At 42.0% G+C, this 144,179-nt stretch overlaps 4 protein-coding genes and 1 long non-coding RNA gene across 6 annotated transcripts; 1 reads left to right on the top strand and 4 right to left on the bottom strand.

Annotated features, from left to right (window-relative positions):
- Positions 1-14,802: 14,802 nt before the first annotated feature.
- On the bottom strand, positions 14,803-25,096 carry LOC149457761 (uncharacterized). Its single transcript, XM_089683096.1, has 4 exons — positions 24,914-25,096; positions 19,987-20,181; positions 17,333-17,442; positions 14,803-14,886 (listed from the first exon to the last, which is right to left on the bottom strand). Exons 1-4 carry the CDS (start codon positions 24,999-25,001, stop codon positions 14,869-14,871), a joined length of 411 nt encoding a protein of 136 aa, XP_089539222.1. The 5' UTR covers positions 25,002-25,096; the 3' UTR covers positions 14,803-14,868.
- Positions 25,097-41,834: 16,738 nt separating this feature from the next.
- LOC149457760 (uncharacterized) lies at positions 41,835-47,642 on the bottom strand. The gene is made up of 3 exons (XM_089683216.1): positions 47,485-47,642; positions 44,059-44,244; positions 41,835-43,309 (listed from the first exon to the last, which is right to left on the bottom strand). The coding sequence occupies exons 1-3, from the start codon at positions 47,546-47,548 to the stop codon at positions 42,456-42,458; spliced, it is 1,104 nt and encodes a 367-aa protein (XP_089539342.1). The 5' UTR covers positions 47,549-47,642; the 3' UTR covers positions 41,835-42,455.
- A 26,064-nt stretch (positions 47,643-73,706) lies between these two features.
- Positions 73,707-86,264, bottom strand: LOC149457759 (uncharacterized). The gene is made up of 2 exons (XR_016313575.1): positions 86,129-86,264; positions 73,707-74,045 (listed from the first exon to the last, which is right to left on the bottom strand). It is a non-coding gene; the product is annotated as an uncharacterized LOC149457759 (long non-coding RNA).
- On the top strand, positions 81,799-96,135 carry LOC149457758 (uncharacterized). Its single transcript, XM_089683215.1, has 5 exons — positions 81,799-81,926; positions 83,902-84,114; positions 89,039-89,110; positions 91,729-92,016; positions 95,419-96,135. Exons 1-5 carry the CDS (start codon positions 81,866-81,868, stop codon positions 96,033-96,035), a joined length of 1,251 nt encoding a protein of 416 aa, XP_089539341.1. The 5' UTR covers positions 81,799-81,865; the 3' UTR covers positions 96,036-96,135.
- Positions 96,136-107,948: 11,813 nt separating this feature from the next.
- On the bottom strand, positions 107,949-127,242 carry LOC149457757 (C-type lectin domain family 2 member B-like). 2 transcript variants are annotated; one of them, XM_089683094.1, is made up of 6 exons: positions 127,162-127,221; positions 116,664-116,753; positions 114,581-114,718; positions 111,633-111,784; positions 109,462-109,571; positions 107,949-108,203 (listed from the first exon to the last, which is right to left on the bottom strand). In XM_089683094.1, exons 1-6 carry the CDS (start codon positions 127,184-127,186, stop codon positions 108,086-108,088), a joined length of 633 nt encoding a protein of 210 aa, XP_089539220.1. In that variant the 5' UTR covers positions 127,187-127,221; the 3' UTR covers positions 107,949-108,085. The 2 variants fall into 2 exon arrangements, with proteins under 2 accessions (XP_089539220.1, XP_089539221.1); XM_089683095.1 differs by lacking the exon at positions 116,664-116,753 and having other exon boundaries at positions 127,162-127,242.
- Between the last annotated feature and the right edge of the window lie 16,937 nt (positions 127,243-144,179).

The raw sequence follows: 144,179 nt of genomic DNA, 5'->3' as shown, positions 1-144,179 counted from the left end.
ATCACGGCTTGAACTATCTTGCTTTGCATGTAATGAGTCTCTCTCATATATTAGTTTCACCTTTTAAGTTGCATTACTGAAATAAATGAACTTTTGCACAATATTCTAATTTTTCGAGTTTCACCTGTATATTTGACATCTTATATAAGGAAGGTTGGTGGTCTAAATGGCAAGTCAATAATTAAATAAAACTAGAAGATGTATGTCAGTTAAACTTAGTCATGTCAATGAAACATGTCAAACGTTTCTGTGGCATATTTGCCCAGTTTCACAAAGAATTTCACATTTGCTCTTTGTTCTAACTTGCTGCCCATGATAAAATAGCAGACATGGTAACTCACGTGGTCATAATAGCACCAGTTGCACAGCTCCTGATGTACACAGAACAATGTCTTTTGGCACACTGACTTATAAAAGTCAATGATCCCTGTGACTGTGCATGCAGCCTTGTGCTGCCATCTGTTGGCATGTTACAAAACTGTTTTTGTTCTTGAAACTTTTTGATACCACCTCGTATTTACCAGCCTGGCAAACCCCTGGGACAACCCACATGCTGTTCCTAGAGTAACTACCCCAGGGCTAATTTAAATAATGTCATAGCTGGACCCTGGGGAGATGGGGCAGCTGAGGACCCAAATCCCAGAAAGAGTGGACACAGGTAACATAAAAGTCATATTTTGCTGTTGTGCAAAAAAGGAAACTCACAGGCTACCCTAAAACACCCATTTAAGGAATGGCAACATTAGCTTTATCGCATCCAGCTGGGCAAAATGACCATGACATAACAAAAAAAAGGGAAAAATAATAATTTAGAAATAGATTATAAAGGGGGCAATGACTAAAATTACAGCTAGTAAGGCCATCAATCCTGCTCTCAAGAATGTTCATCCTTATATTGACACAAAAATGGAATGAATAAGTATTCAAAAAAGTGTATTTTCTGACAGGGAATACCTAGTTACAATTTACATAATATTGATTAACCTTGCACCTCCCCGGAGGCATTTCACATATTATTCCTGGAGTAACTTCCCAGGATTTAGTGCAAACATTGCCTTAATCAAGAATGGGTACAGGTGAGGTGATACAGCCTAGAATCTAAGGCCCAGCGGGGGAAGAGACAGAAAGATTAGAGGTCATTCTTTACAACAAGACAACCAAGATAACTCACCAGTTTTCCTGAGGCCCCTGCACTAAAAAATTGCAAAGAAGGCTGTGTTCTATCCAGCTGGGAAAATACACTGAAAACAACATTAAGACATTCCATTTAAGTTTGGGGCATTTAGGATGAAATTCGATTAAACATTTTATGCAACGCAAAATCTCTAATATTACCAATGCTTTAGTGTAATAGCATCGTGTGAGGAAGCTCTATCTTCTATAGGAGGATCCAGCCAATTAGGAATTGGGATAGGATCTTATCCCAAATAAGAAAAATCAGCAGGAAGTTGGGCGAGAGAGGATAATTCAACTTGCTCAGCCCCCTTCCTGATCTGGATACTGAAGGGGTGAACCCAATGATACGAAGCTCCAGCTTTACGAATAATATCAAGTAAGGGTCACACTACCCTATGTGAGGGTGATGTGAGATACAGTATATCAAGGAACAACTGCACAGGTACCCCCTCAAACTCTACAGAACCTGACCTTTGGGCTCTTTGCAAAAGCTCCACTTTGAGAGCAATATAATATATCCTGCATAGCACGTCGTGGGGATAACCTACAAAATCTCTCTGAGGGCCAGACACCAGATGTACACAATCTATTTCAATATCCACTGTAAGATCCCTTCCAAGAACCATACTGAGTATCACAAGGACTGTTGCTCTAAGGTCCCATCCTAACATTACCTCAGGTATCCCCCTGAAGCAGATGAGATTACGCCTATTGCAGTTCTTGCTATACTCCACTCTTAAATGTAGATGTTGCATACGGACTAAGTGACTAGCACTGGATTGTTCAAGGGCCAATATACATGTTTCCTGTAAAGAGGAAGAGCTGGGCAAGGTGATGGTAAGCATGGTTTCAGACTGTGTGGCTCTTTGTCTTAATTTGTTCCCTTGTCCCCACAAAACCCCTACCGGCCAAGCAGTCCAAGTGTCAAAGCTTTCTCTAAAGTTTGTCAGTAAATCATGGATGCTTGCTCCACTCACCCCAGAGAAGTCACCTGACTTATGAGTTGGAGCAGAAATAAAAAATGTGAGGGGGGGGGGTCACATCTGATAATAGAACTGGTTGATCCAATGTCAACAGGGAAGTGGAGGTAGAAGAATCCTTCTTCTTCGGCAGCTGAGAAGAGACGGAGGTAGCTGTCTGTCTGCAGGAAGCGTTTGAAACACTTTGAATGCTGTGCTGTCCAGTAAGTGTTACCTATACCTGTCTCCCTTTAGTGGAAATCTTTAAGGCACCATTATTGGATAAAGCACACACTCAGTGCTGTGTTATAAAGAATCCTGTTCTCTTTGTATTGCTTCCTTTGTGTTCAGTACCTGGAGCTCCTGACAGTTCACCTTCTCTTATATTTCAAACTGACCGCCTTTAGCATGGAAACACATTCATCTTAGCGTGGTCAATTTTTTGGCTGTGCTGGGAGATCACCTACCTGTCGTCCAATGGTCAGACCTGTGCTGATATGCCTCTTGCACAGCTATTCACTGGGAAGAAGTGTACTGCTATTTCTTTACCCCCACTTCTCGAAGTAGTTATGCAGCTGAGAGCAAAGATTATGTTATCACTTATAAAAGGGAAATAAAGTGTTTTGAATATTTTTTACATATATGAAGAAACATTTTGCCTTTCATTTCTATTTTAAACTGAATGCGTTATTTTACAGGGTAAGGGTTCACATACACTATGGGGTAGATTTATTAAAACTGGTGCACTCCTGCATGGTAGCCAATCAGCTTCTAACTTGTAGCTTGTTCAATTAAGCTTTGGCAATAAAACCTGGAAGCTGATTGGTTTCTATGCAGAGCTGCACCACATTTTGCATTATCCAGTTTTAGTAAATAACCCCCTAAAAGTCTCCTTTTTATTTGCCAGCCTTATTTTCACCTTTCTGCAGAAAAAAAAACACTTTAACTACATTATAAACAATTTTCCACTGTTCTATTTTTAATACAAATCATGAAGAGGTTTTGCAATATTAAATATGTATACCCTCCCCGGCTACTTTATTAAGTACACCTTGCTAGTACCGGATTGGACCCTCTTTTGCCTTCAGAACTACTTTAATTCTTCGTGCCATAGATTCAACAAGGTGTTGGAAACATTTCTCAGAGATTTTGGTCCATATTGACATAATAGCATCACACAGTTTCTGCAGATTTATCAGCTGCACATCCATGATGTGAATCTCCCCTTCCACCACATCCCAAAGGTGCTCTTTTTGATTGAGATCTGGTGCCTGTGGAGCTCATTGGAATACAGTGAACTCATTGTCATGTTCAAGAAACCAATTTGAAATGATTTGAGCTTCGTGATATGTGATATGGTGCATTATCTTGCTGGAAGTAGCCATCGGAAGATGGGTACACTGAAGTCATAAACGGATGGACATGGTCAGCAACAATACTCAGGTAGGCTGCAGCATTTAAATGATGCTCAATTGGTACTAAGGGGCCCAAAGTGTGCCAAGAAAATATCCCTCACACCATTATACCACCACCACCACCAGCCTGAACCGTTGCTTTAATGCAGGATGGATCCATGCTTTCATATTGCTTATGGCAAATTTTGACTGTACCATCTGAATGTCGCAGCTGAAATTGAGACCCATCAGACCAGGTAACATTTTTTCAGTCCTCTATTGTCCAATTTTGGTGATCCTGTACAAATTGTAGCCTCCATTTCCTTTTCTTAGCTGACAGGAGTGGCACCTGTTGTGGTGTTTTGCTGCTGTAGCCTGTCTGCTTCAAGGTTCAACTTGTTGTGAGTTCACAGATGGTATTCTGTATACCTTGGTTGTAATGAGTGGCTATTTGAGCTACTGTTGCCTTTCTATCATCTTGAAGCAGTCTGCCCATTCTCCTCTAAACTCTGACATTAATAAGACATTTTCTCTCTTTTGCAACATACTCTACACCCTAGAGATGGTGGTGTGTGAAAATCCCAGTAGATCAGCAGTTTTTTAAATACTCAGACCAGCCCAGGGGCAGACTGACCATTTGGAAACTCGGTCAGTAGGGGGCCCCATGAGATGCCCCTGGTACCTTTTTCATAGGCTTTTTTGAGTTTGGGCAAGGACACAGGGGCCCCATGATCCCCTATTGCCCCATGAGTTGTCAGTCCGCCCCTGGACCAGCCCATCTGGCACCAAGAACCATGTCACGTTCAAAGTCACTTAAATCCCCTTTCTTCCCCATTCTGATGCTCGGATTGAACTTCAGCAAGTTGTCTTCATGTCTAGATGTCTAAAAGTTGCTGCCATGTGATTGGCTGATTAGCAATTTGTGTTACCAAGCAATTGAACAGGTGTACCTAATAAAAAGTCTGGTAAGTGTGTGTGTGTATATAAACTATATTGCCAAAAGCATTGGGACACCCCTCCAAATCATTGGATTCAGGTGTTTCAATCACCTCCATGGCCAATGGCTCCACGGTCAATATTCCACGGTATTGTAAAAAAGTGGAAGTAACTGGAAATAACAGCAACTCAGCTACACAGTGGTAGGCCATGTAAAATGACAGAGCAGGGTCAGCGCATGCTGAAGCGCACAGTGCACAGAAGTCACTAACTATCTGCAGAGTCAATAGCTAAAGACCTCCAAACTTCATGCGGCCTTCAGATTAGCACAACAACAGTGGGTAGAGAGCTTCATGAAATGGGTTTCCATGGCCAAGCAGCTGCATCCAAGCCTTACATCACCAAGTGCAATGCAAAGCGGTAGATGCAACGGTGTAAAGCACATCGCCACTGGACTCCAGAGTAGTGGAGATGTGTTCTCTGGAGTGATGAATCACGCTTCTCTGTCTGGCAATCCAGGGTTTGAACATGACTGCACACCAGTGCACAAAGCAAAGTCCATAAAGACATGGATGAGGGAGTTTGGGGTGGAGGAACTTGACTGGCCTGAACAGAATCCTGACCTCAAGTCAATAGAACACCTTTGGGATGAATTAGAGTGGAGACTGTGAGCCAGGCCTTCTCGTCTAACATCAGTGCCTGACCTCACAAATGAGCTTCTAGAAGAATGGTCAAATATTCCCATAGACAGATTCCTAAACCTAGTGAACAGCCTTCCTAGAAAAGTTGAAGCTGTTATAACTGCAAATGGTGGGCCAACTCAATATTAAATCCTACGGACTAAGATTGGGATGCCATTAAAGTTCATGTGCGTGTAAAGGCAGGTGTCCCAATACTGTCCCAATACTTTTATATATAGTATATCTCAAAAAACACAATTAAAGGGATTTTGAAACTGCATCATCCAACTTCTCTTTCACACACATAGAAGTACAAATGAAAGAAACAAGCAATTTGACACCAGTGATATGTAATTCTGTATGTATTTATAAGGATGCTTTCTTGGTGAACAAGTTTTCTGTTTTCCCCTGGGCAGAGTCTGCACTCAGTAGTACTGATTTATTGTCTGAAAAAAAAGGCAAAGATGAAACAAAGGATAAGTGTTGATTTAAAAAAAAAGAGTGTGGGATTTCCTACATCACCCATGACCAACCATATCAAACAACCCAACAATGATCAGTACCAAAAATAAATAGTCTCAATATATTTCCATTGTACTGTTATCAATATCACGTTTTCTGCTTCTAAATATATTGTGTTTTAAAAAACAAATTACTAACAAAATATAGATATTTTAATGGACACTAAGTACTGCACTATAGGACGTTCTTCTGTGTATAGCTTAGCAATAGTATATAAACTGTTGGGATCTCAGTGTAAGTTCCTCTTCCACTGTAGCAGCTGCGACATTGCACTAATATTGAACACTCTTAAGATTTTATTCCACAATGCTGAAGGTTCTCCTTTTCTCTATATTAGTGGTAGGTAACCTTTCAGAGGTCGAGATCTACCTGTACAGCATGAAAGAGATCAACGATCACTGGAGTTTGGTGCCCTTTTTTTAAAGAATTTAACTAGCAAGGCCTAACTGGTAAGGAAACGTGGAGAAATATATTAAAACAAATGTCACTATAAAAATATAAACTTAGCCTATCTTAAAAGTGGACAGTGTCAAGTAAGGCAGAGGTTGGTGTCAGGGAAAACAGAGAATGCCCATCCGCAACTGACCTGCATCATGGTCGTCCAGACTACCCACCTGTCGGCTGACATCGCAGACCTGTCAGGCCCTTGTGCCACTCCTGGCTCTCGTGTCTTCTGTTTACTCTATCAAGGGCACCGAGCAGGAGGTGTAAGAGTATGCCCTCATCTCCATGTCAGGCTCCCCCACCAGGTATGTGACAATACCAGAAGGCCATGTCGGAGCCTGAGAGAAGGGCCTCTCCTCTAGACGAGATCTGCTATCATATTGCGGCATTGACGCAAGCCGTCAATGATTGCAAGAAGGGTATGCCAGACTCGAGAATCGCCTTCAGACCCTACCTGCACCTGAACCCTCAGCCAACGCCATGGCGGCATCTGCTTCAGCTGCTGCTTCAGAAACCATGGTGACTCCTGCTGTCATTATGCTGCCCCCTGAACCAAGAGACCTCACACCTGGGAGATTTTCTGGTGATCGCAGTAAGTTCCGGGAGTTTCGTAATGCATGTGAACTATATTTTGCATTACAACCTTGTACCTTTTCACTGGAGGCAACCAAGGTGGGGTTCGTGATATCTCCACTTCAAGGTGAACCACAGGCATGGGCTCATCATCTGCTGGAGAAAGAAGACACCAAGTTATCCTCCTTAAATCTTTTCTTCGGCTCCACAGCCCAGCTCTAAGATTATGCACAGTGATCTGCATTAGCGGAAGCATCTCTTCATTCTCTTCAGCAAGGTTGCAGGGCAGTGGAGGACTATGTAACTGAGTTTAGGTGCTGGAGCGCCATTACCAATTGGAATGACGCTGTCCTACGTTATCAATTCCTCTTGGGCCTTGCTGAACCACTTAAAGATGAGCTAGCTCATGTAGGGGTACCAAGCACACTGGCAGGGCTCATTAATCTAGCTATTCAGATTGACTGTCTTATTAGGGAGTGAAGAGTAGAAAGGTCTGCTGGTCAAGTCCACCCAATTTGGATGCTACCCAGGGAAAAACAATATGCAAGCATGGCACTAACCAATTCTGCCGCATCCTCAGTCGAAGAACCTGAGCCAATGCAACTGGGATTACTGTAAGCCTCCCTAACACCTGAAGAGCGCCCACATCGCCAACAGAATAACTTGTGCCTCTACTGCGGGGAACCTGGCCACTACATATGGAATTGTCCTGCAAAGCTACGTAGGTTCCTGACCATCTTGCCTGCTAATCTACCATCTGCACCCGTCAACCCTGCTCATGTTGCTATCTCTGTCTTGTTTCAGCTTTCAGGAAGAACCCTTCCAGTGTCCACTGTCATTGACTCCAGTGCCTGCAGTTGCTTTATCGATTCAACTTTTTCCCTTCAACACCAGATACTCCTACAAGCCAAAATGCAGAGACTTTCAGTATACTTGGCTGACCGATCCAGCATCAAACCTGGAGTGGTTACCCAGGAGACTACTCCTCTACCAGTTTTAACATCTCCCTTTGGTCACAAGGAGCTGCTATGTCTGGATGCCATGGCTTCACCTCTATTTCCAGTCATTTTGGGTATCCCCTGGTTACAAGCACACAATCCCAGCTTTGACTGGGTATCTGGTAAAGTGGACTTTCAATTGGCCTACTACCATGAACATTGTCTGCCCCAACTTCCCGTTCCATCTGTGCCCCTACTGTGTATGGACATTGATACTGAGTTACATCAAGTAGTTCCTGTAGTCTATCATAGCTTTCTTGTTGTTTTTAGCAAACTTGGTGCTGACACTCTTCCACCACACAGACCTTATGACTGCCCAATTGAGTTGTTACCCGGGGCCGAAATTCTCTTTGGATTGATCTTCCCACTGTCAGAGCGAGAATTAGAGGCACTGAAGAAATATATTTATGACAGCCTGAACAAGGGGTTCATCCGCCCCTCTACTTCCCTAGCGGGGACAGATATTTTCTTTGAGGAAAAGAAAGATCACTCCCTCTGTCCGTGTGTGGATTACCATGAGCTGAACAGAATTACAGTTAAAAACAGGTATCCCCTGCTGTTAGTTCCAGAACTGTTTCAGAGACTCAGGTCTGCAACTGTATTTACCAAGCTAGACTTGCAAGAGGCATACAACCTTGTATGAATCCGGGAGGGAGATGAGTGGAAGACTGCCTTCTGTACCAGGTTTGGGCACTTCGAGTACTTAGTAATGCCCTTTGGGCTATGCAATGCACCTGCAACCTTCCGGCATTTTATTAATTATATTTTCAAGGACTTCTTGGTCATTTTTGTTATAGTTTATCTCAATGATATTTTGATTTTTTCTGCATCAATTGAACTTCACTGAAAGCATGTTCAGAAGGTCCCCGGTTGCCTTAGATTACATGGACTATATGCAAAATCTGAAAAATGTGAATTTGAACGCCAAAGTATCCAATTCCTGGGATTAGTTATCTCCACTGAAGGCTTTAGGATGAACCCACAGAAGGTCTCTGCCATCCTGCAGTGGCCCACACCATCAGACAGGAAAATAATCCAGTGCTTTGTGGGTTTAGCAAATTTCTACAGGAAATTTATCAAGGGGTTCTTAGCCATTATCGCCCCCACTGTTCACCTCTGCACCCATTTTAAGTCACCCAGATCCAGCACTACCCTTTGTGGTAGAAGTGGATGCCTCGGAAAATGCAGTTGGAGCAGTTCTGTCACAAAGTCAGGGCCTGAAGCTCCTATTACATATTACATCCAGTTGCATTCTTTTCCCATAAATTATCCCCTGTGGACAGGAATTATGATGTAGGGGATCGTGAACTACTTGTTATTAAGTCGGCCTTGGAGGAGTGGAGGTTCCTCTTAGAGGGAGCAGCACACCCCATCTTGATCTACACAGATCACAAGAATCTGGAATACTTATAAACTGCAAAACGTTTGAAATCTCGACAGACCAGTGGGCACTTTTTTTCTCCAGATTTATATCTATATCATCTATATACCAGGCTCTAAGAAAGTTAAACTCGATGCCTTGTCTCGAATGTTCAATGATTCCAAGGATCCTCCCACTCCAGACACTGTGCTTTCAGCAGGAATCTTCTTTTCTCTTACAAACAAACTTACTATTCGAAATTCAGCAAGCATCACTGGGGGTTCTCTCTCCACCAGAAGTGACCCTATCTCCTAGAGATGGCTTACTGTGGTCTTTGTACCAGAAAGTGTTCGATTAGCAGTCTTGGGACTGTGTCATGATCACCCCCTGGCAGGACATTTCGGGGGCCACAAAACTTCAGACCTGGTGCAGCACCTGAATGGGAGACAAATTGCAAGGGATATGTGAATTCTTTCCCTACATGTATATGCAACAAGAGCAATAGAAACAAGACCTGGGGGTTACTTAGGCCCCTGCCATTCCCTGATCGGCCTTGGAAAGATTTCATTGTAGAATTACCACCATCAGAAGGATGTTCGGCCATCTTTTTTGTGGTGGATAGATTTTTCAAGTTGGCCCATTTTATTCCCATGAAGGGGGTACCCTCTGCAATGGAAATGGAGTCTTCATAAAGGAAGTTGTGAGGCTCCATGGTGTTCCTGGGAATATTGTATCCAATCAAGGAGTGCAAGTTGCATCAAAACTCTGGAAGGCACTTTTTGAAACACTAAAAGTAGAACTTTCGTTTTCCTCCGCTTATCATCCCCAGACTATTGGGCAGATGGAGACAACCAATCAGACCTTGGAACAGTATATCCGCTGCTTCACGTCATTATCTCAAGATGACTGGGTGTCACTATTACCTTTGACTGAGTTTGCACACAACAACTCAAAGCACTCGGCCACAAAACAGTCTCCCTTCTTTTCAAATTATCGATTTCATCCTTTGTTTCTATCCAACATGGTGCCTGAATCATTAATCCCAGCTGTGCAAAACACCCTTGAATTCCTTCAGCGGAACAACAAGGTGCTACAAGAGGCATTCTTGAAAGCTCAGTAGGACAACAAGAGGTTCTTTGATAGGAAAAGGAAGGGGGACTTGATACTGGAACCTGGTGAGGAAGTATAGTTGTCCACAACTAATCTAAAATTGACATGTCCTACAAAGAAACTTGGTCCTAAGTACGTGGGACCCTTTCCAGTAAAAAGGAAAATCAATGACGTGTCTTATGAACTTACATTGCCAGATTCGCTAAAGATTCACCCTGTATTTCCAGTCTTCTGTTGTCCAATTTTGGTGATCCTGTATGAATTTTAGCCTCGTTTTCCTGTTCTTAGCTGACAGGAGTGGTACCTGTTGTGGTCTTTTGCTGCTGTAGCCTATCGGTTTCAAGGTTCGACATGTTGTGAGTTCATAGATGGTATTCTGTACACCTTGGTTGTAACGAGTGGCTATTTGAGCTACTGTTGCCTTTCTATCATCTTGAACCAGCCTGCCCATTCTCCTCTGACCTCTGACATCAACAAGGCATTTTCTTCCAAGCAAATGCTGCTCACTGGATATTTTCTGTCTTTCGGACAATACTCTAAACCCTAGAGATGGTGGTATGTGAAAATCCCAGTAGATCAGCAGTTTTTTAAATATTCAGACCAGCCCATCTGGCACCAACAACCATGGATTCAGGTGTTCCAATCACCTCCATGACCAATGGCTCCACAGTCAATATTCCATGGTATTATAACAAAGTGAATGTATCTGGAAACAACAGCAACTGAGCTATGCAGTGGTAGGCCATGTAAAATGACAGAGCAGGGTCAGCGCATGCTGAATCGCACAGTGCACAGAAGTCGCCAACTGTCTGCAGAGTCAATAGCTAAAGACCTCCAAACTTCATGCGGCCTTCAGATTAGCACAACAACAGTGAGTAGAGAGCTTCATGGAATGGGTTTCCATGCACAAGCAGCTGCATCCAAGTCTTATATCACCAAGTGCAATACAAAGCCGTGGATGCAGTGGTGTAAAGCACGCCGTCACTGGACTCTAGAGTAGTGGAGATCTGTTCCCTGGAGTGATGAATCATGCTTCTCTGTCTGTAATCCAATAGACATATTCTGAGTTTGGCAGTTGCCAGGAGAACAGTACTTGCCTTATTGCATTGTGCCAAGTGTAAAGTTTGATGGAGGGGGAATAATGGTGTGGGGTCAATTTTCAGGGGCTGGGCTTGGTCTCTTAGTTCCAATGAAGGGAACTCTTAAGGCATCAGCATACCAAGACATTTTGGACAATTTCATGCTCCCAACTTTGTGGGAACAGTTTGGGGATGGCCCCTTAGGGTTCGAACATGACTGCACACCAGTGCACAAAGCAAAGTCCATAAAGACAAGGATGAGTGAGTTTGGGGTGGAGGAACTTGACTGGCTTGCACAGAGTCCTGACCTCAACCCAACAGAATTGGAGTGGAGATGAATAGGAGTGGAGACTGCGAGCCAGGCCTTCTCATCCGACATCAGTACCTGACCTCACAAATGAGCTTCTAGAAGAATGGTCAAATATTCCCATAGACACATTTCTAAACCTTGTGGACAGCCTTCCCAGAAAAGTTGAAGTTGTTACAGCTACAAATGGTGGGCCAAATCAATATTGAACCCTATGGACCAAGACTGGGGTGCCATTAAAGTTCACGTGTGTGTAAACGCAGGTGTTCCAATACCTTTGGCAAGATAGTGTGTATGTATATATATATATATATATATATATATATATATATATATATATTTATATATAAATATGTATGTCAAGAAACACAATTAAAGGGATTTTAAAAATGCATCATCCAGCTTCTCTTTCACACACATAGAAGTATAAAAGTTAAGAAATCAAGCAATTCGACACCAGTGATATATAATTCTGTATATACAGTCATGGCCGAAATTGTTGGCACCCTTGATATTTTTCCTGAAAATCAAGTATTTCACACAAAAAAGGTATTGCATTAACACATGTTTTGCTATACACATGTTTATTCCCTTTGTATGTATTGGAACAAATATAAAACAGAGGCAGAAAAGCAAATATGACATAATGTCACACAAAACCCCAAAAATGGGCTGGACAAAAGTATTGGCACCCTTAACTTAATATTTGGTTGCACACCCTTTGGAAAACATAACTGAAATCAGTCGCTTCCTATAACCATCAATAAGCTTCTGACACCTCTCACCCGGAATTTTGGACCACTCTTCCTTTGCAAACAGCTCCAGGTCTCTCTTATTGGAAGGACACCTTTTCCCAACAGCAATTTTAAGATCTCTCCACAGGTGTTCAATGGGATTTAGATCTGGGCTCATTGCTGGCCACTTCAGAACTCTCCAGCGCTTCTTTGCCATCCATTTCTGAGTGCTTTTTGACGTATGTTTGGGGTCATTGTCCTGCTGGAAGACCCAGGATCTTGGACGCAAACCCAGCTTTCTGACACTGGGCCCTACAGTGCGACCCAAAATCCTTTGGTAATCCTCAGATTTCATGATGCCTTGCACACAGTCAAGGCACCCAGTGCCAGAGGCAGCAAAACAACCCCAAAACATCATTGAACCTCCACCATATTTTACCGTAGGTACTGTGTTTTGTTCTTTGTAGGCCTCATTCCGTTTTCGGTAAACAGTAGAATGATGTGCTTTACCGAAAAGCTCTATCTTGGTCTCATCTGTCCACAAGACGTTTTCCCAGAAGGCTTTTGGCTTACTCAAGTACATTTTGGCAAACTGTAGTCTTGCTTTTTTATGTCTCTGTGTCAGCAGTGGGGTCCTCCTGGGTCTCCTGCCATAGCGTTTCATTTCATTTAAATGTCGACGGATAGTTCGCGCTGACACTGATGCTCCCTGAGCCTGCAGGACAGCTTGAATGTCTTTGGAACATGTTTGGGGCTGCTTATCCACCATCCGGACTATTCTGCGTTGCAATCTTTCATCAATTTTCCTCATCCGTCCACGACCAGGGAGATTAGCTACAGTGCCATGGGTTGCAAACTTCTTGATAATGTTGCGCACTGTGGACAAAGGCAAATCTAGTTCTCTGGAGATGGACTTGTAACCTTGAGATTGTTGATATTTTGCCACAATTTTGGTTCTCAGGTCCTCAGACAGTTCTCGTCTCCTCTTTCTGTTGTCCATGCTTAGTGTGGCACAGACAGACACACAATGTAAAGGTTAAGTGAACGTCTCTCCTTTTTATCTGCTTTCAGGTGTGATTTCTATATTGCCCACACCTGTTACTTGCCCCAGGTGAGTTTACAGGAGCATCACATGCTTGTAACATTCTTATTTATCCGCAGTTGTGAAAGGGTGCCAATACTTTTGTCCAGCCCATTTTTGGAGGTTTGTGTGACATTATGTCGAATTTGCTTTCTTTCCTCCCTTTTTTTGTTTTGTCCCAATACACACAAAGGGAATAAACATGTGTATAGCAAAACATGTGTTAATGCAATACGTTTCGTGAGAAATACATGATTTCCTGGAGAAATATCAAGGGTGCCAACAATTTCGGCCATGACTGTATTTATATGGATGCTTTCTTGAGCCTATCAGGTGAACAAGTTTTCTGTTTTCCCCTGGGCAGAGTCTGCACTCAGTAGAACTGACTTATTGTCTGCAAAACAAAGGCACAGATGAAACAAAGAAGAAGTGTAGATTGAAAAAAAAAGAGTGTGGGATTTCCTACATCACCCATGACCAACCATATCAAACAGCCCAACAATGATCGGTACCAAAAATAGACAGTCTCAATATATCTCCATTTTGCTGTCATCAATATCACGTTTTTTGCTTCTAAATATATTGTGTTTTAAAAGACAAATTAGTAACAAAATATAGGTATTTTAATGGACACTAAGTACTGCACTATAGGACGTTCTTCTGTGTATAGCTTAGTAATAGTATATAAACTGTTGGGATCTCAGTGTAAGTTGCTCTTCCATTGTAGTAGCTGCGACATTGCACTAATATTGAACACTCTTCAGATTTTATTTAACTACTTTTGGTCTTGCCTAGTAAACTATTGGATCATCACAGCAGTCAACCAGTGCTTTGAACCTGTTTCCAAGTTTGAGAAAAAACATTGTTGAACTCCATGTTCAAAAGGTGGAAATATCTAGTTCTACTATCTTTTCTAGACCACAGGTCCCCTAATAATGTTATTTGCTTTGTACTAAGCTACTGTAGCAGTGGTTATTGCCATTGTACTTTCACAATCTTGGTACTGAGAATACATAATAACGACAGCAAAACCCAAATTGCTTTGGTGCATAGAGAGCCGTCTAATGACCCCACTTCTGGAGATGTTAACAGATACAATATGCATACAGTAAATACAACTGTCACAGGGCTCTTTCTCTCATTAAAATAGCAAACATAACCACAGAACAAGAAATTGGTCACTCTTCTGATTCATTGACTTGATGTGGCAGTTGAAATACAACCACATTTCTATCTGGCTTGAAGGGGCCCTGTTTTGTGCATTGGTCTGAACACCACCCGATTCAGTGCACCCACATAAGAAAAAATAGGTGAATCGTGGGTGACAGTTGTGTGAATCTAGGATAAAAACATTGATACAGTAAATAGAGCCCCTAATGAGCTTTCCTGCTCATTGTAGTCTCAGGATGGTTAGGTTTATGTTAGGATGTAAAATGAATGACAGCAACATGTTTTTGATATGTATTTATTCTACCATCTAATGTTCATCATTTTTGGCAACGAGGACCCAAAGTATCATTGCGTCTTCTTTTGCTAGAAGTAAAAACAGAAAATTATAAAGTTGAAATAGATGATTTCAGTAAAAATTGTGAATACACTGTCTAGCTTTTGCCAGTATTACTGAATTACAAGAAAACTAGTTAACTAGAATAACAATAATTTAAGGAAAATGTAGTTTTTGATTTTTTTATTAGACATGTGCATGGTGGAAAATTTCATTTTCCTTTTGGATGTATTTGTTAGGTAGGAATTTCAATTATTCGTATTCGTTGTGTCAGTCCAGTACATTTTTAGGATTCATTTCATATGTGCGTTAATCCGGGTGGATTTGAAAAGTTTCAATAAGTCTTTATTCTATTTTTAGATGTATCCAGATGCATTGTGAATAATAGCTGGTTGTCAAGGAGAGGGTGGCAGCAGCATCCTTAACAACCATGACTCATCTGCTGTCAGCGGGATTCCCCACTTGTTTTGCTCATATTCTGCTGTCAGCGGATTGACTGTCATGGTTGTTAAGTATGCTGCGGCTGCCTGCTCCCTAACAACCAGCTATTATTCACAATAACTTTGAATATTATCTAACAAATTAAAAAATGTGCCGTCATCTGAATTAAACTAATACATTTGTTTTTTTTAGTTATAAAGTTTTTGAGATTCTTTGCCATTGTCCATTAGGAATTTTGGATATATCTGAATTTCCGAAAATGAATTTTTCATCTGACAAAAGAATCAAAACAAAACGAATTGCACATGTCTATTTTTATATTGATGTTAAATATAAACCTGTCATGATTTAACCACTTGCCAGCCGCACTATAGCCAAATGACGGCTACAGAGCCGTTGTCCAGTTCTGGGAGGGTGTCCCAGTGCCCATCATTGCTTCATATCAGTCCAGCATCATCAGTGCCTCTTCATCAATGCCCACCAGTGCCGCCTCATCAGTGTCACCTCATCAGTGCAGTCAGTGCCCATCAGTGCTGCCTATCCGTGCCACCTCATAAGTGCCCATCAGTGCTGCCTATCAGTGCCCATCAGTGCTGCATATCAGTGCAGTCTCATCAACATACATCAGTGAAGGAGAAAAAATACCTGTTTGCAAAATTTTATAATAGAAACAAAGAAAAACTTTTTTTCACATTTTTTGCTCTTTTTTTGTTTACAGTGTGAAAAATAAAACACCCAGTGGCAATTTAATAACACCAGAAGAAATCTCTATGTGTGTGAAAAAAAATGATTAAAAATTTCATATGGTTACAATGTTGCATGACCACACAATCGTCATTCAAAGTGTGAGAGAGAGCTGAAAGCTGAAAATTGGCCTGGGCATAAAGGGGGTAAAAGTACCTGGTGGGCAAGTGGTTAATAAAGGGTTTTGTCATTGCTGCCTTTTTTTTTTTTTTTGCTAGTTACAGGGTTGTTTTGCCAATCCAACAGCTTTACTGTGTAGAAATTAATTGACCCAAAACAAGTAAGCAGACAGCGAAGTTATAAGTCTTGATCTCTCCAGTTCTCTGTCAGAGATCAACTTAATCACAATTCTTCCAGTTTAACCAGAATAATTAAATTGGCACAGGCAATCGCTTAAACAATAGGTCACAATGGAATAATCATGATCCTGTATTGCTCTCTATGTTCTACTCTGATGTAGGGTAAACATAACAACTGAAACAAGGGACCATTAGGCTTACACAGAAAACAAGTCAGAAGACTTGTCAGTCTTCTAAAAATCCTCCTTCCCCTTACCATCTATCTGCTAATTTCGAGAACCCCCCCCCCCCCCCCCGTTTTTTCCTATATGTAAAACAAAAATACAGAATTGCTTTTGGATTGGTATTGGTATCCTTGTCCCCTATCTATATTTCCAAAAAGCTATTATGTTTTAGTTCAACTTCATTTTTTTAAATTTCAAAACCAGAGCCCACCATAGGCAGTTCAAATCTTGGCTGGTTCAGCAGGGACCATCCGAGATTCGAACCATGTATGAGCAGGCTGATTGATCAACTTGGATACAACCAGCCTGTTGGATTTTACATGTGATTAGTGCCAGCAGCTATTAAATCCAACTTAATGTTTACTATTTGTATACTATTATGTTTTAGAAAAAACTATGAATACATGATGTAGGAAAATCACAGAGCATCAATTATCTAGAGAAATAAAACACAACCTTCTTCCTGTCAGAGGGCTCTTTCTCTCATTAAAATAGCAAACATAACCACAGAAGAAGGGATTGGTCACTCCTTTGATTCATTGACTTGAGTGTGCTTATTCCAGCTTTAGATATTGATTTCTGTAGACAGGCTTTGTTTGCAACAAAGTGGATAAAGAATATATGTGAAAAAGTGCCTACAGCTACAGTTAACTCTTAATGTTCAAACACAATATTTTGTATATTCGTGACTAAAAGAAGTATGAAAAATCACAATATTTATGTAGCTTTACAGGTTTACGTAATCATAATTGTTCATATGGACTTACGTTTTGCATAGGATCCTTGTACTTAGACTGATAGACACAGTCACTGTCACAAACACCTTCACAGCACTTCAGTGACCAAGGACAGTCAAAGTTATCTTGGCATGGATTTCCTTTTGATAAAAACAAATGATAAAAATTTACGTTCCTGTGGTCTCTCGGTGTAATTAGCGAAGATTAGAGTCAATGTATGATTCCATCCTATTTATTTGGTATAATAAGCACATGTATTTCATTTACTGAATCCAAAATGTTATTTTGGACTTTAGATACCAAGGCTTAACAATGGCTGATATTACAGCTGACTATATGCTCTGATAATTTCTCCAGTCTTAGAGTAGTTTTCAAATACAACTACTATACAACTACTGAATTGTAAAATTCAATGTACATTTAGAGGTCTGTTTATAATTTTTTTGACCCAAGATTTACATTTTTTAAATGTTATTCAATTAGAAAAATATGTGAAACCTAGGTGAAAGCTGAGTAAATCATGTGCAAAAAAGAAATAAATAGGCCTCATGAAGTATATCTATATCAAAACCTTTTTATTGTTATGTGGGGAAGGATTAGAATTTCTGTCAGGTTTTTTTGTAGCTGGAGGATCAGTTGGAGAGATTCCTTCACTTCCTGTCTAAGAAAAAGGTTGTCCCCATGACAGAAAGTGAAGGGAAATCTCTGATAGTAATGTAGACAGAAGTAAAAATTATCTTTTTAAGTTAAGTATGGGACACTGGAACCTCTATCTGCTTTTTATTGTTGTCTGTTTCCATGTTGGGCATGTTCCTTCACTTCCTGCCAAAAAAAAGGTTTTCCCCAGAGAAAGTGATGAACTCTTTAATGGAGCTCCAGATATCAGTAAACCTTACAGAGGTTCTTACCTTTCCCCATTCTATACAACAAAAAAAGTTATGGATATTGATATACTGCTGATGTTATTAATGGAATACTGGGACACCACTGCAATCAGCAGCATGTTAAATCAACAGCACTGACTTTCTGGCAGACTTCATTGGCCAACTGACAAGGCCAAAATTCTGAGGCATTGAGGTACTTTTTAAACTTAACATGCTTTTAATATAACAATATTGAAAGAGCCATTTATTGCAGAGACACCAGAAGTCTTAAGCTGCCTAAAGAAATTAGATGAGCAATTAGGCTCAGTGAGGCTCATGTTGTCCCACCAGTGACAGTAATAAATCAGGCAAAAATAAACCTCAATCTGAACCTGAATATATATATATATATATATATATATATATTTTTTTTTTATTATTATTTTTTTTATTCCCTATGCATTATTGGTCACCTCGTCAACGAGTCCATTAACCCCCCTCTTTTTTCCCTCTTTTTCCTGAGCACTCATTTAATATATTTAACCACTTAAGCTCAGGAAGATTTTACCCTCTTCATGACAGGCCGTGTTTTGCTATATGGCACTGCGCTAATTTAACTGATAATTGTGTGGTCATGCAACGCTGTACGCAAATGAAATTTATATAATTATTTTCCCACAAATAGATCTTTCTTTTGGTGGTATTTGATCACCACTGGGTTTTTTTATTTTTTATTACATAAATGATAAATACCGTACATTTTGAAAAAAACAATATTTTTTACTTTCTGCTATAAAACATATTTAATTTAAAAAAATCTAATTTATAAATATCAACTTTATAAATTTAGGCCAAAATGTATTCTGCTACAAATTTTAGGTTAAAAAAATCCCAATAAGTGTGTATTAACTGGTTTGCGCAAAAGTTATAATGTCTAAAAACTATGGGATATATACTAGATATGTTCCCATAGCTGTAGCCACCGCCTGCCGCCCCCCCTCCCTCTGACAGATAGTATGGGATGACGTTTCCCCGTACTATCTGTCAAATTTGAAAGAAGCATGGCCGTGTGGGGTTCCACCCACACGACCACGGCATTTATTCTGTGAACGAATGAACTTCAATTCCCAGTAGCCTTAGCAGCTGTGGGTTTGTAGTTTTCAATCAACATCATGGTGCTGTGGTAGTTCATTAAAGCTTCTTGTCAGAATACCTGCTTGCTCGTACATTCCATACAGCAAGCAGATATTCTGACAGGTCTGCAGAAGATCTGCATGGCATCAGCGATCTACTGATCACTGGTGCAATGCTTTCCAGGCTCCTGTAGACAAAAATAACTTACTTGCAAAAAAATTTGCATTTATTATTTTTGTCTAAAAGGTGAACTTATGCTTTAAATTAGCAAATTTTAATTAACATTTTTATAACGATGCATACCAGGAGCCATATCCATGTCAATTTTATTTTTTGTTCTTATCGGCTCTATTATTTATTAAGTTTTGTCTTTTATTTATTTTTTGTAAATCTTTATGCTGAAAATTTCAATCAAAATATATTGTATAAAAATAAGCACATTCATGGTAAATATAAATTTCAACTTGAGCTATAGAGTTTTGTTAACAGCAGGCTTTTTTAGGACAAAAAAGCAAAGAAAAGCTTCTTTGGCTGGCTTGATATATAGAACAACATAATATTAATATTCAATATTCTGTAACTATGCGATTAAAACGTATAGAAGAAAATCATTACATCTGTGTAATGTGAGTGTGAGAGACAGAAAAAGCTTAATAAATAGTTACAAATCTACACAGATTAACTCACTGAAAATTGGTGGGACACAGGTAGTTCCACAATTTGTTCTACAGCACTTGAAGCTTCCTTCACACTGGGAGTCAGAATCACAAGTGCTCATTGTACAATTGTCCTTATCATCACACATCTCACTGCATTGAGTGTGTTCTTCACCGCTTTCTGAAACGATTGGACAGTCACCTGGTTTTCTTAATCCTCCAGCACCTAAAGACAAACATTATATATTTAGGTTGGTTTAAAGATAACTTTACCTTTCGTAACATGTTACATGTTACACCTATATTCAGGTGTAACATGTAACGTCCAGACTGGCCCCCAATCCCCATTTTGACAGCTAGCGGGGTATCTTCTCCACCCCTAGCTAGCTGTCAATTTTTTGTAAAAAAGTCATGTGAATGAGAGACTACAAGTCCTGGACAGCATTAGCGGCTGTCAGCTTGTAGTCCTCAATGAACTACCATGGCGCTGTGAAGCACTGTGGTTGTGGATTAATTCTTCCGGTCAGAATATCTGCTTGCTCATACATCCCGTACGGCAAGCAGATATTCTGACAGGTCTGCAGGAGACCTGCATGGCATCAGAGATCTACTGATCGCTGGGGCAACGCTTTTCAGGCTCCTGCAGACAAAAATAATAAATGCACATTTTTTTACCTGCAAACTTATCCTTTAAGTATACTAGGAGAATCCAGGATTCAAAATGATTTTCATACGGAGAGAGCCTATACAGAAAAAAATGTCTTACCCTCTTAGTGACTGAGGTTAAAACAAATGTTAATGAACACAATAGTGCAACTTTGACATGTGTTAGTAAAACTGTACATATCATCATTTGTAAAACTGTACATATCATTGCAACTACTTTTGTGTATCCAGGTGGAAACCTTATTTTTCCAGGACAAGTTTGTCTTTCTTTTGGTGGTAAATTGTAAGGGATACCTCCTGATTTTTTATTATCAAAGGAAAACTGGCCCAAATTAGTAAAAACATCTTTTTTTTTTATTTAGTATTTTTTGCTATTACCATAATTTACCACCAAACAACAACCCAAAATATATTCTCTTGCTCCTGTCAATCGCAGTGAAACCACATATGTGTGTTATTTGTTGTTCGTACCCGTACTAGGGCTGAAAAACAATGGTGCACACTTTGCTCTATTTTTTAGCCTACCTGAACCACACTGACACTGATACTAAATCAAAACTTTTTTTTTTTTAAATCCTCCCCAAAATATACCACACCTAACCTTTGACCCCAAACTTTGACTTTAACTTTTGCCCCTAACCTTGACCTTTGGCCATTCTCTTGACTCTCAACACTAACTCTGTCACTGACCTAGATCAAACCTTGATCTAGTTATTTTTTTCTTTCTGTTTTTTTTTTTTACACACTTCTGTTTGTTTACATCTTCCTCTCCTGTAAGGAGAGAAAAATGCAATGTATCTCTTGCTTCGTTCAGGAAGTAAATGGGCGGCCTGCACAGTGACTGATCACTGTGAAAGGCAATCAGAGGATATCAGAGAGATCAGGTGACCTGGACTCGGGACCCCCAGGTCACAAATGTTAATGAGACCCGGGCTCTCGGTGAGTGCACTCCCAGCACAAAGAGAGGTATATATGTGGACCTGTGGATAAAGGCCCACTTCCATGAGGCTGCGTATATGTGTAAGGTCAGCGGGAAGGGTTTAAAGTAATAGAAAAATGTGGCCACCAGAGTAGGCAGGACAGCCTACATAACAACTCTCTGTCTCATCATAAATAAAGATGTGGGCTATAACCAAACATAAGGCAAAACAAAAAACAGCCGTAAGAACAGACTGTGTATTAAATAAACCCAAGCAGAGTAGTAAATACTGTATATAATTTTAAAATAGGTACAAAACTTTATTTTAAACTTTAGTCAGAAAGGGGAAACCTTGCAAGGTGAACAGACATACAAAACACAACAGTCAATAAAATATGCAGTCCGGACTGCAAAGTCCACAGGCAATGAATGGCATTAATTAAAGAAGCTTTGACCAACACAGGTGCTTAAATGAATACCAATAATGAAGGGCATAAGCATAGCTAGAAGGAATATAATGGAAGCAAAAACATGCTGTTGGTATAATGTACGTAAATAGGACAGTAAACTCTCACTACCCTGGGTACTAAATTACAATGTCCTTCTAATAAATGACCACATATATTGGAGTAGATCAAATCAGAGTAAATTGCAGTTGCCCCAAGATGATAGATGAGTAAAAGTGTGGGTAGTTCCGACACTTCCAAAACAATCGGATATAGCTGTAAGATGTATAACATATATGAATGGCAATCCGAGTTCTAGATGCAGTCCGGTAAATCTAGGGGTTAAAGTTAACCTGTGCCCAGAACTTAATCAGAACAAGCAGTAAAAGAGCTTTAAAATACCCCTCTCCTGAGGAAGCATCTCTGTGAAACACGTAGAAATAGAGGTCCCTCAACAGTCTACAATTGCACTTTCTATGCTATGTAACCAAATGGACTGATATGCATATCCAGTGGGCTGTAGCAATATAGCCCCTCCTAGAAACAGTGTATAGTAATTTATTTGATTGCTGTAGATGGGGCTCAACACATAAGGGATTTTGTACAGAGATGTTTGCCAGTGATGTGCATTGTTTCTAAAAACATTTTTTGTGATCTATATGGATCTTTAACTGCTTCCCGCCAAGCCTATAGACAAATGATGGCGGGTCGGGACATTCACCACTCTGAGTGGGTGTCTTATGACCACTGGACACAGCCGATGACCTATCACTGTACTGGGCCACTGCAAGTACCATGTGATCGCTGTGACCAATCATAGCAGATCACATGACAATTGTACACAATGGATGGCTTCCATTCATGCCATTCATTGTGTACTCTTGTGCTACTTGCTGTGATTGGGCACAGTGATCACATGGTACAGATAGGGCCAATCATGGACCATCTGTTCCATGTGATTAGCTATGGTCAATCGCAACTAATCGCAACAACACACATTGATTTAATTGATTCATTCAGTAAAAAATGGTTGTTTATAATAGGGATATTCACTGTTATAAGGGATTATAATGTTTAACGAAAACTCCTGATCACCTCCCCAGAGTAGTACAATGCTGTATCTACCTAATGGCATGTGCTGAAGTAAAACACTTGTGATATATTAATAATGAGTACTAAACTCATGGGTACAGCTTTACAGTTATATGGGAATATATGGTTAAATATGGTGTCTTCATGTTGTTATAAATAGAAAATGTCTTTTGTAATAATAAAAATCTTGTTTTGATTTTTTTTAAAATGTGCGTATTGTCATAGAGTTTGTTCACTGGCACTGAGAAGGCCTTTTTCCTCAAACAATATTTTTCTGCATTACAATTTATGGATTGCTTCACTTTGCACATCAGCATTGCCTTTTAAACTGACTAAGGCTACATAAATGACAAATATTTACATAGGTACCTTTTAAAAGCATTCTAAAATACAAGGAGCCACATACCTACAGTATGTGTCAGTACAAAGATCTGGCCCATGTAGATATCTGCATTTTCATATGTCATACAATTACTATCAGTGACCATGCTTTAGGGTCCTACCATAAGAATTCTTTACTTTAAGGGTGCCTTTTTCACCACCTTTGTGTAAAGGGATCCTGCTGGTGTGTATATGAACCCCTTCTACCCCTGTGTAAGTTGACTCCCTCCCTCTTACTTAGCCTATTGGAGTGGCTTTGTCAGTCCCTAAACGAGTTGACAGCTTTAAGAAGAACTTCAGGACTGAGGCAAAAGCATTAGGTGTTTAGGTCAATGGAATTTTCTGAGGCTGATAATTAACTCTGGTTGGTTACAGGGAGTAAAAGTTTACAGGCAGTAAAAGGAGAGCAGGGAGTGGAAGTGACTCAGCACATCAACCCAAAGTATGAGAATCTCTTTATAATGGCTATCAAAGAACATGTAAAGCACATTGTGAAATGTACTGTTCCCAGAACCAAGGATCTTGCATACCTGCCCCGTTCCTGTTATTCTACTTTCAAAGTTCAGAATGCCCTCAAGCAGGGGCGGACTGACCATTTGGAAACTCGGGCACTGCCCGAGGGCCCGGGGTCAGTAGGGGGCCCCATGAGATGCCCCTGGTACCTTTTTCATAGGCTTTTTTGAGTTTGGGCAAGGACACAGGGGCCCCATGATCCCATATTGCCCGGGGGCCCCATGAGTTGTCAGTCCGCCCCTGCCCTCCAGCATACAGAATTACCACCTGTTCCTCTGCAGTGCATTGCTCAGTGAGCAGGTTGACATTCCTATCTCTTTAGGTTAAAGTACACCACCTATTGCCTAAAATGAGCCACTCAGTGTAATGCACTCAGTAAGTAATTGGTCCCCTCAAGCAGTGTACAGAACACTCACCTTCCTTTCTCAGTGTGCAGGACCTCCTGAGATAAATTTCAGTGAAGGGGATTTATTTGATCTCATTTTAGAAATACCATTCAGAGAGATTCTGGTAAGCCTTCAATAACCTACAGCATCGAAAAATATATTGCACCAAGCCACAGAGAAAGCATAAAAACAATGCCATAGAAATATTTATGCACTCAGGGTTAGTAACAGGTGTACTTTAGATTCTTTGTCCCATAACATATAAAGTATTTATCTACTAATATGATAGATAAGAAAACATCATCTTAGTTCACTAGAGTACACTCCAAACCTATTCTATTTTCAGTGAAGGTCATTCCGTGGGGTACTTCCCAATTGTATCCTAAATGATATTACGTCCTCTGTATCTCAGCACTAAAAATGTTCTTTTTTCAGACAATGGTATTTCTGTAATTTTACTAATATTTTCTTTACTGCTGTTTGTATCCTGTTAGTGCTCCAGTTTTAGATACTGGGTGAGTGATCTCATGAATGTAAAGCAATAAATTGACCTACCTATTTGTGAACCATCCGGATCTTGTGGAAGAGCCACAGCAAAAGCTCCCCACATCACCAGCAAAAGTACTTTCAGGAATCGACCCATTTCAGAAATGCGTTTTGCAAATGAGATGATGAAAAAATAGCTCAAGTCTCCTAGTTACTCTGTTTAAATGGATGTCCCAATGTCCCTAGAATATTAGGTATATACATTTATAAAAAAAAAAAGGGTGTATTTATGTTATCTCACAACATGAATGCGTAACTGGATGAGAGCTTTTCATTGACATCCCCAGGCTAAATGATCCCAAATAATAGTTCTCCTTCCTGCTATTTGCTGCTGAGCGTCACTGTTAGAAAGACAAACAAAGAAATACATCATACATTACTGAGCAGATACATAAGAAAGAAGCATTTTCACCACAAAAGAATAGGATCAAGTTAAATGCATTGTGATGTGTTCAAATATTCTGTTACACAAGTCAGGAGGATAAGGGCGTTTGATAAAACGTTACCGCATAAAACAGCACCAGCAGTAAAATATAGCAATATTCGATTTCAGCACAGACAGGTAATATGTTCTCAAATAAACTTGGAAATTTAGTGATTTACTTTCTTTGCTTTTCCTGTTTAAATTAATTTTCTGTTAATATATTTTGTAATTGATTTATTATTTATTTATCTATTATAATTATATCCCCCCAGAGTTTGATGAATCCACTCTAAAGATATGAGTTAAATAGCAATAAAGTCTATAGGAGGTAAATTTTGATGCACAACTGTGACTCCTCAAAAGTGTAGGCAGGTGTAGTGTGGCCTCCCTGCAAGGGTGGCACTGTACAGCAGCAACTGTGCAGAGGAAGCGGAGAACAAGGGGGAAACCCATGTTCCTCTGAGGCCTCTGTAGGTGTCATCAGGGGAGCAGCTGTCCAATTAGACTCTGCTGCCCTTACTGACCCCCGCAGCCATCTTTAGTGTGGGCACGCTAAATAAATAGCACTGTCCCCCATTGGTTGGCGTGCATTTTGCAAGTGGTTAGGTCAGGGACAGAACCACTGCTGGCTAGTGACAGATCATTTAGCTTAGGGACGGGTTTATGTGGAGAAGGGACAGACTAGGGACCTACATTGTGCTCTGGATAGTACCTTCCTTGATTCAGGTACCCACTGGGGTCTGCCTTCCAACCACCAACTCTATCGGATGCTGTCAGGTGTCTACCTGGTATACAGATATCTGTTGTACAGTTCATTATAAGTGCTCCAGCCTTGTGTTGTCACGTGTGCAGCCTCTGTTATACTTCTGCAATACTTTCACATTAAAATAGTTTGCCACACTCCTTGTCTCCATCTTAGTTCTCTTCCATTGGGTGGGCATTGAGGGCCGAGCCTCACTTTTTTCTTCTACTATTAGCTTAGCATACAGAGAGCAGTCTGACATCAATTTAATAAAAATTATTTTTCAATTAGTTTTAGCAATGACACGTGTTTTAGCCCTCATGCACACTGGACGTTTTGATACCGCTGGTAATGTTAGCTGTGTAAACGCACGTTAAAAATGTGTTTTCCAGCTTTTTTAGCATTTTTGCATTAGCGTTTAGCGGGGTTTTGACGCGATTAGCTGTGTTTTTCCGCGTTTTTGGTTTTTACCATTTTTTTACCCAAAAAAGTCCAAAAATGCTGGTTTGAGGCATTTTACTGCGTTTTGCTGAGTTTTTCTGTGTTAGAGCGTTTTTACAGCTTAAAAACTCCTCTAGAAACCCACTAGTCCATTTTTTTTTTCCTGCCACAAAACGTTGATTACAGTCTATGTGTGCACGGACACATAAGATAACATGCTGGGGAGCTTACTGGCTGTAGAAAAAAAGTCAAAGCCAAAAACAGCATCTGTAAAAACGTCAAGTGTGCATGAGGACTTAGGAAGCAGTACAAGGTCTGCTTGGACCAGCAGAAGCAGCAGCTACATAAATGCAGAGCGTGAATGCATAGAAAGGTGTTGTCCTCAAAAATTGGAGCTAAACCCTTGGCTATTGGTGGGTAAAAATTAGCCTAACATTTATTTTTACTATGGATATAGGGGGTCCAGAAGATGTAGGTGATAGTCAGGTGGTTTTGGTACACACTGTTTTTGCACTTAACATTTTCTGTTTCAAGAGATGGAGAAGCATACCAAGAAAATATATTCGATGAAATGGGATTGTTGTACTTTGATTACTCCAAACCTAAAAAGACCATATCAACACAAAATAAGAACCAATACGGTCATAAAAAAAAGTTAAACTTTAAAATAACCCCCCACCCCTGTCCAGAACAAAAGCCCAAAAGCCCACTGTTTGCTTGTGTAGATTTGAAAAAAGCCTTGGAGTAAAAAAAACTGCTTTGTTACATCCAGATTAGTAGCAAAATAAAAAAGTAGCAGACAGAATAAAATTAAAGAAAAAAGACCTCAAATAATAATAATTAAACAATACAAAGAAGGAAACAAAAGAGGCGAGTGCCTAGGACTTCGCAATCAAACTGTTGCTGACACAGATATCAGCCCTAATTAGGACATTTGGGTTAAGGGAAGACCTGTAAACATTGGGGTTGGCGGATGCAGGCACACAAGCAAATTCACCAAATTAAAACACAGCTTTCCAACTGATATAATATTTTCCAATGTACAGTGATCTTTCACAAATCTCCCTACAGTAACTCATACACATCCACATTATGGCTGCTATCTGTCCACCCTTTTATAATAAGGGTCTGAGTTGTCCAGTTTCCTCCCTCCCCCCTGCATTATTGTCTGCTGTACAAGGTTAAAGGGTGCACAGGGCAAAGGTTCAACAAAATAGATTCCTCTTTTAATTTCACAAATACTGTACTAGCTCTGGCAGTTGATGCATATCATTCCTTGATAACCTTTGGTGCTAAAATAAATGATGGTGCAAATTGTAGAAATTACTGGAAGCCAATCGTACTTCTAGGTAACTAAGTTAATGAGCATGATACCTAATTGGTTGTTGTGGTTAGGTTACTAAACCTTGCACAAATTTTTATATAAGCCCAGTAAAGTGCATTCCTCTAGTGATTTCACTAGCTAGAAGAATTCTGTATGCATTATGCATTGCTATCAAGGGTTAAAGCCCCACCTTTGAAGTCAGCTGCTCCAGCCTAATTGATCAGGTTATTAAATCAGGTTACCTAGGAAGCGTAGGTTGGCTGTTTGGGTCTCCTTCCAGTAACTATAGTAGAATGGGGCTAATCCTTTTATTTGTCAGTTTACTGATTGTGGTCTCAGTTGAACCTGCTGGTAAGTGATTATATATCATTTTTATTTATTTTTTTTCCTCCAACTTTTGGTTTGGTCCTTCAATCCACTCTAAGATTTGGTACATTATTTCCTTTTTTCTGCTTCTGATGGTTCTGCACACTTCTAGATCTTAATTATGTGGGATTCTTTATTGCTGAGCAGTTTCAGATGCATTTTTTGGTGCAGTTGTGCTTTTGGTCAAAATAAATGTAACCACTGTGCCTATCATGACAAGACATCCTTTGCTCAGGCTGGTGGTAATTCCTTTTTTGTGTGATAACCTTTTACACTTGGCTATTAGTATTTTTTTCAATTTTTTTTTTTTTTTTTTTTTTTTTGTGTTCTGCAGCCATAGACTCTCATATCCCTAAATTTTACCAGCATCTAACTGTTGCAATAAAAAAAACTTCTCAATTTGTATTGGGCATGAATTGAAAGGTGAATAATTAGGGCAGAGGTCAGCAGAGAAAGATGTGGCTTTTTGAATGTAGCACATTGAAGGGGTTTTACTAAGGCTGGTTCACCCAGCATCTTGTGCATGGTAGCCAATCGGCTTCTAACCTTCAGCCTGTTCAGGTAAGCTTTAGCAATAAGCTGGAAGCTGATTGGTTTCTTTGGAGAAGTGCATGAGATTGAGTGAACCAGTTTTGGTAAATAAACCCCTGAGTTTATTCCTTTACACCATAAAACAAAAATGGTGCTGACTTCAACCCAGTGCTATGCCAGTCTCTAATCTGCTCAGGGAGCTAATATACCTTGGCTGAAACAAACCAATGCACCTTTTAAGAATAACCTTTTGCACTGCCAGAGTTGCATTCAAAGGCCAACTGCATTTGGTTTTTGGCTTGTGGTGTGGTTTTGTGTGCGGTGTGTTTTTGTTTTGTTTTTTTTTGTTTTTTTTTGTTTCCCCCCCCCCCTCTAGTTAATGCATGTGTATTGAGACATGACATTTAACGTGGGCTGCTAATTCCTTTAAAAAAGTGCATGCTCTACTTTTTTTTTTTTTTTAACACATGCAGCTTTATTTGCTACTATAGTCAGAACACTGTATGGCACGCTATCTAAAGATTGTGGGGTTTTTGTTTTTGTTTTTTTTTCTAAGCAGACCATACAAAACAGATGTCACTTATACTTTAACTACAGTATTTGGTAGTTTCTTTGCATGGTGTTTACTTCTTTTTTTTTTTACTTTCAAACCTTTTATTTTTTAATACAGATGTAAACAAGAGAGACCTTCTTGTAGCCATCACAGATGTTGGAAAGGCCGCTATGAAGTTGATGGATTATGAGACCCAAAAATTGTTTTATGTAGTTCAAAACAGAATCTCGTATATGCTGAGAAGTACTGAACTGAACCCTGCACAGCTCTCTTTGGCTATCAGGCTGGTTAATTTGATATCTAAAAGGATGGCAGAAGGAAAAATCACGCTGCATCATATAAACCATTTCATACACTTTGCACTGTCCAGCAAGCTAAAAATATTTTTAGCCACCTGGGACACAGCACTCCTGAAGCTGCATAAGGTATGTTCATGTTCTATGGATAGTGAGTGTATAAAAAGCTTGATATTAGAAAATAGAGTGTGCTGCTGATCTCAGGTGGTTTATCCACTTAGTGTTATGGCTGCCCTGTCGCACCACAAGATCAGCAAGGTTCCATCTGGTTGAAATTTGCCATTTAGGGTTCATTCACACTATAACATGCATAGTGCTACAATAGCTCCAGCTCATTTGTTTTCAAAGTGGTTCAACATGTCGAAAATCACACCTGCACTTTTCTTGATGCTTTGTGTTGCAATATGCTATAGAGTAAGGGTGTAACTGTTTTTTGGGGGGAGACGGGTTCCCCCCCTCAGATGTGTCATTAACCAGTTCCTCACCACCCTATAGCAGAAATACTGCTACAGAATGGTGTGTGTGTGTACATGTATATACGCGGGCTCTACCTGCACTGCCATTCATGGCCTTGGCTGTCGATCAGTGCCCCAGCCGATGATTGCCAAGTATCTGACTGCCGAGAGACCTGTATGTAAACAGATCTCTCCCCTGTCAGCTCCTGCACACTGCTTTGTATGGCTCTGCATAGCAGAGCCGTACAAAGTAGTGCGCTTACAGTGAAGCATACAGTTAACCCTTTCATGCCCAGTGCCATTAGTACAGTCTGTGCTTTTTTTTATTAGCACTGATCACTGTATTGGTGTCACTGGGGATGTCAGTGACACCAGGCCAGTTCTTCCCAGTGTCAGAATGCCTTCCACAGTCCCGCTAGAAGTCACTGATTGCTGCCATTACTAGTGTTTTAAAAAAAAAAAAAAAAAAAAATTCCAATCTTTATACCACCATTTTGTAAACGCTATAAATTTCACATAAACCAATTAATTTACATGTATTGTGTTTTTTAGCAAAGACCTGTAGCAAAATACATTTGGCCTAAATTTATGATTATATATTTTTGTACTGGACATGTTTAATAGCAGTCAAAAATATAGGTTTTTCTCAATTCATTTTTGGGGTTTTTGTGTAAAAAAAAAAAAAAAAAATAAAAAATGCGGAGGCGATCAAATGCCACCGAAAAGCTCTATTCATGGGGGGGGGGGGGAGAAGGATGTGAATTTTATCTGGGTGCAGCATTGCTTGACCACACTTTGTCAGTTAAACTAATGCAGTGCCATATCACAATAATTGGCCTGGTCAGGAAGGGGGGTAAATCCTCAGGAGGGCAAGTTAAGAATTACCATGCACATTTTACTGTGTAAATAAACCCCCAGTATTTTCTTCAACTTTCCTGAAATTCTGGACTCTTGGATTCTCAAGCATTGTACAGTGCTGCTACCATTACAGCAATATTCTGGGTATGCGGTGTACACTTCTGCCTGCTTAGGCCAACTATCTTGTTACCATTGCTCTAAATACTGTATATTCAGTTGATTAGTCTCACAGCAACTGAGAGCCTCAGCAATGAGGACAGATTGTACTGCTAATAAGGGTGCTAGTCTTGAAACTTAGATTGTTATTAATGCCCTGGCAAACCTACAATCCAAAGCCACAGCCTACATTAGCTATGCATGCTCACTGTTGATAAAAAGCATTTTAACACGGTGGGGCTGATTAATGTAAAATAAGTTGCTCATGACAACTTATTGGCTTTCCCTTACTTGCTTAGAAAAAAAATAATGGACTCTTGTCCCTCCTAGACAACTACAATAATATTTCAAACAAATTAAGCTAAATGACTGAGTATAAATTTAACTGCAGTTTATAATATTTCCACAAGATGGCAACAAAAGCTAATTTTTTTTGTAACTTTTCACCCATATACCTTCCTTCCCCTATACCTTTAAGGTTAAAATGTGGAATGTTTTGTTAATTATGAAGAGCCAAATTTAATAATTGGCCTTTCTCTCCTTAAATGCTGCTTCTGTTCAATGTTTCTGAAGTTTTGAGGTTTTTGTTTGTCCTCCCCCCCCCCCCCCCCCCCTTTGAAGTGTGTGTGTATATGATGATCTGTCACGTACACTATTGTGACTGTTTTGCTAAAGGGCTCCATTTTTTTCCTGTGGCAATGTTTTGATGCCCCTGATGTATTGACTGAGGGTCCCTGTGCAAAGTAGTCTATGTAAAATAGTATGCGTCTTACCGCATCTGGTTTTACCTTTTTCAGAAAAAAGTACTTAGGATGTATGTGTTGGTGCATTGCCTTGTATTTTGAAGTAACATGCTTTTTATGTTGGCTTGGTTTTTGTGTGTTCATAAAGTCCTTTTGTGGGGGAAATATTGTGAGCTGTAATTCACCTGAAAATGCTGATCAGTTACTGTTCCTCTGGCTAAATCTTCTACTTTACATTTTTAAGATGTGTTTTGGGCTTTGAAAATGTAAGTATAATTCAAGCCTCAACCAAACTAGTGTTAAATGCCCCACCCCCCAGCTGTTGGGCAGTTGCAGAGGAGAGATCACCAACCAATGGCTGGGACATAGGAGCCTATGAGTGACCTCGCCACTCCCAGACATTCCCATCAGTTGTCAAGCACCCTGTAACCATCACTGGTTGACAAAATGAAGATTGTAACCAGAGTAGGCTGAGAATAAATAAGTATGCACAGGTTAGTCAGGTGGGATGCCCTCCAGGTTGGCTAAATAGGCCTATGCCTCAGGGGCATAGGCCCCTGAGGCATAGTAGCAGCCGGAAGATGTCAAGCAGGTGGTTAGGTCACCTTAGGACAGGCTGGGAGGCTTTAACAGGTCAGAGCCCTCCCACCGTTCAAGAAACCAGAGAGCTTTCTGGTACAGGAAGGGGGAGGAGGCCCAGGTCTGCATGTTTCAGGGACCTTTGTCATGGGCATGGTGATCAGGGCAACCCTCAAATATGACAGCCTGGGGAGAGAGGGTAGTCAGGTGGAACATGGACTGAGAAGCTGGGGAGGAGGCCCCAGGGAGGGAAGGCTACCTACAGGCTGGTTGCTGAACAGGAAGATCTCCATTGCCTAAAGTCTCCTAGGGAGGACATCCTAAACAGCAGGGAAGGAGCCAGCACAGCAAAAGGCACAAAAGCAGCTACCAACCCACCACACTGACACAAATGTGGGTACTCCTAAACCCCCTGGACCAGGCAAGGAGAGGGTAGAAAGGTGCAAGACCCAACAAATTCTCATACAGGACCACTTAATTTGTAAGCTTTTGGGTCCCCTTGCCCAAGGATACCCTCAGTGCAGCAGGGAGAAGGAGAAATCATCCAGGGTCTGAGGTACACTAAAGGGGTGTTGGAACTCAGACTGTTCCTAATCCACTGTTTTGTGCATAGCTGCTAAGTTGTTAGTTCTGCAGTTCCTCAGTCATCCCATATACCCCTAGACCCCATCCAAGTTCTTAACCCCTAATAACAAAGCTCAAGGGCTGATTTACTGACTCTGGAAATACAAGTGTAGAAAATGTGTTGCCTGGCTGTGCAGAGTATAGGGAGACCCAATTCAAATCCAGAGGACTTAAGGAGGTAGTGTTACACATAGGTGTTAGGAGGGGGAGGGGAGAATAAGACTAGTGTAGGTTGAAGCTGGCATTCTACTGTAAGGTTAAAGATTTAAAGTGGAAGAAAAGCCTAAGTGTAGAATTAAAGTTCTGTCCAAGGGCAGACTGACCATTTGAAAACTCGAACACTGCATGAGAGGGCCCCATGTAGGTGGCCCCATGAGATGCCCCTGGTACACTTTTTTTCTTTTTCTTTTTTTTTTTTTTTTTTTTTTTTTTTTCCCCCATAGGCTTTTTTGTTTGGGCAAGGACACGGGCCCCATGATCCCCTATTGCCTGAGGGCCCCGTGAGTTGTCAGTCCACCCCTGGTTCTGTCAAACACCCCCCAAACTAACCTGTATTTTAAAAAAAAGTGCTTGCCTTTTTTTAATCTGTGCCTGCAGCTCCAGCTCCTCTGTCAGTGAGCTGCTGGAGGGGTGGGAGCGCTCACAAGGGTGGGTAGTGGCAGCCAATGGGTGATGTTGCAGCAAAAAATTCACAAGCCTAAATACTGCATCAGCCTCGTGTGGATGTTTAGTAAAGGATTATTTTGGGTTTCAGATAATGTGGAAAGTTAGATAACTTGTAATCTTTTTGTTTTTCAGGTAACAACTTAACTGCAATATCTGGAATTATGAGCATTGATTATCTGGATTACAACTGATTAATTTTCATGATTACCAGCTGACCCATTGGGAGATGAAGTGATGAGTTTTTTCTTTTTTGCTTTTTTGATGACTTTCTTACTGCAACATCTGTAAAAGCTGTGACATGGTGTAAACCACAGATCAGCTCCCTGCAGGCTAGAAAATGTAAATTGTTGGTTATGGAACTTTTTCTAGCATAACAAATTACCATTTTGGTTGCATTTTATACTATTCTCAATTTGTTAACTTTTTTGATTAAAAACATTGTTTTTAATAAATTCTATATTTTAAATGGTCTTGTGTTAAGGTGTTCTTGCAGTTTGGGCAGATAACTAGAAAACAAGTTTGCCATTTGAAAATGACAGGATTGCATTCAAATGACTTTTGCAGAGCTCCATTGTTTTGTGACATTTTGACTTAAGCCAGATATGACAATGGAGGGTCATGGGTGACTTTTTTTTTTTTTTCAAAATGCACTTACCTGTCTAATATCCACAGTAAATACCTTATCAATGTTGCCAGTAAAATCTGGCTCTAGATGTGGGGTCTTGTAGTTTGAATAGCATGTACTAGTCTCAAAGATATGTGAATGATCTACAAAATTGTTCAATTAAAACATATGAAACCTCAATACCCCCCATCGCCACCTCCCACCCTGATCAACTGTGTGCCGCTAGTGTGATCAGTGATGTTCAAGTATAAGGTTGTTGGGCTTGTACTTCTAAGGCAGGGGTGGATGGCAAGCAGTTCAGCCAATCACACTTTCTTTGGAGAATGTATATTGATGCATAAAGATTTTTATGCCTGGCTGCCATTGCTTCAACAAATTTGTCAGAGGTTTGCCATTGTCTGTGGTCAACCATACAGTAAGGTGCAGACATTAGTATGTGCAGGTAGTGGAATACCACACAGTTGCACAAACACTAAAATTCAGCATTTAAGTATATGTGAACCCTTAACTTGCCAAACTGCCTTTCAGTTCTATTTTACACTGAACGGGTTAAGTGTGTGTATATAATTTTCTCACCTGCATAAAAGGCTTAAAGTGGTGGGAGTGGAAAAACAGCAGTACACTGCTCTTCCCAGTGAATGGCTGTGAAAAGGGGGGGGGGGAGGGTGGCATGGTTTCCCAAGTCTGATTATTGGTGGACAGGCAGGCTGTTCTCCAGCACAGCCAAAAAACTGACTACACTGAGACAGATGTGTGCTCATGTCTAGATTGGTTACTTTGTGTGAAATACCTAACAGGCCCACTTCTCTCCCATTTCAAAGGAAGTAGATATAGATCAGGTCACTTTTTTAATACAAACCTGTGGTATAACTGGCACATATCAGGAATATGAAATGCTGGGGCAAAACATTCTTTTAAAGGTTAAGTTCACCTTTTTGGCGCATGTTCCACCTAAACTTGGGGTATAACATGCTTCAGGCCTGCTCCATACCCCTAATCACCTCCTCCCTGCATCATTCATCACAGGAATGTGTGAAAACTGCAACTCCCATATTCCGCAGCCAGTCTTGATGTTTGAAAGGGCAATGGGTGTATTGCTAAGCACACTTGGTTCATTCACACTTCCTCCAGCTTGAAAGCTGACACCCCAGACAGAGGTATTGGCTGAAAGCTGGCAAGAGCCTAAAAGTGCCCCCATGATCTGAGTGAATGTATGCATTTTTAGCAGCAAAAGGTAAGCTTAAGAGGACCACAGGTGGAAGGAGAGAATTGCATTTTTTTTTTTTGGGTTTCCCCCCCTGTCCATACAGTCAGCCAGCAGACCACTGCTTCCAAACAGCAAGCAATAGTCCTTCTCTACAGCATGCTGTAGGGTGTCAGTTTTTTTCTAACTCAGAGTGCATGCTTAATGACAGTTTGCAAGCATTTTGGCTTGTACCTGGAATGTCTTTACCTTTCAACCAAAATTTCAGTTGGGCTTCAACCTTTCATGGAGGGTAATACAGGTTTCACCTGTTGCTGCTACTTATATTGTGTGGCACCCGATAGACTAAGGCAAAGCAGCTCTGATGCACATGTGTTGCAAAATGACGCAATGCACTGCTATGCACAGTATCTGAGAAAATGGTGCATGTCTGTTCTGTTGGCAGCCCTTTTTAAATGAATGGGCTTCCTAAACACACATTAACCCAAGACTTGCATATGTAAATGGATTTTCACCAAGTTATTAGATTCAGACTCTTAACAAATTCAAGTGTTATCTCTACCATACTTCTTCTCCCAGTCTTTCAGGACAGCACCTGGAGACCTCTGCTTCTCCCCACCTGAGGAAACTCCTCCACCCAAAATAAGTATGGCTTCCCCACTCTGACCTCAGTTATTATTTCCTCCTGTGGGGAGATGCTGTCTTAGAAACTCTTCCAAGGGTGGTCAGAGGACTGGGCTGTGTCTGGACGATGGGGTGGGGGGGCCTTGGACCGGGTGCAGCCCAGTTGGGGTGCCCACCTTTTTCTGCAGATGGAGGGACTGACCCCCCCTTGGCACGGGGGGGAGGAGGAGCCCTTACTTGCATCTGTCTCTGCCCTCACTGGGGGAGGTCTGGGGTTCTGGGCACCCACAGTTCAGTGTCTAGAGGGACCGAGGGAGAGGTACTGCTGCCCCACATTGTACAGGCAATGGAGGCTGGGCTGGATAACTGTGGATGTCACTTCTGGCAGAGGGATGGGACTTCCAGCTGGGATGTGGCTTCTGGCTGCATCTCTTGAAGTGTTGGCTGGAGTTCAGGGGTGTCAAGGGCTGCATCCTGTAGAGCCGGGAAACTCAGGACCTTGGGGCAGACTACAACATGGAGCAGAGGCACTGTGACCAGGGGACTCTGGCACTAGCCAGTCTCAGATGGCTCAGAGGAGCCTTTGTCTCTGTTTGGCCCCTAGCTCCAGGGGGTGTCCCCAGCCCTCCTGGTGTTCATAGAGACTAGTGCAGGGGGTGGGAGGGGTCCCAGCTAGAGTCTTCCAACCCCTGCCCGGGGAGGGGGGGGGTTGATTGGACAGTCCCTTCATGGTTAATGGAAGTCCAGTCTGTTTGCTATGTTATAGGGAGAAGCCCAAGCCTCACCATGGGGATAAAAAAAGTGCCCCTCAGGGACTCCTGGACAAGTGCTGTGTGAGTCCTGCATTGAGAGCCTGATCAGGAAAGCCAGTTAGGAAACTGATGGCTACTTTTTTTTTTTTTTGTCGTCTCTAGTCAAATGTATCTCTGCCTCAGATACAGCCCACACTCCAACCAACACCCCCCCAAAACAGATTTCCCTGGTGACCAGTAGGAAGGTGAGGGGTCCTAGAGCCAAGTTGATGGAGGAAGACCCTGCCCTGGACTTAGATTCACAGGCAGACTTGTATGGGGAGGGTCCCTCGAGTGAGTCCAGAGGTGCCTCTAGATAAAAGTTGTCCCTGGAAGAGGTTGATGACTTTCTAGAAGCCATTTATGCTACCTTGGAGATTAAGGAAGATAAGAAGCCCCTCATGTTGCATGGTCAAATGTATCAGGGTATGGAGGAACTAAAGCATAGTCTTCCCTATCCACGAAGTGCAAGAGTTTCTTTGCTGAAACACAGGTTTTCAATTGAGGATTCATCTATGGTATGGAACAAAAGACCAAGCTTTTTCTCAGGTAGCCAGGGAGATGGATATGGTCTTTTAGGACATATGGGGGGGGGGGTCTTGTCTGACACCATGGATAGAGTGGATTTCTTTAAGTCCTGGGACTCCACACTATCTAATTTAAAAGCCTGCCATGGCCTCAACAGTGGTAACTTGGAACATAGAATATTGGCTCACACAGCTGTAGGCCTATATTGTGGCAGGATCGCCAAAGGACAGAATTTTATCCTCCTTCCAGACCTTGCTATGGGGGTGGGCTATTTTGTGAATGCCTCTGAGGAGCCAGTAAGGATGATGGTGAGATCAGTGGCAAGGTTACCCCCCCCCCCCCACATATCCTCCTAAGCAGCTCCAAATGTCACAATGACGATGTTCTCCTTGATTGGGGGTCTTCCTCCCACAGTGGGAAGCAGTGTCTTCCAGTCTTTACCCTGGGTATAGTGAGAAGGCGGTATTGCCTGGATTTTTGGAGACCGCCGCCACAGAGGTTGTTAGTGATTAAACGCTCAAGATGTGCAGAGAAGGCTGCAGCCCAACTCTCTTCTTTGCAGGAGTTGGAAGAGCAGATAGTCGTTATCAGGGTCCCCTCCACAGAGATTGGCAGCGGTTTCTATTCCTACATCTTTGTGGTCTGCAAGTCCTCAAGGAAGTAAAGGTTCATTTTGGACATCAAGCTCTTAAATGAAACCATCAAATACAAGAGATTCTGTATGGAGTTGATTTTTCTGTCAGGTCTCTTCTTTCCCCCCAAACTGCTTTCTGGCCTTAATAGACCTAATGGACGCTTACCTACATGTCCCAATTGCAGAGACCTTTCAGAAATTCAGGTTGCCGGTACGAATCCCCAGGAAAATACTGCACCTGCAGTTCTGAGCCTTGCCCTTTTGGGCTTTCCTCCTCATCTAGCATCTTCACAAAGATCATGGCTGAGGCCCTGGTGTCTCTTCACTTAAAAGGAGTCTCACTGGTGGCTTACCTAGATGATCTGCTATTGTTTGCAGACTTAGAGGAACAGCTGTCGGGGGACATAACCCTGGTGATGACACACCTGGAGAATTTAGGCTGGCTAACAAACTTATCCAAGTCGAATCTGGTCCTGGTCCAAAGGATGGTGTACCTAGGCTACAAGCTGGATGCCACCCTTCAGAAAACCTTTCTACTCCAGGAGAAGATCCTAAAGTTAGACAGTGGAACCAGGCAGCTGCTAGGAAACCAGGCCATGTCAGTGTTGAGCCTGCTAACCTCATCCATCCTGGCGGTACAGTGGGCAGGTTTCTGCGGCCCCTCCAGCTGTTCATTCTGGGATTGCTGGCAGGAGTCTTTGGATTCCTTGATACAGATACCCCACCCCCCAGGACCTGGTGGAGGAGGTCAGCCAATTTGGTCCAAGGGCTGGTATGGGCATTTCCCATCTCCAGGGAAGTTGCAATGGACGCAAGCGCCAGGGGTTGGGAAGCACCTAGAGGGCTCCGTGGTGCAGGGTTCTTGGCTTCCAGAAGAGAGAAACAGATCTTTGAACTGGAAAGAACTCAAAGCGGTATTGCAGGCCCTTGTGTCCTGGGAGCAGCTACGAGGCCAGCACGTGCAGATTCTCTCAGACAACTCCTCTGTCGTGGCTTATGTCAACAGACAGGGAGAGACATGAAGCAAGACCTTGTGGTCCCTGGCCTCGGAGTTGCTTAGCTGGGCCGAGACCAACCTAGCCACCTTATCCATCATCCACCTGAAGGGGGATCTAAACCAGGTGGCAGACTTTCTCAGCAGGAGGCAGCTGAGGGAATCAGAATGGGTCCTCAGTTTGGATATCTACCAAGCCATCATAAGGGAGTGGGGGTCCCCATCTGTAGACCTTTTTGATTCGGGTCAAAATGCCAAAGTTCTGGTTTTCTTCTCTGTAAACGGAGAAGAATGGGATGGGGCACTGGCAGTGGCTGCACTATCACAGCGGTGGGACTTTCCCCTATGTTACTCCTTCCCCCCCAACCCCCAGTCTCCTTATTACCAGCAGTTCTGAGGAAATTCATATCTGAGCAAACTTCTCTGATCCTGATAGCCCTACACTGGCACAGACGAGCTTGGTTTTTGACCCTGGCCATCTACCCTCCTTGGATATTGCTGTATCGGGAGGACTTGCTGTCTCAGGGCCCAGTCCTGTGTTCCCAGGTAGATAAATGGAACCTAGCGGCCTGGTTTCTGAAGAACAGCAAATGGTTTTCAGCTAGGGTAGTATCCACTCTCCTAGATAGTAGGAAAAAGGAGACCTGTTCTAACTATGTTAAGTTCTGGAAGCTTTTTAACAGATGGTGTGCATAGACTTCCCTGGAAACACATATCTTAGTTTCACTCCTTGAATTTTTGCAGGCGGGAGCTTACAAGGGGCTATCGGTGAGTATGCTGAAAGGCCAAGTGTCAGCTCTTAGCATTTTCCTGGAGTCCCCTTTAGTCAGGGAGGATCTGGTGGCTAGATTCCTTGACCAGAGACCTGTAAGAGGCCCTTTCCAAAATGGAACCAGATGACGGTACTTAATGTGATGACAGGTCCCCCATTTGAACCTCTGGATTCAAGTTCCCTCAAGATCCTGACCCTCAAGACAGTATTCCTGGTAGCGGTTACTACAGTGAGGAAAGTGAGTTGGAAGCCCTGTCAATCAGGTCCCCCTTCCTCCAGATTTTCACAGATAGGGTAATGTTTAGGACAGACCCGGTCTTCCTACCCAAGATATCCTCGAGATTTCATTGAGGCCAAGAAATTGCTTTACATTTTGTTCTAACCCCTCGTGTGACCAAGAAAGGAAATGTCACACGTTGGATTTTAGAAGATTAATGTTCTTTATTTGGATAGGACTAAAGGGATCAGGAAGTCAGATTCCCTTTTTGTATCGTTTTCAGGGGCAAGCAAGGGCGGTAAAGCCTCTAGGTGCACTTTAGCTAGGTGGCTAAGACTGGTAATTCAGCAGGCGTATCTGACCGAGGGTCTGAAAGTCCCGGAGGACATCGTAGCGCACTCCACCTGGGCCATGGTGGCCACGTACGCTGAGCTGGCTGGTGCAACCCCAGAACAGATCTGTAGGGCTGCTACCTGGTCCAATTACAACACCTTTTTTAAGCATTACAGACTTGACCTGGTCTCGGTAGAGGAGCAGGCCTTCGGACGCAAGGTTCTACAAGCGGTGGTCCCGCCCTAAGGGTGAGTACTTGCGTATCCTCTCAAGGTGCTGTCCTGAAAGATGGGGAGGTGAAAAAGCAAAGTTACACTTACAGTAATGCCTTTTCCAGGAGTCTTTCAGGACAGTGCCAGTTACCCAGCCTTTTGTAGCATTTTGTTATATGGTACGGTTCTTTTGGGGGGTTTTTTGTGTCTCGTATTGTGTGTTCCCCAGGTGACCAGAGGTGCTAAGTCGTGAACTGAGGTCGGAGTGGGCAGGTCGTATTTTTATTTTGGGTGGAGGTGTTTCCTAAGGTGGGGAGGAGCCGAGGTCTCTCAAGGTGCTGTCCTGAAAGACTCCTGGAAAAGGCGTTACAGTAAGTGTAACGCTTGCTTTTTTTTTTTTTTAACAATATATGCATTTGGTGATCTGTATAAAATATATATATTTAACTTGGTCAAAACAAAAGGGTTTTCAGTGTACATTAAAGATCAACACCAGGCAAATCACAGTTTTACCCACTGCAGGATTCAAAGTTCTGTCTAGCCAGTCCTGAGTTATATGCTGCTCTGAGTAAGGGTTGGTAACCTTGCTTTCTTCTATTGCAGTTAAAAAATAGTTTGATTACCTCCTTGCCTTCAGCTTGTGATTGGTCAATAAAGGAGGTAAAGAAGAACACTAATGCAATCCTCATTTTGCTGCTGTCTTCTTTTGTTAGGATGTTCATTGTCAACATGTGCATGCAGCAGGTCCTGATTGGATAAGAGACTTGCCACCTCCCTTTTCCACTCTGAGTGCCACTGTACTGGGGATTACAGCAGAAGGATAAAGATTCAGGCAAAACTATGCTTGTTGCATTTGATGATTTTTAATGAATACATAATACTTTGTATATAGTTCAAATGCCTGGAGATCAGCTCTAATTTAAAGACTGCTTCCTTTTCTGACATAAAATGAAGATTACACACCCTCCTCCACCCAAGTCTGATTAGCACTAATATATTTGCAAGAGTGAACTTAAATTTGCCTGATAAGTGTGAACAATAGGATGTGAGCTGTACAATCCCTCTGCAAAGGAGAGGGGGAAAACAATCCCTGCCAATTTTGTTCATTTGGTGGACAAAAAGTAAAGTAAATCTTGTAAAATGAATATGATTCAAAATACTTAGTTTTAAGGATTTTCACAAAAATGTTTTATAATAACTGATTAGCAGTTCATTAAAGCAGCCAGACAAGCACCCAATATATTGCTGAAGCTTTATTGCGCATTCTAATTGGGATGATTTTGGAAAACATAGGATGCTGAAGCATTATTGCATTTATTGGTTATATGAAGCTAAAAGAACATAGAGAAATTAAAAGTGAATTGTGTGGAATCGGTTAAAGCCAAGTGATTAGTTTAATATATTTTATACACTAAGCCCACAATTTGTATTGTATTTAAAGCCATTTTTTCCATTTTAAATAGAGTATTGTAAGGTTAACTTCTTCCTCTACCATTAGGTTTTTTTTGCTATCTGTGTGCTACTGGGGAGATTTCTATTCACTCACTGACCTGTAGACACAACAGGAAGTGAGAAGAAATTTCAACAAAGTGTGGTCAATTACCTCTTGGATGTCACAGAAACAGATGTCCAATGAGTGTCCTCATTGGAAAATTTTCCTTCCTAATACCTTTTCTAATGATATAGGGAAAATCCAAAATTTTAAGTTAAGTCCTGGTAACAGTAGAGGGAGTCAATCTCCCTGATGGGACACAGACAGTAAAAAAAACACTTTATCACCACTCTATCCAAAACTAAAAAGATTTCAGCTTTAGATACACTTAAAATATTGTGCTTTTTAGATCACCATAAATAGCAGATTATTTTTTGCGTTCTCTCCAATGTTTCTGGGTGCTTGCTCTCATTATCTGCCCTTGTGGTCCTTGCTTGATACCTGTGTATTTGAGATCAGCAAAGCTGAATCCTGCATCCCTTGGGTGCCTTGAAACTGGAGCATTCTTTTTTCTAGACAAATTTTGTCCTACACTATCTCTTCCACTAAAAACTAGTGGTTTGTGGTTATTTTTGGCAAGACTGGAGTGTTTGACAGCTTCTTGTTTCTTACTTTCTACTTTTGCTGAGACAGTCTCTTCATTCGATTTAGGGTCATTCTCAGAGGAGTCACTGCTGTCAATGGATAAGATTGCTGCTATGTTATACGGATCACTTGAACTGGGTTCCCCTTCATTAACAGCTGGTGAGGCATTTTCCTCACTAGATGAAGACTCCTCTTGATTGGCTGATGGTACACTATTCTCCACATCTGAACTGGATTCACCTTGATTGACTGCTGATGCTGTGTTGCTGTCCTCACTGGAACTGGATTCCCCTTGATCAGCAGCTGCTGCAACATTTTCCTCACTAGATGAAGACCCCTCTTCACTAGATGATAGTGCACTATTGTCGTCATTTAATTTAGATTCCTGTTGTTCAGCAGCTGGTGCAGCATTTTCCTCACTAGATGAAGAAACACTGGCTGTGGAGGACTCACTGCTCTGCTCGCTGGATGAAGACTCACTGGAGGAAGCTTGATCTTTCTCGAGGACTTGCTCTGTATTTTCAGTAAATAAAGGGTTCTCTTGCTTATTTTGAGGTGGGTTGCTATTTACACCAGGGTGAATCTCAGAATTGCCTTGCTCTGCTTTTCGTTGCATTCCATACCTTGGAAAATTTCCTGTTAGAAAGTTTAAACATAACACTAGTTAATGGATGTACCTGTGTAGCTGATATGAGTCAGCACCGTTAGTTGCAAGTCATGGCACTGTTCCATCACTATAAAAGTTAAAGAGAGAGTGAAACTTCCAAGATCTAACTTTATATCACAAAGAAAAATAATTCAATAACAATCACTGCTTGCTGGATGTAATAATTAGCAGGCCATGCTGTTTAAAGATGTGACATACTATTAATATTAAAGGATAACTTCACTTCTGGGAACCCATTTTAGGTTGGAACATGTAACATGTTCCCGAAGCTGCAGCTGTACCTGCTCCCCTCCCTCCGACCAATACGGGGAGGTTTCCCCGTATTATCTGTCATTTTTTAAAACAGCGGGACTCTGTCCACTCAGTCACATCACTAATTCAGAGTTCTGTGAATGAGTGCCTACAAGTCCTGGCAGCCTTAGCGCCTGTCAGCTTTGTGGTTGTCATCCAAATTTTCTCAATGATGGGACATGTAGCCCTACTGAATGCGAGCTAGGGACTGGTAAAGACTTTCAGTGCATGTTCCCAAATCAGAAATTCAGGGAACAGGCACACGAGTCTGGGGACAAAGCACTAAATGGGAATAATATACAGCAAGTGTTTATAAACTCTGCTAAACAAAATGGATTGCTGTCTTCTGCTACATTAATGAATAAAAATGTTTGCTGATAAAAGCAAGAAATTAGTACTACTTTTAATATCAATGTCTGTTTCTTACCATTTTTTACTTGTTTGAGGCTACCCAACACAAAGTGTTTTGGTTTCTCATCTGGCACTTTATCAGCCTCTCTTCGAGGTCTTTCAGCGGTTGGTGGGTCAGAGTCAATAATTGAACCAATTCTATTCCAGGAAAAAGAAGGAGAATTGCTGTTGTCCTTACTGGGCTTACCGGGGTAAAAGAATGCTGACCAAAATACAAGAACAAATCATGTGTTTAGCAGAAATGTTATCAAATCCTGCCATCAAACTGTTTATTAAACAAGAAAAAGAACATGACCAACTCTTTAATATATTAAATATAATATATTGATATATAATAGCAAAAGTATGCCCACTTGTTGAACAGGGTGAAGGATCACATTTTTAGAAAAAAACCCTTGTGTTGTGTACAATACAGCGTGCACAGTTTGGAAGTCTGGAGAATGTAAGGTATAGTACAGTACACATAGTCTGGCAGTCTGTGGTACATGGTATGCTGGTACATTGGTGACAACCAGTGGAAAATAGTGCTGTTACATTGGTGGCAGTCGGTGGAGAATAGTGCTGTTACATTGGTGGTAGTTGGTAGAGAATAGTGCTGTTACATTGGTGGCAGTCAAGGGAGAATTGTGCTGTTGTGGTGGCAGTCAGTGAAAAAGTAGATTAAGCAGTGTAAGGTGGATCATCTTCAACTTGTCCTAGTGAACTTGTCAGTATTAGGAAATAGGGTAGCTATGGGTGTATTTGTTGAAATCTGATTAATTGATTTGGACAATAGATCTATTATTTAGCGTTTTGGGTTTTTTTGCTTTAATGTTTGTTCATTGCCTGACTTAGGCTTGATTTATTACCGAGTTATTTTAATAAAGTGGGAAAGAGTTAGAACTTTAGCATTACCAGGGGTTTTTTCTGCCTCTGACCCACTGGGGATATTTACCATTAAGCAATAACTCTATAGATACCACAACAAGAAATTAGGTGAACAATGGATGCCAAGACAGGGAAGTGCACAACGATAAAAACCGGATCCTCACTGTACTAAAATGTGTTTTGGTTCTGTCTTTTTCATCATTGTTGAGATTTCCCATCAACTTCTGTCCCTCTGACTCCCATTGCTTGGGCAGGAAAAGTAAAGTAATCTCCAAAGGATGGACAGAGATAGCATTGGAAACCTAAGAAAGGTTCTAAAGCTGTCACATTCCATATAACAATTAAAAAAAAACATTTTGACTGGAGGTAGGCTTTACATTGAGCCCTGGGTGCTGTTTTAAAATGACTCTAGGAGAGCTACTATTCTTCTGAATGCTGTTTTAAGGGTCCATGCACACAGGCTTAAAATACAGCTGTACCTAGAGGAGTTTAGCGTTTTGCCTGTAGAAGCAACTAATGTTATGCTATGTGGCCATACACATTAGGTTGTTTAGAAGCATATTTCCAGCTTTACATTTAGAGGCAGAAAAAAAACCTTTTGTTTTGCAGTTTTGAGAGCAGTTTTCTGTCAGAATTCAAGCGCTACTACAAAAAAAGCTAAAAGTTAGCATTTTTTTCTGCCATGGCAGGGTGCATGGACCCTAAATGGGGGTTCAGGTTGGAATCGCTGGCTGACAGTAACAGCTTCCAATACTAAGCACAAGGGTTGAAACGCGTAGCTCTTAGGCTTCTGATCTACAGATCATTCCATGGGAGCACAGTGTAGAAACGAGTGTAAACACTATGATCCTGTACAGTATTTATAGCAGGAGTTTAGGGACATCACAGGTGACATCACCACATTTCCTGTCAGGCTCAAGCTGTTGTAGCTTTATCTAGCCTCCCCCTACAGCAGTAGGTCACTGCTATAGGAAAGTACAGCATAGTAAAAACAAATGTAGAAAAATAAATATATTTATTTTATAAACTTAAAGGATATAATGTGCACAGCCAAAACACTGCAGCAACAAAAAAAACGTTTAGGTTCATGGAAATGTAGGGAGCAAAATGCTTGGTTAAACAATATTTCAGGTTCATTTAATCAAAAGCTATCTGAAGCTGAATGGACAGAGTATTACTGTGGTAGACTAACCCCATTGGTCTGTTATCTAGCTCTAGTTTTGGTTACTAACATTGCTCAGAGAACCTTCACCAGTCAGTCTATATCACTGCATTCTTTTTCCTTTCTTATTTGTTCTACACTTATACCAGGCTGGTAGACTGATTGACATGGATTACCTTGTACCCAAAATTGACAGGTACCCGATCCCCAAAGGTGCCAATCCTTAATGGGGAGCAGGGGACCAGTCTTTCATGCGAACTTCCCCTTTTGGGTGGAGATCTACTTTAAGCTGTATGCAATGCCTGTCTAGGGGCATGCACTCCAGCAATGGCTGCATGGCATCTCTTAAGGTGAGTTTCCTGACAATGATAATAGTGAACCAAGCCCATGTAACATTGAAACAGCTTCTTTATTTGAAATCCATGTGGCAGGGTAACAATGCAAAAGCACAATTTGGAGGCAAGAATAAAGCTTTGCCACTCGAGAACAGGAAGTGTTTCAAGAAGGACATCCATGGAGTGATCACCAGCTATTAGTTTAATGAAAACTGCAGATTTAGAAAATACTACTACCAAAACATTACTTTTAAAATTATATTTGAAAGCTCATGAGATTTTTAGTGGTTGGGTTTATATACTGGGGTTGATTTCCTAAAACCGGAGAGTGCAAATTCTGGTGCAGCTGTGCATGGTAGCCAATCAGTTTCTAACTTCAGCTTGTTCAATTGAGCTTTGAAAAAAACCATTGGTTTCTATGCGGATTTGCACCAGATTTTGCACTCTCCAGTTTTAGTAAATCAACCCCAATGCATACTTTAATTTCAGCATTAGGGAACTGCCTAAGTGTGAACTATTTCTCTGCACACACAAGACCACCCATTTATCCATTTACCTGCATTTACATTAGGAAAAAATTACAAAAAATACATGAATACAGAAGATAAAAATGCTACTATATTGCAATTAACTCTTTCAAGCTTTTAAATATGCATTTCACATGAACTTAAATAATAAAGGATGGTCATTTTACAAAGCATAAAAGTTTAGTAATCTGTCCAGCCAATCGCAAATTCAGAAGCAAATACTATATTACAAACACAATATTATTAAGAAATGAGTTCTTCAAAAGATGTTAGATGCTAGTGATCCGTACACTTAATGTTTCAGTGCAAGTTTATTATCACATCTAAATGGCAACAGTTATTTTTACCTTTGTATCCATACATCATATAGAAGAAAGTTCTATCCTGCACATGGTCCCTACTCAAGGCATTTCCAACTGTTTTTAATTTTGCCTGTATATTAATCATATGATATAAATTTAACTATATTGGAAAGCGCTGAGCAAACTGTTGGCGCTATATAAACCCTGTATAATAAAAATAATAACTACCAATGTCACCAAACCACTTACCATTGACATATTGGGCCAGGCCAATGGCCACCAAGGAAAGTATGATTAGATTTTTCATTCCCATCAACGCAGCTTTCAGCTTCCCACTGCTGACTACCAAATAAAAGTTAGAAAAAGTCAAACAGCATTTAAATGGGATAATATATAACCCCTCCCACACATACTATGCACCTGAAACTAGAGGAGGATCTGGTCTGTACTTCTATAAAGGTTTCCAGGACTTGGTCTGTAACTATGAGTCAGTTCAATTGTTCAAACACTACTTAAGGTTTACACAAGATTTCATTATAGGCAAGATATATCAAGCAATGGAAACTTGGATGGATTTCTAGCTCAACATCTAGACTGGTCAGCTATGTGGTTGAAACATACACTGCTCCAAAAAAATCGAAGGAACACTTTGAAAACACATCAGATCTCAATGGGGAAAAATATCATGCTGGATATCTATACTGATATGGACTTGGTAATTTGTTAGGAATGTAAGGATGCCCCATCATTTGATGGAAATTAAAATTACCAACCTACACAGGACATAATTCAAAGACTCCCTGAAAATCAAAGTGAAAATATGATGCAGCAGGCAAGTCCATTTTGCTGAAAGTTCATTGCAGCAACTCAAAATGGTATTCAGTAGTTTGTATGGCCCCCAGGTGCTTGTATGCATGTCTGACAGCATTGGGGCATGCTCCTAATGAGATGTAGATGGTGTTCTGGGGTATTTCGTTCCAGATCTGGACCAGGGCATCACTGAGCTCCTAGATAGTCTGAGGTGTAATCTGGCGGCATCGGATAGACCAAAACATGATATCCCAGAGGTGTTCTATTGGATTTAGGTCAGGCGATCGTGAGGGCCATTCAATGGTATCAATTCCTTCATCCTCCAGGAACTACCTGTATACTCTCGCCACTTGAGTCCAGGCGTTGTCGCGTAACAAGAGGAACCCAGGACCCAGTACACCAGTGTAGGGTCTGACAATGGGTCCAAGGATTTCATCCCGATACCTAATGGCAGTCAGGGTGCCAATGTCTAGCCTGTAGAGGTCTGTGCGTCCCTCCATGGATATGTCTCTCCAGACCATCACTGTCCCACCACCAAAAAAGGACATGCTGAACAATGTTACAGGCAGCATAATGTTCTCTATGGCTTCTCCAGACCCTTTCATGTCTGTCACATGGGCTCAGAATGAACCTGCTCTCATGTGAGAAGCACAGGGCGCAAGTGGTGGACCTGCCAATTCTGGTGTTCAATGGCAAATGCCAATAAAGCTCTATGGGGCTGGGCAGTGAGTACAGGGCCCTCAGACCACCCTCATGAAGTTTCTGATTGTTTGGTCAGAGACATTCACAGCAGTGGCCTGGTGGAGGTAATTTTGTAGGGCTCTGGCAGTGCTTATCCTGTTCCTCCTTGCACAAAGTAGCAGATACCGGTCCTGCTGATGGACTAAGGACCTTCTACGGCCCTGTCCAGCTCTTCTAGAGTAACTGCCTGTCTCCTGGAATCTCCTCCATGCTCTTGAGATTGTGCTGAAAGACACAGCAAACCTTCTGGCAATGGCACGTATTGATGTGCCATCCTGGAGGAGATGGACTCCCTGTTCACCCTCTGAAGAGTCCAGGTATCGCCTCATGCTACCAATAGTGACACAGACCCTAGTCAAATGCAAAACTAGTGAAACACAGTCAGAAAATATGAGTAGGGAAAAAAATGTCAATGGCCTCCACCTGTAAAACTATTCCTGTTTTGGGAGTTGTCTTATTGTAGACAATCTAGTGCACCCGTTGATAATTTAATTAACACCAAAGCAGCTGAAACTGATTAACAACCCCCTCTGCTACTTAACTGACCAGATCAATATCCCAAGAGTTTAACTGATTTGATACTCTACTGCTGATTAAAAAGTGTTCCTGGATTACCTCAGCACCACATCCCTGACAGCAAATAGAAAAAACACTTAAAAACAAATATGGGACTTTTAAAGTGCTTAATACTTCATCCTCAGGAATGAACAAAGACAATCTTCTTAAAAACATACGTATTTTATTGCATGAAACATTATAAAATTCCAAGCAGTTAAAAGTGGAAAATATATCAGATATTCATATAGTTCAGTCCTACAATCAGGCACCCTATCTAGAATCCCTCAAATTTCTCCATTCCTTATACAGTACATCAGTTTGGAAGACCATAAGCAAATTAAATGAGAGAATAACAAAGTACAAACAGATGGAGTAACAAAGGATGCTGTATTTGAACACGTTCTCAGGTTGTACTTCTGGAGACCATTTGTGTGCTGGTAATGAAAGAGACATGTGATGTTATGAATCAGGATTACATAAAGATACATGTAAGCTTGCATAATGAACATACTTATATAAGAATTCCCTTATTCATTACTCGCACTTAATTTATAAGAAAAGCAAGTGATGCTTTAACCTCAAGGAAGGGGCTGGGGGTGAGGGAGCAAAGGCACATCACACCCCAGTCCTTGGCATCTCATAGGAGGACACCCCCAGGATCTCATCATATGTTAAATATATCTGTTAGTATAAGGGTGATTTAGTATAGACCAACATATGCCATATCCAAGCTTAATATGAATAACATACCTTGAATGGCTAATGACATAGGAAAACCATCCTAAAAGCAAACTTCTAAGCTTTTAAAGAGATATATAAATGTAGCCCAAAAGGGAGGCACTATAAAAATAAACAAACATAAAGAAAAATAATCAGCAATCCCTCATAAGTCTCCCGCCATTAGGGTGCAGCTTCATCATCGGTTATCTAGAGATACCTGTCTTTTGGACTGAGTAGTATTAAACTCACCCCCGGGAATGACCACCTAATATACCATGTGTCTGGGGTCTCTAAATAGGCAATCGAAGGGTCCTCCCCCCACCTCCAATTCAGCCAGCACAGACAAGCTGAAATCTATGGCATGGATGGATGTGCCACTGCACAGCCACAGCCCAAAAGGGCATGCATGCTCAGTGGTAGCAGGGAAGGCGGAAGAAGATATCTGTGAAAATCTGTTTCATCTGCAATGTTCCAGAGCAAAGAAATTTATCACACTAGCATCAGAACGATGATGTAGGCCACCCCACCACATCTGTATGCAAGAGGGATACCAGTATAGTAAGGTTTTAATTCAGATTTTCTTTAAACCAATGCTTCTCAATCCATGCTTCTATATAATTTAATCAAGTTAGTACTGGTCTGTTTATAGTTCTTTCAATAAAAATTGTGCTCTAGTGCATAAAAAAAAATTACAAATAGACAAACTTGTGAAGCAGCAAACCCAAACCAGAAGATATCCCTCCTAGTGTATGCAAATATAAATAAAACTTTGATGCGCTAGATAAAACAACAGAGTACAAAAATATAAATACTACATATAATTAATTAAATTGAAGAAAGTTAAGTTGAATCAGAAAGTCCATAAACAGTCTCATCAAGAATGTGCAGAATGATGTAGCCATACCTTTTCCAGACTTCTTGTTTCTGTAGTGCCGCCAGCAACCAATGTGCATACAAAGTGATAATAGAGTGGTCTCTTACTGACTTCCCATGTCCCCCTTATACTTAAGAGTGGTCATAAAGCACTTGCATAATTTCTCAGAGCATCTGAGTCACCTTCCAGGCCTTCCAACTTTAAAATAAAGTTGTCAAATAATAATATTTTTCTAACACACACAGCATGGGCATAATTAGAATTACACATCAAAACACATTCCACTACTTATTCCAAGTATGGTGATAAAACATGTGTGAGACTTTATCACAGCCTAGCCACATATAGGGGCCCAAAATCCAAGAAGCACCTTCAGGTGTTCTAGAGGCATACATTTCCTATTACATTTTTAGAGGCCTTGGAGCACCGGGACAATGTAAACACCCACAAAATGACCACATTACATGGAAAGCAAATACCCCAAAGTATCTGCTAAGAGCCACAGTGAGTCTTTTAAAGACTTTGTTTTTTGCCACAAGTTTTTGCAAAATGCAGAAAGAAAATTAAAATATTTTTTTTTGTTAATTCACTAATATATTTGTTGTACTCGGCATGGGTCTACTTAGAATTACACCCCAAAATGCATTCTACTCCTCCTCCTGAGTATGGTAATACCATACGTGTAAGACTTTTTCAATGCTTGGACTGATTATGTACCGGACATTGTACCATACACATCACACAAATCAACTGTATCAAACACATTGTACTGCAATGGTCACCTCTTTATGAGTCGTCAGAGAATATAGCTTAGTGTAGAATCACCTGTAGCACTCCCTGTTTCTATGAGCCAAGCAACCTTAGCCTGATACATGGATGGGGCCTGAAAGTAAATTAATGTGTTTTCAAGTGAATGGGCTTGCCTATGCGTGATGAGTGGAAATGCTTCAAAATGCAAAAAAAAAAACCCACATGTGGGAATGTGAGTCCCTGCTATGTAGAGATGCAATTGGGGCCTGATCAGCTGAGTGTCTCCATCCACTCCCTCCTATGGAATTGTATATAGATGGCCATACACAGTTTGATTGTACAATCTCTGTACAATTGCCTTTAGATTTACCAGAACTATGAAATAGGAGGACCCACCTGAACAATCCATCTAATTTGTATAACATCAGGCAGGCTCTTGCACTACATAGCTGATGGTAGATCTAAAGGATACTGTACAATCAGATTGTACATAAAGTGGTTAGGAAAATAACACAAGAGGTGGCATTTTAATGAGGGAGGTGTGGTCCAGACAGGTGAACACGCCCTACCAAGCCCTCTTCTTTCATGCAGCAAGGAAGTGCATGCTGGGATACGATCTACAGGAAGTGATGGGATCTAAAAACATTTTTAAAAATCCAAATATATAGATGAAAATATAAAGCTTCTATAGACGGGGTGAGAGAAAAGCACTTTAGGATGGCTGGGCCAGAAATGACAATAGAGAACGCTTCTATTTATTATGAAAAGTGAAATTCTGCCCGAAAAGGTGAACTTAGCCTTTCACCACTTGACCTCTGGAAGGTTTTACTCCCTTCATCATGATCAGACCATTTTTTAATATTCAGCCATGCACTACTTTAACTGGCAATTGTTAGGTCATGCAACACTATACCCAATTGACATTTTAAATTTTTTGTTTTTTAGATAGATAGATATTTATTTTGGTGGTATTTAATCACCACTGTTTATTTATTTTTTGCTATATAAACAAAAATATACCTTCAATTTGGTAAAAAATCACATACTGTATTTCTTAGTTTCTGTTATAAAATTTAGCAAATAAAGAATTGTTCTCCATAAATTTAGGCCAAAATGCAGTCTGCTACATTTCTTTGGTAAAAAATAACCCAAATCAATGTATATTATTTAGTCTGTGTTAAAGTTAGAGAGTCTACAAACTATGGTATATACAGTATATTTGAGAATGGATCAGTTCTGATGCACTGACAGTCTATCTCATTTCTTGAGGCCCTAAAATGCCAGGACAGAACAAGCACCCCCCCCCCCCCCCCACACACACACACCACTACTTTTTTGAAAGTAGACAGTCTGAGGTGTTAAAGAGGAGTTTTCCCCCCTCCCAAAAATTAAAAGTCAGCAGCTACAAACACTGTAGCTGATGACTTTTAATATTAGGACACTTACCTGTCCAGGGATCCAAACTTCAGGCTCAGTTTGCCGCGGCGAACTGAGTGGAAAGTAGGAGAGGGTACATATAAAAACAGGCACCCTCTCCCCCCCCCCAAAAGGTGCCAAATGTGGCAGCAGAGGGGGGAGGTGCAGATAAACAAAGCTTCCACTTTTAGTGGAACTCTGCTTGATGAAAGGCATGATGCATTTTTTGAAGTTGTAAATGTTTTTGTCACAATGTTTTGAAAAATGAAGAAATTAAATAAAATTTGGTTTTCTTTTTCACAATTTGTTGTCATCAGTGAATTACAGCATCATAATATGACTGGTGTGGTGGTGACCATAAGACTGGTGACAGTATGTAAAAAAAATCAATATATAAATAATTTTTCATTCAATTTTGTAAACAGTTTTTTCTTTTTTCTTTGTTTTTACATATTTTCATCAGAGCAGTTCAGTGTCACCATAGTGACACTGTACTACTCTTAGGGGGATCACTGTTCCACAATGACAATTTGCTTACATAATATAATGTGATTGGTCTGACTGTGCAAGTGGGTAAGAAGCTGAGGTTTAGGAAGCCACTTGTACAGTGGGGATTGAAAGTTTGGGCACCCCAACTAAAAATTTGTATTAATGTGCATAAAGAAGCCAAGGAAAGATGGAAAAATCTCCAAAAGGCATCAAATTACAGATTAGACATTCTTATATTATGTCAACAAAAGTTAGATTTTATTTCCATTATTTACACTTTCAAAATAACAGAAAACAAAAAAATGGCGTCTGCAAAAGTTTGGGCACCCTGCAGAATTTATAGCATGCACTGCCCCCTTTGCCAAGCTGAGACCTGCCAGTGTCATGGATTGTTCTCAATCATCGTCTGGGAAGACCAGGTGATGTCAATCTCAAAGGTTTTAAATGCCCAGACTCATCTGACCTTGTCCCAACAATCAGCACCATGGGTTCTTCTAAGCAGTTGTCTAGAAAACTGAAACTGAAAATTGTTGACGCTCACAAAGCTGGAGAAGGCTATAAGAAGATAGCAAAGCGTTTTCAGATGTCAATATCCTCTGTTCGGAATGTAATTAAGAAATGGCAGTCATCAGGAACAGTGGAAGTTAAAGCAAGATCTGGAAGACCAAGAAAAATATCAGACAGAACAGCTCGCAGGATTGTGAGGAAAACAATTCAAAACCCACGTTTGACTGCACGATCCCTCCAGAAAGATCTGGCAGACACTGGAGTTGTGGTACACTATTCCACTATAAAGAGATACTTGTACAAATATGGTCTTCATGGAAGAGTCATCAGAAGAAAACCTCTTCTACGTCCTCACCACAAAAATCATCGTTTGAACTTTGCAAATGAACATATAGACAAGCCTGATGCATTTTGGAAACAAGTTCTGTGGACCGATGAGGTTAAAATTGAACTTTTTGGCCGGAATGAGCAAAGGTACGTTTGGAGAAGAAGGGGCACAGAATTTAATGAAAAGAACCTCTGTCCAACTGTTAATCATGGGGTTGGATCAATCATGCTTTGGGGTTGTGTTGCAGCCAGTGGCACAGGGAACATCTCACGAATAGAAGGAAAAATGGATTCAATAAAATTTTAGCAAATTTTGGATGGTAACTTTATGTCATCTGTGAAAAAGCTGACGTTAAAGAGAGGATGGCTTCTACAAATGGATAATGATCCTAAACACACCTCAAAATCCACGGGGGATTACATCAAGAGGCGTAAACTGAAGGTTTTGCCATGGCCTTCACAATCTCCTGACCTCAACATAATTGAAAATCTATGGATAGACCTTAAAAGAGCAGTGCGTGACAGACAGCCCAGAAATCTCAAAGAACTGGAAGACTTTTGTAAGGAAGAATGGGCAAAGATACCTCAAACAAGAATTGAAAGACTCTTGGCTGGCTACAAAAAGCGTTTACAAGCTGTGATACTTGCCAAAGGGGGCAGTACAAGATATTAACTCTGCAGGGTGCCCAAACTTTTGCAGACACCATTTTTTTGTATTCTGTTATTTTGAAAGTGTAAATGATGGAAATAAAATCTAACTTTTGTTGACATATTATAAGAATGTCTAATCTGTAATTTGATGCCTTTTGGAGATTTTTCCATCTTTCCTTGGCTCCTTTATGCACATTAATACAAATTGTTAGTTGGGGTGCCCAAACTTTCGATCCCCACTGTATATGTTTTCAAGTAACAAAATATAGGAAGAGAATAAGACCTACACATACAGTAGGTCAGGGCTGCTGTTAGATATCACGGGGCCCCGTACAGCCTACCTGACAGGGCCCCCCACCGCTAGAGAAAATATCAAAATTATATTTATGGTAAAAATACGCTAAAAATTTTATTAATGTTCACAATCCCAACAAAATTCCTGTTAAATCTAAAAGATAAAACTGCACTGAGTTAATAAATAAAGCTGTGTGTGTAATTGAGGTCTTGGGACTCATTCACATGGGTGCTGTGGCCTGTAGAGTGTGAATCAGTAGTTTGTTTATGTGGCTGGAGCCATTTTCAGGCAATTTATGTTACACTATGGAAATGCTGCAGGTCATAATTTGACAGGCATATGGGTGCAGGTGTACATCACTGAACACAAACAGTGAACATTCAGGGCCACTTCCCCACGCCTGCACACCTGTCAGATTAAAACCTGTGTTCATACAGCTGCTGTGTCCCCATAGTGTAACAGGTGGGTCCAGCCACGTAAACAACTCACTCATTCATGCTGTACAGGCCAGAGGTCCTGTGTGAATGTGGTATTTTTGACAATTTTTTTTCTTCAGCCCATTAATTTCAATGGGCTGCCTAATGTGTGGGAACATGCAAAAATACTGCAGGCATATTATTTTAAAAGTGTGTTGCACCTAACCGCACAGTAGTGTGGTGCCATGCGTTTTGGTGGTTGTGAATGCGTCTGTGTTTACTAGACGTGTGGAGGTCCAATTGAATATTCATGGTACCTGCGCACATCTGCAGAGGGCATTGCGTTTCTTTGCTGTGCAGGAAAATGCGTGCTCTTTCATGCGTTTCTGCACCACAAATGGTGTGAACAAGTCCTAAGGGCAAGTTCACAGTATAGAAACACAGTCTAGATGTGTTCTGGATGCCTGTTTGCATGCACGTTTTTGATGCATTGTTAGCATGTTCCGGTGTGCTGTTGATGCATTTTTGACGCACATTCCAGTGCATTTTTATGCATTCCAGTTCATTTTTTCCCCTCTCTTTTTCTTCAGTCTAATTAGGGATATGTGCATTCTAGTGCATTTTTGGTGTATTCCGGTGCGTTTTTGATGTGTTTTACCACGTTACAGTACAGCTCTGTGCAGAACAAATGCAGCCTGTTCTACTTTTTTTTTCTGCAACCGGAATGCACTAGACTGCAAGCACTGACGTGGACTATGACACTGACAACCATATAACCTACTTTCTGTGCATTTTGGATGCGCAAAAAAAGCAACTGAAACGCAGGTAGTGTGAACTGGCCCTAAAGGTTATTATAGGTCAGGGAACGGGACTGACCAGGAATTGTGAATGTAGACTAGTTGTGAGATACAATCAGGAATCTTATAATAATGCGAGGTCTGAGCTGTAGGTGATAGGAAATTGGACACATTAACCACTTCCAGACCGGACACTTTTACCCCCTTCCTGACCAGGGCAATTTTCAGCTTTCAGCGCTATCACACTTTGAATGACAATTGCGCAGTCATGCAACACTGTACCCAAATTAATTTTTTACCATTTTTTTGCGACAGATAAAGCTTTATTTTGGTGGTATTTATTCACTGCTGGGATTTTTATTTTTTTTGCTATGTAAATGATAAAGTCCAAAAATTTTGAACAAAAGTGTTTTTTTTATAAAATTTTGCAAATAAATAATATTTCATCATAAATCTTTGCCAAAATGTATTTCGTTATCTTTTTAGTAAAAAAAAACCAAAAACAAATTAGTTTATAATGAAAAATTATAATTTTTAAACATTTTTATTTTATTTTTTTATATTATTTTTTATTTATTTTTTTTTTTTACAATGATTGCTTTTACACCCATATAGGATGTAAAAGCAATCATTTCTCTTTCTCTCTGTGTGCATTCCTGCACTCATTGAGAAATACAGAGTGAGCTGTGATTGGTCACAGCTTGTCACATGGTACAAGGCTGTTGTGAATAGCCTTGTACCATGTGACCTCTGTGATCATTCACAGATTTCACACGTAGTAAGCAATGATGTCACAAGTGACATCTTGCTTACTAATTTGCATGTGATCACTGATTGGCCAATCAGTGATCACATGATCGGGACCTCGTACAGAGGTCCCGTCCGACGATCGGTGTTTCACTGTGTCCGGAGGACACAGCGGGCACCGGATCGCGGTGCTGCGCGCTCCCAGGGAGCGCGCACAAGCAGGGTGCAGGGAGGCCGTTCATAAACGGCCACCCGACCCTGTACTGCCACTGTCCGGCCGTTTATATGCAACGGCCGGTCGGGAAGTTGTTAACTAGATCAGTAAATAAAGAGTTAAATAAAAAGAGTTGGTCAGTGATACATAGATTTGCAGATGGAACAGGTGATGACAGTGGGGGGGGGAGGGGGTCAAGTTGTATAAGGAGGTTTGTAGCAGTGAACAGAAAGGGATCAGCAGTCTGGGGGGGAGGAGAGAAACAAAGTTGCAATCAAATATAAACAGAAGGAAACTTGAAAGTGTCAAACCTGTGGAGCAGAGTAGGAGCGCCTCTAAGGCTAAGTTCACACTATCTTTGTTAGCAGGCGTTAGACAGGTATTTGGGAAGCATTTTTAACGCTCCTCAAACGCCTATGAAAATTCTACTCATGGCAGTACACAGTGCTGTTCACACTGAAGCGTTAGTGTCACGTCACGGCAAAATTGACGCCTCATGTAGAGTCAAGAGGAGTTGAAGCCTCCCATTCAAGTCTACGGTGACGCTTCTCAAACGTCTGACATGCGTATGTGGGGCATTTGCTAGGCGGCTGTGAGGCGTTTACGGAGTATTAACACCATTAAACTTCTTTATAGGCATTTGTGGTGCCGTTTTAACGCTTGGCAAACACCTATGAAATGCCTCAAAAATGCGCATAGGCATTTGGGGAGTGTTTGGGGAGCACTAAAAACGCTTCCCAAATGCCTAACGCTGGCCAAACACTATAGGAGCATTTGGTAAGTGTTAGAAATTAGTCAAGTGTGAATGGGCTCTAAGATCACAACACTGAGCCGCTGTGTGATAGAATGACACGAGGCTAACAATGGGATTTAGCAGCTGCAGATGGGCTGGTCAGTTGCACGGGCCCCCCTCTGCAGCTGATGGGGCCGGGCCCCCTACAGGAGAGCCGGGAGTACCCCCTTATCAGCGGCCCTGCAGTAGGTACTTCATAATCTCTGTATGTTATAAGAGAGTGTAAAATGTAAAGGATAAGTTCAACTTTGGGAACATGTTACATGTTGCACCCTTTTTTAGGGTAACATGTTCCCGTTCCTGCAGCTCTTCCCCCAATCCCACCCTCCCTGTGACAGCAGGCCAGGGATCATCTCCCCTCTCCCGCTGTCAATATTCAGAGTGCAGCCTTGCAGGACCAGCAGATGAGCACTATTTCATGGATCTTCCTGTCATTCAATAACTGACTGCCCAACAATAATAATAATAATAATAATAATAATAATAAATACATGTTTTTACCTGCAAAAATGTGCATTTTATTATTTTTTGGGGGTGAACATATCCTTTAAAGTAGTATTAAACTCTTAACCTTTATTTACAATAATGTATGCATTTTAAATATATATTTTCTACCAAAGTATTACTTTAGTGTACTTGTAACCAAGTACTTAAAATGATCATGTTTCCAAACCAGATCAGTTCTGCTTCTAAACCCCCTATCAGAGAATTAAAGATCTTCCTGTCAGATAATTAAATAATATGTAAACCCAGCATTTCATATTTCTGACATGCTTACTGTACTACTTACTTGTATGAAAAAGTATCCTGCTCTCTTTGTATTGTGTGCAATACCTGGTGCTCCTGCCAGTTTTTCTGCTTTCCTATTAAAACTGACCAAACTAGACATGAGAGCACAGCATGGTCAGTTTTCTGGCTGTGCAAAAAATGAATCCACTGATCAGACTTGTGCTGACATGCCCCCATGCCTTTTCACTTGAAAGACCAGTGTACTGCTGTTTTCCTCCCCCAGCTCTCTGAGCTCCTGCGCAGCTGAGAACGGAGAGTATGTGATCAGTTATAAAAAAAAGGGGGGGGCAAAAAGGTATCTATAATATTTTTTGTATGTATACACAAATGTTTTGCCTTTCATTTTTATTTTAAACTGAATGGGATGTTTTACAAGGTGAGGGATCACACATACTTTAAACTCCATGCGATTTTGAAAGGAAGGCAAACTTAAGGAACAGCATGCTTGATAAGTGATTTCAGCAGCATTTTAAAAAGCTACAAAATTAAGCTCTGATATCACTTTAATATAGTTGATAAACACAACTGCAAAGCATCACAATCAGTCAACCAAAATGATCTACACAGAGAAATGCTCAGTCACCATACTCCTTAATCCGTGCAGCCTAGACACTCTGGCCACTGCTCCTCTCACTCAGACAGATGCAACAGCTAATAAGTATTGTTATGGGGTGGGTGGAATTTGAAGAGTTTGCACAATTCTTGATTACAGTTTTTCTCGCTATAGAGTTCGATCCAGTAATTTTGCCTACAAAAATTACATTTCTGGATGTGGCTGTTACAGTTGGGAATGGAGAACATTTGGTCACAAATGTATTTGTAAAACCTACTGATCATAATACACTTTTGAACTTTGAAAGTTTCACATTGTCTGAGAATGTTTTGGATCTGTCTTAATGTCATCCAAATGAACAGAACGAGATAATTAGAAACAACATTTTTGACAAGGGGTGAGGGGTATCCCGCAAGCCTTAGGGATGTTTTTCTAATATTCTTGAACCCCTAAACTAACAGGGTCCCTTTCATACAGACACACAACATTTTCTCAGATTTAGGAAAGTTGCCAGCCACCGCCATCATATACTTCATAGCAACAGTAATCCCTCCCCTGAGGTTAAAAGACCGCTATTTTACATGTACACAAACCCGACTGATAAGTATCAGAAATTAAGTTTCAGATCTTCAACAAAAAGGCTGTTTTAAGTGCTATACATGCTGTGCGTGCCGCTCTATGATTTGTAGACCATCATTTAGTCAATCTCCATCTTGGTATTATGTACCATTTTAGAGAATACTTCAACTGTAATTCTGACTATTATTATTATTATACAGTATTTATAAAGCGCCAATAGTTCACTCAGCGCTGTACATTACAGAGGGGGACAGAAGATGTGACAGAACAATAACAATACAATGCAAAACATGAGGGGATTGAGGGCCCTGCTCTTTCGAGCTTACAATCTAGGAGACTATTTGAATCTTGCTTCTCGAGTGGCATTGTCCACTAGCATATTTTGGGAAAACAACAAGGCCGTTTAAATGATGTTTCTGGAAATACAGGAGTGACATTAGGTTGGCACTCAGGTGCCACTATCTGCAGAAATCAATTAACCAGTTGATTTTTTGAATCATTTTCTGCAAGCCGAACACCCAGTTCATGTGCTCAAAGACACCTTCACAGTCCATGTACTACGTTCAGGTCAAAGTAGTGACAGAAATCAAATTCTTCTCTGAGAACCCTTTTGGATTGAAAACCTTGCAGAAAGTGGTCTAGAAACTCCTTAATACAATGATACTTTTTACGAGAGTTGATGGACTTCACTTTGTATTCATTTTCTTTTTTTTGCATAATTTTTCTCTAGTTCTGAGTCAACATGTGCCCAATACAGCTCTTCTTGTTCTCCAGTGGCGTCATTTCCAGTGTCTGGAATGTGCAAGACATGCACAATGAACTACTTGCAGTCCATTAAATACATACCATCAAGAGTTTCGATTGCTAAAATAAATGAGGGTTTCTAGTTTACAGTACTTCCTCATTAAAAAAATACTTAAGGCTAGAGTCACTCTATTCTGTTCCAGCTAATTTTCCCTATGAAAGCTTTTTGAAGATCTGCAATTGGCATTTTCAAGTTTGTGGATAATTCTGCCATAAGTAAAATGGTTAACAGGGCCAAGCACTAGAAAATATCAAGTACACATGGGATTAGGTTTTGAATATTGCTGAGTGTTTCTGCAGTATAAAAGTATTTAGTTTGGTTGCACATTCTCTTTCGCCTTGAGAAAGGGGACATGGGAATCTCGGAAATGTCTGTTTTTCTTGTATGAGCTATGTTTTACTTTTGAGATCTCAGTAAAAAATTGAAGTTTGTTTTTGGTGTTCTGAGCATTTCTGTTTATGGATTTGCACAGTGTTTCCAAAGGCAATGCACCATCCATTATACATGAAAGTGCAGCATGGATGTTATGCCAAGATTCATAAAACTGTTGAAAATATTACATACTGTACACTCCTTCCTCTGTGCTGCACAGTAAAACTGAGCTCCATGCCAGCCACTGCTTCCCCATCCCCCTGTAGCATAGTTTTATTACCTGTTGATCCTACCAGCTGATCCTGTTGATCACCACATTAAGGATTCATTTAGACATATACTGTATAAAAAAGCTTTGCATAACTATACTTGCAGTTCAAAAAGGTAGCTACTTACATGGCTGTACTATATAAGTTAAAGTGTTAAAATAAACACTCTAAATCAACATAAACTATTTTTATTACTTATGCTGCTAGCATTAGTAAATATATAGGAAATTATATTATGTTTAATTGTTTTAACCTTTTTCTCTGTTTCTTCAGTTGCTTCATGGTTTCTGCCCTAAGCCAAAATGATGTCATACATCACATGGCATTTTCTTCCTTCATTTGGAGCAGATGAGGAGGAGTGTTCTCAGCTAAGCATACCCTTCTGCATGGCCTACATGCCTGAACTAAGGGCAGAGGGATTCCAGGAAGCAAATGTTACATGAATCATCTGCCGTCACTCAAGATGGTCAGTATGGGTTGTTTCTCAAAGTGTTTATTCAAATAAAATAAAGCATAGAGACATGGATGGGTAAGTTTCCTTTGAATATTAGAAATTAATTAAGTTGCATATTCAGTTTGTGGTGCTCTGGTAGAGTCAAGTTAAGTTCCTCTTTAACATACATTTTAAAGTCAACTTTTTTTATAGCAAAAACCTTTTAGTTTTAGATGGCATGGATTAGAACTCAGAATACATGCAAAAACTGCTAACACAAAGCTGGTTAATTAAAGTAAAAGCAGCCTCACATTTTTTACTAAGGTCAGTGAACATCGAAACAGCCTCTACCCCTTTAGTAAGTCAGCTGTAATGTGTTAACCAATAATAGTGCTAATCCTGTTATTCATCTTATACAATATACTCTGAGGGACATTTCTCATATTCAGAAAACACTTCTCAGTTCAAATATCAATTAAAGCAATAAATAGGTGGCCCTTCATGATGGAGGGTAAAACTAATCTTAATGCCCGAACAACTCCTAACACCTTTTCAACTTTGGCATGTGTTAGTAAAACTGTACATATTATCAAAACTATTTAGTGTATTCAGGAGATTTATACCATGTTTTTTTCAAGACAAATTTGGCTTTTATTTGATAGTAATTGGTAATGGATATCTCCTGATTTTTTTTATTTATTATCAAAAGAAATCTGGCACAAAATAGTAAAAAATTACAATTTATTATAATTTTTAAAATTTAGCTGTATATTTTTTGCTATTATCATAATCTACCACCAAAGAACAACCCAAAATAAATTCTCCTATTCCTAATTGTTGCAATCATACTACATATATATATGTTATTTGTTGTTCGAACCCATAGTAGGGCCTGGAAACAATACTGCACATTTTGCTTTTTTATCCTACCTAAAACACTGATATTGATATTAAATTAAATATTTTTTTTGTTAATCCTACCTAAAATACATTCACCCTGACTTTTGACCCCAACCTTTGACCCTGACTGTTTTATATTTTTTTTTCTCATTTTATTTATTATTTTTACACACACTTTTCTTTGTTTACATGTTTCTCTTCTAGAAAGGAGAAAAATATATATTATATCTTTTTCTCCATTCAAGAGGAGAAAAACAACTCAGGGGTGGGCTATAGAATGACTGATCACTATGATAGCCAGTCAGAAGTTATCACAGTGATCAGGTGATCAGTAAACAGATCATTATTACGAAAATTGAAGCTCTCAGTGAGAGCTCGGTCTTTGTGGCGGGAGTGTACTGTGCAGTGCACTCTCATCACAAACACAGCAGGAAAAAATAATAAATGCATATTTTTTTCCTGCAAAAATATGTGCATTGTTTATTTTTTCATAAAATGTGAACTTATCCTTTAAACAGGGGAATGCTGGAAACTCAAAATTTTTTATTGTTGTCTGGTTTTTATTGCTATAGATCTTCTTTCATTCTCTGTCTGGTAAAATCCACAAAACAAGCAGTAAGGGGATATCTCCACAAGACAGTCCTGAATAGAAGTAAAACCCAACAAGTGTACTTATTGAGGTTTCCTTTCTGAATATACAGAGAAGCATAAAAAACTATAATGCAATTGTAATAAAAATGATCAGTTTAGCTATTTAACAACTTTCTAATAGGTTAGAGAAATTGCAAGTGTTTACTGTAGCGTTTATTGACAGAACTACTTTTTTTGAAAATATGTTCCACATATACAATTTACTTTCCATGACATTTACATTGAAAGACTTCATGACAGATGAATGGAAGGACAACATATGAGGTCGCATAGAGCAAACACCAAGCAATATTTTCCCAGTAGAACCTTTGATATGCGTCAGACTCACTTTCCACGTATACACTGTGCTGGCTTACCAATATTTCATCAGCTTTATGAGACTCAAAAGAGGACTTCAGTTAACATAATAACTAATAAATGTGTCAAGTTGTTACTTTAAAACTTCACATGCCTTCATCTGTACGGCTAATTCATCCCAGCATTGTGGTCCAGCGGGATCACTGTAATGCTGATCTGCCAGGATCGTTGTAATGCCGATCCGCTGATCTCAGCACATCACACTGTTCTCTTTTTTTTAACAAACATTAATGAAATGTCACACAGACATTATATTGAGTACAGTTTGGTGCTGTGTGGTTCAAGGTGGCAGATTGCCTTGCACTGTGCTGCTCTGCGCTGAAAAAAAAGTACTGCATGCAAAACATTTTTCAGTGCACAGCACGCACAAGGGAAATCTTTGGATTGAAGGTTAATTTTGCAGCAAAAGCTGGCTTTGTTATGTTATCTTTGAACTGACTATTCAAGTTCATAAATACTTCCAAGTCAGCATTTCTCAATCTTTGAACCCAGTGGCGTCACTAGGCTTGGTGTCACCTAGTGCAGTAAAACATGCTGTCACCCCCCCTCCCCGAATATTACGATGTAAGAGTGATCCTGTGTCATCTGCTTTATGGAGGATCACTTCACTGACAGGAGGGGGAGAGCATAGCCTGCACCTGCTGGCTCTCTCCTCTCTGTCATTTCTCATTTGCGGACTTCACTGCTCCAGACTGGTCTCCCTTTGTACCAGCCTTGAGTGAGGGAAATGGGGGAAAGGCACTCAGCGGCCAGGCGCAGTGTCCCTAAAATAACTGGACTGGGAGGTACAACAAAAATTTGGGGGGCCCAGTCCACCCCAGCACCCCCTTAGATCCGGCCATGGTGTGGCCTCCAAGACACTGAGGCATGTATCCTCACATAAATCGCACTCTCCTATTTCCTCTCTCACCTTTCTGCTTCTCTTAACCTCTGCAGACATATCCCCAAACCCTGGGCCTTCTTTATTTAACTGTAACCAAAGTTCCCATCACCTTGCACCCTCTGACAACACCGTCTGGCAGCAGCCGCAATCTGCACAGTTTAGTTTCCATTCCTCTTCTTCCCAAAACCAGTCTACTTCTTCTGTGCCCTCTGGAATGCCCGCTCCGTCTGCAAAAAACTCACATCTGTTCATGACCTCATGACCTCTTTGTCACTAACTCCTTTTATCTACTTTCTGTCACCGAAACCTGGCTTTATAAATCCAACAGTGCTTCTCCTGCTTCCCTCTCCCATGGTGGTCTTCTCTGGACTCACTCCCCCAGACCCAGTGGACACGACGAAGGTTCTTCACTCTCCTCCCTCTCTGTCCCTCTCATTGTTTGAAACTCACTGTATATGTCTATTTTCTCCAATTTCTTTAAGAATTGCTTTCATCTACTGGCCCCCTGGACCGGTATCAACTTTCCTTGATGGCTTCTCTGCCTGTCTGCCCTACTTTCTTTCTTCTGAAATTCCCACAATTATTCTCGGCGACTTCAGCATCCCTGTTAATATTAACACTCCTGCTACTTCTAAACTTATTAGTCTAACCTCCTAATTTGAGTAGAAGCAATAGGTACATGGTTCTACTCACTCTGAAGGCAACACCTTTAACCTTGTATTCTCCTACTTATGCACACCGTCCAAACTCTCCAACAATCCCTTTCTTCTCTCTGATCACCTTATTAGTTTCATTCCCTCCCTGTCTTCTACCACCTCTCCCTCCAACCACCTAACAATTACCCGTAGAGACCTTAACCTTTCTCTTCTCCACTCTGCTACTGACTACCTCTATGACAATATCTCACCCCTGTCCTCCCCCAGTCTAGCCACTTCTGCTTACAATAGATCCCTGTCCTCCACCCTGGACAAGCTTGCCCCTCTCCCTACACACAGAATTGGGCCCCAGACTCCACAACCCTGGCAAACAGACGATGCAGCTGTGCTCTTGAGTGTCTGTTGGCATAAGACTATGTCTCACAAAGACTTCAACCAAAATAAAACTGCCCTCCAAAAATACAATTCTTGCCTCCACACTGCCAAGCAGACCTATTTTATCACTCTCACTAACACCTACTAATTCAATCCCCATCTACTTTCTCTACCTTTGACTCTCTACTTTGTCCACCACTGCCTCCACCCCTTAACTTGCTCACTGCCCAGGAGCTCACCAATCACTTCAGAAATACGTTTGATACAATTCGTGATGAAATCTCGACCCTATAGATAACTCCCCCACGTAACACCCCATGTCCACAGGTACACTCAACACTACCCTTATGCAACCCTGCTACTACAGATGAGGTTGCTAAACGTTTTTCTAACTCCCACTTAACCACCTGTCCCCTGGACCCTATTCCCTCTCACATACCGCAGTCACCTTCTGGCACTCTCTAACTCACATCTTCAATCTCTCCCTCTCTTCTGGTACCTTCCCCAACACTCTAAAACATGCATTAGTCACCCCCATACTTAAAAAGACTGCCTTGGACCCCACCAATCTTAACAACCTATGCCCCATATCCTTTCTCTACTTTTCCTCCAAACTTTTTGAATGCCTGGTCTACAACCAACTGATGACCACCTCATTAAGAACAGCCTTCTTGATATCCTTCAGCCTGGATTTCACCCTCAACACTCCACAGAAACTGCTCTCCTAAAATTCACAAACGATTTGCTAACAGCAAAAACTAATGGACACTATTCTCTACTCCTACTTCTGAACCTTTCAGCTGCCTTTGATACTGTTGATCACCCTCAAAAAACTTCACTCCCTTGGTATCCGTGACTGTGCTTTTCTCATTCTACCTATTCCACTGCTCTTTTAATGTCACTTACAATTCTACTTCCTCCTCTCCTCTTTCTTTCTCCATTGAGGTACCCCAAGGTTCTTTTTTTTGGACCTCTCCTATTCTTGATCTATACCTCTTCCCTGGGTGTGCTGATAGCCTCCCATGACTGTCAATATAATTTCTACGCTGACGACACCCAAATCTATCTCTCAATCCCTCAGCTCACATCACTCTCCTCACACATCACTAACTTGCTGACCAACATATAAGTTTGGATGTCACACCACTTCCTCAAACTCAATTTATCCACAACTGAGCTCCTAATATTCCCTTCCCCACGCGCCTCTTCCCCTGACTTCTCTGTCAAGATCAATGACACAACCATCAACCCGTCCTCACATACCAGGGTGCTAGGTGTAATCCTGGACTCTGAACTCTCCTTTCACCCCACATTCAATCACTTTCCAAAAGTTGCCGTCTCAACCTTTGTATCTCCAAAATACGCTCTTCCTAACCAATGACACCACAAAGCTCCTAATTCACTCTCAGGTTATCTCTCGCCTCGACTACTGCAACTCCCTCCTCATTGGCTTACCTTTACATAGGCTATCCCCCCTCCAGTCCATTAGGAATGCTGCTGCCAAGCTCATCCACCTTACCAAGTATTCAGTGTCTGCTACCCTTCTCTGCCACTCCTTGCACTGGCTGCCACTCACCCAACAAATTATATTCAAAATACTAACAACAATAGACAAAGCCATTCACAACGTGGCTGCCATTTCAACTAAATACATCACTAACCTTGTCTCAAAATAGCAACCAAATTGCTCTCTTCGTTCCTCCCAAGACCTCCTGCTCTCTAGTTCCCTTGTCACCTCCTCCCATGCTCAACTGCAGGACATCTCTCAAGCCTTTCCCATTCTATGGAATTCCCTACCCCAATCTGTCCAACTATCTTCTACTCTGAGCCCTGAGGAAGTCACATGGTATTGTGACGCAACGTGTCGGCCTGACGTAGTGACGCACTTCTGGCGTAGTGTCCATTTTGGTACACCTGTACACCCTGTTGTACACCCATACATTCGTTCCCTCATCCGAAAGCATGGGGTTTTGAACTGGATACTGCTGATATGTGAGTTATTGAGCTTTGTTATTGTCCCTACTTTACAAATAAACTTATTACACTAGGGGAGGATCTATTTTATGTCTCATTTGAGAGATTGGTGCTACACTTGATCTTACCTGGAGAGGAGCCATTAGTGGAGTGCTGACCCCTGAGGCATTTGAGTGCGATAAGGAGCGACCACTTGGAGTGATAACAGGCTTGGAGGATCCGTGAGAAGGATCCATTAAAGCGCTTTGACCCGCAAGGGTCGAAGTGATGAGGTGAGAGGCTTATCCAGACGGTGGTTGGATTGTTATATCCACTTGCACACAAATACCTGCACGAGTGTGTGTCATCTAAATGTTACCATCAGCATTTTTTGGACTTTAAGAGCACTGTTGAAATTGTCTTTATATTATGGTTTCACTACACTATATGCACGCGTGATTTTATATATGATTTACACTGAATTGATTTATATAGAAAGACATATATGTCTTTCACATGTCTTAGGTTATTATAATTAAGTTTGAATGTTGTGATTAATCAGCACTAATTGTTTTCAATCATCATCACCATCACAGTTTGAGTGTATTTTTATGTTCACATACAATTGTTTGGATTTCTGCATGAGATCACTTGGTTAACAGTTGATTTGATATTTTTTCACTAATTGATATACTTGGTATATATATTTCTATGCACTTATCTATTATGTGAGTAGCGCTACATTTTTTATTTTATTTTATACATAACTGATGCACTAGCCACCGCAGGGAAATCTTCTGGCAACACACTGGTTGCCGTGATATTGCGTCACTAATCTGGTTCTGCGGTGAGAGACTCCGCCCACTGCCCTGTTCCCTCTGGCTAACTGCACTGGTTTGCCGCGGCTGGTCTCTCACCCAATGCAGCGCTATGTAGGGAGGGGCTAAAACTTCTGCGCAGCGTGTGCCTCCTCTTCTGGGCTGGGAGCGACCCCGCCTGCCATTTTCTGCACCATTCCTCTGCCCTCTGGAACTTCCTCCTCATCAGCTTCCTCTTCCAAGTGCAGATGATGAACACAGCGCTCCTCATCTTGGCCGCCGCCAACTCTTCTTCCAATGACACCACTGGCATCCAGAGGTCTTGGGGCTTCTTGGTCCGTTGCCAGAGTGAGGCACCTCCGGAGCCAATCTTAACCTCCCGCCACTTCTGCTCGCTCCAATAGTTGCCACAGAAGAGTCTTCATGTCACCAGAGGTAAGGAGGGTATTATAGCTCTTTTGCGCTCCAAACTCCTCTGGCGACTGGCATGGAGCCCTCAACGGCTCTTCTTTATACAGGTTATTGGGGTTTCTGGAATGTTCTATAGGGTCAGGTGACCATATTTGACCAATCCTGATTTAGCCCCCCAGAACCTCCAGAAACTTCCAAATCAGCTGACTCCTCCTGACCAATCACATAACCCCCATTAGATTTAATCAATGGGGGGTTAGAAACATATCCGCCGCCATCCCATGAGGAAAACGGGGGGCCTGGAAACTGTCTGTTTTCCCCCCTTTTCCTTACATTCTTTTCTATACCCACTGTATAAACCATAAAAGTAGGAATATTGTATCTTCCCCTGGGTAGGCCCAGGTACACAATTTTCATATACCACAGGTCTCTTTTACTGCATTAGACCATATACAGTGGGGATCGAAAGTTTGGGCACCCCAGCTAAAAATTTGTATTAATGTGCATAAAGAAGCCAAGGAAAGATGGAAAAATCTCCAAAAGGCATCAAATTACAGATTAGACATTCTTATAATATGTCAACAAAAGTTAGATTTTATTTCCATCATTTACACTTTCAAAATAACAGAAAACAAAAAAATGGTGTCTGCAAAAGTTTGGGCACCCTGCAGAGTTAATATCTTGTACTGCCCCCTTTGGCAAGTATCACAGCTTGTAAACGCTTTTTGTAGCCAGCCAAGAGTCTTTCAATTCTTGTTTGAGGTATCTTTGCCCATTCTTCCTTATAAAAGTCTTTCAGTTCTTTGAGATTTCTGGGCTGTCTGTCACGCACTGCTCTTTTAAGGTCTATCCATAGATTTTCAATTATGTTGAGGTCAGGAGATTGTGAAGGCCATGGCAAAACCTTCAGTTTACGCCTCTTGATGTAATCCCCCGTGGATTTCAAGGTGTGTTTAGGATCATTATCCATTTGTAGAAGCCATCCTCTCTTTAACTTCAGCTTTTTCACAGATGGCATCAAGTTACCATCCAAAATTTGCTGAAATTTTATTGAATCCATTTTTCCTTCTACTCGTGAGATGTTCCCTGTGCCACTGGCTGCAACACAACCCCAAAGCATGATTGATCCAACCCCATGCTTAACAGTTGGACAGAGGTTCTTTTCATTAAATTCTGTGCCCCTTCTTCTCCAAACGTACCTTTGCTCATTCCGGCCAAAAAGTTCAATTTTAACCTCATCGGTCCACAGAACTTGTTTCCAAAATGCATCAGGCTTGTCTATATGTTCATTTGCAAAGTTCAAACGATGATTTTTGTGGTGAGGACGTAGAAGAGGTTTTCTTCTGATGACTCTTCTATGAAGACCATATTTGTACAAGTATCTCTTTATAGTGGAATAGTGTACCACAACTCCAGTGTCTGCCAGATCTTTCTGGAGGGATCGTGCAGTCAAACGTGGGTTTTGAATTGTTTTTCTCACAATCCTGCGAGCTGTTCTGTCTGATACTTTTCTTGGTCTTCCAGATGTTGCTTTAACTTCCACTGTTCCTGATGACTGCCATTTCTTAATTACATTCCGAACAGAGGATATTGACATCTGAAAACGCTTTGCTATCTTCTTATAGCCTTCTCCAGCTTTGTGAGCGTCAACTATTTTCAGTTTCAGTTTTCTAGACAACTGCTTAGAAGAACCCATGGTGCTGATTGTTGGGGCAAGGTCAGATGAGTCTGGGCATTTAAAACCTTTGAGAATGACATCACCTGGTCTTCCCAGACGATGATTGAGAACAATCCATGACACTGGCAGGTCTCAGCTTTGCAAAGGGGGCAGTGCATGCTATAAAATCTGCAGGGTGCCCAAACTTTTGCAGACGCCATGTTTTTGTTTTCTATTATTTTGAAAGTGTAAATGATGGAAATAAAATCTAACTTTTGTTGACATATTATAAGAATGTCTAATCTGTAATTTGATGCCTTGTGGAGATTTTTCCATCTTTCCTTGGCTTCTTTATGCACATTAATACAAATTTTTAGCTGGGGTGCCCAAACTTTCGATCCCCACTGTGCATCCATATCCCCGAGGAGGTGATTGATATGAGGTTCGATTGCAGAGAGATTTGTGATGAATTAAATGAGGTTGTTGGTTTTCAGCCTTTTTTGAAGGGATATTCTTCAAAAGTTAAGGGGCTGGGAAGAAATTAATTGACTTTATTCAAGTTACACATTTAATAAGGCTCGTGGATACATTTGAATCTGTCTTTATTCTCTGTCTGATATTATATGCATATTACTTTATCTTATTTTGTTAATTCTTCATTTTGTATATCTAGTATTATTTTGAATAGTGTGTTTCATTAGCATTTGTTTGTATAGACATTTTAATTTATTTGTGCACATACATGATGTTTCATTACCTCCCAGCCCATGCCTCCTTATGTTCCAATCAGTAGGACTTGTGTGCACACTCGGCAGCAGAACTCGCTCGGCATGGGTAGTCCCTCATCCTATCTGTTTCAGCAGTGGCTGGGGGGCTGCACCGGTTGGACATTAGGTTTTCGGGAGTTTAAGGACCTTATCCTTTTGTCCTTTGCTTTGCAAAGGCTTTCAGGGTTTCCACCCCAAGCCCCCACCTGCTCAGCAGATTCCAGCCTTTTGAAAAGCAAATATTGTTCTAAGATAGCAGCTCCTTGCAGCTGCCATGTATGCATGGTGACGTCACTGCTACTGTCTCTATCATTGCCTTTTGTGGGCATGTGCTGCAGGGGACTCGATAGAGGGCAGCAGCTCTTTTATTTTGCATTTGTTTATGTTACTACTGGGATGAACTGGCTGGCAGTGCGCACATCTATGATCACGCCGCATCTGTCTTTTCTTCATTACCTGTTTTGGATATATTTAAGGGGCCTATCCTGAAGCTTTGCTGTCACTGTTTCTTTCTGGGGTGGACTGGTGCAGTCAGCTATGCTCTGAGACAGACTCCTTGCCTATGTTGTTTTAAGGTTAGCTTTAATTTTTTTTTGTTTTTCTTTTAGCTTTTCCTTTATTCATAATAATGTATTAACATATATAATTTCTATATAATTTAATAATTAAAATATTTTTTAATATAATTTATGAGGAATTTTTGGTCATGATGAATTACCAAGTTGAGTTTTTTTCTTTGGATTAAATGTGTTTTTCAGCATTTCTGCTGCCTTGAGGTCTCTGCATGTATCGTTGCTGCCCTTACCTATGTGTGCCTGACTGTCACAGGACTACATGGACTGGGTTGTTTTTAAACATTTGTTGGCTGACTGTCATGTCCCTTCTTATTGATTAGTTCTCTGACTCAATATATCTGATACTAAATGAAAAACATACTTTTTCTGTATGTAGATGTTAATTGGTATAATGTTATCTATCCGTGCCCCTGAGGAAGAGAGAAACTCAAAACGCATCAAGCATTGACTGTTAATGACTACAAAAAAAAAGGCAACTGTCCCAACCTATAACCAGCCTTAGCAGTAAGGTGCACATGGAAGGGCAATGCACATCGCAAACAAAGGATTTCTCAGCAACACTTACCAGACAGCTTGTAAAACAACCAATCTGGCCCTGTCTAATAGTATGCATTAAATACAGAGGATTTTGTTTGCACACATTTGCAAATATATGCGTAAGCCACAGTCCCACATCAAGGGTTCTCTGTATACTGTGGACCTATCTAAAATTTCCAAAGCTTCCATAGTAGGAGCACATGTATCAATGGATGGGTTAAGGGCAGGTGTACCTGGAGAAGCCCATCCATCCTTAAGGGTACAGGGACGCCCAGCTATACCAAAATGACAGCAAAGGCATCCAGTGCATCTCTGCGTCCAATTTAGCCAATAAAAAAAATAGCCAGCCTTAGCAATAAGGTGCAAATGGAAGGGCAATACACATTGCAAACAAACAAAGGATTTCCCAGCAACACTTACCAGCCATCTTGCGAAACAACCCATTTGGCCCTGTATAACAGTATGCCTTAAAAATAGAGGGTTTACAAATGTGTGCAAACAAAACCCTCTGTTTCTAATGCATACTGATAGACAGAGGCAAATTGGTTGTTTCGCAAGCTGGCTGGTATGTGTTGCTGGGAAATCTTTTTTTTGTTTTGCGATTGACTGTTGATGGTTGACCTGTCTACACTGGTTGAATTATGTTCAGAAGAGTATAAGTGTATGTGACAAATTTTCAGCCCACATTTTATTCATCTTTCTGTATTTAATACTGTAATAATGTATAAATGTTTTTATCATATGGTTGTTCATGTAATTAGGTGCCATAAAGTCCCGTACACCCATAACTACCTTTTCTACTGATAGAAAAGGCAGCAGAGGAGACTGCACAGAACCAGTGCCAACACCAGCACCTAAAGGGACTTTATCCTGAACTCTCCAACATACAGTTGGGCCCCAACAAGCTTGTCAGTAGAGGAGAATATATTACAAACTGCAGAACCTTTAGGATTACTTAGTTCTTCTTAGTCAGAATTGCCTGAGTTCAGGATTTAAGAGGAAAGAGAACAAATAGCAGAGCACAGGGTCAGTAAAAACATTCAATTTTATTAAGAATAAAACAGCATCCACTTATATCACAGAAGGTGAGGTCCAGTCTGGCAATGAAGCAGCATGTCAGCTCATGGAGAAGCAACTTAACATCTGTGGGGTGATGGAAAAGGGTCCAGGTTTCACACACTACCCATGCTGTTGAATCAACAGGTACCAAAGGGTGATAGAGTACCATCAGGAGCAATGGGCAAAGACTAGAACAGCTGCAGCAGCCCTTGGATGGAGGCAAACGGAAAAACTTGTGTGGTATGAGGGAACTCGGGAGGGGTTGCAAGCAGTGCATTTCTGGGTGCATAGGCCCCTTTGTCAAGCCTGGATGCCAAAGAGGGAGGAAATTTAAAAGTTACTTAGTGAGAGCAGCATGATATAGGGCAACTATAAATACCAAAGTATAACACAAATATACAAAGTATAACCAAACAATGAAACAAAAATAATTGGAAACAAATGTGGGGGCTAAAAATTGAAGGGGGGAGTGGAAAAAATTAAAGAGTATCCTGAATCTTTTTGAACATGTTTTAGGCAATCTCTGAAAACCTATCTCTTCAGGGAAGCCTATCCTACCCTCACCTAATAATTGTACCACTAGCCCCTCCCTCCTAGATTGTAAGCTCCAAGGAGCAGGGTCCTCCTTTCCCTCTTGTATTGAACTGTATTGAACTGTATTGTTGCTGTATTGTCTCCCGTTATTTTGTAAAGCGCTGAGCAAACTGTTGGTGCTATATAAATCCTGTATAATAATAATAATAATAATAATGTTAAGAAGAATTACTGAAAAACACCAGCAGAGGGAGTAAAAGTACCAATCATTGTATGTAACTAGTTTTGACAGACTGGATGAAACAATAAAAATGGCAACAACTGTAACAAAGTATGTGAGCAGGAGAAAAAAGACTCAATGTGGAGTATAAGGATTACACACACTTCAAACACATACACTTGAAATAACAATTATGATTACAAAACAATAAAGAAAAAAAAAACGAAAAAAAAAAAATCACAGAGTGAGGAAAAATCAATTAAATCAAGATATGTGGAAATGGAAAATAATAAAAAAATAAACATATTAATCCAAAATAATGAAAAATGGGAAATAGTGAGATGACTATCCCAAAAGAATCATATATGTAAATTACAATTAATGTGAATTATTATGGTATGGCTAAATGGATGGATGAGTGGATGGATAATATAAATTATAATTAATTAGTGAAAGGATGGTTTATTGGATATGAAGATGGATAAATTCTATATATACAGAAGAACAATGTGGACATCTTAAACAAGCCAAATAAAAAAAGGAGAAAGGGACTAGCTTATGAATGAAAGGTAAACAAAAAAACAAACAAAACAGAGGCATAGACTCTCAAGTACATCCAAATATTAACAATTTAGTGTAAAGCTTAAAGGATTCATTAAGGCTAATCTATAATCAATACATATTATCCATCTACCTACCCATCCTTCCATTCAGAAATACCATAATAATTCACATTCAATATCATTTATATGATCTGATTACTTTGTTTACCTTGTGATGCCTGTGAGTATATTTTACATGCAATAAATTGGAAGTTTTAGATAGTTCAGATATCAGATTGCCCTTTGGGGCCCTAATGTGGACTCTGGGTGTGGACTTCTGTTATGTATCTTTATTATTTTTTAATTCATTTTTTTTCACTAATTGTGTTTTTGTCCAAGTTTATTGTTTTCATACTAATCATTTAGGGGTGAATTTACTAGTTTTCTTCACTTCTGTGTCATTTTATGAAGGATTTAATTACCATTTATTTATATATATATAGGGCAGGGGTATTGAATTAAAATTCATGGAAGTCTGAATAGTAAAATTTTTTCCAGCAGAGGTCCAAACCACATTTTTGTGTGATGGTATCATTTACATCAAAGCCCAAATGTCCAGGCACAGCAGCTTTTTCATTTAAATTGGCTACTGTGCTTGCATTTTCTGCTGGGAAAATGTCCTGGTGCCTTTTTAAAAATGCAGCACATGAAAACCACATGGTGCATTTGTACCATGCAATTTCCATGTGAAGAAAACAGCACCATGTATTTCAGTGATTTTAAGAGTTAATGGTACCCCCTGCGAGTTTTCTGTGCACACCGCATTTTGTGTGCTGCTACATGTCCCTCTTCTGCCCCTTTCACTTCCCCTCCACAGCACTGCCCCACTTTACATCACACAGCACTGCCCCCTTTCCTTCTCCTCTCCACAGCATGGCCTCTTTCACATCCCCCCACAGCACTGTCCCCCTTTACATCACTGCCCTACACACAGCACTGTCCCCCTTTACATCACTGCCCTACACACAGCTTTGTCCCCCTTTTAATGTTCCCCCCCCCACATACACACAGCACTGCATTTTTTCCTTTTCCTCTCCACAGCACGGTCCACTTCACATCCCCCCACAGCACTGTCCCCCATTACATCAACCCCCACACACAGCACTGCTCCCTTCCAATGACCCCTACACACGGCACTGCCCTGCCCCCTTTACATAACCTCCAACACACAGCCCCTCCTTCCTGACCAGGCCATTTTTTGCAATACAGCAATGCATTATTTAACTGACATTTGCGCAGTCAAGCAACGCTGAACCAAGCTGAAATTTACATTCTTTTTCTCCCACAAATAGTACTTTCTTTTGGTGGTATTTGATCACCTGTGCGCTTTTTATTTTTTGCACTATAAACAAAAAAAGACCAGAGTGATGGGAAGAGAAGAGTATGGAGAAGGAAAGGAACTGCTCATGATCCTAAGCATGCCACCTCATCAGTGAAGCATGGTGGTGGTAGTGTCATGGGGTGGGCATGTATAGCTGCCAATGGAACTGGTTCTCTTGTATTTATTGATGATGTGACTGCTGACAAAAGCAGCGGGATGAATTCTGAAGTGTTTCAGGCAATATTATCTGCTCATATTCAGCCAAATGCTTCACAACTCATTGGACGCCGTAATGATTATTATTCTGTCCCATAACTTTTGGTCGCTTAACAAGTGGGAGGCACATATGCAAACTGTTGTAATTCCTACACCGTTCACCTTATTTGGATGTAAATACCCTCAAATTAAAGCTGACAGTCTGCAATTAAAGCACATCTTGTTTGTTTCATTTCAAATCCATTGTAGTGGTGTATAGAGCCAAAAATGTTAGAATTGTGTCAATGTCCCAATATTTATGGACCTGACTGTAGCTCTTATAAATGGCGATATAGATACTGGAATTTTTTCTTTTTTACTAGTAATGGCGGCAATCAGCGACTTATAGCAGGACTTTGGCGGGCATTCTGACACTGGAGGGGAACTGACTTGGTGTTACTGACATCCCCAGTGACACCAATACAGTGATCAGTGCTAATAAAAAGCACTGACACTGTATTAATGGCACTGGGCAGGAAGGGGTTAACATCTGGAGCGATCAAAGGGTTAACTGTGGGCTATTTCACTATGTGGGCTGTGTGCGTGCTTCACTGTAAGCACACTGCTTTGTATGGCTCTGCTATGCAGAGCCATACAAAGCAGTGTGCAAGAGCTGACAGGGGGAGATCTGTATTGTTTATACACAGGTTTTTCCCCCATCAGAGATACTTGGCAATCACACCTGGTGTCTGCGAGTAATCACCAGCCAGGACCAGGTGATTGACAGCCGAGGCCACGAATGGCAGCACGGGTAGTATCCCCCACCCCGGAACTGCAAAATTACATGTATATATACATGATTTTGCGCACCCATGCTGCCCTGTAGCAGTATTTCTGCTATAGGACAGCGCAGAAGCGGTTAATCAGCTTTGTGCTAATCATGAATTAAATGAATTATACTTATCCATCAATAATCCAAAGCTGACAGGATATTATTAACCTTAGAAAAAGTTCATGAAAATAAATTATGACCTGATTTGTAAAGGGCAGATAAACATTAAACTTAAGCCGACGTACATTAAAATATTTATTGTTATTTCTTTTGCCAAGACTTAGTATGAATAGAAGCAATTATTACCTCTCAAGGCTATGTCAGAAGTGACGCCATAAAGATCCAATATTTGGAAGATTTCCAATATTTGGAATTTATATAGTTATTGATTATACTACCCTCTCCCCAACTCCTAACTATGAGATGGAAAGGACCAGTCATTGGAAGGAGCATGTGATGTACTTCAGGTTATGGAAATATTGATTGGCTTAGGTTTTGTTTAAGGTAAACCACACTCAGATGTATGTGAATAAGTACTTTGGAATTACTTGACTGAATCCAGCATAATTGGCATACAGCTACAGTATACACTCTCTGGCCACTTTATTAGGTACACCTTGCTAGTACCGGGTTGGACCCCCTTTTGCCTTCAGAACTGCCTTAAATCTTCGTGGCATAGATTCAACAAGGTGTTGGAAACATTCCTTAGAGATTTTGGCCGATATTGACGAGTTACTGTTGCCTTTCTATCATCTCAAACCAGTCTGCCCATTCTCCTATGACCTCTGACATCAACAAGACATTTTCATCTACACAACTGCCACTCACTGGATGTTTTCTCTTCTTCAGGTCATTCTTTGTAAATCCTAGAATTGGTTGTGCGTGAAAATCCCAGTAGATCAGCAATTTTTGAAATACTCAGACCAGCCTGTCTGGCACCATCAACCAAGCCATGTTCAAAGCCACTTAAATCCCTTTCTTCCCCATTCTGATGCTTGGTTTGAACTTCAGCAAATTGTCTTCACCACATCTAGATGCCTAAATGCATTGAGTTACTGCCATGTCATTGGCTGATTAGCAATTTGTGTTACCACCTTCCTGTATGTAGTTAGTACTTTTATATATATATATATATATAGTCAGGTCCATAAATATTGGGACATAGACACGATTCTAACATTTTTGGCTCTATACACCACCACAATGGATTTGAAATTAAATGAAGATGTGCTTTAACTGCAGACTGTCAGCTTTAATTTGAGGGTATTTACATCCAAATCAGGTGAACGGTGTAGGAATTACAACAGTTTGCATATGTGCCTCCCACTTGTTAAGGGACCAAACGTAATGTGACAATTGGCTTCTCAGTTGTTCCATGGCCAGGTGTGTGTTATTCCCTCATTATCCCAATTACAATGAGCAGATAAAAGGTCCAGAGTTTATTTCAAGTGTGCTATTTGCATTTGGAATCTGTGGCTGTCAACTCTCAAGATGAGATCCAAAGAGCTGTCACTATCAGTGAAGAAAGCCATCATTAGGCTGAAAAAACAAAACAAATGGCAAAAACATTAGGCGTGGCCAAAACAATTGTTTGGAACATTCTTAAAAAGAAGGAACACACGGGTGAGCTCAGCAACACAAAAGACCCGGAAGACCACGTAAAACAACTGTGGTAGATGACCGAAGAATTCTTTCCCTGGTGAAGAAAACACCCTTCACAACAGTTGGCCAGATCAAAAACACTCTCCAGGAGGTAGCTGTATGTGTGTCAAAGTCAACAATCAAGAGAAGACTTCACCAGAGTGAATACAGAGGGTTCACCACAAGATGTAAACCATTGGTGAGCCTCAAAAACAGGAAGGCCAGATTAGAGTTTGCCAAACGACATCTAAAAAAGCCTTCACAGTTCTGGAACAACATCCTGTGGACAGATGAGACCGAGATCAACTTGTACCAGAGTGATGGGAAGAGAAGAGTATGGAGAAGGAAAGGAAATGCTCATGATCCTAAGCATACCACCGCATCAGTGAAGCATGGTGGTGGTAGTGTCATGGCGTGGGCATGTATGGCTGCCAGTGGAACTGGTTCTCTTGTATTTATTGATGATGTGACTGCTGACAAAAGCAGCAGGATGAATTCTGAAGTGTTTCGGGCAATATTATCTGCTCATATTCAGCCAAATGCTTCACAACTCATTGGACGCTGCTTCACAGTGCAGATGGACAATGACCCAAAGCATACTGCAAAAGTAACCAAAGAGTTTTTTAGGGAAAGAATTGGAAGTTTATGCAATGGCCAAGTCAATCACCTGACCTGAATCCGATTGAGCATGCATTTCACTTGCTGAAGACAACACTGAAGGGAAAATGCCCTAAGAACAAGCAGGAACTGAAGACAGTTGCAGTAGAGGCCTGGCAGAGCATCACCAGGGATGAAACCCATCGTCTGGTGATGTCTATGTGTTCCAGACTTCAGGCTGTAATTGACTGCAAATGATTTGCAACCAAGTATTAAAAAGTGAAAGTTTGATTTATGATTATTATTCTGTCCCATTACTTTTGGTCGCTTAACAAGTGGGAGGCACATATGCAAACTGTTGTAATTCCTACACCGTTCACCTGATTTGGATGTAAATACCCTCAAATTAAAGCTGACAATCTGCAGTTAACCACTTGAGCTCCAGAGGATTTACCCCACTTAATGACCAGGCCTCTTTTTGCTACTCGGCACTGCACTAATTCAACTGATAATTGCGCGGTCATGCAATGTTGCACCCAAACGAAATTTACGTCCTTTTTTTCACACAAATAGAGCTTTCTTTCGGTGGTATTTGATCATCTGTGCGCTTTTTATTTTTCACGCTATAAAAGGCCAAAAATGTTGAAGAAAAACAATATTTTTTACTTTCAGCTATAAAAAATATATAGTAAACTCAAAGTTGGTTATAAATTTAGGCCAAAATGTATTCTGCTACATGTTTTTGGTAAATCAAATCCCAATGAGTGTATATTGATTGCTTTGTGTAGCTGTGACCAGGCGACTGACATCCGCGGCGGTGATCGGCGGGACAGATAGGGCGGCGGCGCGCCTCGCGCGCACCCCCTATCTGTTTACAAAACACGCATTTTAAAACGTGGTTTTGCCTGCCAGTGCCACCCTGCCGCCGGATTTCTACAGTGGCTGGGCGGCATGTGGTTAAAGCACATCTTGTTCGTTTTATTTCAAATCCATTGTGGTGGTGTATAGAGCCAAAAATGTTAGAATTGTGTAGATGTCACAATGTTTATGGACCTGACTGTATATATATTTTCACAGGGGGGCAGACACATTGCCTATTATATACACCAGCTCTGCTTCCTGCTCTGCTGTGCTACATTTTTAACTCTAAACTCTTTTTTACCTTAATGCATCCAAAACAGTAAAATTAGTCTGTATATGCAGTAAAGCATGCTTGTTATGCTCACTGTGGAACCTAAGGGGTTAATCCTCCGAATTGTGTAAAAAGGCTGTTTTATCCTGTCTTCCCTGATTCTCCCCTTCTTCTTCTACTGTCCCCAATCCATCTGTTGATAGAACAGAGCCTTGGGGGAAAGCTGCACATGCTCAATTTGGGGTGTATTGCTAGAGAGGATTTTTTTTCCTTGGGGGAGTGCATGTGATCAACACAGGGTCAATCAGACAAAGGGTTAGGGGTTATGCAATCTCAAAGGACAATCAGGAGAGACTCCAATGAGGAGGCAGACACCTGGAAGAGTTTCTGCTCTCGTGCACAGGGATGGATCAGGATCAGGCTCAGGCGAGTATATGGGGGAGGGAGGGGGCTGAGGGGGAGCTGGACACTGAAGGATTTTTAACCTGCATGTATACAATGCATGAAGGTTAAAAACCTTCAGCCTTCAGAACCACTTTAGTAAAATACACACATCAAAAATTACTTTTAGGGAAATACCGTACTAACAAACCAAAATACATGATCAATTCAATTATGTCATTCTTTGTATTTTAATAGAAATATAAGGAGAAGGTGGGCACATGCACCATATATAATTACAATACATGTATTGTATGTGAAAATGAATGCATAATGTAAATAAACACTTTGCGTCAGTAAAGCCATTGACAGGCAGCTAGGAAAGCTGTATTGGACACTGAAATTTTCATAACCCTTTCCAGAAAGGTGTTTTGTTACAGGTCCCCAAAGCTTATCACATTGCACATAAGGATGACAATTAACTTAAAAGGTTACAAACAATGTCTTCATTTGAAAACCAGTGAAGTGGAATAATTGTATGGTATAGGGCTAATGATCAGGTCCTTGATTCAGCAGTCTTCATTCTGTATAAAAAGGACTCAGCTCATGCTAGATTAAACGACTGTAGTCCATGTATTTTCTCTGGACTGGCAGCTTATGTACAGTCCACCATGAAGACTGGAAATCTTGCTACCCTGCTGCTCATAGCTGGTGCCAGTTTATTTGTGGAAGGTATGAGTGCTTTTACTTATGAAAACCAGAGCATGCCATAGAAGCCAATATAGATGATTACAATATAGAATACATACCTGAAACCGATAAATAGGGACTTTGCCAATTAATATTAAGCACCATTCTAAATGTTTAAGAACTTGCACTCTAAGGGAAATATTGAAATATTATTAATAAGTAGATATTTTGTGTAATTTATTGCAACATTTGAAGGGGTCATCATTTTTGTACATGCTTAATGTTCCATGGTTTGATCAGTCAGTTTATAGAGTTACATTCTACTGACCAAATTTAAAGCATTTCACTGAGCTGCTTTTCTATATGCTGATATAACATCATACAGGCTCTCTTGGGTTTTTATTGTATTGAGTGATAGATATGCGCTGAAGAGAGGATCATCAAGGTGTTAACATTGTGCAGTGCTGCTAAGCAGGAAGCACATCCTGCATATGTAATTAATGAGTAATCTCAATGTGCGTATCTATTAAAGGGTCAGTCTGCCCTTGATATCCTTTTTTTTTGGTAAAGGTTAGAGAATTAAACCACCGGACAATTCCTAATGGCTTCAGGTGACTTTCTAGGTGGGATTCATGTACTTGTACTATGTTATCGGAAAGAAGAGCTAAAACACACAAAGATGGCAAGAACATCCAAACCTTTCAGGTAACATGGACGAAGTCAGGAATATTGGCAGGGAGTTCTTGGTGTTTGACTATTCGACATATAGGAATCTGGGGGCTAACCCAACCCACAAATTCCACAGATAACTAGACTATCAGCTTTGGCTGGACTGGCCCAATAAAATAGATCATAAGAGGAAACAAAATTTATAGATAATTAATGTGTAACTTTTTTTTATAGAATGGAAAAGTGGTAGAACCTCTATCAAGTTTTAAGTTACATCTTTGTCCCCGATGAGAAGGAATTTCCTATGTTTCTGACTCCGTGTGGGTGATTTGTTTAAAAGAGATGTACGGCCAAAGCTTTTTTGGCCTTATTTGTTTTGTGGGTCACAGGAGTATCATTGCTTTCGTTCTCCTGTGACCCAGATTCAGATTATAGCAGGCCATTGCCAGATCGCTGCAGGCTCTGGAAGGATCCCAACCATATTGTTGGGATCCACCCAACTGCCTGATTGACAGCTGACTTTGCCTCTCAGCAGGGGCGGACTAACAACTCATGGGGCCCCTGGGAAATAGGGGATCATGGGGCCCCTGTGTCCTTGCCCACACTCAAAGCACACACAAAAAAGCCTATAAAAAGGTACCAGGGGCATTTCTTGGGGCCCCCTACTGACCCTGGGCTCTCGAGCATTGCCCAAGTGCTTGAATGGTCAGTCCGCCCCTGCCTCTCAGTGTGCATTTGAGAGCTAGAGCCAGCTGCTTCCACCCCCTCTCCAGCCCGGCGCTCCAATGCCAGTGAGTGCTGGAAGAGCAGAGTAGAGAGTGGTAACTGACAGTCATTGCTTTCGACTTTAAGCAGACTGAGAATTGAGTTATCAGTGGTCATGTTAGTGCTCAGTGCTCGATCTTAGAATCAATGTGGGACGGTGATGGATGAATGGAATATGGATGTTTGTTTTGTTTTTTTTAACCCCAAACTCCTCCTTTAGGGCAAACACACTGTTCGCTTTACAAGGGAAATTGCACTCTCAGTGGAATTTTCCCCAGAGCTTAGTGAATAGGACTGCACATGCACACAAACACAAACATGCTGTTTTTTTCTGTTTTCCTTGTACATGATTGGGTTTACTTTGCAATGTGACATTTCACCACATTCACTAAGCTCTGGGACAAATCCCCTTGCAAAGTGAACAGTGTATTTGCCTTTAGTAATTCACCCCCAGTGTTGGTGGCTATGAAGAGGGAAAGTGAATGGGTTTTATAATTTCCTCATTTTAATTAAAACTTAAAAAAAAGATTTGTTTTTGGGTGACATAACAATACATACATTTTTTTGTGTTTCATATATATAGTAGTAAATGCTAACAATGGTGACCAGATGTGCCCTCATGAATACTTCAAAAAACACCCTGAAGTCTTTCAAAAGGTAGTGAAGATGATGAAAGAAAATAAAAGCAGTGTTGATTTCAGTCAACTTCAAAGCTGCTCAGAAAAGCAAAAATGTCCAGAAAATAGGATATGCTGCCATTCTCCATGTGGAATGAAATGTATGAGGCCAATTACTGGTAAGTGCAAGAGTCCTGGGGTATATCCTAACTGGATCTCCCATTCTAAAAGCTGGATTACACTATTTATTTTACAATGTATGTAGTTTCTTCTTGTAACTCTAAAAGTTTTTCATGCCTTTTTATACACTTTTTTATGCATTTTATGCATTTTTACAAGCATTTTCTAGTAATCGAGAGTATCCCCTGCATTTAAGCTTCTGTAAATAACTCATATATTAAAGAAATAGCTATATATAATAACTCAATCTCTGCACTTCCATATGTCTCTATTGCAAACGCTAGTTTTTTTTGTCAAAATGTAGTGTAAATGCTGTTTCAGGCCTGTTAAATAATGTAGTTTTTTAAAATGCAATATTCAGCTGAATATATTGGCACAGATATAATTAAACAGTTTCTGTGCAATTTAACATGTATTTGCATAACTAAAGGCAAACCCTTTTTTAGTTTTGGATTAAATGGAGAGATATTAGAATCTCTGTCAGGTTTTTCTTATTGCCGTTGTCCCTGTTAGGGAGATTCACCCTCTCTGTTTGTTTCGGTGATTGTTTATACTGAGAGTGAAAGTGAAACAAAATCACAAATTTTGAGAGGTCACCAGCAAAGAAATAGGGTAGAGATCTTCCTATGGGGACAATAGTTTTTTTCTGACCCTGGTGACAGCCAGGTATTTCCCTCACTTTGGAGGATTTTCTTCTCCCTTACTATTGTGGTTATTGGAAAGAAAGTGACGGGAAATCTCCCCAATGGGACACAGATGGCAAAAAAATTGCAGGGGTTATAACTCTCCCTTACTTTATACAAAACCAAAAAAGCTTTAGTTCTACCTTATCTGTTAGCTATAGTTAAAAATATATCAACCCTATATAACATAGGTGCATGTCTTCGTCAGCATTGATGTTACTTTATTCCAATTTCAATACGCTTTTGGACTGAAAATACATGTTAACCCTAAGTTCCCCCTTGCCCTCTTAATGCCATTATAGTCCCCATCAAAGACCTCAGAACAGTGGGAAACCTGGACCAAAAACTGAGGCCTCCACTGGGTTGTTCTTTGTCCAAGGTAATCTGAAGTCTCTAGTGGGCCTAATAATGGCATTGTAAGGGTAGGCAGTTTGGGTCGGTATGTTTTAACTAACTGATCCGTTAAGAGCACTGCAATTGCATAAGTAATTTGGACCTTACCTTTGTTCCTGAGATAGTGGAAGATGCTGGTGTTTGGGGACAGTTTACTGAAGGATCACAACGGGTTGGCTTTTAATACTGTAGCAAAAAATACATCTCTACAATGGCATATCTACAAAATAGCCAAGCTATATGAATGTGAAGGGCTACTTAGTTGAATTTAAGTAGAGCTGTGCTTATGCCTCACTAAAGGCCTATTGGATTTTACAGAATGACCCCCATAGTCTATATATATTCTATTGAACACCGTGCCAGCATGCTGCCTATAAGATTTGATGACGTTTATAAACAACATCAGTGAAGTTTCACTTGCAGTTCTGGTGTATGAAACATAATGATGAGAAATTAGACATCAGTGTAAATATTCCCTTAGAAATAATGGAATAACTAGTCCTTTCTTGCTGAAGTGGTATTTACAATGCAGGCAGTACCTGGCAGGTACCCAGGTTACAAACAAGATAGGTTCTGTAGGTTTGTTCTTAAGCTGAATTTGTATTTAAGTTGGAAAAGGTACATTTATTTAAGTGTAACACCAGCCAAAAAATTATTTTTAAGTTTTGGAAAGCATAAGGAAGGATTAGCTGGCCATGCAGTGATGTGGGATTGCTGACAGGCCAGACAGTAGGTGGCAACATGCTGTGAACCAGGACCAGCTTGACGCTGGTCACACTGCCTTCGTTCTTAAGTACAAGTTGTATGTAAATCGGATGTTTGTAACTCAGGGACTGCCTGTAGTTAAGAATCTCTCCCATGGCTTAAAGTGACTCTGTCAATATAGGGTTAAAGCTTATAGAAGCCATGTCTGCAAAGGAAGCTGCTATATTCTTACCTTTCTGGCCATCTTCGTGTTGAAACCCTGCCACGTTGCTGATCCATGACTGCTACAAGTATTCGATACTTTGGTGAATTGAATACCTGCTCCCCTTGCTGCATGCCGTGGCTCCTTGTGACAGCTCATACATACAGGATGTGTAGGCTGGCTGGAGGAACCACAGGGTGCTGCATATAGAGCAGGTATTTACATGAACAAAGGGCAGGATCAGAAACTCAGTGCAATTTAACATTAGGGCTGCCAGAAAGATATGTACGGAATAGCACCTTCTTTTACAGATATGGCTTTTTTGAGTTTTTACCCTGTAGTGATAGGTTCCCTTTAAGCAGCTGTGTAAAGGTAAAGAAAGCTGAACTCTAGTCAGATATCAAAAAAATCCACACTTTAATCCCATTATATGTTCATACAGCATTTAGTTAATTTTTTTTACATAGTACTATCATAAAAAGGAAATGCTATACGATAATTTGGCTTTATTCTATTGTATAGCATAAACTGTGAGGTTCCTAAGAGGAGAGAGCAGAGTGATGATTTCATCAATGTGCTGGCACTCCACTGCCAAGTCACAGACTATGGAAGGTCATTGCCCATGCTGTATCCTCAAGTGCAATGTTGCTTGCAGAGATTTACAATTCCATTGGAAGTTGAAACAGGTCAACAGGTCATTTATGTTTCTTTTCATATCCTTTTAACGTGGCTGATCATAAAATGCCTCCATTGCTCCTGGAGGCCAAGCTGCAAAAGAGACTGGGTAGATCTGCAGCCTGGCTGCCTTGATCCACAAGTCTACCTCCCAAAAACAGATTTGTGGATAGTAAAGAGATAGAATCGTTGACTGTGCAGGAGCACTTGAAGGATTCACTTAGCAGAACGGTGAGTTGTTGAGGCCTAGCAAAAGCATATTGCATTGTCTTTGAGACATAGGCTTAAGTAAGCGGTACCTTATTGTTTTAATGCTGAAGTAAAGCTTTATTTTATGTTAACTGACTACATAAAAATTAATGTAGGGACTAATAGTCCCTCAAAGGGACAATATTGCACATTGCCTTCTTGCCATAGAGCGGTGTTTCTCAACTCCAGTCCTCAAGGACCCCCAACAGGTCATGTTTTCAGGATTTCCCTCAGATGAAACAGCTGTGGTAATTACTAAGGCAGTGAAACTGATCAAATCACCTGTGCAAAATAATGGAAATCCTGAAAACATGACCTGTTGGGGGTCCATGAGGACTGGAGTTGAGAAACACTGCCATAGAGTTACCATACAAGTCCCTTGTCACAATATATACTGTGTACGTATTGTAGCTATTTACTGACAGTTTATGCAAGGCTTTATGTATATCTTGTACAATCAGTTCAGTCCCTGCCCTCAGGGAGCTTATAATCTAAGGTCCCCAACTCACATTCATGTGTACACAAAAACTAGTGTAGCGCTCTCCTAGTTAGCTAGGAGGAGCTCTAGCTTCACATGTTAGATAGAGGCTGAGTAGCAGCCTGGGTGTAATAGTCAGAAGGTCATATTTTGGTCAGAATTGAGAGACTCTGCAGACCAGCCCTCTGGAGTTTCCACCTGCTCTAGAACTTTGGAGAAAGATCTAGAAGCATTGGGTAGATCTGAGGAGTGGGTCATCTGCACTTTTGAGTGTGCCTGGCCAATTCCCAACAGAAGGCTTTTCGGGGGGCCAGTACAACCCTTAAAAATGACAGAGGTAACCGATCATAGTACTATGGCTAAATATCTGAGTATATGTTTTGTACTTTCTATGTAAAACCTGAGGCCTGCGAGGCTATGCTGGGTTGTTGTTTTGATGTTTTTGTTGCTGTTATTTTTATTTTTTTGATGTAAGAGTTTTGCTATTGAAAAAGCAATAAAAATAATTTTACAGGAAAAAAGTGACAGAGCCTGCTCAGTAGCAGGAGAGAGTTAAAGGAGAGTTCAGGTGAAAGAGGAGGATGTGAGAGCAGGAGCCTGAGAGAGGGCCCAGGTGGAGACGGGCTCACCCCCAGGCTGGGACTTTGGAAGGAGGAAAACTTTGACCCTCACCGGACCCCAGAGAGAGGACCACCTGTGGGGGGGGGGGGGGGTATGCAAAATCAATGCATAAAGTATCATACTTGGGATTTGACCCAAAAAACCTATTGCTGCCAGGCAGAGGTTCTAACCACTAATCCACTGTGCTTAGGTCTTGCAGAGTTCATACCCACTGCTTCTGGGGATATAAATACTCTCTATGCTGACCTAGAATCTCTGCTCCTCCATTCACTTTATTAAATAACTTTTTATGTTGAAGTCAAGGGAGGAGTGAAGGGTAATACTAAAGTGCAGCCTTTCTCATCCAGGGATCAGTGGAACCTTAGGGTTCCTCCAGAGATTTCTGAGGATTCCTTGAGCAATTACCAACTTCTACCTCTCAGATGAATAACCATTATTACAAATAATATTTTTAGCTAACTGTAAAGGGGAGATTTTTCCAAATGAACACAAATATAGGAAGAATTATTTCCAGTGGCCATCACACTAATGCACTGTGAGTTGTAGATAGAGTAATTATCAGCAGAGGTTCCCTGAGCCCAGAAAGCTATTTCAGAGGTTCCCCCTGTTAAAAAAAAAAAAGTTTGAAAAAGGTTGAACAATAACTTGAACAATAACTTGGCTAGTGCCCAGCATCAGTCTCAGGGCTTTCAAATGTCTGCAAAAGGTAGGCTTTTATAGGTAAATAACATTAATAAAATAGATATAATCTATTGGGAATATTTTTGCTGAAAATAATGGTGCCAAGAGATTTAGGGTAAATGTGCAAGTTTTTGGTGGATTGACACTTTAGCAATATATATTACAAAACAGATTTAATGGAGCTATAACAACTTATTTTATAACCATAAAGTATATGTCTTGTGCTTTGTCTTCAGAGAAAAATGCAGAGGAGGTACTGGCGCTAACACATAAAGACATAGAGATAAAAGAAAACATGGAACCATATGGTAAGAATACACTGTAGGTATCAATGCTGTGTAAATGCCAAATGAAATCAACGCAGAGGAAAAGTTGTAAAGGGATTTATGTGTGTGGATCAGCATTTTGACCTACCATAGAAAATTTTCTTCTAAGGGCAATAAGATCACCAATTTTTTAAAGGAAGTTCACTTTTCTCACAGAGCAACTGTGTTTCTCTGCTGCATGATGTATATAATAAATACAGTTATATGATCAAAGTGTGAGTTATGAGTAAGCACATGTTTTTGTGTGAAACACATTAACTGTCCTCTGTCCTCGTGTCTGGTGTTGTGATTCATGTTCTTATATGAATCAAATGTAAATTTTATCTGGCACATCGTTGAAGGGCGATCCAAGTTTCATTTCATATACTGATGCTGTGGTCACAAATTGGACCTGCACCTGCTCATGTCCAGAGTGGTGGACGATTCACATACTCAACTGGAGCGGTCTATTTGCTTTTATTACAATAAGAGACCTACTCCAGAGTGGGTTTTCTGGGCTACGCTGAGCACCTAGAACAGGGTCACTCGCCTTGCACATGTGGCATGGGGTACCTTTACTGTGCCATGCATCAATGCACTGGGACCAGGATGGGGTCGTTTTCAGGGATAACTCAACCTTAAGGCGGTCCTCTGCTCCAAAGATAGCCATACACCGGGTACACTCAAACATGACTGAACTCTAGTTAACGCTCTTGGGATCCTTGTCAATGTACACCACTGCTGTCACTTATTACATTTAGGAGGGACACCCTGAGGCTATGCCCACTCCACTTCTCCAGCATATCTCCGTTAACTCTCTCCCAGTAACAGAATGGATTCCTGCCCTGCACCTAGTGCTGGCTCCATGTGTGCACTCACTTAACTTTTCTTTTCCATACCTGTGCACAGGCCTGGGACCTCTGAGTACTGGATCTGCTCCCTTTGCTATGGGAGACAGACTGCTAGGGGAGATAATACTGACACCAACTCCCTAGCTACAAGAGGCTATCCCACCTCTCACAGGTACACGCTTCATGACAGGATGCTTGTGAAACCATTGTTGCCCTTGGTAACCACTGCTGTCTTAACACCCCAGTGTGTCTACTGACCCAAGTTGGAAACTACTGTGTGCCGGTTACTTATATGCACCCCTTTATAATAACTTCAGACCAGGCAAAGGCAATGTTTCAATACAATGGAAGCATTCTGCTAGTACTCAAAACTGTTTATTTCTGTTTTTTGGGTCAGATCATATGTAGTGGTGGTCTAGTGGCCTGCTATGTATGATGCCTCGTTTGATGTGTTGGGGGTTGAAGCTGGAAATCTGGAGATTGCATCAGTTACTGGATTTTCTGTATATTTCAGACTGTGGTTCTCTAAGAACAGTTTAGCTACAATCAGGGCCAGTGTTAGACTATTTTGTGCCCTAGGCAAGACCAGATTCTTGCACACACACCCCCTTCTTCACCTGTAGTTTTACTTCCCCCCCCCCCAGTACACATCCTCTTTCCCCTCAAATTATCACCCACAAATCCCCTAAATTACCCTTCCCAGCACAAATCCTTCCTCCCCACCCAAATCTCCTATCCTAGCACAACCCCCCCCCCCCTTCATTAGCACATTCCCACCCAATCCCGCCTCCTAGCACAATTCCCTCCCTCCCAATGCCCCTCTCCTTGCACAAATTTCCTCCCAATCCCCTCTCCTAGCACAAATCTTTGCCAATCCTCCCTTCTAGCACCCCCCCTCCAATCCCCTCTCCTAGCACTAATTCCCCCAATCCCTCCTTCTGACACAAATCCTTCCCAATCCTCTCTCCAAACACAAATATCCCCCCCCTCCAATCCTCTTTCCTAACACAAATCCTCCCAGTCCCCTTTCCTGGCACAAATTCCCCCCCCCCATTCCCCTCCTAACACATCCCCAATCCCCCCTCCTAGAATCACTCCTCTTCCTTTAATCTCCCCACTTAGGACATTCCCTCAATCCCTCCCTAGCTAAACCCAATCCAAATTACCATTCCCAACATAAAATCCTCCCACCTTACCCAAATACCCCCAAAGCCCATTCCAGAAGCCCCCTATATCCTATCTGGCGTAGAGTAGGGAAACCAGCAGCCATGGCTGCGCCCTTATGCGGCAGTGCGCCCTAGGTGACTGCCTATTTTTCCTAGTGGTAGCATCGGCCCTGGCTACAATATATTATGGTTTTTGTTCTTGTGTTTAGATATCCTTAACTTTAAACTTTCAACATTTAATCTAATCTTAAAGCACAGTGGAAAGGTGCTGGAACACCCGTCATTGCATATCTGTGTTCTAAATGAAAACACTGCATATGGACCTTTCCTTACTTATACAACTTCCAAACTTGTATCTTCTAATAGATGTGCTAAAACATTTGCAAACCAGCCAGTCAATATCATGCATGCTTTTTTTCATTTAGAGTTCATATGTTATGAAAAAATATTTGATTAGGTAAGTTTTCAATAAATCTGTATTGCATTCAGAAACTTTATGATAGGCTAACTAGGTTATTAATAATTTGTGAAAGGAAATCATTTAAAAGGTGAAAAAAATACAAGAATGTGGTAATATTACTTTTTTATGGTTTTGTTTCACCAGTGGAGACTGAAGATGACAAGAAATTTGGGATGTGTCCCGAGAATTATCTCAGAACACACCCAGAATTTAAAGAAAGATTAGAAAAGGAATGGGAACAAAAATTCCAACAGCATCACCGTGAAGGCCAGTGTAAAGGCAAAGATTGTCCTTCAAAGCAAAAAGAAAATGCTCAACAGCATATGAATAAACTTCATGCCACGGCTGCCTGTAGCATGGATGGAGATTGTTCCAATCAAATGAGGTGCTGTAGGACCATGTGTGGGTACAAGTGCATGAAACCAGTGTTCAGTAAGTACAGTGTTCAGTAAGTAAATGTGAAAATGGCAGTTGTGAAAAAAGTTTTGAAGTGTAAAATGACTGTTACTAGTACAGGCCACAAAGGCATACCAATAATCTTAGTGTTTTGTACTAGAGGCGAGATTATTTGACAGTACTACTGTAAGGGCAGGTGACTTTACCAAGCAATATAGCCTGTCCATGACCCTATCCTCTCAATAAAACTGGCCTAAGAAAAAATGCCCCCACGTGGTTTGTCAGCATGTCGTCACATAAGATTTGTGGCAACTACTAAGAGATAAAATACCAGAGTGAGAAACACTACTACAACAGGTGATGCAGTATTACCCTGGGTACCATATGTGATCCATTACCACCGAATCTACTAAAACCATCTACTTCATTCTTGCCCGTCTCCTCTGCTATGTCCCACATCAGTACAGCATTTCCTGTCTTTGTATATACTCGAAAAAAGAATGTCCTATCTTACTGTATTCTTAATTCTGGGGCTGGATATGTCTCTATAGGTCATTCTACTGCAATGGCTTCATAACCGTAGATATCTATCAACACACAATTTAGCTACTTGCTGACCCACCACGGTAGTTTTATTTTGGCAGGGCGGAAGCTACAGCAAACGCAATGTAATGATATTGTGCTGCCTGTTTCTGGGTGTGGAGCGTGCAATTTCCCCCATCCACTTACTTCTCTGTGATTTTACAGCAGAAGTTCATCAACAGATCCCAGCCCATGATTCAAATCACAGCCAAGAGCTCTGTGTTGGTAAACAACACAAAGCTCTCCACAGAGGGAGCAATCACTTTGTTTATCTTCCCTGCTAAGCAAAGGACAGGATTACATTGATCTGCAGTACAAAGCAGGGCACATAAGCATATTAACACTTGCTAGGCACACATTTAACCCCTTGATTTCCCCGAAATGTTAACCCTTTTCCCAGCCAGTGTCATTAGTAGGGTGTATTGATAAGAAAATTTGCTTTGCAATTCACCCTGTGAAAGTGCATGTACATACATTCTGGGCAAATGGAGGGAAAAAGAATGTTATTAGTCTATTTACTGTGCTGTTCTATATATACATAGCATACAGAAGGTCTCCACATTGCTATTTTTCAAAGGTGCCTCATGTTTAGTATCTATCTATGGTAGTTATATACAGCGTGTTATATATATTTAACTGTATCAGCCCTGTTTTCATGTAAAATATCTGCTCTGTTTTCTACATTATAGGGTTTATTAATAAAACATTTGTTGGACGATTATCACAAGCATTTGTGCAGGCTGTGGGAATTTTGGCCAAATTTTCTGTAATAGATTAATTCCTGTGATCATCAGCTCCATCTACTGGACAAATTCTGGTAGAGTTTTCTAAAATACCTCAATGAGAAAATGACAGCGTTTAGGCCACTAGATGGAGCTGACAATTATAACAATTAATTTCTTTTAGAAACTACAACCAAGATTTGTGCAGCCAGTAGGATATTCGTCCATCCAATGTTTTATAAATATTTATTTATTTATTTCAGGTACTTATATAGCGCCGTCAATTTACGCAGTGCTTTACATATATATTGTACATTCACATCAGTCCCTAACCCTCAAGGGGCGTACAATCTAAGGTCCCTAACTCACATTCATATACAAGGGCCAATTTAGACAGGATCCAATTACCCTACTAGCATGTCTTTGGAGTGTGAGAGGAAACCGGAGTACCCGGAGGAAACCCACACAGGCACAGGGAGAACATGCAAACTCCAGGCAGGAGGTGCCATGGCTGGGATTCGAACCAATGACCCTAGTACTGCCAGGCAGAAGTGCATAGATATATAAATAGATCCACATGTGAGGCCATTTTCCTTTAACTTGGCTTTAAGGCTAGGTTAAAGGAAATATTGAAGAATAACTTTTGTTGAGAAAGAAACATTCACCTCTTGGTGAACAATGCACATTGCAAGTATTTAAACAAATTTTGTTGCAGATTCCCACATGTTTCTGCTCTGAAGAAAAAGCTGTTTTTTGTATATATCAATGTACAGCGTGAATGTGAGTGACGTTTTCATTACTGATTAGCTCATGCATTTGCAAGGTTCTAATTAGGAAAGTGTCAGGGTCTGCATCATTTTACAAGTGATTAACCCTTTGGGAGTATCTCATTAAAACTGACATTTTTGGTGCAGAAGATGTCTAAAATCTGACTTTTATCTTAGTGCAGACTTCTGGGAAAGTCAGTTAGCCAATCATACATGCTGGAAATTATGATTCTGGAGGTATTCTGTACACCAACTGTGTACAGAATGTATCCAGGATGCCATATTGCATTGAATGTTACAGAACATTACAGTGCTGCAGATGGAAAAGGAAAGGTATTAGGTATTTTTTAATAACATTCAGAATGGCTTGTGTAGCAATTGAATATGCGATATTACTTTTTTTAATTTACTATTTGTTTCCCACAAAAGAGGAATTGCCCTTTAACTAAACGTTAAATTTTGTTTCAGATTTGACTTGGCAGATCAATGTAATTAATGCAATCAGATGGATGGTTACATTACAAAGCTGTGGGCAAATGTTGGTGATTGGTGGTATCACGTCTCTGTCTATATCTCTGTAACATAGCTCCTGTTGGGAAATTTTCATAGAAGTCATAGATAGTACAAATCCTCCTAGAACAGTGAAAGAACAGTTCCCTATAAATCTTAAAGTGGTTGAAAACCTCAGCCATGAAATATGAACAAAGCATATCTCTCTACAGTGTGTGCTTGTCTCAATCCAAAGTGCTAAGTGTCATTTCTGTCCGCTGCTTTGTTCCCCTGCTATCAGCATGTTACTTGTGACAAGTTCTTCTGACACCAAGGAAAAAAACATTGACAGGGGAGGGATTTCTAGCACTCAGATTGTGACAGCCTCAGCTCTGTTCATGTATGCTGTGTGAGGAAGGGTGTGCTCCTTCCTTCCAATCAGTTCTCAGAGCTTCCCTCACCTGAGCTCTGCAGAGTGTAACTTTTTTTTCTGACAGCTCAGACAATCTTTAAAATTTGGGAGGTTGAACAGATGTAGAGAAGAAAAGATTGCAGATAGACAGGTACAACTTATGTAGGAGGATTTGTTTCACCTCTGTGTATCACCTCAGTCCGCTCACTTCACTGGGTATGTGTGAGGGTTTACAATCATTTTAATCAACTGCTTCCAATCACAACTGACTGGAGACTGCTGCATGCATCTGCTACCCCTTTTCCCAAGCCACCATTCTGGAAATCTGAATTCTTGCAGAAACCATAAAAATGTAAAATAAATATCTTCATTCATAATAGTCTGTTACAGTATTACTGTTTTAAAAGTACATTTTATTTATATCCTGAGCAGATATGCTACAACATGGACTTGTTTCTTTTTTCAGCTGAAGAAGATTATAAGATGTCAGTGTTTGGACATAAGGAAGAGAACAAGCAGAAACGAGATCTACTAACACAAGAAGAAGGACCCGACAGCCCTCCTGAAGAAGAGCTAGATCATGATAGCAGTCAATGTGAACATGGCAGATGCAAAAAAAATAGAAAGAATCGTAATGGAGACCCTGAAGAAGAATCTGAGAAAGGAGATGAGCCTGGCAGGGGTCATGGAAAAAGAAAAGGGAATGGTAAAGGATCTAAGCATAGTGAGGGCTGCAGGAAAAGCAAAAAGCATGGCAAGGGCAAAGGGAAAGGGCTGCAAGCTGGCAAAGGTCATGGAAAAGGAGCTAGGCGTGGCGAGGGTGATCGTAAAGAACTAGAAAATGATGATGACCACTCAGAAAGCCTGGAAGATAAAGGCCATGTTGAACAGCTAAGAGAAAAACGGCTTGCTAAATTTAGAGCAGATGATGACGATGACAATGACAATGGAAATGGACAAAGAAGAAAAAAAGAAAAAGGAAAAGGCAAAAAAGGGGGCAAAGGGAAAAAGAATAAAAAGGGGAAATGCAATGGTAAAGGAAAAAGTAAAGGAAAAAGTAAAGGAAGAAGGAATGAAGAGTAATCTTAATCAGAGGAATAATCTTTGTCCTGAGGACTTGTAGTACAGACACCAACATAGTTATATGTAGAAAAAATGCAAGCATTAAAATGTTTAAAGCATCGATGATTGTCACTCTTTTATTGCTTACTATAGAATCACCTGTCTTATCATAATAAATGTCTCATAACATGTTTAGTAATGTACTGCTAAATTACAGTATATACTGTACATTTCATATCTGTTTCTTATAAGTGACATTTTTTAAATGATAGTCACTACTGAGCCCATCCTGTAATATAGTTACATAATGAATTGAAAGACACAGTTATAAGATACAAAAAAACATATAATATGAAAAACATGCATCCTCAGAACCAATAAAGTGTATGTAATGCCATCTCTTTTTTATAGGCAGTTAAAGAAGATTTAAAGACTGTCAGGTTAATTCTTGCTGCCTATGTTCCTTTTTACTTTCTGTGGTATATACTGTACATATGTCACATATATACAATCTCGCCAAACAGAATTTCCATATTGGAAAGTTGTCACAGATACAGGTGTCCCCATTGGAGAATTTTCCCTCACCTCTTCCTCCAATGACAATTTCCACTGGGACAAATAGAGGAGGGAATCTCCCCAGCAATGATAAAGACAGCAATGACCCCGCCCCCCTTTTGATCCTCAAAGGCAATGGGATACTCCCCAGATCAAGAATGTACCGTGTTAAATATCAAAAGCCTGTTTTATTTTATACGTTCTCTAGCCTTTTATGAACCAATAAAAAGCTGAAGAAGTATTAAGCAGATTATTTTGCATTATAAGGTAAAAGTAAACTCCAGGTTTTATCAAACAACACAACCAAAGAGCAACAGCAATGTGAATCACAAGAAAGGCTAAGCAGAATTATGAATATTTTGGCAGGGAAATAGAGTTCCTATTGGTGTACTTTAACCCCTTTTCGCTGAGCATGCACATATATGTGGCCCCACTGGACTGGACATTTTTCCATGGGGCTGCATATATGTGTATCTGTCTTAGCGCCTCACCACGAGCTCTGAGTCCCGTACCAACGATCGAGGCTTGGATCTCCCGGTTCCGGGTCACCTGATCGCTATGATAACCTCTAATTGGCTATCACAGTGATCAGTCACTGTGAAGCCTGCCCCTGTGTTTGCTCTCTGAATAGAGGAGATACATTGTATCACTCTCCTTGCAGAGAGAAAAAAAAACATTATGTGTAAAAAAAAAATAATAATAATAATAATAAAAAAAATACCTAGATCAGGGTTTGATATAGGTCAATGCCAGGGTTAGTGTTTGAGTCAAGTAAGAGTCAAATGTCAAGGTCAAGGTATTTTTTTTGGGCGGGACTTAGAAAAAAACATTTTTAATTATCAGCAGTGTCAGTTAGTTTCACTGTCAGTGTATTTTAGATAGGATAGAAAAACACAAAATGTGCACTATTGTTTTGGGCCGTACTACAGGTATGTACAACAACTAACATACACATATGTGGTATCACTGCAGTTGTCAGGAGTAGGATTTATTTTGGGTTGTTCTTTTGTGTTTTATTTTTACTATTTTGGGCCAGTTTTCCTATGATAATAAAAAAAAAAAATCAGGAGATATCCATTACCATTTCTATCAAATGAAAGCCCAATTTGTCCTGAAAAAAACAAGGTATAATGCACCTGGATGCGCAAAGTAGTTGTGATGGTATGTACAGTTTTTTTTTTTTTAAAGAGTCTTTATTGGTTTTTATTGTATACATAATATAAACCAACGGTAACTTCCAAAGGTCTATCATGGCAACAAAACAATATTGAAAATAGATCAAACAGTTTGACCAAAGCAAGAAAGATGATATTTAGATACTGACGCTTCCGTGATCCCTGAGATGGAGAAGAAGAATAGTAGTAGCAGGCGGTAAAAGTGCCCGTGTAGGAGCTGTGAGGACAGTAAAAAGAGTACTGCTTTATAGGCCAATAAAGTGGGTAAGATAATTTGTAGAAGTATATTAGGACACAACCAGAATTATTTGGATATAGACATGTAGCAGTCAGGGGCGTACTGACAACTCATGGGGCCCCCGGGCAATAGGGGATCATGGGGCTCCTGTGTCGTTGCCCACGCTCAAAAAAGCCTATAAAAAAGGTACCAGGGGCATTTCATGGGGCCCCCTACTAACCCCGGGCCTTCGGGCAGTGCCCGAGTGCTCGACTGGTCAGTCCGCCCCTGGTAGCAGTATGTTGACTAATAGCCAGTGTAAATATTGAATGGTGAATATGATGCATGCAGGCTAGAAAGGAAAAGATTGGAGAGGAAAAAAAAAAAGAAAAAAAAACGTAGGAGTTGAAAGTATAAAAACAGTAGGAGTTGAAAGAGGAAGCTGAAAAGAAAGAGGGAAGGGGGATGGGCTAAGTAGGACTTCCCCAAGAAGTCATTAACTGAAACACCGAAAAGCAAGTAAGACAAGAAAATAGAGTAGTGGCATGTAATGTGATGTGCTGTAGTGTGATGTAATGTAAAGTACTGCAAGTCCTCACAGATTATTAGTGGAAAAGTGATTAGACAAAGATAAAGAAAGAAATAAGAGAAAAGAGGTTTGAATGCCTATTAGAGGTGGGAGAGCAGCAGCTGGTAGACATAACAAGCATATTATCACACATATGCATACACTGAGCAAATGTGAAACAATATGACAAAACCTAGAATTATATAGCCTGATTCAATACTGTTGAGCCTTGGAGAAAGAACTGTTGCTCTGGGACAGGAAATGACCTTAAAATATAAAGTCTCCACTTTATATTTTATTGAAATTAATAGATTGAGCCGGTCCAGCCGGAGGAGGGAGTTAAGATCTTGTTTAACATCCAAGATGGTTGATGGATAATTAGAGACCCATTTTTTTAGTATAGCTCTTCTCGCTGCCAATAGGCAAGTGGACAGCCACAGTTTGATGGCCCGAAATGTAACGAGCTGAGTAGAGGAAATTCCTGAAGCAGGTAGTTCCAGATTGCCAAAAAGAAGAGGTAGAGGATCCTTCGGTAATTGAAGAGTAGTGATGAAAGCTATAAAGCTGAGTAATTGGTTCCAGAAGGTAGATATTGGTTGGCATGTCCAAAATCTGTGTTGTAATGAAGGTTTGTAGTGTCCACAAAGAAGAGGTAGAGGATCCTTCGGTAATTGAAGAGTAGTGATGAAAGCTATAAAGCTGAGTAATTGGTTCCAGAAGGTAGATATTGGTTGGCATGTCCAAAATCTGTGTTGTAATGAAGGTTTGTAGTGTCCACAAAGCGGGCAGGTGGATGCAGAAGGATTCACTCTTAAGTATAAACAAGGCATGTAGGCATGGTGTATGATCTTGAATTGCTGCTGATCAGTGCAGCCCCATCAGTGCCTATCAGTGCCCATCAGTGTTCATCAGTGAAATCTATCAATACCCATCAGTGCCACCTTTCAGTGCTTATCAGTGCCTCCTCATCACTGCCCATCAGTGCAGCTTATCAGTGCCACCTCATCAGTGCTCATTAGTGTCCATCAGTACCACCTCATCAGTACCCATCAGTGCAGCATATCAGTGCCCATCAGTAGATCGTCATCACTGCACATCAGTGATGAAGAAAAAGTACTTATTTGCCAAATTTTATAACAGAAACTAAGAAAAACCTTTTTCATAGAAATATACACAGCTTGTCTGTAATGGCACAGGAAAGAAGAGGATCCAGAATCCACTGCATTTCTTCAACTTTTATTTGTACTTCCATAAAAATATCACATACAGTGTCGGAAACAAAGAACAGTTAACGCGTTTCTTGCTTAAGACTAGCGCTTATTCATAATTTCACATAAACAAAGAAAAATAGACTATATACAGTTGTGTTCAAAATAATAGCAGTGTGTTGAAAAAAGTGAATAAAGCTCAAAATCCTTCTAATAGCTTTTATTTCCATACACACAAATGCATTGGGAACACTACACATTCTATTCCAAATCAAAACATGAAGAAAAATATATCAAATTTGTGTTGTTCCTCTAAAAAAATTGACGAAAAGTGAATATTAGACTGTTCAAAAAAATAGCAGTGTTTGTATTCTTCTTTACAAACTCAAACATTCATTATATAAACTGAAAAATGTTTGAAGATTTTGCTTTCCTTTGAATCACTTAATTAATATTTAGCTGTATAAGCACTGTTTCTGAGAACTGCTGTACATCTGTGTTGCATGGAGTCAACCAACTTCTGGCACCTGTGAAAAGGTATTCCAGCCCAGGATGATTGGACTACATTCCACAGTTCTTCTCTATTTCTTGGTTTTGCCTCAGAAACTGCATTTTTTATGTCACCCCACACGTTTCTATTAGATTAAGATCCGGGGATTGGGCTGGCCACTCCATAACGTCAGTCTTGTTGGTCTGGAACCAAGATGTTGCACGTTTACTGGTGTGTTTGGGGTCATTGTCTTGTTGAAACACCCATTTCAAGGGCATTTCCTCTTCAGCATAAGACAGCATGACCTCTTCAAGTATGATGTATTCATACTGATCCCTGGTATGCGATAAATAGGCCCAACACCGTAGTATGAGAAACATCCCCATATCATGATGCTTGCGCAACCGTGCTTCACTGTCTTCACAGTGTACTGTGGCTTGAATTCAGTGTCTGGGGGTCGACTGACAAACTGTCTCCGGCCACTAGACCCAAAAAGAACAATCTTACTTTCATCAGTCCACAAAATGTTGCACCATTTCTCTTTAGGCCAGTCAATGTGCTCTTTGGCAAATTGTAACCTCTTCAGCACATGTCTTTTTTTCAACAGTGGGACTTTGCGGGGGCTTCTTGCAGATAGCTTGGCTTCACATAGGCGCCTTCTAATTGTAACTTTAGACCTTCTTTGATCTTCCTGGAGATGATTGTTGGCTGAGCCCTTGCCATTTTGGCTATTCTTCTATCCATTCGAATGGTAGTTTTTCGCTTTCTTCCACGTCTTTCAGGTTTTGGTTGCCATTTTAAAGCATTTGCGATCATTTTAGCTGAGCAGTCTATCATTTTCTGCTCTTCTTTATATGTTTTCCCCTCTCCAATCAACTTTTTAATCAAGGTACACTGTTCTTCTGAACAATGTCTGGAACGACCCATTTTCTTCAGAATTTCAGAGAGAAATGCACTGTAACCAGCATGTACAAGTAGGAGGCACATATGCAAACGGTTGTAATTCCTACACCGTTCACCTGATTTGGATGTAAATACCCTCAAATTAAAGCTGGCAGTCTGCAGTTAAAGCACATCTTGTTCGTTTCATTTCAAATTGTGGTGGTGTATAGAGCCAAAAATGTTAGAATTGTGTCGATGTCCCAATATTTATGGACCTGACTGTAATTGCAAAAGAAGTTGGATTTTCCCAAAGTGCTATATCAAAGCACATTAATAGAAAGTTATGTGGAAGGGAAAAGTGGGAAGAAAAAGGTGCACAAGCAGCAGGGATGACCGCAGCCTAGAAAGGATTGTCAGGAAAAGGCCATTCAAAAGTGTTGGGGACTTTCACAAGGAGTGGACTGAGGCTGGAGTCAGTGCATCAAGAGCCACCATACACAGACGGATCCTGGACATGGGCTTCAAATGTTGTATTCCTCTTGTCAAGCCGCTCCTGAACAACAAAAAACGTCAGAAGCGTCTTACCTGGGCTAAAGAAAAACAGATCTGGTCTGTTGCTCAGTGGTCCAAAGTCCTCTTTTCTGATGAGACCAACTTTTGCATCTCATTTGGAAAAAAAGGACCCAGAGTATGGAGGAAGAATGGAGAGGCACACACTGCAAGATGCTTGAAGTCCAGTGTGAAGTTTCCACAGTCTGTGTTGATTTGGGGAGCCATGTCATCTGCTGGTGTTGGTCCACTGTGCTTCATTAAGTCCAGGGTCAACGCAGCCATCTACCAGGAGATTATGGAGCACTTCATGCTTCCTTCCGCAGACAAGCTTTATGGGGATGCTGAGTTCATTTTCCAGCAAGACTTGGCACCTGCCCACACTGCAAAAAGCACCAAAACCTGGTTCAATGACCGTGGGATTACTGTGCTTGATTGGCCAGCAAACTCGCCTGACCTGAACCCCATAGAGTATCTATGGGGCATTGCCAAGAGTAAGATGAGAGACATGAGACCGAACAATGCAGAAGAGCTGAAGGCCGCTATTGAAGCATTCTGGTCTTCCATAATACCGCAGCAGTGCCACAGGCTGATAGCTTCCATGCCACACCGCACTGATGCAGTAATTGCTGCAAGAGGAGCCCAAACCAAGTACTGAGTACATATACATGCTTATACTTTTCAGAGGTCTGATATTGTTCTATGTACAATCCTTGTTTTATTGATTGCATGTAATATTCTAATTTTCTGAGATTGTAGATTTGGGGTTTTCATGAGCTGTAAGCCATAATCATCACAATTATGACAAATCACGGCTTGAACTATCTTGCTTTGCATGTAATGAGTTTATCTCATATATTAGTTTCACCTTTTAAGTTGCATTACTGAAATAAATTAACTTTTCCACGATATTCTAATTTTTTGAGTTTCACCTGTATTTCTTCTGGTGATTTTTTTCTTAGTAAACCGATGTTATACGATATGATTGTATGATGTATGTGTATTGGGAACTGCACCACCTGGTTGATTGGACACTCTGTGCTTCCCGACCTTAATGGCATGGAGGAGTCCCATGACCAGGTGAGGGCAGTTCCGCAATCATATGAGGTGCATAAATGTAGTCTATTTTTCTTTGCTTATGTGAGGTTATGAATAAGCGCTAGTCTTAAGTGCGAAACGCGCTTACTTTTCTTTCTTCCAGACACTGTGTGTGATGTTTTTATGGAAGTACAAATAAAAGTTGAAGAAGTGCATCGGATTCCAGATCGTCTTCTTTCCTGTTTTGGTCTTTTTTCATTTGTTTTGCACAAAATTAACACCCAGTGGTGATTAGATACCACCAAAATAAAGCTCCATCTGTCTAAAAAATTATAAAAATTTCATATGGGCACAGTGTTGCATGAGCATGCAATTGTCATTCAAAATGCTGCAGTGCTGAAAGCTGAAAATTGGCCTGGGCAGGGAGGGGGTAAAAGTTCCCAGTATTGAAGTGGTTAAAAAGAAAGTTTCACATTTGATAAACATATATAACTGCTATTCAAACCATTTTGTAGTTTAGAGTTATTAAAACTGCCTCTCCATCACAATATGCAGCCACTATAATAAGCTATTATTTTGAAAAAAAAAATTTAAAGAAGTACTAAGCCAAAAGCAAAAATATGACATGATGCAGCTTTTACCAACCCTTAAATTTGGTGGCTGCAATAATTTTCTTCGTTAGGCTTATTTTCCTTTATTTTTACCTGGTGATCCTGCCAGTAACACATTTACTTGTCTTAGAGGGGTCTCCACTATGGATGGAGGACCACTGGAGACATCTTTGGACAGCAACAGTGTCTATCTGTACAGAGGGCAGTGTTTGATGCACTAGCAGATTTGGATGGACTAGCTAACAAATAAAGTCAAACTCTAGTTAACACTTTTAAAGCAGCTACTGCAACAATTTGTTTCCCCTTTTAGAAGTTTTTGTCATTCTTTAGGAAGCTTTTATATAAATGAATAAACGTTGACCATCGTAAGCCAGATTACCAGGTGAAAATAAAGGGGAAAAAAGAATACTAATGCAACCATCACATCTAAAATTTGACCATTGTAAGCACACCTATCAGCGTTAGATAGTTTGTCTCAATCTGCTTAACTGACACTTTGTCTGGAGAACTTGTTTTCTTAAATGAAGTTGAAAAAATAACAGATTTACTAGCTAGATCACCAGGTGAAAATTAGGGGAAAAAAAGAAAACCAATTCTTTAGTTTAACTAAAGCAGGATAACTCAAGCAGCAGGAAGCTACAACAACAAGAAACTCTACTGCAAGCTGGATAGACTGCAAGCAAACACCCTGGGAAATATCTCTTACAAGTCTGAGTCTCACTCCGTGTACCTTTTAATATGTCCCCTCTACTCCTCCTTTTCATATTACTATCCTGCGTTCCCAAAATCTCAGTTCTTTACCCCTCTGCTCCACCCCAAAGATTACACATCTCACCCTCACTGCTACCATCTCCCTACTACTGCTCTCATCACCTCCTGCTGATACTTTACTCTCTTGCTGACCCAAAAACCAAAACTGGAAGGCATGTGCAGTCATGTACATCCCGCTCCCATCTTACTTTCCTCACCCTTCTTCTTCTCCTAACCTCTGGGGATATCTCCCTGGTCCTCCACTACTTCACCCCCACACCAGGCATCCTCTTTCTTCCAGGAATAGCCGCAATCCCCTCAATTTAATATCAGTCCCAATGCTTCCAAAAACCACCCTCCTTTTTCATGTGCACTCTGGAATGCCCGTTCTGTCTGTAATAAGTTTACCTCTGTCCATGACTTTTTTGTCTCCCGCTCCTTTAACCTACTAGCAATTACAGAAACCTGGCTCCAAGCAGCAGATTCTGCTTCAACCACAGCAATTTCCTATGGAGGCCTTCTCTGGACCCACTCACCCAGACCCAGTGGTCGGAAAGGAGGAGGGGTTGGTTTGCTTCTATCCCCACTGAGCACCTTTCAAGTCCTCCCTAACCCTCCCTCTCTATCCTTCTCGTCTTTCGAGACTCACTGCATTCGGCTGTTTTCTACCATTTCTCTGAGGATTGCAGTGATCTATCGGCCTCCTGGACCGGTGTCCCTTTTTCTTGATGATTTCTCCACCTGGCTACCCCACTTTCTCTCCTCTGAACTACCCACTATCATTCTCAGAGATTTTAACATCCCCATTAATGTCAACAACCCGGCTACATCCCAACTCTTCAACATAACCTCATCTTTTGCATTAGCACAATGTATACAGTCCTCCACTCACTCTGATGGGAATACATTAGACCTTGTTTTCTCCCATCTTTGCACTCCCTACAACCTCACAAATACCCCCTTTCCTCTCTCTGATCACAATCTCATCACCTTCACAGTGTCCTCGTCTTCAAACACGTATCACTCCAAGCAGCAAACAATTACCTGCAGAAATCTTCACAACTTGAACCCTGCTCCTTTCCACTCTGCAACTGACCAACTCTATGACAGAATCTCTCCCCTGTCCTGCCCTGACCTGGCCACTGCTGTCTATAACAGTTTGCTTTCATCCACATTAGACTCACTTGCTCCTCTAACAACACGAAGCATCAGGCACCGACCATTACAACCTTGGCAGACTGACGACACCAGAAATCTTAAGCGACATAGTCATGCGCTGGAGCAATTGTGGCGTAAAACCAAATTTCACCAAGCATTCACCTTATATAAATCTGCTTTCTTAACATACAGTTCCTCCCTCCATGCTGCCAAACAAGCCTACTTTGTCACTCTCATCAATAGCTTGTCATCCAGTCCTCGTCGTCTCTTCTCTACTTTTAACTCTCTACTCTCTCCACCTCCACCCAGTACCTCACTCACTGCTCACGAGATTGCAAATCATTTAAAAAACAAGACTGACGCAATTCGTAGGGGCATCGCCACTGCACAGACATCCATCCCACTTAGCATACCTTAAACTAAACCTCCCTCAACACTTTCCTCTTTTGACCTTGCTACTACCGAAGAGGTCACTAAGGTTTTCTCAGAAGCCTGTCTCACTACCTGCCCCCTAGATCCTGTCCCCTCACAACTACTACGGTCACCCTTTTCTTCTGTCCTATGCTCCCTCACTCACATCTTCAATCTCTCCCTCTCTAATGGTGCCTTCCCCTCCCCTCTAAAGCATGCACACATCACTCACATACTTAAAAAGCCCTCCCTGGACACCGCCAACCTGAACAACTTAAGACCCATCTCCCTGCTGCCATTTACCTCTAAACTCCTAGAACGCTTAGTCTACAATCGCCTTAGCTCCCACCTCACTGACAACAACCTTCTTGACCCTTTACAGTCTGGCTTTCGCTCACTACACTTTACTGAAACTGCCCTACTAAAACTCACTAATGATCTACTAACTGCTAAAACCAATGGCCACTACTCCATACTCTTAGTACTTGACCTCTCTGCGGCTTTTGATACTGTTGACCATCCCCTCCTCCTCAAAAAACTCCACTCTCTTGGCCTCCGAGACTCTGTTCTCTCCTGGTTCTCCTTCTACCTATCGCAGCACTCCTTCAGCGTCACCTATAACTCTGCCTCCTCCTCTCCACTTCCTCTTTCTGTAGGGGTCCCTCAAGGTTCCGCCCTTGAACCCCTACTCTTCTCCATCTACACCTCCTCCCTTGTTCACTTGATAAACTCCCATGGCTTTAAGTACCATCTCTATGCTGATGACACACAAATTTATCTTTCTACCCCTCACCTCCCCACTTCAGTTTCCTCTCGCATTACTAACCTACTAAGCGACATATCGGCATCTATGTCACTCCACTTCCTCAAACTCAGTCTTTCCAAAACTGAGTTATTAGTATTCCCCCCAGCCCGTGCCCCCTCCCCTGACTTCTCCATCAAGATCAATAACACAATCATCAGTCCCTCCCCTCATGCCAGGGTACTAGGTGTAATCCTAGACTCCCATCTGTTCTTTCAGCCCCAAATCCAATCGCTGTCTAAATCTTGTAGACTTCACCTGCACAACATCTCCAAGATATGCCAGTTCTTAACCTCAGAAACCACTAAGCAACTCCCTCCTCATTGGCCTACCTCATCGCAGGCTATCCCCTCTTCAGTCTATCATGAATGCTGCTGCCAGACTCATCCACCTTACTAACCATTCTGTATCAGCCACCCCTCTCTGCCAATCCCTCCACTGGCTTCCCGTTGCCCAATGAATAAAATTCAAAACATTAACAATAACATATAAAGCCATTTAATAACTCTGCTCACGTTTAGGCGATCTCTGAAAACCTATCTCTTCAGGGAAGCCTATGCTGCTGTCAGCTAATAATGGAATCTTCTACTCTTCCTACCAGTCCATCCCCCACAGTTACTACCTCTTGTACCACTAGCCCCTCCCTCCTAGATTGTAAGCTCCGAGGAGCAGGCCCCTCCTATCCCTCTTGTATTGAACTGTATTGTTGCTGTATTGTCTCCCATTATATTGTAAAGCGCTGAGCAAACTGTTTGCGCTATATAAATCCTGTGTAACCACCACATCTAAGAGTCGGTAAGCTGAAATACAATACATTTTTGTTTTGGGGTTTAATACTGCTTTTAATGTAGCAGTATGGCAACTTGGTAGCATTCCCTATGGCCCTAGAAATCTCATTTGCTGGTCGTAAGATTGGCTCACTGCTTTTCTCAGAAGTATGAATTGAGTCACATTTCAAGCATGCAAAAAGAGTAGAGATACTCTTTAGGTGTTGCCTTCTTCTTAAGATATTCAGACACTTCTGCTTTTCTCAATACAACACTCACTTTCCTCAAGTGGAAATAATGAAGGCTGGTCTTTACTTTAAGAAAGGACATGATGAAAGAAACAACATTTCCAGAACACTAAACATTCTCAGTAATCAGCAGACAGTAACAAAACTAGTCAGACATATCCCCTCTCCTGTAATATAAAAATATGTGCATAGACAATTGCCCTAAGGGGTGTGGCTATCACTCAGCTCTGACAGCACAGAGCACTGCATTGTGAAGGCTGGAGCCATTATTTTCACTGAAAGAGAAAAGATATTTTAGGACATTTCCAAACAATAATCAATCACAAATCATAACAAATGGAGGTACAGGGCTATAAAGAGATAAAAATATGTGAGACACTTCAGTTAACTTTTAAGCAATGATACAGCAGAAGCACAGTTGTCATGAACCATATGCCATAACTCAATCAACCTATTACCGTGTACTGTATGTAATTTTAAGAAGAAAATTACAATAACACATTCATTACATTATTGGTGCTTTTATTGCTGACAGTTATCAAGGTTACAATTTTTTAAACAGTTCTCCTTGTGAGAGCACTTCCCCATGAATACTAAAAACAGGAAAAACAGGAAAAGGAAAGGAAACTGAAAACAGTTATTTTATGTTAAATAGCGAGTCATGTTCTTTTCACATATCCATTTGTTGGGGTTATAGCAGCTTTCAGGTGACATGTCTCTTCCAAAGGTGGCACACTTGTGTTCACTGGATCTGATAGATCTTGATAAAAGTGAATAAAATAAAGGATAGTTATGAATCACATTCAACAGTTAATGAAAAAAGCAACTCTTTCATAAAAAGTCCTAAAAATCATACTACCTGTGAAAGATAGTAAATACTCACCTTTACAGCTCCCCACACCATCAAGGTCACTCGATTCAAGAGGGATTGCCCATGAGTGTTGCTTTCCTTGTCCCCAGCAGCACTTATTGGTTCCTCCAGCTGATCTCCATGTCACTATTGTGCTCTGTAATGATGTGAAGGCCAGATGGAGGAACCACTCAGCACTGATCAAGAAGTTGACAGATGATTTAAAAAGAAAACTTTGGGAAGGCAATTGCTCATGAATAGAGCCTCTTTCTGTGGCACAGGCAATGGGAAAGGTAAGTATTTACTGTCCTCATTAACATGGTTTTTATGATTCCTTTATCAATTGACATCTGCAATTTTTTTCATTTTGATTAGTTTTTGGATGAAAATCTAATTTTCGGAGATTCGGATGTATCCAAATTTCCGAATAGACATAGAAACAAATGGCAATCAATCCAAGAAAAGTTATAAAAAAAATAACAAATGCATTTGTTTCATTCGGATGATGATACATGATGCAATAGTAGTTCAGGGCCATGGGGAAATTGATTCAATTTTCGAATTTGTTCAGAAACATAACAAATGATCCAAATTCATCGTGAATAGCTGGTCGTAATTGTAAAGGCAATTTTTTTTTTATTAAATAACAAACATGTCACATTTACTTGCTCTGTGCAGTGGTTTAGCACAGTGAAGCCCCAATCCTCCTCTTTTCGAGTCCCCTGCTAGCACTCCTAACTCCTTCCTCCTGCCACACCCCCATGTTTACTTGTCATTCGGCCAGTGCCTCTTGATGGGACAGGTCCTGTTCGGAGGGCAGTGGGGGTTCTTTGTCTATTTCATGCGAGTCAACACAATAGAAAGTGCATGGAAAACTCCCCAAAGTGGTAAAAAGACTTCTACACTTTTCTGGCTTTTTCTTTCCCTTACTGAGCATATCATACTGAAATTGGTAAATGCTGAAGATATAACACAAGGCTGCTATGTTTGTGTGAATACTATTTGGCATGCTGGAAAATATCAGCAAATAAGGTATCAAAAACTGCAGGAGCATAAGCAGTCCAAATTGCTGCTATGCACTTTAAGGACAGTCCAATCTCTTGTGTTTCATGAAATCCTGTATTACCTGCCTTATTTATGAATTTGCCCTAGCATCCAATGAACTTACGTTTGTTTCTGGTATTTTCCACCAGTCTCCCAAATCCACTCTGTGGTGTGTTTCCTAAGACCAACCCAAAAGTGTCCATTCTTCAAAGCAACTTGGGTAGAAATGAATATCTGTAAAGAAACACATCAATGACACACTGTATATAATTCTTTGGTAATAGGTAAAGAAGACATGACATTGCTGAGGAATTTATCAAATCCAGCACATATAAAGAGCATGTCATAAAACAGCAGAGTTGACAGAGACACACGTCTGCATACCAACAAGTATATGTCTTACTTATCTATCTTTGGCAACAATCCTCAGCTCATCTGAGACATGACAATCTGGTGAAGCAAAAGCTAGAAGGTAGAGCGGGTCTTCCACATTTGGAGCTATATTATGTGCAATCTGTATTGAGTCATATTACTGATTGTTTTTTTTTCATGCCCATACCAAACTCTGGGTGATGAGTGCTTCTCTACCCTGGATATAATGACGCAAACAGCTGTTATAGACTGCATACATGCAATAGAAGATTGTCATAGACTATGGTCATGCCACAAGAGATGTTAAGATACTATGGGCATGCTACACGAGATGGTCAGCGACTACCGTGTTTTCGCAAAAATAAGACACTGTCTTATATTTTTTTTGGCTTAAAAAAAACACACTAGGTCTTATTTTCGGGGTAGGTCTTATTTTTCCAGGTGTGGACAGGGGGTGCAGAGGTGAGATGCAGGCAGTTGTGGATGAGGGTTACTATGGAGAGGCCCAGTTGATGACAGTTGTGAGCTGCAGTCAGGTGTTGCAGGGGTGATTTGACAGGTGTGTTTCAGACAGGGTGTAGATATGAGCCACAGACAGGGTGAAGGGGTGAGTTGCAGACGGGGAATGCAGAGGTGAGCTGTGGCCAGGGGGTGCAGAGCTGAGCTGTGGCTGGGAGGTGCAAAGGTGGGTTGCAACTCAGCTCACCTCTGCACCCCCCCCCCCCAGCCGCAGCTCACCTATGCACCCTGTCTGTAACTCACTTGACTCAATATACCTCTGCAACACCTGACTGCAGCTCGCCTTTGCACATCCCCCCCTCCACTGCCCTCATATGGTTAGCTAGCTTTGCAAAGCACAGCTGTCAGCAGCCGGCCCCTCTCTAAAGTAACTCCCGTATCGGGTCCTATCTTCCCACACAGTGCACCAAGAGCACTTACTCACCGCTCCGCCTCTTCCCCACTGGCCGGTGATCACCCCTGGGGCATAGGCTTCCATACATTAGGCTGCAGGAGGAGATGCCCCACCCCTAAACACACTGCATACTGCACCCACAGATATCTGTTCCTTCCCTGTCCCACATTGAGTACAGAGGTAGGGAGTTTCTGTGGGAGCGGATGGTGCTGTCACTTCAGCCATGCTTCTGTGTTTATAAGAGACAGTAGATATGGGTGTGCACAGCGCCAGTTCCGGAGGTGGCGGAATGGCGTTTCGCCATGTTCTAGCTGAAAAAAAGCCCTGATCATAACTAGGTCTTATTTTCGGGGTAGGTCTTGTACTTTAGCAATTCCCAAAAATAGCACTAGGTCTTATTTTCGGGGTAGGTCTTATTTTAGGGGAAACGGGGTATATACATGCTACAAGAGATGGTCAGAGACAGCAGACATGCCACAGGAGATGGTAGATATATTTGATGGAATCAAAAATATCAAATATCTTCTTTCCTTGGAGCACCATCCACCTAGAAATCCTACCTACTGTATATGAGAAACAAGGACTTCATTTAAAGTCCTTGTTTCTCATATACAGTAGGTAGGATTTCTAGGTGGATGGTGCTGGGAAAGAAAAATCTTGTATTGTACATGCCCAAATAAAAGGGGATTTTATGATTAAAATATCACAGTTTTATTATATATTATATACTTTAAATAATTTGTATTTTATTATAGATATGGAAATAAAAAGAGAAAAGTGATGGGCAGCACCAAAAAATGTAACACAATGCAAAGAAAATAAACCAAACCATTTAACTGCTAGAAGTCAGTTTTCTTTTCAAGCACTGAAACACAGACTACTGTCTCAGTCCCCGATCACTGCACAACAACTGCCATAGGGACACTTGAGGCCCCCACGCCACAGGGGCCTATAGAATGCTATTGAAAGACAAAGGTGCTCCTGACCCTTAATTATTTGTCATATCAAACCTCTTCTGCAGAGTCTTCCATGCATAGCAGGTCCGCGTTTCTGATTTGACAGTTCTCTCTGCTTGAAGACCAGTTATTTCTGTCTTCCGAAAAGAAATAACATTTACCTCTAAATGCTATCCAGTTCAAAGGACATAGCTCGCACACCTTGCCTGTCATTGAGGAAAGTAGAAATAAGTCAATCCATTTAGTATATCAGCATATGTTTAGGGTCTATTCACAGAAAAGCTCATGGATTTTACTGCATTACTTTTGGTACAATTCCTTATCTTTCCTATGCAGCTGGTTCATGTCTATGCACTGCGGTTTATTGTGTTTTTAAAGTGACCCTGTCAATTTTCTTTACAAGTGTTCTTTGCATACAGTTGATGTTGTAGTGTCACTATAAAGAAAAAGGTTAGTTCACACCCACACATGTTCAATGTGCATGTAAAGGTATAAATGGACCTAATGGAATGTCTAATCTTTCTACTTTTGAATTGTAGATTTTCAGTCTCAACCGGTGTTGCCAACCTCCTGCAGCATTTCTTACTGACAAACCATGGAAAATTTACTAACAAAGCACATTGTTTTACTGAGAACCTGAAAAATGACATTAAAAACTAAGGCAATCAGTGTTTAAACAATATAAACACAATATGGAAACACTGACAATACCCATAACAAGTAATTTGACTAGTTTACGCTTACAACTGTCAACGCAGCTTGACAAATTATCAGTCCCTAATATTTACAGACAATTGTAAAAATCATTGATTTTTACAAACTGTCTGTAAATTTATTGATGGTTGGCAACCCTGGTCTCAACTTCAGACATTTTTTTTTTGGATTGAATGAAGAAGAGTCCAATTTTATCAGACTTTTAGTTTTGCTTGAGACTACTCTCTCCCTGTCCCTTTGGCACCAGGAGAGGAAACCAGCTAGTTGTTAGCAAAACAGGAAGATACAAACAGTAATAAAAACTTTTAACGCTTCCTCATTATACTAAAAATTAGTCTTTGCTGTTGTCTGTGTCCCCTTAAAATAGATCTTTCAACGCATCCTATCCTGATCATAAGAGGGGGGAAATCTCCCTAATAGTAACAGAAACAACAAAAAAAAACCTAGCAGAGGCTCTAACCCTTCTCTGCTCTGTTCAAAAATAAAAATTAAACATATTTTATTTTATTTGTTAGATTACTTAAAGGCCTAACAAACACACACATCATAAGGGTTAAGCCATACCTCCCCAATTTCTGAAATGGTAAAGAGGGACACCTTTTATTACACAGTATGTACACAATGGAGACATCCCTGGTATGGCCCAGTTACATGGACCACAAAGATGTAATGTGAAGAAGAATATTGGCTAAACCATGCAAGTGCTTTTTTGACCTCTATTTTCCTTTTTATTGGCTATTCAAAATAACAAATGCAGTATATTGAGGTTGGATAAAAAGTTTAGTGCGGCAAAACATTTTTGGTTTTCTATAAAGTACAAAAGGTTTTGTATTTTGTATAAAGATGTACACATTAGATGAAAAAAAAGGGACTAAGGGATTTGGTCTCAAAAGAAGGACAGTCCCTCCAAACGAGGGGACAGATGGGAGATATGGCTACACTCTGGAGTAATCTAAAGAAATTCTAATTAGTTTATACAGATATGTAATTAGAACTTCACTCTTTCAATCAACACTGTTTTTAATCCTAGATAGAAAAGTATATTATACATACTTGTTTTAAACTTTTTTTTTCACATTTATTCATTTACTTCCTTGTTTCTAAGCCTAAGCAAATTATGTCATACATCCAGGGGCAGACTGACCATTTGGAAACTCGGGCACTACCCGAGGGCCCGGGGTCAGTAGGGGGCCCCATGAGATGCCCCTGGTACCTTTTTCATAGGCTTTTTTGAGTTTGGGCAAGGACACAGGGGCTCCATGATCCCCTATTGTCCGGGGGCCCCATGAGTTGTCAGTCCACCCCTGCATACATCACAGGAGTCTTCAGGAGGAGAGGGGGCTTTGTCTCATCTAAGCACTCCTGCCTGCATACCTGAGCTAAGGGCAGATTGTGATGAGAGTCACTTTGGGTGGGGGGCCCATGGAACCCAGCTCACTTTGGAGAGGTGGGGAGACCCCTGTCTCAGCTCCCCATATCCCTCTAATGTGTAAATCACCCTGTGCCTGCTAGGGGTACAGGTTGATCTGTCCTAATATTGTGTGGGCTTTGTCTCAAACTGTGTAGACATGTTTAGGAGATAGGTGGGGTGGGGGTTGTTGATTGTTTAATGTTATGTGGCTGCATCCCATTGTTCTATTGCTTGTCTGGCTTGGAAGCAAACTAATATGGGATCTATGTGTTTATGTGTATTAGCTTAGTGGGGGGGGTGTCTCCAGCAGCCCTCCCTCCTGATGGGACTGTCTGCCAGTGGGAAGTTTGAAGACCTGCGTGTCTCTTGTTACTAAATGTAGATTGCTCCATCCTGTGTTATTATGCAGGGAGGGGGATTGTCCCCTGAGTGTATATATCTTGTATCTGTGTTCAAATAAACTAGTCTACCTCCTGGTTTACTTCAAATCTGGTGTCGTCTGGATCTTGGGGTAACAATAGCCAGATTCACTGGTCTCGTGTTCCAGAGCCTGAGAAGCAGCTTGTGAGTGTCTGGGGTTCATTACACAGATGGATTCCAGAAAGTAAATGCTACACGGATCATCTGTCCTTACTCAACGTGGTCACAGCCAGAAGTGCTGGGGGGTGTCTCTCAAAGTGATTTTTCAGCAAAATAAAGAATGGAGACATGGATGGATGGGGAAATTTGCTTTGAATAGTAAAAATGAATTAACCAGCATTTTTTTTTTTGTTTGTTTGCTTGTTGTACTCAGATGCAGTGTAGTTCCATTTTCAGTATAGGCATTAATCTGCTGCTCCACTGATTACATTTAGGTAAAGCCAGGTGATTACCTTACCTGTGGCAGCGCATAGGTCTGTGATCATGTCAAAAGCATCATAGTAGTGTTTCTGGATAGGTGAAGGAGCTCTGTTGGTGCTGTTTGCCAAGGATGGTCCTGAAGAGTCCTGAAGAGTTTCACAGGGGATTTTCCAAACTAACAGTAATATATAAACACACATATATGTTAACTCATTTGTGAAAACTGTTTTATAACTTGACTTCCACTGTAAACCTGCTGTCATTATTCAACATTACCAGTCCCTTTTTCTATTAAAGGACAACTTATAGTCCTGTAAATGTAATGTTTAGAGTGTATGAACTAACTGTATTAAAGGATAAGTTCACCTTTGGGAACATGTTCCATGTTCTTGTTTTTAGAGTGGAACCTGTAACATGTTAGCAGGCACAGGCAGACAGCTACACTAGCAGTCTGCAGGAGTCCTGCATTGCACCCATGATCAGTAGATCAGTAGAATGTTTTGCAGGTAATGCATAGTATGAAAAATAATAAATGCACATTTTTTTACCTACAAAAAGATGTGTATTTATTTTAATTTTTGTTTTATTAAGGTGAATGTGACAGAACCAACCAGGACAGAGGTTTTTGGAAGGGCTAGAGACTAGCCTTCTACCCACTGATTATGGCCCTTGGAGACAGGAGATCAATCTTTAATGATGGATAATGATGATGATGAACGCTGAGAGTAAAGACAGTATAGGTTCCCTTCTGGAGTGGATTGAAAGGTATAATATTAACCTTGTACAGGTTAATGGTCAAAGGTAATATGGGGCCCTCTTGCAGACTTGGTTGAAGAAGCTCCTCTACATGGGACAGAAATATTTGTCAACAATCTCCCTCAAGAAATCTATGAAGATAAATTAATTCCACTTTTTCACACTGTTGGAATATTGTATGAGTTTTGCCTTTTGATGGGCAGATTATACAAGTGAAAGCAAACACCTGAAAGACAGCATGTGTAATGGACTTGGTGTATTGAGAGTTGTAGGTGCTGGGCTGTCTGGGGTGTGTTCCCTGGCTTGTCTGGGTGCTTGGCTGTTGGTTAGCTTAAAGTGGAGTTCCACCCAATTTTTAAAGTTTGGCCCCATGTATTGCTTCCTGCTGTCCCATCAATGTTTGGTACATTCTTTTCCTCCTAAAGGTTTAATACCTTTAGACTACTTGAAGCACTGCACTTCCGATGTACCTCGCCGTGGCAAGGTACGTCACATCCTCCTGCCTGTTGGTTCCTGGGATGTATGTGTCATCAATCCCAGAAGTCAATGGGCATCCCCCACTCTGCAATGAGTCTACCACGCTTTCTTCACATTGCACAGGCGCAAAATCAGGAGGTGCATGCTGGGTAGCCAGCTGCACCATATCCCGGAAGAAAGTGCGGCCAGGCTTCAGATGTCCACAGTGAAGATGGAAGAACACAGGATCATGAGGGGCCAGTGACTATCTTTGAAAACACAAGGAATACAAACAATTACATATGCAGCTTATGCCAACTTGCATGGCATAAACTGCGACTGTCACGAAGGTGCTTTTAAAAAAAAAAGAAAAAAAATGACTGGAACTCTGCTTTAATGTTAATTAGATCACTCTTAGCTGTTGGTTGTACTGTTTACTGTTTGCACTGTTTAGGATAATGCGATCAAGCCCTTACCTAATCAGTGTGGGATGTTTATCCCAATGTGTAACATGTGTTTTATTGTTCATGTAGGGACTGCCCCTATTTCTGAAGTATATAAAAACCTGTATTTCTGTTCAAAAAAGAGTTCCAGTTTTTGCACCTAAGCTAGTGTTGCCTAGTCTTTGGTGTGATGCCCAGCTATAATACTTTGGTCCTGTGTCCTAGTGGCAAGGAAGCAGTCCTCTGATGGACTCACCCAATCGGGGTGACAGGCGGTTCCGTCACAGTGAACTTAACCTTAATCAATATACATGTTCTCCCCTTCCAATTCTTACTTCATTTCTTTTACTTATAATACTGTACAATAAAAATATAATATAGAAGAAAATAGTAAGTTTATAATGTGTACAGAGAATAAATGCTGCCTCCTAAATGCTACATAGTTTAATTGATATTATACATTACCTAATATAAATATCACAGCAATTTCAACTGCCTTCAAAATAACAACCAGTGACAGCAAGGCTGTGGGGTGACAATAAAAATGGTGTGGATCTGAAAAGTAAGGAAATAAAATAATATCAGATGTTTATGTAGCGCTACGCCAGGAGGAGCAGCTGGTATTATTGCTCAGGTTTCCCCTTATTTCACCCCACAGCCAGGTACACACACTCTTTCACTCGTCTTCAATGACCAGTCTAGGGAATGTTTGTTTTTGGAGTTTTATTGTTAAACTGGGGATAGGGATGGGGAATTTAGTAGGATACTCCAAAATTAGAACTATTCACACTGAGGACATCTAGCTGATCTCTTAGATGAGCACTTTTGAAGTCCTTGCTGAGAGCTGATAGCAGACTTCTCTTTAATTTGCAAGTAACAAGTATCTTAGGAGCGAGCTAAGTCCCTTTAGTGGTAGTAGTATTTGCAGGGCTGAGCTCCTCAGGTACATGCCTGTTACGGGAGACTGTGGTAATCCAAAAGTAATAGAACTGAGCAAAGTCCTTTGCAGTTGCAATGGTTGTACAAGCTCTTTCGAACACCAGCCACCGTTCCCTTTTTCTCAGACCCACGCTGAGTATCATGCATCAGAAGGATAGCAACGCACACAGAGTCCCCAAGGTCTCTCAGTGTCTGTACTGACAAGTCCAAGGACAGAATGGCAGCCTCCCTCCAATCTTCCAAGCGACTCTCTCTCCAGTGATACCAGACAGATCTTTGTCAGACAGCTCTCCTCAGTCAGTTTACTGTAGAACCAGGGTCACTCTTCCTAACTTCAGGCCCTCAGGTCGCCCACCTGAGGCCCACATGGTAGCAAGTGTCAGGCAAGGCAAACCTGCCTACAACCTGGCTTAGTGCAATCCTCCCCAGGGAAAGATGGTAAACCCATGTGCTCACAGAACATAAATACCACTCCCAGTGTGCAATGGGGCCATCCTCTCCTGCAACTGGCCAGGGCTGTATCTATATTCATGCTGCTCATTTGCCTAGATCCTTCCCAGGTTCTGGAAGCCTCTCATAGCTTCCTGAAGTCAGGCAGAACTCAAGGCAAACTTAGCAGCACCAGAGCATCATCAGCAGACCTGACTAATCCATCACAGCACTCTGTTACGCAGAGAGCCCAATTCGATTTTCCTAACAGTCTCTCTGCTAAGCAGAGAAACACAGCTATACTTATCCTAACTATATAAATCCTAGCACCTACCTAGGAGGGTGTTACATTTAATAAAGCTGATTGTAGATTGTGTCTCACTAAGAATAGATAACACAAATAATAGAGAAATTTGAAGCCAGTTTGATAGAGGGGTGGCTTGGAGATAAATTCACTGACTGTAAAACATGAGGGGCATGGAACTGATTCTTATAACTGGTTCCCATGAAAATGTACCATTCTTGGAACTTTTGAAATTGGAAAATGATTCCACTTGTTCTTGCTCATGTGATTACTAGACATGACTGAGAAACTGGAAACCCCCAGTAAATTGTAAGATTTTCTCTAGTGTGTATGTATACAATAAGGCATTTCATGTTCTTTGAACTCCCAGCCAGGGGCGGACTGACAACTCATGGGGCCCCAGGGCAATAGAGGATCAAAACTCAAAAAAGCCTATGAAAAAGGTACCAGGGGCATCTCATGGGGCCCCCTACTGACCCTGGGTCCTTGGGCAGTGCCCGAGTTTCCAAATGGTCAGTCCTGCTCCCAGCTCTCTGGTTTATAAATGCTACAATATTATGGCATGAGCCTGAAGACATACTTACTGTACAAACAGTAAGTTTTGGGTCAAATCCAAAGACATGTCTGTGAAATCAGTCTCACTGATCATCATTTTTGGCCTCAATTAAAAACTTTTCAAGGGAGAGGTTGAGTGTATATAAAGGGTTTTTGACTATCCAGTAAAATATTACCTGAAAAATATATTTCCATGTTGTGAGTGCTGCCTGTCTGCTGCCCATCTGTTTCAACAAATAAATGGATTCCATGCATGCTTTGCTTCTCCTATTCTGCTGTTTGCTATCAATTTCTAAGGACTACATATTCCATGCTACTATACTGCCTGCACACTGTGATTCCTGTACTGCCTTCTTATACTTTTCATCTCAATACCTTTGTAGTTCAGAAGACAAGCACTGTGAAATGTGTGATACAGCAGTGCCAACTAAGAGGGCATAGTGAGTACAGGTCACAGTAAATGTGTGGGCATCTTCACAAAATAGGTTTACAAACTTCAAGATTGTTCAGATTAATATGAGTAGGCTTGAAATAATTGAAATATAATGTGGAAATAAATATATGATTTTAAATTTTAACAATAGATACACTTGAAATGATTTTTATATCTTTTGGGTGGAATTGTACACTTGAGTTTCTAGATCATCACACCTACTGTGGCCATTATGTGGGATTCCTCTCTCAGTTAACTTAGTAATGTGTTTAATTTTATGGAGAATACAACAGGAGGAGCTAGAACACCCAAAGGTGGGCAGAAATACCCAAACTCAGAGGTGGAAAGGAACAAATTCAGACGTTATGGCAAGAAGATCTTACAGTTGGTGTTTTCAATACATATAAAAACCAAAGGCTGACTGAGCACACCAGACTCTGACTAGAACTAAAATATCATTTTTGGATGGACAGATCCCTTATAAAGTTTGGGACCAGCAGTTGTATAATTTTCTAATCAGACAAATGCCGAGACATGGATTTCCCATTAAATAGTGGAAAATCTGGTTATCTAACTAATCATGTGAAAGAAACTTAATCTGTCTAGTGTTCCAGTAGATGTCCAGTGTTAAAAATTGGCAGATGATTGTCTAATTGCTACTTTGCCACTTTCTAATTATGGTCCATAGAAACTGTATTCCATACTGTATTATACTTCTCACAGGATAGGAGTCAAAAGTAATAGCCATACTTTGTTCTACACTTTCAGCCAATGTTTTCATATCCCAAAGTCACCAGGAATGTTAAAAACTACAGGGGTTATTTACTAATGCCTCTTTCACATGGACATCAACCTTTCAGTCACGTTTTTTCAAAGAACAAATGGATTCAGCTTGCACCTCCATCTTCAGTTCAGTTCAGGTCAGTTTACATCAGTTTGCACTTCAGTTGAGTTCAGGTCAGTTTATATTAGTTCAGTTCAGTTCAGTTTATATCAGTTCAGTTCTATTCAGTTTACATCAGTATACATCCATTCCGTCCTGTTCCGTTTCAACTGATCTAGATATTGGCTTTTCTTTTTTAAAAAAATGGACCTGAACTGAAATGGATGTAGGCAGATGTAAACTGATGATCATCAGGTTATATCTACCCACCCATAGACATACATTGTGGTTCAGTCTGGATCCATCTGAAAAACTGACACAAGGATCTAGACCAGGGGTGGGCAAACTTTTTGACTTGAGGGCCGCAATGGGTTCATATATTGGACCCGGGGGCCGGACCAAGAGTAGATGAATGATGTGTATGTGTCATCCATAGTAAGTATAGTAATATTCCCCCATAGTAAGCATAGTAATTAATCCCCCATATAGTAATTCATCCCCCATAGTAATTCATCCCCCATATAGTAATTCATCCCCCATAGTAATTCATCCCCCATAGTAATTCATCCCCCATATAGTAATTCATCCCCCATAGTAATTCATCCCCCATATAGTAATTCATCCCCATAGTAATTCATCCCCCATATAGTAATTCATCCCCTATATAGTAATTCATCCCCCATATAGTAATTCATCCCCCATAGTAATTCATCCCCCATAGTAATTCATCGAATTACTATTCTACTATAGAATTATTGTGAAAATAATTATGAAAATTAAAATAACTACTCCCAATTCTCAGAATTCGGATCACACCCACTAAGTTCCCCTTTTTTACACTCCACTATACCTAGAGGGATGTAACCCTTTGCTTACCTTTCCATGTCTCACAGTTCTCTCCTTTTGGAGAACCCATTGTCCTGACCAGTCTCTTTTTGAATGCCCATTGAAAAGATCCTGATGACAAGTTGGAGGATTTTGTCTCCCCTCTGAAGCAACTTCCCACATTCAGAAAGGTCAGTCATTAATGTATATAAAACCCTAACTCTATTACTCCACTTCACAGGCAACATTTTTTTTTACAGATATCCCCCCGAGGAATCTTTTACTGTGACATATTACTATTGATCTTGGCATGATGAGACTACACTTGTCAACAGCAAAGAGAACACCAGACCTTAGATGTCTGAGGTTTAGTCAAAACAAGTTCCACCTTCATACTCCCTAAGAAGATTCTAATTATTGGCACCTAATCTGAGAGAAGGTTGTATTTTCTTGGGGTAGTGGTAAATGTAGGGGAGTACATAATTTTTCCATATGACAAATCTGCAGTTTTATTAATTTAGATACAAGGTAAATTTATGTGTCATTTTTTCAAGAGTATCACATTTATTTGTAGGCACTATTTATATGAAAATCTGATATTTTCCTGTTCAAGTGAGTTGAAGAAGTAAACAATTTCCATGGTATCTGTGTGTTTTAAAGACCTGAAGTAAATAGGGAGAGCTGCCAGAAAGGCTGCCAGAAGTGACAGTTGCTCCTATACTATAAAGTGCTAAACAGTGCTATGTACGTTCATATACACAGTGCTGTATTGTGCTACATTATAGTGAATTGTTGTGTGGTGGGCCATATAATGAGTACCACACCATGTTCACTGTTCTGTATTGGGCTACATTACTGTGAACTGCAGTGTGGTGCAGTTTATTATTCTATTATTGTGTACCCCCTTCTGTGTTCACAGTGCATAGACCCACCAGTTCTTTCTAGGACTACTTTTTGTATGTGTCCATAACAAGTTCAGTTGCTTTTTAGCTGTGTTTTACAGTTGGGTTTTAGTGTTTTTAGGGTTTGTGTTTTTTGAGGGAGGTTTATTTTATTTTCATTTAATTTTGCTGGGTTTGTTTTGTTTATTTATAGGTCAGCATCCCTGACACAGGCAAATCATCCTTTAGTTTGTTGTACATTACAGGACTTGTTGAGTTTAGTGCACCAAAGCATCACAAAATAAATCCCCATTACCATGGTTGCTGATAAAGTTAGGCAACCCCCTTGTATTCATAATGTTATGCATGCATAAAGAGTATTATTATTATTATTATACAGTATTTATATAGCGCCAATAGTTTAATAGAGTTTGGGACCTCTCCAGGAGGGAAATAAAGTGGATTTATATTTTACACACATTAGTACCTGATGGCTTGAATATTGAACTGGATATTAATTGTTAGTGATCTAAGTATATTAATGGACTTATAAATATAAATATGTTGAGTCTAATTAGATGTTTGTATTATTATTTGTGGAGTTTCACAAGCAAATAATGCTAACCATGAGAGTGGGAGGCATGTATGTCTGGTGAGTGATTTTTCATGAGCACATGGTGGTGTTTTTTGGGGATGGAAATTGGCAAGTTTATGGAGACAATTTGAGCACTTCAATCTGCACTCAAGTGATATCATAGATTTATTTGATTAACACAGTCTCTGTTGGAGAGCTGGCCAGCATCTCATAATGTATCACCCCACTTTAAGCGATTGACAGTTCCAGGTAGGTAGCGAAACTGGTTTCCCATCAGAGTGCTCCTTCCCCTATCCACCCAGGGGGTGCAGGGGTACTCAGTGGGTGCAGGGGATCCTGTCCTGTACCACTGGTGGGTTGGTGGCTGCTACTGGGCCGTCTAGCTGGGCCGCTACTTTCCTGCTGCACAGGTGATCCTCGCTCTGGGGGCCAGTGAAGTTCTGAACTTTCTTCCTTTCCAGCTCCCTTACGGGTACATCGCTGGACAGAAAGTAAGTAAATGCTTCCTACTGAAGCCACATACAACGTGCATCAAGTCTGTACACATTTTTTTGGGTTTTGTTCTGTGAAATAATTTTATAACTATATATAATAATTTTAGCATTTTACCTCTCCCTTTTAAATTGTAGACTAATACAGCTTCCTGCCTACTGTGCATTGCACACAATTCCTAGTTATTGTTTGTGAAGTAATACACTATAATTTATATCTCTTAATTAAACTTGCCTTGTTAGGCCCTCTCGTGGTTTAATGAAGCTGTCTATGTACTGTGCATCAAATGCACAATATTTCTGACTATTGTATTTGAAATAATAAAGGTTTCGTAGAGTAAGACTTACAACTCCTTGAAACTTCAGTGTACACCTTTTCCATTATGTTATCAATACTCTCCCTCTACATTGTCAGAAGAGTCCAAAAATGCAGTTTAGGACAACTAGGCCAAAAAGCCAGTTTTGCATCAAAGAACCGTATGCAAATAGTACCATATGCATCATCACCTCTGCAAGGCCAGTGTCTGTGCTGGCAGCCTTATCTTGTAAGGGATCATTTGTTTAAATGTTTTTATGGGGACAAGGTGATGTCTAAGCCTAGGTGAGATGATAATGAAGTCTAATGAACCCCAAACTGAGTTGGAAGAGTGGATATGTCATATTCGACACAGTACCACCCTCATTTCATTTTTAAAGTCAGAATTGCCAGAGCATATGCTGTGAACGATGCTTGATCCCTTTAAAACATGTGGCTACCATTTGGGTGTGTAATATTTTAACTGTGGAGTAAATGTTTCCCACTGATGACCGCTCTCAGTCTGCTGGTGCTTAATTTGTGGATCCATGGGCTGGAACATCTCTGTACAGGTTGAGGCTAAGAGTGTGATACTGGCACACTATGCTTTTTTTTATAAGGTAGTGCCCAGGTTACACCTACCTCTCGCTTAAGGCCTGACAGACAAGTTTTATTAAAGTTGAAGTAAAGTTGATTTTTTTATATTTTACCTACAGGTAAGCCTGTAATAAGGCTTACCTGTAGGTACTGTAAATATCTCTTAAATGTGCACCGTTTAGGAGATATTTACTTTTGCAGCACCACTGATTTCACCAGTGCATGTGTGCTGCGCTCTCAATAGACAGCATGCCATCCATTGAAAAACCCTTGGTACGGCCAAAACTCATTGCGGCTCGGCTAGTCAAAGATGGAAGCCTCGGGGAGTTGTGACAACGCTCCGCTGGAGGGTTTCGTTTTCAAGTAAGTCTTTCATAATGTACTAGTATGCAATGCATATTAGCACATTATGCTCTTATCTTCCAGGGAGAAGATTTTAGACTTTTTTTGCGGTTTACTATCACTTTAAAGGTGATTTGCTAAATGTAATTTCAGCTTTGATAAATGGGGTGGGGGACTAAGAGGGGGTGCTTCAGTACACACCACTGTTGCACACCAGTATGCAGTGTTGTGCTGCACAAAACAAAATGGAAGCTTGTTTCTTTAATGATGGGAACAAGGTTCTCATTCATGGGTATTGGATTCCAGCTCGAATAGCTCATGCCAATACAAATTACAGTAACAGGTACTTTAGGGAATACGGTCAACATGGTGAAGTGCTATACATATTTCTTGAAAATACAACAAAAGGGATTAAACAAAACAAAAGGGAAACTAGTCATGAACTGAGGAGTCCTTCCACCCTTAGAACCCCTATTATCGAAAACCAAACCAATAACTATACAATGGTTAGCATGCCAACAGCTTTTCTCCTTCATATCCACATTTCCAGATAAATGAACCTCTTGTTTTCCACCAGCCTCATTTGAGAATCTCATTCTACTTGACTCCCACCTAATATAAACTATTTCCTCACTGTACACCATCCTCCTTACCCACAACCATCCCTCCCTACCCCATTATACAGATCAGTGTATTGAAGGAAGTTGGGGTTTCCCTTTCCCCCGATGATTGGGGAAAAGCTTTAATCTTTACACACCAACTATCTCTGGCAACTAAGGCTCAGGAAACTAATTTTAAAATCCTTACCCCCATAATGTTGTCCTACAGTACTTCACACTATTTATCCCTGATTTTCTGATCTATGCTGGAGATGCCATAATCAGCCTGGCACCATGCCCCATATTTGGTGGGCATGCCCCCTATCAAAAAATGTTGGGAGACCATCCTGAAATTTTATACCAAAATTAATCAATCAATCATCTCTATTGTTGCTCAGATTTCACTACATTATTATTATATATTACCAGGTTCCATTAAATATGGTAAAACAGATATCCTGCAACAGTTCCTTATTGCTGCTCATACTGTGATCCCTCACCACTGTCGCTCATCACAAACACCCACCATACTAGAGTGGGCAATGGAATTATACATATCTCTAACTTGGAATTACTCCTAGCATAGGAATACAGTGAACATAAGTCCTACGCGGGTATTTGGACCACTTGGCCTTTTCAAAAAACAGAAATTCCAAGACAAACTATCTTCTTAAGCCTACACTCCCCCAGGGTGGCCATGGCTGTGCCATCAGAAGAATTCTTTACCCCTCTCCCGCCTCTATTTATGTGCTTCTCTCTTCCTCACCCTACGTCACCATCTCTCTACTAAAACCACCCTCCACTACCCTCCCTACCCCCCTCCACATAAACACCATTCAGTAGCTACTCTCTCCCATGAAACCAGCCACACTTAGGTACCGCAAATAAGATACATTCTAGAACATGGGCACAAAGTCCTTGAACTAACAATATTTCCGAATACAATCTCAAAAACCTTCCCACTTTATTATGGGGTACTGGTTCTTTTGATATTTATGATGCACCCAGCGAAACCTAGATAATCTGATACTATTACATGTGCTAATGGGTCTTTTTGGGACCCAATAACTCATGCCAAATGTTCTTGATTGCGACATATCCTCTGTCTATGAGGTACTATTTCTACCCCTTACCCCCATCTTTCTTTATTCTGTATCCCCATCCTGTTATATGAAAAATTTCAATAAATTCAGAATGAATAAAAAAAGGGAAATTTTACTTCTGTCAGCAACAAATGTCAAACCAAAGAAACCTTGTATGAGGACACCCTATGTTCTTTGGTTTTCCGTCTGCAGCTATTCCCAATAGTGTGGTGGATACAGATACTAGATGCTAAATATAGTGACAACTATGGCATGGAAAATAGGGGTTGCTTTGGTGCACACCACGGTTGCCACACAACTGTTGCTACACAAAGGATAGGCTGGGTACCTGCCACTGTCATGTAGCACAGGCCACAAAAAAGGCACATTACTCATCCGATATAAATGACTGCTACGTACCCTTTGCAAATGGAACTTGGAAAAGGAAACCATGCATTGTATTGCATTTTGTAGAGTTCCTCTAAAAACCCATAACAGACCTGAAGTGTCTATTATGAATATGAGGGGGGTAACCTTACGCCGTTTTTCCCCCCAACAAGCCTGAGGAGAAGTTGTCACATTTAACAGAGGTAGAAATACCATTGCTAAATGTTATCACTTTCTTCTGTTGCCAGAGGTTAGAAAAAGAGGAACTTCGGAACAAGTAAACCAAGAGCTTATCCCTGCTTGGTATGAATAAAAACACAATAATTCATACCTAGTCCTTCATCATTAAGTCTTTTTTTAATTTGTAGTTTTATCTATTTAACTGTTATTGTTTCCATCTTTATATTATAGTTTTTGAGCAGTAACTGTAAAACACATGGGACACTAAGGCACTTTTCTTACATAAGGCATTTTATTTGGGGCTTTTACATATTTTATGGACTTTTTGCATTGGTTTGATATTTTATATAAAATCATGTGGTTTTATGTATACACTTCTGTATATAGTTTTCAGCACATAATTAGCACTTTACATATATACTGTACATATTGTTTTTGCTGGAATTTTTTTGTAGACTGAACGTTGTATTTATATAATTTATATTTAAGATCACATTCTGATTCATTGCAGCAGCTGTATAAAACATAGGGACATAGAGAGGGTTTATGAGTATATACTTAGACCTTTTTAACCTCATTAAACATACAACCTATTCCCTGTCTTCCACCTCTTTGTGATTTCCCTCTTTGGTTTCCCTTTGTTAATAATTAACATGCTTATGAGGCAAAATATGCAAAATTCATTATCTTAATATGTCTCACTCTGTTGCACAGCACTAACAAATAGCCATCTCTGCTCTCTTTTTAACTAAGCTGTATTTTGTTTATTCATAAATGTGAAACATACATATTATTCTGTAATAATAATTTTGTTATAAAGATTTTATATAAAAACAAATATTTTAAATAAAAAGAATTCACACAATAAAAAATAATCCACTGCAGGTTCGTACTTACAGCAATGGTCATTCCAGCCTGGTCAATACTATATGTGCTGCCTAAAATTCATATATCTTTTGGTTCAAAAAAGGGAAAATTAACATTTTTGATTGACAATAAAGAATGCTAGCAGCACACCATATTAAATATGAAAGAATAGAAACAAAGTTTATTACTTATATACTGTACTTTCTTATAAATTGTAAGGTGCTGCAATACTGGACCACATCAAAGAGATTACAATCTGAAAAAAAAAAACACTTTTACCTTTATGTTTCCTAAATCTTCTCATTCTTACGAAATGTTGACTTGGATGAATAGGAAGTATCTGTCACCTACGTGCAGCCCTGGTTGCTTATTATAAAATTGACAGGATGTGTATTTTTGTAACCAATGAGAAAAAAGAATCAGCTCTATTTATTAACCTATGAGATGAAACTGAAGTATTTCTCCATTCTTATACGTGTCGTGTCTTAGATTCAACTTAATGGAAAATAACACCAACACACCAGCCACAAAGGTGCTACTCCACACAGCTTACTGATAAACAAAACCAACACAATGTTTCCTTTGGTGCTCCTTCACACATCTAGTGTGTCTAGTGTGGTTAAAACTGTACAGAAAGAAGTATGCAGACTGGTTGCTGACCTTTCCGTCTTAAAATACTAGATGTCTGGCTGTTTTGGTCATCCAAACTTCTGATACTGATACAGATCCAGACAAAGTATGGAGGTAAAAAATTTTCCCTTCACGCTGATAATTCCGTAGTGCATACTTAAAGTTCAATAACTCCAAGTAGCTAGAGACAACCAGATAACTGGAAAAAGTAGGTGTACAATGCCAGCTATTGTTTCTTTCGGCATAGGTTCAGTTTAAGTTTTAGAATTGGCTTGTGTTAAAGTGGCATTGTTACCACTTTTAGGTAGATCTGAACATCACATGTAGACATTTTGTATAATAGCTACTTACAGTAGCACTTTTTTCTGGCCCACTGTCATAATTCTAACTAAAATTATCCACGCCGTTAAACTTTCAGATAGTCGGCACTTCCTGAATGGTTAAATCCTTTGATTTCCAGGGGAAGGAGTGGCTGCAGACAGCATGAACCCCAACACCATCACTGAACAGAAGCCAAATATAACTAAACCGTACATGAAGTTGTCCTTTAATAAATCCTACTACCAGCCCACCTGGGACTAAAATATCCTTTTAGCCTCAATCCAGCATCATTACCACCTGGCTTCATTCTGTTTTTGTGTGCTGCCGCCCCATTCATTCCTGTTTGTGAGCTGTATTTTGATGGCCCGATAGAAGTCATGGCATACTTGTGAGGTATGAAGAGGAGTTGACAGAGACTTTGTTGGAGGAAGGATTGCTGGTTTGGTGCTATCTTAGGTGGGTGCACTCAGGGAGGTGGGGGATTATTCAAGGACAACTTCACTATAGTGAAGTATAGTTGTAATTTAAGAAGTGACAGCTGGTGTGATAATCTTTTATGAATCAACCCCAAAGTGACTAACATGGCCAAACATGCCTGCATTGTAATTAGAGATGAGCGAATCGAAGTATCCGAAGTGGAATTCGAGTCGAATATCGGAAAAATTTTGATTCGTGCCGAATCCGAAAAATAGCCTAATTCGGACGCGCGAATCGAAATTTTTCAGAAAATGGCGGCTGACATGTGCGGCGACGGAGCGGGGATGTCTGGGAAGGCGCGCAGACAAGGCGCGCTGACCCATAATGCATTCCTCAACTACATGTGATCGCATCAGCCTATCAGCAGCCAGCCAGCCAGCACTGTGTAATGGTCGAGCTATAAATAGCGGCCATTTTGGAATTCTTCATTTGCCTGCAGTTATTGAACAGAGGCAGACCGCTCTGTACTAGGGACAGGGACAGAGTTAGGGCCACAGAAACGATAATTGGGGACAGAGAAAAGTTACTTAGGGACAGAGAACCATTACTCAGGGACACAGACTTGTTAATGAGGGCCACAGAATCGTTATTTAGGGACAAAGAAACGCTAGTTAGGGCCACAGAATTCATAATCAGGGACAGACAGAATTGTTACTCAGTGCCAGAGAATTGTTACTTAGGGCCACAGAAACGTTATTAGGGCCACAGAATTGTTACTCAGGGACAGACAGAATTGTTACTGAGTGCCAGAGAATTGTTACTCAGGGACAGACAGAATTGTTACTGAGTGCCAGAGAATTGTTACTTAGGGCCACAGAAACTTTAATTAGGGCCACAGAATTTTTACTCAGGGACAGACAGAATTGTTACTCAGTGCCAGAGAATTGTTACTCAGGGACAGACAGAATTGTTACTGAGTGCCAGAGAATTGTTACTTAGGGCCACAGAAACTTTACTTAGGGCCACAGAATTTTTACTCAGGGACAGACAGAATTGTTACTGAGTGCCAGAGAATTGTTACTCAGGGACAGACAGAATTGTTACTGAGTGCCAGAGAATTGTTACTTAGGGCCACAGAAACTTTACTTAGGGCCACAGAATTGTTACTCGCACAGACACAGAATTGTTACTCGCACAGACACAGAATTGTTACTGAAGGCCACAGAACTGTTACTTAGGGCCACAGAATTGTTACTCGCACAGACACAGAATTGTTACTCGCACAGACACAGAACTGTTACTGAGGGCCACAGAACTGTTACTTAGGGCCACAGAATTGTTACTCGCACAGACACAGAATTGTTACTCAGGGCCACAGAACTGTTACTTAGGGACAAAGAAACGCTAGTTAGGGCCACAGAATTCATACTCAGGGACAGACAGAATTGTTACGGAGTGCCAGAGAATTGTTACTCTGGGCCACAGAAACTTTACTTAGGGCCACAGAATTTTTACTCAGGGACAGACAGAATTGTTACTGAGTGCCAGAGAATTGTTACTCAGGGACAGACAGAATTGTTACTGAGTGCCAGAGAATTGTTACTTAGGGCCACAGAAACTTTACTTAGGGCCACAGAATTGTTACTCGCACAGACACAGAATTGTTACTCGCACAGACACAGAATTGTTACTGAAGGCCACAGAACTGTTACTTAGGGCCACAGAATTGTTACTCGCACAGACACAGAATTGTTACTCGCACAGACACAGAACTGTTACTGAGGGCCACAGAACTGTTACTTAGGGCCACAGAATTGTTACTCGCACAGACACAGAATTGTTACTCAGGGCCACAGAACTGTTACTTAGGGACAAAGAAACGCTAGTTAGGGCCACAGAATTCATACTCAGGGACAGACAGAATTGTTACGGAGTGCTAGAGAATTGTTACTCTGGGCCACAGAAACTTTACTTAGGGCCACAGAATTTTTACTCAGGGACAGACAGAATTGTTACTGAGTGCCAGAGAATTGTTACTCAGGGACAGACAGAATTGTTACGGAGTGCCAGAGAATTGTTACTCAGGGCCACAGAAACTTTACTTAGGGCCACAGAATTTTTACTCAGGGACAGACAGAATTGTTACTGAGTGCCAGAGAATTGTTACTCAGGGACAGACAGAATTGTTACGGAGTGCCAGAGAATTGTTACTTAGGGCCACAGAAACTTTACTTAGGGCCACAGAATTGTTACTCGCACAGACACAGAATTGTTACTCGCACAGACACAGAACTGTTACTGAGGGCCACAGAAACTTTACTTAGGGACAAAGAAACGCTAGTTAGGGCCACGGAATTCATACTCAGGGACAGACAGAATTGTTACGGAGTGCCAGAGAATTGTTACTCAGGGACAGACAGAATTGTTACGGAGTGCCAGAGAATTGTTACTCAGGGACAGACAGAATTGTTACTGAGTGCCAGAGAATTGTTACTTAGGGCCACAGAAACTTTAATTAGGGCCACAGAATTTTTACTCAGGGACAGACAGAATTGTTACTGAGTGCCAGAGAATTGTTACTCAGGGACAGACAGAATTGTTACCGAGTGCCAGAGAATTGTTACTCAGGGACAGACAGAATTGTTACTGAGTGCCAGAGAATTGTTACTTAGGGCCACAGAAACTTTAATTAGGGCCACAGAATTTTTACTCAGGGACAGACAGAATTGTTACTGAGTGCCAGAGAATTGTTACTCAGGGACAGACAGAATTGTTACGGAGTGCCAGAGAATTGTTACTCAGGGCCACAGAAACTTTACTTAGGGCCACAGAATTTTTACTCAGGGACAGACAGAATTGTTACTGAGTGCCAGAGAATTGTTACTCAGGGACAGACAGAATTGTTACGGAGTGCCAGAGAATTGTTACTCAGGGACAGACAGAATTGTTACTGAGTGCCAGAGAATTGTTACTTAGGGCCACAGAAACTTTAATTAGGGCCACAGAATTTTTACTCAGGGACAGACAGAATTGTTACTGAGTGCCAGAGAATTGTTACTCAGGGACAGACAGAATTGTTACCGAGTGCCAGAGAATTGTTACTCAGGGACAGACAGAATTGTTACTGAGTGCCAGAGAATTGTTACTTAGGGCCACAGAAACTTTAATTAGGGCCACAGAATTTTTACTCAGGGACAGACAGAATTGTGACTGAGTGCCAGAGAATTGTTACTCAGGGACAGACAGAATTGTTACGGAGTGCCAGAGAATTGTTACTCAGGGCCACAGAAACTTTACTTAGGGCCAGAGAATTTTTACTCAGGGACAGACAGAATTGTTACTGAGTGCCAGAGAATTGTTACTCAGGGACAGACAGAATTGTTACTGAGTGCCAGATAATTGTTACTCAGGGCCCCAGAAACTTTACTTAGGGCCAGAGAATTTTTACTCAGGGACAGACAGAATTGTTACTGAGTGCCAGAGAATTGTTACTCAGGGACAGACAGAATTGTTACTGAGTGCCAGATAATTGTTACTCAGGGCCCCAGAAACTTTACTTAGGGCCACAGAATTTTTACTCAGGGACAGACAGAATTGTTACTGAGTGCCAGAGAATTGTTACTCAGGGACAGACAGAATTGTTACTGAGTGCCAGAGAATTGTTACTTAGGGCCACAGAAACTTTACTTAGGGCCACAGAATTGTTACTCGCACAGACACAGAATTGTTACTCGCACAGACACAGAATTGTTACTGAGGGCCACAGAACTGTTACTTGGGGCCACAGAAACGTTAATCAGGGACACAGAATTGTTACTGAGGGCCACAGAACTGTTACTTAGGGCCACAGAATTGTTACTCGCACAGACACAGAATTGTTACTCAGGGACACAGAATTGTTACTCAGGGACACATAATCGTTTAATTAAAGAGTATGTCAGACAACATGCAGAGGAGTGGCAGAGGAGGCAATGTTTTAGGAGCGAGCAGACGTGGCAGCAGAGGAAGGGGTCGAGGCAGCACTATTCGCAGCCAGAGGCCAGTGCTCCCGGTGTCATCCAGCGGTCGTGTCTCCACCGACAACCCTGCCGTCGTCGATTGGTTGGCTCGGTCGTCTTCCTCTTCCCAGGTCACCTCTGACACCTACAGCCAACGGTCGGTGGGTACGTCAGACACAACCGTTAGTTGGCATGGCCCGGGACCAAGCCCACTGAAATCACGTGTCCTCTACCTGCCCCTGTCCTTTGGTGTTCCCTCACCAAGCGAAGTATCGCATGCTGTGGGCTCAGCCCCACTGTACAGTGAGGAAGAGCTAACAGAGGGCGGTCAGGAACGGGGGGAGACATCCGCCTTTTCAGCAGCCAGGCGAAGAAGTAGTGGCGAGGAGAGTGGCTCGGTAGCCGGTCTAGAGACAGGTCTGTCTCCTGACCCAGACGCAGCCGAGGGGGCTAGTAGTGAGGCGGAGACCCTACTTGATGATGAGGAGGTTGATCGCACTTGGCAGCCTCGTCGTCATCAGGCAATTTCTTCCGCATCATCAGGAGAAGAGGGTGGCAGCTTGGCAGCGAGCAAAACAGTCGGTGGGTTGCCCAGGAGACAGCAGCAGGGTCGCAGCAGTGTCAGTGGAGCCAAACGTCCACGGAGTAGAGCACCAGCTCCACTGCAGCCTACCACCACGGCCAGTAGTGGTGCCGGTGTGCACGGAGGAAGCAGCAGTCAGCCAGTGAGGAGTATCGGGGGCAAAGTTTCCTACTCGGCGGTGTGGCAATTTTTCGTCAAGCCGCCCGAGGAAGTAAACGTAGCCGTATGTCGACTATGTGGCCAGAAAGTCAAGCGTGGCCAGGGGGCCCATGTTGGGACTACAGCGTTGCGGCAGCATATGCAGCGTCGCCATTTGGTGGCCTGGGAAAACCGTGATAAAGATACGGCGGTTCTGCCCGCCCCAGCCCCCGCTCCATCACCCGCTCCGTTACTTGCTCCGTCACCCGACGTCAATCGCCCTCCATCAGCCAGTCAAGGCTCCAACACCTCTGCTGAGGGGAGTTGTCGCTCGTTGGCATCTTCCGCTCGTTCAGATGCTCCTTCTCCTGCTACTCCTCTTCACGGATTCCGTCAGCAGTCTTTCTTGGAATCCGTTTCCAAGAGACAACAGTTTGCGAGCACGCACCCGACGGTGCAAAAGCTGAACGTCCTCCTGTCCAAGTTGCTGGTGCTGCAGTCCCTCCCTTTCCAAGTGGTGGACTCAGCACCTTTCAGAGAAATGATGGCTTGTGCCGCGCCGCGGTGGAGAGTGCCAAGCCGTCATTTCTTCGCCAAAAAGGCAGTGCCAGCCCTGCATTCACATGTAGAAGACATGGTGGGCCAGTCTTTGAGCATGTCGGTCTCTGCCAAAGTGCACGGCAGCGCCGACGTGTGGAGCTGTAACTATGGTCAGGGACAGTACATGTCATTTACGGCCCACTGGGTGAACGTGGTGCCGTCACAGCCGCACCAGCAACTTGGACAGGTCACGCCGCTTTTGCCTCCACGTTTGCACGTCCTTGGTCCGGCAAAGATGTCCGCCTCTACCACCTCTTCTTCCGCCGTGTCCTCAGCCGCCACCCCCGTGCCAAGTCCCATTACCCGACCGGCATATCACATGTGCAGGGCGCAACGGTGTCACGCTGTTCTGCACCTGGTATGCCTTGGCGAACGTAGTCACACAGGGGAGGAACTTCTGAGTGTAATGAACAGAGAAATCGACAGATGGCTGTCTCCGCGCAAACTGAAAATCGGAACCATGTTGACCGACAACGGAAAGAACATGGTGTCTGCTCTGCGTCAAGGAAGGTTGTGCCATGCGCCATGCATGGCTCACGTGTTCAATCTGGTTGTCAAGCGGTTCTTAAAATCCACCATCCCACTGCAAGACATCCTTAAAATGTCACGTAAACTTTGCATGCATTTCAGCCATTCCTACACCGCAAAGCACACCCTCCTTGAGCTGCAGCGGCAGAACGGAATTCCACAGCATCGCCTGATCTGCGACGTTGCAACAAGGTGGAATTCAACCCTACACATGTTAGACCGCCTTTACGAACAGCGAAAGGCCATCACCGATTTCCTGATGTTACAAGCGGATAAAGGTACTCCCCTGTGTAACTTCGATGTCAGCCATTGGCAGCTCATGCGTGACACCTGCCGCTTGCTCAGGCCCTTTGAGGAGGCCACGCTATTCGTGAGTCGGCAGGACTATGGGATGAACGACGTCATTCCTCTGTTGCACGTCCTTGAACAAATGCTGTTAACAATGGCTGGTAAGGGTGCGGTAGACGTGGCGCACAGATCTCAACGCCACATGACCCCTGTGGGGGCAGGACAGGAAGAAGAGGAGGAGGTAGAGGAGGACATTTGTGCTCAGGAATTATTGAGTGAAATGGGTGGTTTTTCCACTCAGCGGACAGGAGTGGAGGAGCAGGAGCATCTGGTAGAGGAGGAGGAGGAGGAGACAGAGGACCCAGACGCACCGTGGCAGTATGCTGTGGAGATGGAGGCAGGGAGTCCCTCGCATTCCTTGGCACAAATGGCCCATAGCATGCTCGGTTGCTTGCGTAGCGACAGCCGAATAATAACCATCAGACAGAGGGATGACTTTTGGCTGTCCACCTTGTTGGACCCTCGCTACCGTTCCAAAATGGTGGCCTTTTTCACACCTGCTGAGAGGGAGGCCAAAATAACGTACTATAAAAACCACCTATGTAGTCAGTTGGTCTCTGCCTTTGTGCGCCAACGTCCATCCTCAGACACTGTGGGCCCTGTGCGCTCGCGTTCCGCTGCCATGGCAGCAGGGGAGGGGTGGGGTGGTAGGAGCAGTGGCAGCTCCACCAGCAGCAGCTGCCTCAGTCTGCAGTCGATGATGAGTAGCTTTCTTCACCAGCGCAGTGAGGAAACTACTAACCAGCCGCAGCAGCAGCAGCAGCATCAGGTGGACCTGGAGCAGGACCTCAAACAACAGGCTTGGGCCTACTTGGACAGCACCCTGCCAACCGAGGTAGACAATCCCCTTGACTACTGGGCAACGAAACTTGACCTTTGGCCCCAACTAGCTGAATTTGCCCTTGAAAGGCTGTCATGCCCGGCCAGTAGCGTGGCATCGGAGCGCGTGTTTAGTGCGGCAGGAGGTATTGTAACTCCGCGGAGGACACGACTGTCCACCCAAAGTGTGGAGAGACTCACGTTTGTGAAAATGAATCAGGCGTGGATTAGTCTGGATTTCAAACCACCAGTTCCTGACACAACTGACTAAATCCGCCATGAATCATGCCTCAAACATGTGCCACTTTGAGGTCTCCTCACACACTGCTGGTGTGTAGAATTTTTTGACATAGGGTGCTGGCAGATTACGGGCCTCCCATAGCTGCTGCCAGGCCCCTAATCTGCCATAGGCCCCTATATACCGCCTCCTCATGCTGCTGCCAGGTCCAGAGTCTGTCATGGGTCCCTGTACGGCCTCCCATTGCTGCTGTCTCCATCGCCACACTCTGCCATGTGCCACTTTCAGGTCTCCTCACACACTGCTGGTGTGTAGAATTTTTTGACATAGGGTGCTGGCAGATTATGGGCCTCCCATAGCTGCTGCCAGGCCCCTAATCTGCCATAGGCCCCTATATACCGCCTCCTCATGCTGCTGCCAGGTCCAGAGTCTGTCATGGGTCCCTGTACGGCCTCCCATTGCTGCTGTCTCCATCGCCACACTCTGCCATGTGCCACTTTCAGGTCTCCTCACACACTGCTGGTGTGTAGAATTTTTTGACATAGGGTGCTGGCAGATTATGGGCCTCCCATTGCTGCTGCCAGGCCCCTAATCTGCCATAGGCCCCTATATACCGCTTCCTCATGCTGCTGCCAGGTCCAGAGTCTCTCATGGGTCCCTGTACGGCCTCCCATTGCTGCTGTCTCCATCGCCACACTCTGCCATGTGCCACTTTCAGGTCTCCTCACACACTGCTGGTGTGTAGAATTTTTTGACATAGGGTGCTGGCAGATTATGGGCCTCCTATAGCTGCTGCCAGGCCCCTAATCTGCCATAGGCCCCTATATACCGCTTCCTCATGCTGCTGCCAGGTCCAGAGTCTGTCATGGGTCCCTGTACGGCCTCCCATTGCTGCTGTCTCCATCGCCACACTCTGCCATGTGCCACTTTCAGGTCTCCTCACACACTGCTGGTGTGTAGAATTTTTTGACATAGGGTGCTGGCATATTATGGGCCTCCTATAGCTGCTGCCAGGCCCCTAATCTGCCATAGGCCCCTATATACCGCCTCCTCATGCTGCTGCCAGGTCCAGAGTCTGTCATGGGTCCCTGTACGGCCTCCCATTGCTGCTGTCTCCATCGCCACACTCTGCCATGTGCCACTTTCAGGTCTCCTCACACACTGCTGGTGTGTAGAATTTTTTGACATAGGGTGCTGGCAGATTATGGGCCTCCCATTGCTGCTGCCAGGCCCCTAATCTGCCATAGGCCCCTATATACCGCTTCCTCATGCTGCTGCCAGGTCCAGAGTCTCTCATGGGTCCCTGTACGGCCTCCCATTGCTGCTGTCTCCATCGCCACACTCTGCCATGTGCCACTTTCAGGTCTCCTCACACACTGCTGGTGTGTAGAATTTTTTGACATAGGGTGCTGGCAGATTATGGGCCTCCCATAGCTGCTGCCAGGCCCCTAATCTGCCATAGGCCCCTATATACCGCCTCCTCATGCTGCTGCCAGGTCCAGAGTCTGTCATGGGTCCCTGTACGGCCTCCCATTGCTGCTGTCTCCATCGCCACACTCTGCCATGTGCCACTTTCAGGTCTCCTCACACACTGCTGGTGTGTAGAATTTTTTGACATAGGGTGCTGGCAGATTACGGGCCTCCCATAGCTGCTGCCAGGCCCCTAATCTGCCATAGGCCCCTATATACCGCCTCCTCATGCTGCTGCCAGGTCCAGAGTCTGTCATGGGTCCCTGTACGGCCTCCCATTGCTGCTGTCTCCATCGCCACACTCTGCCATGTGCCACTTTCAGGTCTCCTCACACACTGCTGGTGTGTAGAATTTTTTGACATAGGGTGCTGGCAGATTACGGGCCTCCCATAGCTGCTGCCAGGCCCCTAATCTGCCATAGGCCCCTATATACCGCTTCCTCATGCTGCTGCCAGGTCCAGAGTCTGTCATGGGTCCCTGTACGGCCTCCCATTGCTGCTGTCTCCATCGCCACACTCTGCCATGTGCCACTTTCAGGTCTCCTCACACACTGCTGGTGTGTAGAATTTTTTGACATAGGGTGCTGGCAGATTATGGGCCTCCTATAGCTGCTGCCAGGCCCCTAATCTGCCATAGGCCCCTATATACCGCCTCCTCATGCTGCTGCCAGGTCCAGAGTCTGTCATGGGTCCCTGTACGGCCTCCCATTGCTGCTGTCTCCATCGCCACACTCTGCCATGTGCCACTTTCAGGTCTCCTCACACACTGCCGGTGTGTAGAATTTTTTGACATAGGGTGCTGGCAGATTATGGGCCTCCCATTGCTGCTGCCAGGCCCCTAATCTGCCATAGGCCCCTATATACCGCTTCCTCATGCTGCTGCCAGGTCCAGAGTCTGTCATGGGTCCCTGTACGGCCTCCCATTGCTGCTGTCTCCATCGCCACACTCTGCCATGTGCCACTTTCAGGTCTCCTCACACACTGCTGGTGTGTAGAATTTTTTGACATAGGGTGCTGGCAGATTATGGGCCTCCCATAGCTGCTGCCAGGCCCCTAATCTGCCATAGGCCCCTATATACCGCCTCCTCATGCTGCTGCCAGGTCCAGAGTCTGTCATGGGTCCCTGTACGGCCTCCCATTGCTGCTGTCTCCATCGCCACACTCTGCCATGTGCCACTTTCAGGTCTCCTCACACACTGCTGGTGTGTAGAATTTTTTGACATAGGGTGCTGGCAGATTACGGGCCTCCCATAGCTGCTGCCAGGCCCCTAATCTGCCATAGGCCCCTATATACCGCCTCCTCATGCTGCTGCCAGGTCCAGAGTCTGTCATGGGTCCCTGTACGGCCTCCCATTGCTGCTGTCTCCATCGCCACACTCTGCCATGTGCCACTTTCAGGTCTCCTCACACACTGCTGGTGTGTAGAATTTTTTGACATAGGGTGCTGGCAGATTACGGGCCTCCCATAGCTGCTGCCAGGCCCCTAATCTGCCATAGGCCCCTATATACCGCTTCCTCATGCTGCTGCCAGGTCCAGAGTCTCTCATGGGTCCCTGTACGGCCTCCCATTGCTGCTGTCTCCATCGCCACACTCTGCCATGTGCCACTTTCAGGTCTTCTCACACACTGCTGGTGTGTAGAATTTTTTGACATAGGGTGCTGGCAGATTATGGGCCTCCCATAGCTGCTGCCAGGCCCCTAATCTGCCATAGGCCCCTATATACCGCCTCCTCATGCTGCTGCCAGGTCCAGAGTCTGTCATGGGTCCCTGTACGGCCTCCCATTGCTGCTGTCTCCATCGCCACACTCTGCCATGTGCCACTTTCAGGTCTCCTCACACACTGCTGGTGTGTAGAATTTTTTGACATAGGGTGCTGGCAGATTACGGGCCTCCCATAGCTGCTGCCAGGCCCCTAATCTGCCATAGGCCCCTATATACCGCCTCCTCATGCTGCTGCCAGGTCCAGAGTCTGTCATGGGTCCCTGTACGGCCTCCCATTGCTGCTGTCTCCATCGCCACACTCTGCCATGTGCCACTTTCAGGTCTCCTCACACACTGCTGGTGTGTAGAATTTTTTGACATAGGGTGCTGGCAGATTATGGGCCTCCCATTGCTGCTGCCAGGCCCCTAATCTGCCATAGGCCCCTATATACCGCTTCCTCATGCTGCTGCCAGGTCCAGAGTCTCTCATGGATCCCTGTACGGCCTCCCATTGCTGCTGTCTCCATCGCCACACTCTGCCATGTGCCACTTTCAGGTCTCCTCACACACTGCTGGTGTGTAGAATTTTTTGACATAGGGTGCTGGCAGATTATGGGCCTCCTATAGCTGCTGCCAGGCCCCTAATCTGCCATAGGCCCCTATATACCGCTTCCTCATGCTGCTGCCAGGTCCAGAGTCTGTCATGGGTCCCTGTACGGCCTCCCATTGCTGCTGTCTCCATCGCCACACTCTGCCATGTGCCACTTTCAGGTCTCCTCACACACTGCTGGTGTGTAGAATTTTTTGACATAGGGTGCTGGCAGATTATGGGCCTCCTATAGCTGCTGCCAGGCCCCTAATCTGCCATAGGCCCCTATATACCGCCTCCTCATGCTGCTGCCAGGTCCAGAGTCTGTCATGGGTCCCTGTACGGCCTCCCATTGCTGCTGTCTCCATCGCCACACTCTGCCATGTGCCACTTTCAGGTCTCCTCACACACTGCTGGTGTGTAGAATTTTTTGACATAGGGTGCTGGCAGATTATGGGCCTCCCATTGCTGCTGCCAGGCCCCTAATCTGCCATAGGCCCCTATATACCGCTTCCTCATGCTGCTGCCAGGTCCAGAGTCTCTCATGGGTCCCTGTACGGCCTCCCATTGCTGCTGTCTCCATCGCCACACTCTGCCATGTGCCACTTTCAGGTCTCCTCACACACTGCTGGTGTGTAGAATTTTTTGACATAGGGTGCTGGCAGATTATGGGCCTCCCATAGCTGCTGCCAGGCCCCTAATCTGCCATAGGCCCCTATATACCGCCTCCTCATGCTGCTGCCAGGTCCAGAGTCTGTCATGGGTCCCTGTACGGCCTCCCATTGCTGCTGTCTCCATCGCCACACTCTGCCATGTGCCACTTTCAGGTCTCCTCACACACTGCTGGTGTGTAGAATTTTTTGACATAGGGTGCTGGCAGATTACGGGCCTCCCATAGCTGCTGCCAGGCCCCTAATCTGCCATAGGCCCCTATATACCGCCTCCTCATGCTGCTGCCAGGTCCAGAGTCTGTCATGGGTCCCTGTACGGCCTCCCATTGCTGCTGTCTCCATCGCCACACTCTGCCATGTGCCACTTTCAGGTCTCCTCACACTGCTGGTGTGTAGAATTTTTTGACATAGGGTGCTGGCAGATTACGGGCCTCCCATTGCTGCTGCCAGGCCCCTAATCTGCCATGGGCCCCTATATACCGCCTCCTCATGCTGCTGCCAGGTCCAGAGTCTGTCATGGGTCCCTGTACGGCCTCCCATTGCTGCTGTCTCCATCGCCACACTCTGCCATGTGCCACTTTCAGGTCTCCTCACACACTGCTGGTGTGTAGAATTTTTTGACATAGGGTGCTGGCAGATTATGGGCCTCCTATAGCTGCTGCCAGGCCCCTAATCTGCCATAGGCCCCTATATACCGCTTCCTCATGCTGCTGCCAGGTCCAGAGTCTGTCATGGGTCCCTGTACGGCCTCCCATTGCTGCTGTCTCCATCGCCACACTCTGCCATGTGCCACTTTCAGGTCTCCTCACACACTGCTGGTGTGTAGAATTTTTTGACATAGGGTGCTGGCAGATTATGGGCCTCCTATAGCTGCTGCCAGGCCCCTAATCTGCCATAGGCCCCTATATACCGCCTCCTCATGCTGCTGCCAGGTCCAGAGTCTGTCATGGGTCCCTGTACGGCCTCCCATTGCTGCTGTCTCCATCGCCACACTCTGCCATGTGCCACTTTCAGGTCTCCTCACACACTGCTGGTGTGTAGAATTTTTTGACATAGGGTGCTGGCAGATTATGGGCCTCCCATTGCTGCTGCCAGGCCCCTAATCTGCCATTGGCCCCTATATACCGCTTCCTCATGCTGCTGCCAGGTCCAGAGTCTCTCATGGGTCCCTGTACGGCCTCCCATTGCTGCTGTCTCCATCGCCACACTCTGCCATGTGCCACTTTCAGGTCTCCTCACACACTGCTGGTGTGTAGAATTTTTTGACATAGGGTGCTGGCAGATTATGGGCCTCCCATAGCTGCTGCCAGGCCCCTAATCTGCCATAGGCCCCTATATACCGCCTCCTCATGCTGCTGCCAGGTCCAGAGTCTGTCATGGGTCCCTGTACGGCCTCCCATTGCTGCTGTCTCCATCGCCACACTCTGCCATGTGCCACTTTCAGGTCTCCTCACACACTGCTGGTGTGTAGAATTTTTTGACATAGGGTGCTGGCAGATTACGGGCCTCCCATAGCTGCTGCCAGGCCCCTAATCTGCCATAGGCCCCTATATACCGCCTCCTCATGCTGCTGCCAGGTCCAGAGTCTGTCATGGGTCCCTGTACGGCCTCCCATTGCTGCTGTCTCCATCGCCACACTCTGCCATGTGCCACTTTCAGGTCTCCTCACACACTGCTGGTGTGTAGAATTTTTTGACATAGGGTGCTGGCAGATTATGGGCCTCCCATTGCTGCTGCCAGGCCCCTAATCTGCCATAGGCCCCTATATACCGCTTCCTCATGCTGCTGCCAGGTCCAGAGTCTCTCATGGGTCCCTGTACGGCCTCCCATTGCTGCTGTCTCCATCGCCACACTCTGCCATGTGCCACTTTCAGGTCTCCTCACACACTGCTGGTGTGTAGAATTTTTTGACATAGGGTGCTGGCAGATTATGGGCCTCCTATAGCTGCTGCCAGGCCCCTAATCTGCCATAGGCCCCTATATACCGCTTCCTCATGCTGCTGCCAGGTCCAGAGTCTGTCATGGGTCCCTGTACGGCCTCCCATTCCTGCTGTCTCCATCGCCACACTCTGCCATGTGCCACTTTCAGGTCTCCTCACACACTGCTGGTGTGTAGAATTTTTTGACATAGGGTGCTGGCAGATTATGGGCCTCCTATAGCTGCTGCCAGGCCCCTAATCTGCCATAGGCCCCTATATACCGCCTCCTCATGCTGCTGCCAGGTCCAGAGTCTGTCATGGGTCCCTGTACGGCCTCCCATTGCTGCTGTCTCCATCGCCACACTCTGCCATGTGCCACTTTCAGGTCTCCTCACACACTGCTGGTGTGTAGAATTTTTTGACATAGGGTGCTGGCAGATTATGGGCCTCCCATTGCTGCTGCCAGGCCCCTAATCTGCCATAGGCCCCTATATACCGCTTCCTCATGCTGCTGCCAGGTCCAGAGTCTCTCATGGGTCCCTGTACGGCCTCCCATTGCTGCTGTCTCCATCGCCACACTCTGCCATGTGCCACTTTCAGGTCTCCTCACACACTGCTGGTGTGTAGAATTTTTTGACATAGGGTGCTGGCAGATTATGGGCCTCCCATAGCTGCTGCCAGGCCCCTAATCTGCCATAGGCCCCTATATACCGCCTCCTCATGCTGCTGCCAGGTCCAGAGTCTGTCATGGGTCCCTGTACGGCCTCCCATTGCTGCTGTCTCCATCGCCACACTCTGCCATGTGCCACTTTCAGGTCTCCTCACACACTGCTGGTGTGTAGAATTTTTTGACATAGGGTGCTGGCAGATTACGGGCCTCCCATAGCTGCTGCCAGGCCCCTAATCTGCCATAGGCCCCTATATACCGCCTCCTCATGCTGCTGCCAGGTCCAGAGTCTGTCATGGGTCCCTGTACGGCCTCCCATTGCTGCTGTCTCCATCGCCACACTCTGCCATGTGCCACTTTCAGGTCTCCTCACACTGCTGGTGTGTAGAATTTTTTGACATAGGGTGCTGGCAGATTACGGGCCTCCCATTGCTGCTGCCAGGCCCCTAATCTGCCATGGGCCCCTATATACCGCCTCCTCATGCTGCTGCCAGGTCCAGAGTCTGTCATGGGTCCCTGTACGGCCTCCCATTGCTGCTGTCTCCATCGCCACACTCTGCCATGTGCCACTTTCAGGTCTCCTCACACACTGCTGCTGTGTAGAATTTTTTGACATAGGGTGCTGGCAGATTATGGGCCTCCCATTGCTGCTGCCAGGCCCCTAATCTGCCATGGGCCCCTATATACCGCCTCCTCATGCTGCTGCCAGGTCCAGAGTCTGTCATGGGTCCCTGTACGGCCTCCCATTGCTGCTGTCTCCATCGCCACACTCTGCCATGTGCCACTTTCAGGTCTCCTCACACTGCTGGTGTGTAGAATTTTTTGACATAGGGTGCTGGCAGATTACGGGCCTCCCATTGCTGCTGCCAGGCCCCTAATCTGCCATGGGCCCCTATATACCGCCTCCTCATGCTGCTGCCAGGTCCAGAGTCTGTCATGGGTCCCTGTACGGCCTCCCATTGCTGCTGTCTCCATCGCCACACTCTGCCATGTGCCACTTTCAGGTCTCCTCACACACTGCTGGTGTGTAGAATTTTTTGACATAGGGTGCTGGCAGATTACGGGCCTCCCATAGCTGCTGCCAGGCCCCTAATCTGCCATAGGCCCCTATATACCGCCTCCTCATGCTGCTGCCAGGTCCAGAGTCTGTCATGGGTCCCTGTACGGCCTCCCATTGCTGCTGTCTCCATCGCCACACTCTGCCATGTGCCACTTTCAGGTCTCCTCACACACTGCTGGTGTGTAGAATTTTTTGACATAGGGTGCTGGCAGATTACGGGCCTCCCATAGCTGCTGCCAGGCCCCTAATCTGCCATGGGCCCCTATACCGACTCCTCATGCTGTGACGTTGCAACAAGGTGGAATTCAACCCTACATATGTTAGACCGCCTTTACGAACAGCAAAAGGCCATCACAGATTTCCTGATGTTAAAAGCGGATAAAGGTACTCCCCTGTGTAACTTAGATGTCAGCCATTGGCAGCTCATGCGTGACACCTGCGCTTGCTCAGGCCCTTTGAGGAGGCCACGCTATTCGTGAGTCGGCAGGACTATGGGATGAACGACGTCATTCCTCTGTTGCACGTCCTGGAACAAATGCTGTTAACAATGGCTGGTCAGGGTGCGGTAGACGTGGCGCACAGATCTCAACGCCACATGA

Source organism: Staurois parvus, unplaced genomic scaffold (genome assembly GCF_062004578.1).
Source record: "Staurois parvus isolate SC_StPar_1 unplaced genomic scaffold, SC_StPar_1.0 ptg000303l, whole genome shotgun sequence".
NCBI lineage: Eukaryota > Metazoa > Chordata > Amphibia > Anura > Ranidae > Staurois > Staurois parvus.
The sequence above is the reverse complement of the archived record's forward strand: the minus strand, read 5'-3'. Positions and strand labels throughout refer to the sequence as shown.

Bases quoted from the DNA above. Each gene is read 5' to 3' on its own strand.
- LOC149457760 (XM_089683216.1), bottom strand. From the start codon at position 47,548: ATGGGAATGAAAAATCTAATCATACTTTCCTTGGTGGCCATTGGCCTG. The intron at 44,245-47,484 runs GTAAGTGGTTTG...TATTTTGGTCAG, and splicing joins CCTGGCCCAATATGTCAATG to CATTCTTTTACCCCGGTAAG. The intron at 43,310-44,058 runs GTAAGAAACAGA...ACTTTCTAACAG, and splicing joins CCTCAAACAAGTAAAAAATG to GAAATTTTCCAAGGTATGGA.
- LOC149457757 (XM_089683094.1), bottom strand. From the start codon at position 127,186: ATGAGAAGATTTAGGAAACATAAAG. The intron at 116,754-127,161 runs GTAAAAGTGTTT...CTTACTTTTCAG, and splicing joins AAGATTTAGGAAACATAAAG to ATCCACACCATTTTTATTGT. The intron at 108,204-109,461 runs GTAAGTTCATTG...ACTTTTATCAAG, and splicing joins GGAAAATACCAGAAACAAAC to ATCTATCAGATCCAGTGAAC.
- LOC149457758 (XM_089683215.1), top strand. From the start codon at position 81,866: ATGAAGACTGGAAATCTTGCTACCCTGCTGCTCATAGCTGGTGCCAGT. The intron at 84,115-89,038 runs GTAAGTGCAAGA...CTTTGTCTTCAG, and splicing joins ATGTATGAGGCCAATTACTG to AGAAAAATGCAGAGGAGGTA. The intron at 89,111-91,728 runs GTAAGAATACAC...TTGTTTCACCAG, and splicing joins AGAAAACATGGAACCATATG to TGGAGACTGAAGATGACAAG.
- LOC149457761 (XM_089683096.1), bottom strand. From the start codon at position 25,001: ATGGGTCGATTCCTGAAAGTACTTTTGCTGGTGATGTGGGGAGCTTTT. The intron at 20,182-24,913 runs GTAGGTCAATTT...GTTTGTCTTTAG, and splicing joins TCCGGATGGTTCACAAATAG to GTGCTGGAGGATTAAGAAAA. The intron at 17,443-19,986 runs GTGAGTTAATCT...TTTTATCAAAAG, and splicing joins CTGTGTCCCACCAATTTTCA to GAAATCCATGCCAAGATAAC.